Source organism: Physcomitrium patens, chromosome 18 (assembly GCF_059467195.1).
Source record: "Physcomitrium patens ecotype Gransden chromosome 18, ASM5946719v1, whole genome shotgun sequence".
NCBI lineage: Eukaryota > Viridiplantae > Streptophyta > Bryopsida > Funariales > Funariaceae > Physcomitrium > Physcomitrium patens.
The window spans coordinates 14,489,572-14,631,822 of NC_143427.1; the positions used below are offsets into that span (position 1 = coordinate 14,489,572).

A 142,251-nucleotide genomic window follows, 5' to 3' on the forward strand; every position below is an offset into this window, starting at 1 on the left:
CAAATACATCACTGATTTTGAAAATCCCTCAAAATCTCAATAATAATGCAAATGACATGAAACAAACTCTTAAAAAACTTTTCTTAATTCTGATCTAAAATCTTATTCTTCAATAGACATAAGACCTTGGAACTACCATAGATGTATGGTTTTGTGCCTTGAGATTTGATTTTAATTGAGGTTGACCATTGGTCCTCTTTACATATCAATTTTTAGTAATTTGAGATAATTTTTACTTTGATTTATTTTTAATTCTCTTTTAAACATGCATATATTAATTTTTTATTTTATTTATTTTGATTTTACTCATTTATGCCTCTACAAAATAAATAGAAGTTCCTTCAACAAAAAGTAGTAATAAGACTTATATTTTTACTACCTTTCTATTAAGCTCTTCTATAATAACATCCATATTTTTATTTTTGACTATATAGTCATATTACCACATAACAATGTTTGAGCACTCGTTATATATATTTGTTGGCTAATGATGTAATTAGTTGGAATAGAAAGAAATAACCAATGATAACATTATTTACCACCAAAGCAAAGTATGTGGCAGCTAATCATGTTACAAAGGAGATAATTTGGCTTCAAAGGTTTTTTAAAGACATTAAATTTTTATAAGATGGTTCCTTGATTATTTTTAGTGATAAGAAAAGTTGCAATTTTTTTTCAAGGAATCCTATATTCCATGCTTGTACTAAGTATGTTCAAATTCAACATTACTTTCTTTGTAAAAAAATTGAAAGTGGCAACATTAACTTAATTTTTTGCAAGATTTAAGACATGGTTGTAGATGTTTTGACCAAAGGACTAGTTTGTGAGAAACATTGTAAATTCAAGGAGATGATGGGCATCATCAAATTGATTTAGTCTAATATGTGATTAAGTAGGAGTATTAACAGAGTGTGTAACTCCTATCATAAAAATAATATAAAAGATTCTTAAAGATTTTAAAAATCAACAATGTTCAATTATCATGTGGCCACTTGTCCTATTAGGCTACATGATGGCTTGATAGGCTATGGGAGCTAAATGATATTATCACCAACAAATGGTGGCTACAACTTATCATTCAGCAAAGCAATATGAACCGCCCATTCTACATTATAATAGAAGTTATACACTTTATTAATATAATATTGCTATAAAAATGTAATAAGTTATGACTTTAAGTATTTTCTATAATTTTTTAAGATCTTCTAAAATCTTTCATATTTTTTTGTTACTTTTTATAAATTATAAAAAATATATTTTTTAAAAAAATTTATTAAAATAAATATTTATAGCAATAATTTTACTTGTTAAATAAAATTTTAAATTTTTTTTCTTATTCTATTGTATTTATTTGGTGAATAAATCTTTGATTATTTTTTTATTAATAAAAAATCATATTTAAAAGAAAATTTTATTATTGATTTTTATTTTATTTTATTTTATATTTATTTACCAATTTCTATTCTTTAAATTTATTATATAACTTATTTAAATTTTCTTTAGAATTTTATACTTGAACAATACCAAATTAGAAATTATGTAATTCTTTTTATTACTTATAAGTTTTTAAACAAAATATATTCTATGTCATATTTGGTTTTTCTTACTTTATAGCTAATTTTTCTAATTACACATTTAGATAAGTTAGACTTATTGCATTTTTGTGGTAATATTATATTAATAGAGTGTAAAACTCATATTAGTCATAATATAGAATAAGTGGTTGACACTGCTTTGCTGGTTGATAAGTTGTAGCCACCATTTGTTGGTGGTAACACCATTTAGCAACTATAGCCTACCAAGCCATCATGCAACCTAACAAGACAAGTATCTACTTCTTAATTGGACATTGTTAAGAAGGCTAGTTGTTTGTATGTTCATATTAGAAAGTCCATGTGGTTAGACATTGGAATAGTAGTATAAAAACTCAAACCAAAAGCTCATTTTAGCAAGTAGTTTTAGTTCTCTTTTTTTCACATATTTGTACTTCTTTTCTAGCCATATACTTCCTCATATTATATCACATATTAAACAGATAGAATGAATTTGTTATAACTTAAAATAAATATTTATTTTGAATTAATATGTAAAAAATTATAATAATAAAAAACCTGAATTTTAGAGAATAATCATTCAACATTTAGACTAAGTTACAAAAATTAAAAGCAAAGAAAAGAATATGTAAGTTTATATATATATATATATAAACATACATTTATTACTTGAAAGAATTCAATTTCAACAATATAACATAAAGAATAAAGCAAATGCACTTGATAATGAGTTGAAAAGTTTATTTTTCCCCAAAAGATTATACATTGAAGTTCTTGATAAACAACAAACAAGTAATTTGTTCACCATCTAAACCAACAATAAATATTTTATGCCTGGATACCAAACGATACAGGATAAACATGTATTTTTAATTTCCAAAGACTAAACACCTAAAATCATTACTTGAAAAGAAAAGAAAAGGAACAAACAACGATGTGTACTAACAGGAGAACAGCCCACAATCGACTAGTCCAAAATGACACGTAGGAACAGTGCGGCCACGTAGGACTGAAGCGCTCGAGAGGTGAGGGGGGAGTCAGTCGACGTGGACGCCACGTCGGAAGGCTGACAAACGACGCGGCGAGGCTATCTGTGCAGATAGAAATGGATTTTCATGTGGCGCTGGGATTCGGAGCCTGGTGTCGCAGAGTGTGCTGCTGCTTCTGCATCGTCGGAGCACAATCCTGCTTATCAGTAATGTAATGTAATGTAATGCAATGTTGGTGAAGTAGATGAAGAACAGGAAGAAAAAGAATTCCCTTCCTGCACTGTGGACGAGGAGACTGACTGACGGACTGACTAGGTGGATCGCCTTTGGTTGCTCGCGTACTTCATTGACGACGAGGTTATATTTTGGATGGGAGACGACCATGAACGTGGCGATGTGGTTGTTCGCTGGCTGGATGACATGATATGATATGCCCTGCGCATTATCTCCGGCAGATTCTGTCTCAGTTTCGTAGAGTGGCAATTTCTTGTGGATTTTGGGAGGGATTGTCGTGGATTTGTAGCATCCTGGTTGTGGGGTCCAGGGTTGCGGCGGTTGATTAGTCGTCGGGGAAGGAGGCCCAGTTAGGATTTTTGCATCTTTTAGAGAAGCTGGTTGCGCTCAGGCCTTTGTTGATGCGCGGGCAGGAGAAAGGGCTCGGCGATGGATTGTTCTGTGGAGTTGGCAGGTTTAGGGGAGAGTAGCGTCGTGAGATTTAGTCCCAAGGTAGTGAATGCTTCGTTGAGTTCCTCCTTTAGTGCTGCTGGGAACGTCTCTTCGCGGCGTTGCTGGGATGGAATTAGAGCAAATGGGGTTCGAGATACGCAAGGGGTCCAGGGCGGGGTGCCTGCTCTTCGACAGAAGCGGTCTCGTCAGGAAATTGGGGTGTTTGCGGCTGCAAAGACAGTCGGGGACTTGCAGTCGACGAGCAAGGGTTTGCAGAACAGTTTTGCGCGCCATTTCAATGATTTGATCCGTAGACATTGTGAGAGGGTGCCATTGGGATGGGCATCCATCAGCCAACAGCCAAATGGGAAACTGTCTGAAGGCGATGACGGGAAAGGGATTGAATTGAAAGGAGAAGAGGTCGGGAATGAAGAGGCGCAGCCGTCGGGTCAAAGCGAGAGGAAGCACAAAACTGTGTTGATTCTGATGAGTGACACTGGAGGGGGCCATCGTGCGTCTGCGGAAGCAATCAAGTCCACTTTCGAGCTTGAGTATGGAGATGAGTACAAGGTGTGTTCAGTAATTGCCCTGTTTTTATTTATTTTGTTTTATTCTCGTGTATGCAGATGCGCTAAGTTTGATAGGTCTTTGTTAGTTGTCACAGAATGCTAATGGCTGTAATTGTGGTTGAAATTTTCTTTGTTGGCAATGATGTTCGCTTCAAACATAAGTCTTTGCTCGATTGGATAAGTATTGCAACTGCGATGCAATCTAATGCATCGTGTTTAACTGAATTTTTAGATTCAGTAATGCTTAGTTTTATCTTAATCAGGGGCACAGAAGTATCTGTCAAGACTACCTACTGCTCAAATTAGCGCGCAGTTTAGTCTCAATGCTCACCATTTCCAGGAAGATTCCGTCCCTGCGATTGTTCGGACCTTTCACGTCTCATTTATGTACAGCGTTGACATTCACTTAAATCATCTAGAGGTCTCAACCTTCTGTTGCGATATATTGTTGGTTGGGTGCAAAATTCAGGTATTCGTTATTGATCTATGGAAGGAGCATACTCCTTGGCCTTTTAACCAAGTTCCAAGAACTTACAGCTTTCTGGTGAAGCACGAGAACCTGTGGAGGTTTACGTTTCATAGCACTGCTCCCAAGCTAGTGCATCAATCACAAATGGCCGCAACAGCTCCTTTTGTCGCACGGTACTCCACTTCAGGATATTGGTACTATCATTAAGGCTTTAATAAGTCCTGCCGCATTGCTGCCCGAATCTTTCTTGTAGCTAGTCGTAGGACTTCTGCGTTGTTAGTATGGGAGCATGGATACTTAAAGCCTTGGCCTTTTTACTGTGTGAGTGATCTTAAAAAGTTTTGATCCTGGAACTTATGCCATTGTCTCGTTGTCAGAGAGGTGGCGAAGGGGTTGGCAAAATACCAACCTGACGTTATCGTAAGCGTTCATCCGTTGATGCAGCATATTCCATTGCGGGTTTTAAGAGCTCGGGGCTTACTTGATAAGATCCCTTTCACAACTGTCATTACAGACCTGAGCACTTGCCATCCTACATGGTAAAACACTTTCTTTCCTGTAGAATTCATCTTTTTCTTATCTCCATTTTATACAATTTAGGCATATTATTTCTACTAGAAGACGCCGTAATTGTCTCTGCTTGTGCTCCGTGGTTTTTTTGTTCTCTCTCTCTCTCTCTCTCTCTCTCTCTCTCTCTCACGCACACACATACGTATATATTTCGTTTGTGGCAGGTTTCACAAGCTTGTGACTGCCTGCTTCTGCCCGACAAAAGAAGTGGCGGACAGAGCTTTAAAGGCTGGCCTCCGTCAATCTCAACTTCGTGTACATGGGCTTCCCATTCGGCCCTCCTTCGCTACATTCACTCGTCCCAAGGTTTGAATGCCACGCCCAATATTCAATTATGAGCTCAGAAATAATGCAGCCTTGTACAATATCAAACTCTAGTTTGGTTATGGCCCTCCAAATGAAGATGGATGTTGCTTGCCCTAGGATGAGTTGCGGAAAGAGCTCGACATGGACGAGAGCCTTCCTGCTGTGCTTTTGGTAGGGGGAGGTGAGGGCATGGGCCCTGTGGAACAAACTGCTCGTGCCCTTGGACAATCACTGTATGATGCCAATACTGGCAAAGCCGTTGGTCAATTGGTGGTTGTTTGTGGTCGCAACAAACGCCTTGTGAAGAAGCTAGAGGCGATGAACTGGAATATCCCTGTAAAGGTACCTTGAGAATACGTAAAATTCCTGCTATACTTGAAGGACAGATTCAAACCTTTTGTTTGTTAATAAACTAGCATTCTAATCGTTTACAGTTACTGTTGAATGAAGAAAATTGTCCTTACTTTTACACCAGGGCGGGCATATCATCGCATTGTCTGATCCCATTCATTGGGTGTCGGTGTCGTGTGTTGTGAACAGTTATATTAGTCTGGGAAATCTCTATCTTTCCGCATACGCTTGATGGCTTGTCTCTTTCATGTGCAGATCAACGGCTTTGTAACAAATATGTCTGAATGGATGGCAGCGAGCGATTGCATTATAACCAAGGTAAGATATCTCTCCTGTTTGAGCATGGATTATTTTTTTGATTTGAGCACAGGCTGAGTTTTCAGAGTTTTATTCAATCTGGCGTTTACGGGAAATGAATACATTTGTATTTATGATTGCTGCTCTCTTTTCGTCTATAGCCGTGGTGTTGTGCTTTCGTGGGTTATCGCCTTCATTTGAAAGCTGAAACTGTCCTGCAAATTTCTTTAAATGCATACTCATTGTTTGCATCATGTCTTTTGTAATCTCCGGCCATTATTTTATTTTCCCCCTTGCGCATGCAATCTAACCAGAATCCTTGTGTCTCTTTTCACAGGCAGGGCCTGGTACCATAGCTGAGGCAATGATCAGGGGACTACCAATGCTTCTGTTTGATTTCATAGCTGGACAGGTAAAATTTTACGTTCTTTTGCAGTTCCGTTTTATGTCTTGTATTTCGGTTCCTTGTTTTCTAAAATTTGTAGTCTAGCATAGATCTCTGCGAAGTATGCAAATAGTACACTACCTAATGAATGAAAAATTTAGAGGAATTGTACATGCGGACAAACTTGGATAGATAGGATGTGATCCCGAAAATATTTCGAGGACACATCATCTTAATTAAAGATTTTCGTTGCAAGTTAACTGGTACAGGTTTACGGGACTTAATATCAACATATTCTGATGGTGGTCATACTTTTATTTTTGCAGGAGGTTGGAAACGTATCGTTTGTTGTGGAGAATGGCGCTGGTACTTTCTGTGAGGAGCCGAAAGAGATATCTAGAATTATTGCAGACTGGTTTGGCTTCAAGGCTGATCAGCTAAGTAAAATGGCAGAACAATGTAAAAAGCTAGCACAACCCGATGCCGTTTTCAAAATAGTGCATGATCTAGATGACATGGTGAATAACAAGCACAGGTACCTTGAACACTTGAATGTTAGGTACAGAGGGCTTATTTAGGTTTAGTTTGCTTTTGGAACAATCCAGGCGATAATGCGGCCCTATTACTATTCAATAAATTGCTTCTATGATTGACTGCGGATTTACTACTTTTCCAGAATGTTCCCTGAATGGCAATCTGAATCCCTGCTGTCAAGGTGCTAACCCAAACTACGCTTGGCATCATAATGGACGTTTCATGCCAGTTTGTGTTCTCTGCATGTTGGCGTGACCTTCCCCCAAAACTAATGGCGATAAGACGTTTAGCCATAATCCTGACCCAGCCAGTAGATGGGCCGAGATTCCCACTAATCTAGGGATCACCCTTGTGTGCCACTCGCTAAGAATAGCACAAGAGCCTTGACATGTGATTGGATCAGGAGGGAAATGGCGGATTGTCAGACTTCTGTAACCCCTTCGTCAATTATGCTCTGTCCCTCATTGCCCTATATCGTTCACATTTTGGTTTGTACTGGGGTGTTCCGCCCACATGGCAGCGAACCAGAGCTGGGAACTGACAGGATGACTGTTTTTCGTGGTCCATTCCTCCAAAACTCAGGAAGTTGACTACATCCAGAGCTTTGACATGTAAATCTATACCTGCCCCGGAGCTCTTCGCTACTCCTGATGGTGAAGTCATTTCCTCGCCATGTGCAACATCACTGGAGCAGATTGGACAGATGGCCATGAAGATGATCACTCCGACAATTCACGTTCTAGGACGAAGTGCTGATCTCCGTGTGCCATTCACAGACGAGGTGAACAACTTCCTTTTTAAAATCTTAGTTTTTTTTTTTTTTAAATAAAAAGTTTGTCCGTTAAGAAGCATGCTGACCCGTCAAATCCCATGACTGGTGCATCGCCCCTGCCTTCAAGAGCATCTCGGAAATACGTGGGGCAAACCTACTTTTTTTTTTTTTTTTTTTTTTTTTGAAATAAACGGAGAAACTTCATTGCCATAAATAGTGTACATGACCAATCCCAGCTAAATACAGCCTGGGGACTGACCCAGAAATAAAGAATATGACAGACTACGACGGACTGAGGTAACACCCATGGGCCCTTCTCAACCTTGGCTAAGTTTAAAAGGACATTCTTTTTACAAGCAGTATGTACTTTGACCCACCCTATCTTGCCATAATCTAGGATGTCTAACTAAATGCATTAAATAATTTTAGCACCCAACCACCTTATTGCATTGGACGTGACATCATTTTGTTCAATTCAAAGCATTAAGAATACTACTGAGCAAATTTGTATCCAAATATTATGGAACTTGTATAAGAGGTATTCAGAGAAAATCTCCTAGCACCATGGCAAAGATCGCCAAAGACCTTGTGTGGTTATTTCAAGACTCAATGTGTTGAAGATATGCATATCTTACTGCCAAGTGCATTGAACGAAGAAATACTTCCAAAACTTGTGTAGTACTAATTCATTGGTCTTTCATAAGCATACTAGACAATTACGACTTAACATGTTATCAATCAATCCTCGCCAAGCATTGATGGCCATGACTCTATGCCATATGAATCATAAGATGTTAGCTTCTTTACTTGTGCATTCTTTGATCCACATTATCTTTTGGTTAAAGCACTATTCTAAAGATAACATACCTTACTACTTGATTATTATAAGTTTGAAGACTTGGTGTTGGAAGCAAAATAACTCTTTGCTAAGTCAAGATATATATTTCATGAATGGAACTGGACTGTTTGAATGAAGTCATTGAAACTTACCAAAGTTCCATTCTAATATTTCAAGGCTTCCATAAAACAACTACAACAGTTTGTTCCTTAGATGCCTTAAGATTTATACTACTTAGATCCAAAGAAGGATGCCTCTACCTTTCCTTACATCAAATATAGAAGCTTGTTCCAACCTTGGTAGAAGTAATGGCTATAAGTAGTAAGATGCAAGAAAAACCAAAAATGAGGAAGTTGAGACAAGGATCTGAATACCTTGGATGTTTCCTAGTTGATTCTTACTAATATTGTGAAGAATCATCCACATATGATATAGCAATGTGGATGGAGATAGGAGATAGTGGCCAACCTAATTTCCAAGCCTGACCATATAGCTATTGAAATTAGCCATTGTTGATCTCCACAATCCTTCTATATTGCAAACATGACTAGCCTAAGCTCCAAGCTCAATTCGCAATAATCCAAATTTGACCTTGACTTTACTTGTAATAAGAAATAGTCCATCAACTTATACATCTTTGATTTATTTGAGCCCAACCCAATGGAAATGTGAGGTCTTGAGTCTCAAGAAATTGAGCCCTTTGAGTGGAACAACATGTAACTACCAAAGCAATTCATTACTAAATTTTTTTGGCAAACAAGGGGAGACAGTCTCTAAGTTGATTACCATAGTCCACCATGCTATATCCATATGGTTCCAAACCTTTGAATCTTACTTCACTTAATATTTTGGTTATTTGAAGTATCCAAATCAAGGATATTATTGCTGATGGCTATATGGTTGGTATTAGATGAGTCTATATTAGAGTATAGTATAGAGATTCAAAGTCCTTGGTTTGCAAGCCTTAAAGATCCATTTGATCATGAAGGCAACTAAGGCATCTTGAAAATTCACCATATTAATACTTCCAATGACTTTTGATTGGCAATATTATATCTACAAAAAATTTAATTTTGTCCTATTAGAGAATGTCAGATCATATATATTTTTGAATCTTTGATTGAACCTAATTGATATTTTCCTTTGCAAATATGTCAGATCAAATCAAAACAAAAAGATTCAAAGAATATATATGATTGAACCTAATTGATATTTTCCTTTGACGCCATATGATATTGATGAATTCTTGTAAGAAAGAGTTAATCAAAATATGCAATACTAGAGCACACCTTAAATGAATGTCATAGAAAGACACATGATAGCAAACAAAGTTTTATTATTATCCATATTCTTTTTTATATCAAATATGTATAATAATTCAGAAATTGATTTTTCTTCTCTAAGAAAGATAAAAAAAAAAAGTGTCATCAACATATTATGCTAGACCTTGTTGTTTTTCTTCTATTAAGAGACAATAATCCTTGATTTACCTCTCATCTATCATTGCTTTGATTATACTATTGAAAATCTTTGTGACCAATAGAAACAAGTATGGGCCCAATAGACAACCTTCTCTCATTATACAAGCAATTCCAAAAAGAAGAGACAATGCTCTTTTAACCTTTATTAAAGCTTAAACTTCAAAGAAGAGCAATCTTATCATGGCTACAAATTTTAAAGTTTTTCTAAGAGCTAGCATTGTTGAAAATAAAAAAATCTTAGTCTCTTATATTATAAGCCTTTGAAAAATCAAGTTTGAAAAAAATCATTAATTGATTCAAATAAGTAGCATATTACATAGTTTTATGAATTAACAAAATTATATCCAAGCTAAACTTCATAAAGAGAAATGTTGACTAGTCTAAAAATAATAATCTCCATCAAAACTAATTAGAGTTTGGATTAGAGAGCTTTAGGATAGATCTTATAAGCCACATTCAAAAGTGTGATGGGACACCAGTTTGTAATGATCATCTTTTTTTATCTTTTTGTAATGGAGATATAAGTCTCTTTATTAGCTAAAAAAAAAGGTAATTATTGATTATTCTTGCAATAATAATAAAAGTAATTATCTTTGATTACTAGTCAATATTTAATATAGAATTTTATTAAAATGCCATCAAGCCTTCAATCTTTATCAAGCACCATATCAACTAAGGCCTTATTCAATTTTCTTATTGAAATCAGTCTCCATAATCCTATGATCATATTATAAGAGAGCTGGTATATCAAAAAATTCAATATATGTATGGTTACCTTAGTCTTGGCTTTGGATTCTAAAGAAGTTGTATATAGTACTTGATAATACTTTTTATACACTTTCTCTAACTTATCTTAGTCAATCTAAATAACTTCATTAGTATCTTTTAATGTTGTAATGATAAAAGTGCTTAAGTAAGCTCTACTAGCTTGGAAGTCTTCTTTTGAGCAAGAATTTTCTACTTTCTTCTATTGTATCTTACTTCTAATCATTGTCATGATGTAAAATGGCTAATAGATGAAAGGATGAAGAGATTATCATAATTTTGAAGATCTTATTTTAAAAATATTGAAACAAATTATCTTAGAAAAATAGATAATAGTCAAGGGGTAAATAAAATTAAAGGTGCTAATGCTACCTTTTTTACAAAATAGGCTTCTACTCACTTTATAAGACCACAAATAAAACAAAATAAGATAGATTAGAAAAATAAATAATATAGGCACCTTTGGAAAGAAGTTAAGAGTAGTTTGTAGTAAAAATTACCTTAGAAACCTAAGAGTTGATACCCGGAGAGGACCGGTTATGAACTTGGATTGAAATCAGACCCCATGGCACAAAACTGAGCTCCTATGGCAGTTCAAGGGTTTTTTTGGAGATCAAGAGAAGGAATTTAGAAGCAGACTTGATAAGATTTCTTTGAGAATTAATTTTGAGTGATTTGACTGTATATTGACTTTGTAAGAGCTTTGCAAAGTCAGAATTTGTTTTGGATGACTCTGGATTTGTGAAATAAAATAGACGATAATTTTTGGAGAATTTTTTAAGTTTGGCAATAGATCTATAAGAGAAATTTCAAGGATTTGTGGAAACATATGTATTCAATATATATTGTAAGTTTGAACTTGATCGGACAATTAAATTGATGATTATTGAATTTCAATTAGGTTGAAGTCTCAGAAATTGAACTTTGAGAGGCAATTAGAATTTCTAAGATCTTTAGCAATCTACTAATTAGATTGGAATAAAATTTATTTATAAAGATAGTAGACTTGATTTTCTATATATATATGAAATTTGAAAAAAATCAAACTATTTGAAAGGGAGATTTTGGTAGTAGAATTTCATCATTTAGATTTGAGTAAGAAGACAACCGATACTTGAGCAGATTTTAGGATTGATCTTCTTTTTGCCACGTGCCCAATGCATTCTCAAGCCAAAATTCATATAATATGACACAGTTTGTTCATTTTTTTTTTTCTACTCAAGTACCAATAATTGATTTACAACCATATTGATATTGTCCTAAATTTCCAAATTAAAAAAAGTTACTATAGGAAGCCATAATAAGGTACTTGAATTCCTAGCAGAGCAGCATTTTTTTGAGCTTGAAATCTTAAGTCTTTTGTATAATAAAACCATAATAGTACTTAATTATTTTCTTTAATTTTCTAATAAATCCAAGATCCAAATTAGTTGAAAAAATCTACCCTATTATCATATGAATCTCATTATTACTAAAATATGTCAAAGTCATCTTATACATAGAAGATTGCTACTAAGTCACATGCAACTAGATAGTATAAAATATTGATAAAAGATTTATTAGGTTATACTTTCTTTAAATGAAGTATGTAGATAGTGGCATAGAATTCACTTTGATTTGTACAAATACATCACACTTCTCAAGCCAAGCTAGTACCTACATTGATTCTTTTTACATGTTGTGTCAAAAAAACCAAATCCTATTGAATGTCAAAAATATGTCTTCTAACTTAAGTGAATAAAAATATACTTTATATAATTCAAAATCAGCTTGCTATATAATATTAACTTATCTTTTTAATGCTCAATAAAATTATATTCTCTAAGTAACATCCACGTGCAATCACAAGGTAATATTGAAAAGAGTTCTTTTCACATTGCACATTTCTTAGAAATCATAGTAAATGTGTATAGGCTTAGGTTAGCAAAGTCACCTCCATGAATATCTTTCAATTGAATCTATTGTGATTGTTTGTACTTAGAGTATCTAGAAGTAATGATTAAGTGACTAAGCTTTAGAAGAATCCAAAGACAAATACCTTCATATCTTGCTTCAATATCATTTAGATTGTAACCATACTCAATTGCCACTTTTTAATAGAAAAACTCTACTTACGACTAAATTGAAATTTTTATTGCTAATAATTAGATTCTTTTAAGTCTATGTTCTTGAAAACAAAAGACATCCAAATTTGTAAAAAATAGAAAAAATAATTTCTAACTATATTAATTCTATTTAAATTATTAAGACCTTATATATTATGAAATATAGTTGTAATCTTTGTAAAGACAAGTTGAAGAGGAGAAAGGGGATGGATGGAGGGAAGGAGGAGAATAAGAAACAATTTGGTAATTCTAATACTTGTAATTTGGCTTCGTTGGATTGAATTACACTCTCCTTGTAAAATCAAGTCTTTGTATTGGAGGGCAATTTTGGTAATATCTTATTTTTTTGATAATAAAAATTTTATAAATTTATGTGGTTGAGAAATTAAAGAGCTATTATTTGTTTCAACTAGATCTTGATTTTAAAGTCACTTGTAAAATTTCATGTAGACTAGTCAAGAATCCTTCTACCAAAATAATAATTAATTAAGAAATAATTAGGTAAGAGCTACTTTTAGACTCTCTTTGACATTAATATGAAGCCTTAAAAAAAATAAGAATATAATTTTCTTTGACTTACAAATAGAAGCAATTGTGATTGAATGGTTATACCATTATGATAAAAATCATGCCGATTAGTGAATAGATGGATTTTAGATGTGAGCACCTCCACCCCTTTCTAAGATAGCATTAAAGGTAGAATCAATTTCCAATTAGATAGAACTATGTTAAAAAGTTTTCCTTCTTTCAACAAGTTTATATATTTTTTTTATAAGGAATTACTCCAAGTTAGTTTTTTCTTGGAATCCATAATTTGTAATTGCTTGGTAAGATTCAATTGGAATTTGACTCTCTTGATGGAAATGAATTGGTTCTACAAAGAGAATTTGTCTAGTATTTAAAGGTGAATAGTGGCTCAATTCACATCTAATATAATTGATGGATTTGGCTTTAATTTGTTGCTTGGCTATTATTAATGCTCAATCTATGCTTCTACATTGACTTTGACATATAGGATCAAGGTATGGATTATTTATTGATTTTATCTCCTCAATCATAATAAGAGGGAGGGAATAGACATAGACTAGGTTAGACAATTGTTAGATTTGATGGCTTAACAAAGATTTGTAATTATATATAACATAAGAAATTAAATGATTAGTTGTAGCATAATTAATCAAGTAGTTACCTACTTTGGCTCGTATAGAGATAATGTCCCAACTAAGATAGGCTATTTAATGAAGTACGCTTGATTTATAGGATATTGGTTTTTTCTTCCTATATATTTTTTTCTACTCTTTTTCCTTATATTTTAGAATATCCTTAAAATCTATATTAAAATAAAAATCATTGGACCTACTTATATTGTTACTTGTATATTTGTTCTTACTTGCACTAAATAAAAAAATTAATAATCTTATAAGAATTGTCAAATTTTGGCTGTATTTTGGAAGAGGTGGAAGAGAAGTTTTAAGCCTCCTGGTTGTAAATCTTCAATTGTAGACAAAGAGGTTGTCAAACTTACTCTCATATTTAAATAAATTAAAAAAAAAAAAAAAAAAAAAAAAAAAAAATCAACTTTGACTTTGTTGTACAATTAAATGCCTTATTATTTTTGATGTATAAGCAATCATAGATTAAGTGGTCTATAGCAAGGCAAAAATAATAGCAAATTAGAAGGTTATAATAATCTATAATGATAATTGATTCTTTGCCATTACTTGTGTTAATGACCATTATTCATTTCTGCCTTCATTTTTCTGTTTTCAAGAGTGCATAGAAATTTTTATTGATAGATATTGAATTTCAAGTATTGTCATTGAGAAGTGTTCTAAGCCCAGTAGCAATTTGAGATGCAACTTTTAGAAATTCACTAGAAATCCTTTTAATTATTATTTACATTGGAATGCAAAGAGCTTAGGATCAAATCTTATTGTTTACTTTTAAAGAATGTATGTATTCTATTGAGGGCGATAGAAGATAAATATAAAGAGTTTTTGTATTATTGAAGTTTGGTTGCACAAAATTTTAAAAAACCTCTTTTTCAATCGCATCTCAATGCCATTCTATCTCCAATTGCCTTTTTGAATTCTTTGATCCACACTTGTCTTTTTAAATTCCTTAATTCACAACCACAAAATAGCATGTGATTATTTTCCTTCCATAAAATATGCCATTATATCATGTTTGCTAAGATGTTTTGTTTCTAATTTAATTAACTTATGATTAACTTGAATCAGTAGCATAGTAGTACATAACAAAAATCCTACACTATTCTTTGGCAATCATGGCACCATGTTCTTCTTAGCTAAGAGGACAATGAGGTGAAACCTTACATATTGCCTCGTATTAGTGACAAAAGCCACTAATTCAAGCTCAATTAGATTTTTAGTCCTTTGAGCATTATCCATGTCTTATCTACTTTTGAATGGGAGGATTGAATTAGAATGAGCTACATTCTTTTTTTAGTAATTTTTTATTCAAAACCTTATTTATTATAGCAATAAAAATGTCACCTTTTTGCTAAATCCTAAACTCTAAAAAAAACTTAAAATTAAATTTTGCTACTTCACTCACTTTTAGATTGCTAAAATATTTGAAAAAACAATTTGCTAAATGAATATCTATAGAATGTATCTATTAGAAGCAAATTGGAACTAAAAAATATTTATTTGCAATCAATTAATGATCGATAATAAAATGCTCTACAAAGATAGAGCAACATCTTTAGAGCTTCATTGCAATCATAATCTTGTGATTTAGTTCTTACCCTCTTTATTTGAAAAGAAGCTGTTATGAAGAAAAATACACTTATTGAAAAGACATAGCTATCCAAGAATTAATAAATTAGATCTTTACAATAGAATCATGAAGTACTGCACTAATAATCTTATCATATGGAGCAAACTTTTGATCTACTCATTTAAAAAAACTACCGTTGGTTATAACTTTGGATATGCACTTCATTCTTGAATGCAATCATAGATGCTTATAATGCATCAAAGGCTAATCTAACCTCTTATTAAAAAATAATTTCTTCATTATTAAACAATTATCAAATTTCTCATTATATTTGTTTGTTTCAATTATTTTTGAAGAAATGAAATAGAAAGAGTAAACTTTTTACTTCTAAAGCCATTTCCAAATTTACCTATTATATGAATGAATATTTTTTTATAAATTACTATCCCAAATTTTTTGAAATAACTTTTTTATATCTCAAATGTTTTATACTTAATGTCTAGAAATCAGGTTAGGAACATGTAGGTGCAATATCCTTCTTTGAGTATGAATTACTAGATTTTATAAGTAGAATAAGTGCCAAGAAGATTTGTGTGCTTGCCACAAAAATAACTTAGTCTTTATGAGGTTTGTAAGGTGTTGGAATAAATTAGAGTAGCATTAAAGACATCAAAGATTGGTTTTTTTTGCTAATATGTTTTATAAGTAATATTTTATTTTTAAATAATATAAAATTATTACTTGGATTATCTTTTTTACTTTTAATTTACCAAGATAATCAAGTATACAAAGAAAGAATAACATATCAAAATGATTAATTAGATAAACATTTAGTACACATATTTTTTCTTATTAATTCTTAATTTAAAAATTCTTTTTCAATGTCCTAAATTTCTTTGCCCTTGATAGTGAAAAAAATACAAGGGCACTTAATATGTAATACATGACACTTTGTGCATAAAAAAATTAAGGCCTAAATCATGAATTTATTTTGATTATATAATCATGTTGGACTAAATTTATATTAAGATCTTATAAAGAATTGGATACATTAGCAACTTGGGTTATGTTTTCATAGGTATTAAGGTTGAATATGAAAATGGATGAAATTTATCTATCAAGTTGCAAATATGGATTTAAAATTTTTCAATCTTATTACCTAATGTATTTATATGAAAGAAGATGTTGTGTAGATGGATCTTTTTAATAGAAGTATAAGTTTTTTAAAATTTAATTGAATCCAAAATTATTTAATTCTTTGATTAAATACTTAATTACATCCAAAATTATTTAATTCTTTGATTAATTACTTAATTACATCCAAAATTTCTATAGAATTTATTAATAAAGTAGATTGTAGATATTATTTTAACAATTACATCTAAAGTATGAAATCTTGTTATGTCTATATTATTAAAATAATATTTTTTGTAAGTATAAATATTGATTTAACTTAAAGGTAATATATTTTTATTTACAAAATTATTTTATTTTAAAAATATTATTTTAAAATTAAAATCTTTATATATAAGCTAACTTATCTAAAAAAGACCATATTTTATTAGTTAATAAATAAAATAAAATAAAAATTTTATCAATATTATATTTAAATTTTGATTCCAAAATTATAATATTAAAATATTTTTATTTATTATTTTTATCATGAAGAAAAATTGATATATTTTATAATTTTAAACCTATATATATATATATATATATATATATAGGTTTAATATATATATATATATATATATATAGGTTTAATATATATATATATATATATATATATATATATATGATTATGGACTTGCCTTTTTCTATTGCCTATCTTCTTTTATATATAAGATATTAATTTAAACATAGTAAAAAGAATTTGATGCATTTTCTAAAAAAGTTTTGATATGGTAATACAGATTAATAAAAATTCTAATATAAGCTTTTTAGGTATCGTGTCAAAGAAAATATCTATAGATATTTATATTATTTGTTAGTAAAATTTTAAAAATATTAAATTTTAATTTAAAGAATTAGAATTTAGTTTATAAATATTTTTTTAGGATAAAATATGTTATAAGATATCTAAAATCTATCAAATCTTAGTAGTAATCTATTTTTTTATGCAAATTTTAGATCAAATTAATCAACCTTCTTTGATTTATATTTAAATTGACTAAAATTTTATTAATTCCTTCATATATATATATATATATATATATATATATATATATATATATATATATATATATATATATATATATATATATATATATATATATATATATATATATATATAATTATTATTTAGAAATTGAAATATTAAAGAAAATATAATATAATCTGATAAAATAATTAATTAATAATATTAAATTTAAAAATTAAAAAAACCCATAAATTTAAGTATAAATCTTATAATAGTTCATAAATTTTTTTTTTAAGTTTTGAAGTTTTAATAAAGATGTTTAACTCACCTATATTATAAGTCAATAAATTAGTTTAAAAAAATAAAATTAGTAATAGTAGATATAAATAATATTTTAATATTAAATATTAGATCAATATTCTCTATAATTATATTTTATATATTATTACAATAAATTTGATAAATAATAAAAATTATTATATTATTATTTTTATTTTTGATACATGTAAATAAAAAGCCAATATATGTATTAGTTTCAATAATATAATATTAATTTTTACAATCAAGAGATAATACCAAACAAACTAAGATAATTGCCTCCATGACTTATTAAGACTCTATTTTTACAATTTTTTCTCTAACAAGACTTTTGTAAGTCATAAATTTTTTCAAATCATAATAAATACTCAAATAATCATTTAGAACATCTAATCTTTTCATTTTTTGGTTATATTACTTCTTTGGATAATGTTGAGCAATGTGTTTAGGTTTTCTGTAATACATACATAATCCTTCTTAACAACATTGAATCTTTTCTTGCTCAATAAGAGATTTAAAAAATATCATATCAATTTTTATAGGTTTGGGCCTTTATAGATAAGATTTTAAAAGCTTAAAAGTTGTCATCATGACTTGATTTATTCCTTTCTAATAAATTTTTTGTTCTTTGTATTTTTCAAAAAATCAATTCTTGCTTGTAATAACTTAAGCAATAAATTTTTTCAATAATTTTTTTTTTCTATTTTTAATAATAGTTCTTTGATATTATCTTTTCATTTATATCTAAATTAATTGATAAGGTCTTTATCATTCCAATCCACATTGCAAGCAAGGTTTTAGAATTTGACAATATAAATGTTAGTTAATTATGAGCTTTATTGTAAAAATAAGAATTTAATTTTTTCTATTATTTTTTAATTATATTTTCTAAATAGAGTTCTAAATACTTTTAAAAATGAATTTATATTATATAAAAATTATAAATCTTTTTTTATTAAATATACAAATCAATAGAGAATACTTTTATATAAGAGTGCATATATAAATCCAACTTGAATAAGTCCATTAAGATATTAAAAATAATATAACCTTAAATACAACTTCACTTATTTTTAAAATAGTAAAAAAATTGATTTTATTCTATTAAACTATTTTGGTATATTAATCTTTGCTTATTTTATATTTTTAGCAATAAGACTTTATAAATTCACTTGTAAGATTGATCTATTTACTTCTTTCAACTACACAATTACTCAGTGTAGACCTTGGACCTCATTGTTCATTTCTTCCATATGCATAGGAATATTACTTCTATAATTGACATTTTTAATATGTAAAATTTTTGACCTAAAAGTATTGAAAAGATTATTAAGATCTACAATAGTTGCAAATCTAATCTCACTTCTATCAAATATAATATCTATAATTTTTTTCTATCTATATATTAGTTAACTTTAATAAATACATATATCAAATTAGTAGAATGTAATCCAAAACCTCTAATATAAAATGAAAATTTCTACAAAAAATAATAATCTATTTTTTTAAAAAAATAATAAATTTTGAAAAACTAAGAATATTAGTTTAAAGATAGATAGTCTACAATCTTTAAAATAAAATAATAAAAGTAAAACTATATTTTTATTTTTATAACAAAAGTATAAAAAATTAATAATCTTTTCAAACTAGTAGGAATAAGAACTTGAATAATATAAATAAATAATTGAGATATATATCAAAAAGAGATGACAAAAAATAATAATAATAATAATAATAATAATAATAATAATAATATGTATATTCACAAAGAAAGTAAAATGACTATTGCCAAAGATTTAAAGACTTGACATTCTTTAAATAAGGCTAAGAACAAAAAAGGCCTTGATAAGAGTGACGAAGGTCTCACTCTTGCTTCTACACATACTATTTAATTAAGAAACTATGTAATATATTCTATAGGTCATCCAACATATATCTAACTTGTAAGGCAAGTTTCTAATATGTGCACCATAAAATCAACTTGTAAAACAAGTTGTTAACTAAGTTTTTAACCTACCAATCATCTACAAATACATAAAAAGTCAAATCTTCTTCTATAGAGCTTCTAAGAAGCTTTTCCACAAGACATCATCAAGTTTGTTTGGTTTCACTTATTTCTATTTAACTCTTCTTATTTAAGTTATTACTAATGTTAATATATTTGTGACAAAAAGACATAATGCCACCTAGCTTAGTCTTAGAACACTATTGGCATTGAACTTTGTAAGATCTTAATTTGGCTTCTTTACTATAGTTATTTGCTGGAATAAATTGCATGGTATTTTAGTCTTGATTACTAAAAAAAAAATTGAAGTACATCTTTATTATCAATATTGTATCATGAAATAGCTATTAAATAAAAGAAAGAAGGAAGTAAAATATTAAAGAAATAATTTATTCTAAAATATAATCACAAATTATTTGAAAAATATAGAAAATAGTTACATAAGAAATAAAATTATTTAGTACTAATACTGCCTTTTGTAAAAATAATACTTTTACTTACTTTGTACAACTATAAATAAGACAAAAAAAGGTAGATTAAAAAAATATATTAGCATAAGTATCTTTAGATAAAAGTAAATAATAGAAATCAATAAAAATTATATAGATAAATCTTAGATTGATTCCCACAAAGAACCAATAATGAACTTGGATTGAAATCAAATCCTAAGGCATAAAATTATGTATCTATAGCAGATTGGTTTTTATTTTTAAAAAAAAAAATTGTTAATTGGAATATAAGGTTTTAAAAGAAAATTTGATATAATTTCTATGAATATTGGATTTGACTAATTTGGATTTATTTTGACCTTATGAAAATTTTACAAAGTTGATATTATTTTGAATGATATTATTTCATATTGAATAAAAAAAAATCACTTAAGTGTAATTTATGAATTTTATAGCACATCTATAGATGCGATTTTGTAAATTTGTAACAACTATTGTGTTAAATGTGTGATATAAATTTGAGCTTAGTTTGATGGTTAGATCAAAATTTATTAATATTGAAGTAAATTAGGATTTTAGAAATTGGATTTTGAAGATCAATGAAGGTTTCTTAGATTATAAACAATTTGATGTTGAATTGATTTTTTTTTTTTTTTTTTTTTTTTGTATATTGATATTTGACTAAGTTCTTTTTTATATTTATGTAAATTTTAAAAACAAGTGAATGGTTTAAGAAAGAGATATTGAATCTAGAAGACATAGATTAAGTTTAAAAAAGAAGGATGGCCAACACCTGATTAGATTATAAATTATGTCCTTCAATTTATGAGCTAGATTATTTTTAATTTTTTAATTTTTTTTATTATTAAATTGAGATATAAATAATTTTAAGTAAAAATTAATAAAATTTTAACCTACTATAGTATTTACTTAGAATTTTATTTTTATTTCTTTTTTATTTCTTTTGGATTTCTATTTGAAAAATTTTAATACTATTTTTAGATTCATTTGAAATATCTTTTAGATTTGTATAAAATTATTTTTATTTAATAAATATTTTATTAATATTTTATTAAAGATTATTAAAGATTTATTTAAGATTGCTAAGGTGTTTTTAAACATCTTATATTTGATTTTTTTTTGAATTCATAAATCCAACTTTAAAGTAAGATCAAATCTTTCTATAGCCAAATGTCTTATGAATTCTTAAGCTAAATTTCATATCACTTGACATTGAAACAAAGGTTCATCAAAGCTTCAGTTTTGAGTAATAAATCTCTTGAGGTCTTTCTACTTAGGAGGTATTTTGGTTAAGTTAGTACAATATTGGAAATTGATATAAGATCCATTTGGCATTGAAAAGACTTGACAAGATGTAAGGATAAAAGTCACTCCTTACTCCAAATTACAAATTAATTTTAATTAAGAGTTGCTTATGATTGGTAGTGTGAAGTAGAAGTAATAAATAAGAATAAAAAAAGAACAACACAAAACAAGTGAAATAAGTACAATCAAGCAATTATACACTATAAAACCTAGTTATAGTCTATTCATTGGATTTTTATCTAGTAAATATATATATATATATATATATATATATATAGATATTAAATTCTATTATCTTTTTAATGAAGTACCAAAAACATAAATTCAAATTACTATGAGTGAATTATGAAGATTTAAAGATATAAATTAAATAATTAAAAAATTAAGTAAGTAAATTTTATATCATGGATAATTTTCTTAATAGATTAAAGGTTGAAGTCTCATAAAGGCTCACAAGTAGTGCATAAAGGTGTCTTAGAGAGGCCTTGAGGCTTTAGTCTTATTCTCCTACGCACATCCAAGATGCTACAGTTCTTATGGGACTTGTGCACCTTTGTTTTGACAAGGACTAAACTAAATATTGATCCTCCTATTTTCTACTAGTAGAATTCATATTTTTAAATTTTATTCTATACCATGGTGTTAAAAAATATCCAATAAGCTTAAAGACTTTACATGCTCTTCAAATCTTGCTCCATTTCTTCATAAGTAATAAAAGTAATGGCTTTCAAAGTAATAAAATTTATTTTTACCAAAGTCTTAAAAATTACTCCACAAATTCCTAAAAACCTATAATTAAATCCAAAAAATTCATATAATTTTTTTTAATACTATCATCAATTTAAAGCTATATCTTCTTTTTGAATTAATTTCTTATAATAATTTTTTTAAACTATTCTAAATTATATTTTTCTAAATAAATAATTAAAAAGATATGAAGTTTTTTTATGCTTCTTTAAACTACTAATTAAAATTTATAAATAATATATACAAAAATAAGGCTAATTTAAAAATTGGTCTTAATAACTAAATAAAAATACTTAATAACAAAAAAAAATATTAAATAAATTAAAATAATTACCTCCAAGATTTGTTAAGACTCCATTTTAATGACATTTTCTTTAATAAGATACTTATATCTTATAAACACCTTCATATTTTAATAAATAATTAAATATTTAAAAATATTCTTTAATCTGCATATTTTTTTAATTAAATAATTCAAGAGTATAATTTTAACAATTCTACTAATTAAGATCTGTTAGTGGCATAAAATCCATTATAAATTACTATGACTATGATGCTTTTTCCTAAATTTATCACCAATTCAAAAATCAATTGATATTTATTTGTAACTCATAGCTAAAATAGAGATCACTTCATTAGGCATTGAAAATTTATAAAAAATTTATAATAAATTTGTAATAATCTATTAAAGATGTATTAGTATATTATAAATTATTTGTAAATTTTTTATATTGAAAAAGATAGAATTTTTTAGGAAAGATGTATATATAGAGGTTAATGTGGGTGTTGATATAAAGTGAGGTAAATCTTTGAAGGAGATAGAATCAAGAATATATATAATTCTTCAAACATGTTTGAATGTTTGAATCTTTTGGTTTCTTATAATAATTATTTTTTTATTTATATTTTGGTATATTATTTGTGTTGCTTTGATTTTTTTCTCTTAAAAAATTTACCTTATATACTTGTATTATAATTTATCTATCAACATCTAAGTAATTAAAGTCCATATTTTTGTAAAATATAATGGTCATTCCTACATAATAATAGGTTCTTTTAATCAACAACACATACTACAATAGGTGTTAGGAATAAGATATGGGACCAAAATGATTATCTATTATGTAACTTACACAATAATATGTAATTCACTTATTAATTATAGAATCATAATCCATATTTCTATAATAAAATAAATTATGCATCAAACTACGTGACAAGTTACAATCTAAATTTTTTTTTTATTGAAACCCTTTCATATTATGATCTTTCATCCACTTGGTTCAAAGTGCATGTTTTAAAGCTAGTATTTTAGAACACTTAGCACAAATAAGATGAATAAAAAAATAATATTGGTGTCTACCATAAGTCTAAATGTATAAATAACTTTAACTACATTAGCTCTTTTCTACTAACCTTTAACTCATAGGCTCACTGAGTGAACAAATAAACACTTTATTTTGCACTAGTCTCCTTTAGAGAGTGGAGTTCATCTTTCTTACAAATAACTCTAATAGTTTATCAAAACTTGAACATTTTTTAACGTGCATAAGAGTTGGCCAACAAGGAATGTATTTCAACAAATGTAAGAAAGTGGAATGTGTCACAACAAGGAGATACATTAATAAGAAATGTACCGAAAATAAGATCAGCACAGCTTCATTCAAATTAAAATAAAATGAAATCTACTGGCAGTTACACAGACAGGGCGTCATCGTGCCAGTTAATGAAGCGTGAACTACCGGAAATTATAAAATTTAAATCAACAAACAAGTTAAACCTGCAAGATTACATGAATTTAGATCGAACAACTCGTCATACATATTACTGAAGATCATCTGATTGGTATAAAGGGACCTGCTGCTCTGCAATTGTCTGCCAGTTCCACAAGCGAGCCAACCAGCTTATTCAATGATTGATCAATGTCATTTGCACAGAGCCTCTGGCCATTACTCTTGGCCAAGATCATCGCCTGATGCACCACATTTCTGATTTCTCGCCCATTGATCATTTGACGAGACCAATTAGCGGGAGAGACCTCTGGGATGTCGTTCATGTTGACCCGGTTCAAAACCGACTCCCATATTTTCCACCGGTCAGCTGGCTTTGACTCATAATACAAAATCATAGAGATGCGAGAAAGGAAAGCCTCATCAAATGCAAAAACGCGGTTTGTTGTAAAGAAGAGCACCCCGCGATGGTAGTCAAGGTTGCGCAGGAAGATCTCAATCATGGCAGTTCGTGTCAAGTCAAAGGATGACTGTTTCTCCAGATACATGTCTGCCTCGTCTAGGAGAAGGATAGCACTCCATGTAGAAGGCACATCAAGGACGTTCACCAAATATGACTCCAGTTGTTGCGGAGTGATTCCTGGCTCACAAACACTCAAGGACCACAGCGGTGCATGCAATGATTCTGAAATTGATTCAGCAGTAAACGTCTTCCCAGTGCCAGAGGCACCATAACAGAGAATGATGCAGCCTTCGCCTTTGGAATCAACAGGGTAAAAGTGTTGAATGGGATCTTTATGCTCAGAGCTTGTTCCCGAATTTTTTGGTATGTATTCACGTACTATTTTGTGCAAAAGCTCTTTTCTGTGCCGGCATCTCTAGAGCGTCAAATGCAGAGTCGTTGAAGACAATGTCATCAAAACAACACACTCTGAAGGTACCCCACTTTTTCAGCCGAAATGATAAGCCATACACCATGGCCGGAGCATACATCCGAGTTGGATCTGTTGTAATATCTTCAAGCTCCACGTTGTTGTCACGCAATACTTCGCATGGTGATTCTGCAAATCCCATGTCATAGCTGGGGTTCATCTTTTGAAAGCTTGCCAAGTCGACCATAACTCTACCGCTGGCAACCTCCTTTTGTAGACTCGGGCAACCATTTACCATCTTCATCATGTATATGAGTCCTTTGTAATTCATGAAACGATTCCGAACCTGCATAGAGAGAGAACTAAAAGCCTCCCCCCTTTTAAGAAATTCTTTTTCAGTCATTTGTGGATCCTTTTTAAACCGTGAAGGCATCGTCTTTAGACTTTAGAATCCGCGCTCTCCATCAAACAGGCCTATACGTCCACTCGTCTGATAGGAACTCCAAGTGTTGCAGTTGTAATCCAACATCTGGATCTGTATTTGAAGAAAACGTGGCCCCTGTTGGTCGTCACCATATGTTGTTTCAGTGGCAATTCCCAAAATTTCGTCGTCAGTGATGTCACAATGATACACAACCTGTGTACCTGAGGGAAAAAATGCCCAGAGCATGTCCCATGACACGTGATGGTCCCTTTCCATAACCAAATACCTCTCCAAAACACCTTCCAACTCCTTGTCCATGAAGCGCAATAAGTGGTCGAGGTGTATGAGCAGCTGGTTTTCTCCATACTCCTCAGAACTTGGACCTGCGTTCCCTGGAAAGACTCCCTCTTGATGTCCCTTCAGTTTGATTTCCCTCAGTTTCTCACGAATATGGAAGAATTAAGAGGAATACACTTCTAAACTTCCTTCACTCACTTCATACGTGTACTTTGGGATGAAACGGACAATGATATCTATCAACGAAGGTGAGTAAATTTTGATGTAGTTTCGATGAGCCCACAGCTTTTCCTTCAAACCATAGATGACATCAAATGGTATCATCTTGGCTGTAAGATTTCCTTCTATGACATGGCCACATTTCCTCAGCCTCACTGAACCAGATTTGATTGTGAATTCTTGATAGACTTGCCACTGCCAGTCCCGGTTGATGATGGGTGTGAAGTTGGCCGGGTTAGAGTTGCCGTCTGCACTAGTGATTTGTCCGGTGCCTTGCACATTGTTGTTTTCTTAGTCATAGTTTGTGTCGTTCTCCTCTTCCATCGTAGTAATAAGTTTAAACAAGGTTTTGTCTAATTGGCATATAGTTTCAGTCAGAGAAACAAGACGTGCCACGTTCAGCTCTGAAGAAAAACCCACACTCCCTTCCAAGTTACTCGTTCTTGATTGCTCAAGCTCTCCATCAAATGATCTCATCTGTCCCTGTATGTGTCCCCTTGGATATTGCTCAAAGAGAAAGTTCCTTGTTGAACAATAGAGCGACCAGATATCGAGGCGAACATGGGCCAGTTTTGCACTGATCACATTCTCTGTACTGGAACAATGAAATTGGCATGAAATTTTAGTAATTTTTCCAAACCAATACTCATAGAATTTTGTTGAAGTATATTACATACTCTTATGGGATACAATGAAACCTACTTGGAAATGTTATGTTTTTGATTAAATGTATATTACTACTTAAAAAATTATGATCCCGAATTTTAGTATAATAGGTTCTTAGTTTGAAATCTACAAATCCCAAAGCTAAAAAATTTTATAATGTAAGATATTAAAAATAAAAGTGACTTACTTGAGATGCAACAATTGAGGCAAGATGAACACCACAAATAGTACCATCCATGCAAGATAAGACTAAGCAAGATTTGACCATTTCACCACTTGGACTCTGTCATGGAATAATTACCTTGCATAGTAGATCATCTAAGTATGCATGGTATTCTAATTTACACAACTGCAATATGATATAACACCAAATAATAATAAAGTCCATAATTGATTTATTATTTTCAACTTTCTATTACTATCTTTTTTTATTTATTTTGAAATAAATATTATTAAATTATTTTAAATATCTAAGATTAAATAAAATAAAAAGATACTAATTAATTTTCTTAATATCTCATGTTAATTCCTTTTTCACTCTTAATAATAGCTAAAGTTATAACTATGACTTGAATATAAGAACAACCAAACTTTTTAATATTTTTAAAAAATATTATAATTAAAATACCACCAAACTATAAATTATATCTAATAACTATTTAGAGTGACAAAATAATACTAAAATAAATCAAAAGAATTATCTTATTAAAAATTTGAGTTCCTTAACAAATAACTCATATGCATATTATGTATTCTATACTCATGAAATTTTCATGGTTACTTTAGGTACACTTCTTTTTAGAAATGATTAAACATAAGTCAAGATTTCTACTATTGATGAATTAGCAAAATCAAAGGATTACAAATTAAAGAATTAGATCAATTATTATTACCATATTTAAGAAAAATAACAAAGTGCTTATCTATATAATCTTATAAATAAAAATGTAGCATATATATTCTCAAATTGTTATCTTGAATTTTAATTTAGGAGCTATAAACTAAAATCTCTTGCTCATTGACAGATATGATTTTCAAAGCATGTACACCCACTTCTCCAAAATTACTAGATAGCAATTACACAAACCATGTGCATACTTCCAATTCATCTATTGTAAATCATAATAAATTAATGCAATGTTTCAAAAACCATATACATAAGTTTATATGTAATGTGAAATGGATATGTATTTATATTACTAATAAATTATATTTCATTCAAAAACTTAAACCAAAATTTGTAATTCATGCAAATTGCTTATGATTAAAAATATCTTTTAACATAATCCACTAGTTTTCATTTTAAGTTTTGATAAAGAATTAAGGGATTCTATTCTTGAGATTCACCTTTGGTCTTAAGATGGATCTTTGACATTTTCTAAGGTAAGACATTCATCCAAGGTTATTGCCTTGATAGTAAATTTTTAAAAATTTAAAATTTCTATTGGTAATTTCTTTAGCATAAAGAAATCAAACACACTATAATGACTACCAGGGCAAATGTTTTGTAGAAGTCTTCTCCTTCAATTTATTCAAATTTCCTTGTGATTCCCTTATAAGTTTGGCCTTATACTTGTGGATTTTATTGTGTGCATTTCTTTTTGTTTTGAAGATCTATTTTGCTAAGATTGGCTATAATCCTTTAGATAATTCCATCATCTTCCAAGTTTTGTTTTTGTATATTAAATTCACTTCTTCAGCTATTGCTTTTTGCCACTCCATAGCTAGTAGAATCTTCATCTTCTCTAAATTCGGCCAAGAGGATAAGGTGATCTTTGAGTCTTATCAAAGGTCATTTATTCCATACCAGATACTTTTTTTCAAGTGATAGATCTCGTGTTAGTTTACAATCGTTAGTTACTTGGTATTTTCTTCTACAATGTATTGTGTGTTTTAATTTTTAATATCTATAGTTTTGTTCAATGGCCATTGTTCCTCTTCTAAGGTTACCACTGTTTTACCAGCTCTTGCTTATATACAATTGTAGTTCGATGTACCATATGGTAGTGGTCCTAAATGTGATTTTCGGTGCGGTTGGGCTTTCGTTTGCTGGAGATGACCTTCGCTTCATGGATGGATTCACACTTCTCCAGATGAGTGGTGAGAGTGGAGAGAGAGTGCTTCGTTCATTTCCAACAGGCAATAGCCATCATGGAGACGCCACCCAAAAGACCCATTCCATATCCCTGAAAAAAAACCGGACGTGGAATTCTTCGGCACGGGCCTTTCAGCTAGCGCACTTTCTTGAGCCCCCATTGTTAAGTCTTAAGCTCCTCGACACAGGATGAACCACAAAGCCTACCTCTAAGGATGAAACTATCTGTGAACGCAAACTTTCAAAGGATTCCACTGTAACTAGGTATGATTCTTGGCCCTTTCTGGTGTGCCCAGACTTCAGCAAACGAAACGGCTTTCCACCAACTACGTTTTTTGCTGCTGCCACACCAGAAGAATAGTCCCGACCAGACAAGTCTAGGTACTACCCGGCGTCTCTTTTAGATTCCAACGTTTCTTCTCCGACTCAAATCCCAGTTGCAACACAATCCAGAGTCAGAAAGCCCTTGTAAACTTCTCTTTATGGATGAGGGGCTGTTCCGAAGCCATGGGATGTTCTGTTGTTATGATACCCTTCATTTGTGGCGCTTGATTAATCATCATTCAGAAAGATTGATAAGATCCAACCATGGACGTCATGTCCCGTAATGTGCAAGCGGCCCCTGGTTATGGAAACTCCCATGGCTCGACAAGGTTATTTCTCATAATCATGGGCTGCTCTCACATTACCTAACTATCCAAAATACATCAACGTTTGCCTATACCACAATTCCTCTTCTCCAAAATCCTACCGACTGGTATGTTTCAAGACTCGTGAAAGTAAATGCAGTTAAAGCATAACTAAACCTCCACTCGTCACACACGTACCGATAGAAACTCGCTTTCCAGGCGCCAGAAACCTCCATTCAGTCCAGCTTTGGATGCCAACTAGTTGCTCCGTCGATCGACAGTGCTACTGCACCTTGAAAAAATATATGCACCGATAAAAACTTTAGAAAGTATGTGCAAAAACTGGTTACAAAATCATCCTTGCATACGGCTGCAGGTGTTGGCCATTCACCATGAAGAGCAATTCAGAGGCAGAGTATACCTCAATTTGTGCTCGACTTACAACCATGTACGAGAAAGCGGCCATAAGCAAGGTGCACAGTCGGCTGGTGGTATACAGTGTGTGCCGACTGTTGTTGACAAAAGCGAAGGAGAAGCATCACAGGTGACAATTGGAATCTAGGCAGCTTCTGTGCAAGTTTCCTATTCCCCGAATGAAGGAGGTAAATGTGGTAGCTTTAGTCGGGATCGATTATCTGTCCACAGCCTAGCGATGCTTTTGTGGTTACTTTTCCCGGCTGCATGAACGTAAACCAGTTAAGTTTAGTAGACTCAAACTGTGAAGAAGATCATCGCTTCGCCATATCCTGCTAAATTCGTGCAAGTTTGGCAGATTAAGTCGGCTTTGGTTTTATCCTGAATGTGTTTAAAATACATGATTGTGAGCTGCAAATGTTGGAACACAATTGGTTGATCATGTCCACACCGACCAATATTATAATAGTAGAAATGGAGGCTAGGCATGGAGTTATATCGATCACATGCATCGTTTGATGAGACTGCTGTTGTAGTTGGCCATCGTGTGTGGCCCCCCCCCCCTGTCGTAGTGTATTTCCTATTATGCGGAGGCTCAAACAGGCCTTGTATTGTTGGACTGGCGTTATTGTCCTGTGTGGCTAGTACCAAACTTGTTCCTGTCGGTTAGAGAATGGATAAGTTGAAATTTAGAATAAATTATTGTTTTTACTTTTTGACCCAGAAACTAAATGTTAATATATCATGTTGGACCTTTGCTCCCTATTAATAGAGCAGGTCCAAGAGCAATGCAAACAGACTCATGCTACTATCATCGGATAGACCATCCAAACCATGGGGTTGGTTCATCATGCATGATTAGACCACACTGAGGATTCCACCTTATATTTTTGTTCGTAACACGGATCAGCCCTTTTTCCATTCATGATTTCTTCCACCTTCTCAAGAAGCATTCGACTTCATCTGGTTGTTTTCCCATTTTCTCACGAGTGATTTTCTATTAAAATTTTCAAGCTCTCCCAGACAAGATGCTACTTTTATTGTTCACAAGAATACTTCTCAGAGTCGACACATTTTTTGTGTAGATCTTGTCCATAGTCTTCCCTTAGCATGTTTGTGTAGAAAAAATTGTATTGTAAGACCAAAAGATCATTTTCTAAAAACACTGAAATATTTGAAAAACTATTCTTTTTATATTTTAAATTATACATTGCTGATTCAAAATGCGTTATCATTCCATGCGTCAATCTTGAATGTAGCATCAGGACTCCCACTCAATACCGTAAATTCAGTTCAACTAATATATCCCTTTGACCGTATGATTACCTTACAAACTCTTGGTATTAATGAAAGCTGTTCACAATCCATATGCATTGGCAAAAATAACGTATGCCGAAGATCTAAGACGTAGGACGTTAGCTGCTGACAACGCATCCGAATATAATATTGAGAACTCAGATCCACACGAGGCTCTTCCATCACTAAGACGAGCTGCAAAACTATAGGGCAAGTGTATCTGTTCCAATCAAGTCGGAAGAGTTCTTAACAAGTAGAGAGCAAGCTTCCAATCTGGAACCTCTCGTTTGATCAACCTTTGCAAAGCCGGCACAGCCTCAGCAGCCAGCATTGCTGCATGGTTCTCTTCGTCCATGCCGAGGTTGTAGAGAACAGCCAGAGCAGCTGATCTAGCCATATCCGTCCCATTTTCAAGTAAAGATACAAGAGGAAAAATACCTCCACCAGAGGCAATAGCTGCCGAGTATGCACCCACTCCTTCTGAGACCAGATCTTGCATCTCCAACACGGCTTTCTCTTGCACATCCAACTCAGACGTCTCTCCAATTTCTTCCAGTAGCTCAGGGATACGACCGTGTATTGTAATTTCTAAACCGATCGGAAGGCTCCCTTTGTCTGTGACTCGAGATTGTAATCGCCGGAGACATGGACTGACCCAGTTCTTCACGTATGAAGGACTAGTTGAAGCTTGGAGGATATTTAACAGTACAGCTGCAACTTGGTCAATGTCTATTTTGTCTACTACAGTATCATGTTTGACTAGTCCTTCCAGGAGTTTTGATGCAGCAATTATCACCATCCATGAGTCGGCATTGGACACATCACCTGAAAATGATTTATCAATTTTTTTCGTCAGATGCACGTTTGAAACGGCTTGTAGAGGGCTGTGACCATAGTAAGCGTCTCCAAAGGACGCAAAGTCTATGCAAAAATTAAGTTCAAAAATTTTCTTTTCAAAATGTGCGGACACCCTTTCAAAACAATTTAAGAATTAAAGGTCAGGATTAACATTAAAGTAAGGCTTAAAACCGTACGTTCATTTTCAGAAAGAGAATCGACAGGTTTAAGACAATGTTCTACCTTCTTGGACTTTCACGTTGAGTCGAGAAAGAAGCGCAGCTTCGACACCAACTTTTACCACAGCTTCTGCGTTTTCCCGCTCTTTAGCCAAGTTCTCGAGCACACTCGCTGCTTTTTCTGCCTGTAGTGGTGATCCTGTGGCGAGCATCGCAATCAACGGTGGAAGACCCCCTGCAGCCACAATCTTGTCTCTGGATCCATGCATTCAAAAACATTACGGCCTGTCAGAGATGACATTCAGAATAGCATTTCTAATGGAGCACATACATAAAATCCCCCACCCAACAACAGCAACACACACGCACATAGAAGGACCCTAGAAAAATATCTAAGGCCAATGTGCTGTGACAGAGAACAAAACGCTTCTATATAGCTGCAAACATTTTTGTCATCGCTGAAAGGAATCAATCCCTTGTTTATTTTGCTATTTTTCTGACTGGAAAGGTTGAATGACAACCTTGAGTCGGGTTTGCGAAAGGAAAGTTCTTGTAATATCCCTTCCGCTTCTTCTTTTGCTTCTGCACTAAAACCTTCAGAACTCACAATGTCCATCAGACCTGGAATGGCTCCATCTTGAATCTGTATGATAACCAGTGAAAACGTCACTCAAAAAGTCAAGGTTACGGATACTCCTCCGAAATATTACCAGAAACTGAAACTGTTACTGTTTTATATGTCACGATTAACGCAATGATACGTTCAAATAGGTTAATGTAGGAAACTTTTATACATTGGTTACAAACTTTTACTATAAATAAACGGATATGATGAATGGGTCAGGATGTTCAAGAGCTAACCATGGCGTCACTCCCTCCTCCTTCCTGAGAGAATCTTAGTAAAGTGCTCACCACCTGGTTCAAAAGAAAAATCAACTCAACTTATCCTTTCCAAGTTCGAAGTCAGTGGAAAATGAACCAATTTTTTTTGACTTCCTGTTTCGTGAATGTTAAATTACCCTTTCCTTGGTCGACGGCGGCGCATCGGAGGCTCTGAGAATCTCAATCAAGTCAGGCACAGCCCCATGGGCCTCGATTGCTCGCCTCACTTTCTGACTACATTTTCCACCAAGTCAAAAATAAGATAAACCAGAAGATACTATCCGATAGATCCAAAAAGAAACAACCTTCTGCTATCGTTCAAGCTCCTAAAGTATTTCACCGGTGATTAGAAATGCTTCAACCATGCCATGGTTCAGATTTTGCCTTAAATTTGCAACCCGGCAGTGCATCTGAATAAAACGAAAGCGTTTTCTCCATATTGAAAATCGGAGAATTTGAGTATCTATACCTCACCTCTTCCCCAACTTGTCAAGTGCTAGCGCTGCCGCCTCTGTAGCTGCTACATCTCCAGATCCCAGCCACTTTACTAAATGAGGAACAGCACCCGCTTTATGAAAAGCCTGTCGGTAAGCTTCGGTAATAGCAATTTCAGCAACAGACTCAGCTGCTTCCTTCGCAACATCCGGATTTTGTAGGCCCAATATCAGCACCAACCTTGCGATACCATCCCACCATGGCATGAATGTATATTTGTTTTCGTTGGAATCAGGAGACAGATCCTCCGCTTGGCCATCGTTTTTCTTTTCAATGACTCCAATACGAGCAAGGAACTGTTGTCTCACCTTGCCTTCATTCAATAACATCGTTATCTTGTCGATATCAGCTGGTCCAATCTTCAGACCCCGCAGGAGCTTATCAGCCCCAAACACGGTTGTCAAACTTGGGTTTTCAGTGAATTGGATGTCTTCAGGAATGGCAAAGGTATCTTCCATGACAGGCTTGAAGGTTCGAAAAGCACTAGCACCTATAAGGGGCACTGGCACCAATCCAGTTTCTATAATTGCCGACTTCTGGATGGGATCTTTCGCGAGTTGGAGAAGGCACTTTCGAGCTTCTTGTCGAGTAACTTTAGAGCTAGACGTCTCCTCCAAGAGTATCCTGGCCTAGCCCAAACATAAAAACAAAGATGTACCCAACTATTGATTTATCCTCTGTGCCAGAAATACGAACTAATCAGCAGTTCTCGTCAAATATCTTGACAAACAGACTGTTTCGGCTGGTTGAGAAATGAAGGCTTGCTTGAGGTATCTCATCAAATGTCTACCACTCTGATGTTAGCAATGTTACTCACTCGACGGTACCGAACAGGAATAACATTACTTTCAAAAAGAGCAAGAATCTGCACATGCAGCATTCAGATACTGGATTGGACAGAGCTACTCACCAGCCTCGGAATTACACCAGCCCTTATGAGCATTTCGTGGTTGCAGGGGCTGTATGAGAGGGTTGCTAGTACACCTATAGCTGCTTCCTTCTCCGACTCTTGATGGAAGTCCCCTGTTTGCAAGCTAACGGTGTCTTCCCCTTCTGTCTCTTTCTCTTCCTCCGAGTCCACTATGGCTAATAGTGCTGGCAGAAGCTCAAGGTCAGCAAGCTTGTTCCTTTCTCTTTCATTGAGCGAAACATTCCAAAGTACAGATAAGGCTTGTTTTCGCACCTGTGTCAAGGGGGAATTGAGTGTCTATGAGCAGCTTCTGGGAGAATAACTTTCCTAACCCAGCATTCTTCTACTCTCACATCTAGCAACGACATTATTACAGGGTACTTCTGAATCTCCACTAAGAGGGAAATATACAAAAACCACGTAAGCACCAAGAGATTAAGCTAATTCAAAACATAAATTCAAGTTGTTATACCTCGGGTGATCTTTTATGGCGGGTAAGCAAGCCTGCTATCTCTTCCAATGTCCCAGCCTCTGCGACTAAAGACCTGTCGATCAAATCAGACATCTCTTCTTTAGAGCAATGCTTTGAAAGGACAACAGAGAGTGACCTTGGCTGACACACAAATGCGCATGACCATACAGAGAAGAGAATCGAAATAAAGCTGGTTCCTCTTTGATGAAATTACGCTCAGAACAAATGCCGACTCACCTGTATTCCTCTATTGCAGAGATGTTGCGGAGCAGGCCAGCAGCTGCTTCCGCTGTTGCTTCTCTTTCAGAAGGTAGAAGGGCAACAACAAGATTCAAACAGCCCGGGAACATGACAATCTCTTTCACCTTGTCAGCTCCGGCCGCAGAATGACGCCAAAGAGCCAATACACCAGCTTCCCTGTCCTCCACAGGATTGTTAAGACTCAACATGCGAACGAAGATGGACACATAACCTTCTTCAATTTCGAGACCGGATTGATATCCCGAAGTCTTATCATGAACTTGTTCATAATCTCCAAAATCACTAGAGGGATCACTTCCAATGTTGACATTTATACCCTGCGCCGACATAGCATGCTGCAGGTTAATTTCTAATTGTCTTTCTCTACAGTCGATGCCATAGAAACATGAAAGGCTTCTCGTTACTGTTAGCTTCCATAGGTGATAAAAAAAAACTAGACGAAAATGACAAAAAACTTCTAATGTATTAGGCACACAAGGAATACATTCCAAGGATCAAAATTTCATCTACTCAGCCCACGTTACAGAATAATAACGGGATATCATTCAATTTTGAGGAACAGCATGTAAATACAACGATCTTACCATGCGATGCAGTGTATCGTCCGAAGGAAATGGCAATTTGTCCCAGGAGAAATCCTCTGCTTCGCTTCCATCACCACTTTCCTGAGTAGCTTGTGATACTATCTTGACAAGTCTAGCCCCACATGAGTTGCGACGAAAAATCCGTAGAACCTGAGGCAATTCATGATGCGTTCTCCTTCGAACATTTGAAACCTTGGATTGCGTTGCACAAGCTGGAAGCTGAACGTTCAGAGAGTCACCAGAAATGCTAAGTATCCTCAAGGTTCCACTCAGATTACTGGACATCATGCAGGAAATCGTCATCCTGAACTGCGACATGCCGAGAAAGAAAGGTTTGAGTGGCAAATGTTTTCCTTCACATGCGCATTATCTTTGATGCAAAACCCAAAATACAGAAGCTCGCCTACTCAAGCGTGCTAAGTTCGAGCAATTCCCCAATCAAAAAAAACGATCAACTGAGATCAAAGCTCCAATACATGACCAAATTCAAGTAGTTGCAATGCAATATCAGCAGCAAAGGCTGAAGCAAAAGAAGCATCTAGCTTCGAACCATTGCCCGAGACGTGGCATAGCCCAAGGAATCCGACAAACAGCTTCAAACCTCCCGAAAGAAGAAAAGCGCAAATCTAATGAAAGCTGCTGCCCTACGGCACGAATTTGTGCGGCTAATGCCATCAAACCCTCCGCATTGATCCGTCGACATACCAGCAACGCGGCACATTCTCTGCTGAACCAGAGCCTAGTGAACTCCACCACAAAGAAACCCTTGCAATTGCTGCAATTAGCACGCAGCACCTCAATGCCTGGAAGTAAGGGAGCACAACAGCAGCGGAGTTCATCCACAACGCACTTACTCTGGGGCATTCCAGCGTTGGAAAGAGTGCTGTGGCTGCGACGGATGAGCGCTTACGCCGCCATAGCTGAGGATTACAAGCGCACCCAACAACGATTCCAGACATTGCAAAAAAAAACACGATTGGAATCCCAAAAGATGATTAGAAGTTTATATAAAGTTTTACATTTTGGTAAACGTGTTCTTTGCGGAAGGGTTCTGGGTTGCCAGATAACGCTAACTTGGCATGATTTTCTGGACTATCCTGTCGCTGCTGCTTTAGTCTGACATCAGATCGCCAGAAGGGGGGATGAATTGTAACTATCTGGATTTGAGCTACCGGTGAGATTTTTGACATGCTCTTGCTATGTGATATCAAGTTCAGGATCCTACGCAGGGCGTCACCTTTGCGAATGCACCAGGTCGGCGGACAGGGCCAAGGAGAGAAAGCAGCTACTAGTGGACCTCTTAAAAAGATTAGAATGCTTGAAGGGGTAAACTGTGGCTAAAGCATCCATAACTCTGTATGATTTTCCATCCCCGAGGAGTTTGTCAATCTTGAGTATTCTGGGTCTGTTTTAAGGGCGCAGAAAACACAGTGACAGGGGAGGTGGAGCCTAGAATCATAGTAATATACCTGAAAAAGCCTTGCTAGCTCGTGGGCTAGTGAGATGGGTTAATGTTACATGAGTGTTAAGTGTCTTGATCGTTGATATGTATTGATAAGTGATAGCAATCTAGTGTTTTATTCTTATTTAATTAGTTCACTTTGTTGTGTATGATTTGTAAGGGGTATAAGGGGTTCATCATGGATGATAATATTAATATCACTGAAACCATGAGATAAGATAGTGTAATTACATGTATTTGGATTTAGATGAAGCTGTAGATGCGGCTCTAAGATTCATGAGTGGATTTGGAATCAAAAGTATGAAGTATTAAATAAAGTATTATATTTTGGATTGAACATCCAAAATGTTGTACCCTAAACGTAACAGCATAAACTATTACATTTTGGATGTTCAACCTAAACCAGATTTAATCCCATCCTCACCTCTACTCATTGTGTAAAATATTAACCTCCCGCAACGTCTTCGCTGTTGTCCAAAATCTCGCAGACTGATATTCTACTTGACGCGACCCACTCTCACAGGACAGCAAGGTTAAACGTCAAAAATGAGCTAAGATAAAAACAAGAACATGGGAATCGATTATAAGTGTCTATTCTCTAGAGCTGAAAGAAGGCATTAAACGGCAACCAATAACTGACTGGCACTAGCGTACATCCTGAAGACTCAGGCATGTTCGATAACTCTACAGGAGTAAGTTCAAAACTAGGAAGAAACATAGATTAACCCATGAAACATTACTGTATGTACCTTTCATGTAAAATTGAATAATAAGTTAAACAAAATCATAGATACTATTGGGAGATGTGAACACTTATATTCAAAAAAGTGAGGTGCTGGCTTCCTCTACAATCCCATCCCAAAGGGGCAATAACACGCCCAAAGCAAGTAGTAACGCTAACGAGAGGCCTACTTTCCTAACAGTACCAACTTCAGTGACATCATTTAAGCAGGGTTTCTCTTGATCTCTCTGCAAAAACACGTTGCACCATTCCGTATTCAGCATGACGACATTTACAAAGATCTGCACTACGGTGATCATATCGCCATAATAATTAACACTTAAAACCAAAAAAACTGAAGAGGATTTCACGTCGTGAGACTTTTATAATTATATCATGCACTTCAATAATTATATCATGCACTTCGATAGAACTAGAGAAAAAGGGAATAAATATAAATATTCACTTTACCTGAAGAATAAGTATATATAAACCCCACGGCAATGACAGATCTCCTCCAAGCTGAAAGCACATACAAATCTGAGGGTTAATTTCATCGTAATAAGAGATAACGGATACGCTTGGGATTCATTTCAGATATCATTACTTCGTTTACGCGTTGAAATTCAATGATGCAGGAATTCCAAATGAAACAAGGGACGTACCAATCCAAGACCGAGCAGCAAATAGGAAAAGAAGCCAGAAATTCTTAAAGGCATTTTTCCAAATGCGGCCTGCATGGCTCAAAAAGGTTCGATTAGAGAGCAGAAATCAAGAGATGAAGACCACTCTGAGAATTCCTTCAAATCCTTCCTAAATGTGGAGGAGCACTTAGATTTTAAAAAGAAATAAGAAAATAAGCAAAAGCACAGCTCTTCATAGGGTTTCTTCTTTAAAAGAGGGGAAATGGGTTCAAAAGAGAAACAAATATCATGCATTTAAAGCGGAACACTAGGCACCTGAAGGTTTATAAGCATTTAAATCAACGAAATGACAGGTATGTCTTGACCGTAATGCCTATTGTATTTACAAATTAAATATTCAGTCTTTGCGACTAATAGATCAAACAGCAGGAAATAAATTCTTCAGTCAAATCCGTGAGCTCTTTCAGCTACACGTACAAGATTCTCACCTGCATAGCACGCCCGCCGTCAAGGGATCCTACTGGCAACAAATTGAAGGTGGTCGTAGTCAACCCACACCTGCAACCCAACATCCATCAACGAGCAAGAATAGAAAACTATCAGATCGTGCTTGCTCCGATGAAAAAACCTAACTCAAAAAGCGAGAGTCAAAGCTATTTCCGGAACATGAATCAAAAAAAAAGTACTGTGTGGACACCAAAGAGCTTAAAAGACAACCGTGTTCTTACCAGCCCGCGATTACCAGTGGATGAATGGGAACTACTGCAGCACGCATGGCACTGCAACCAATCGGTCAAATTGTAGAAACAGTTAATACATAAGACTGTAGAAGCTGCAAAACGATCGAAAAAAGATGGGCTAACGAAACGAATAAAATGTGAACATCAATTAAAGACGGCCATCCTGAGAGTGCAAGCTATATATCTGCATGTCACATCAATGAAGAGGCTCACTTGTCGCCCAGGACTGCTCGGGTAGCAGATCCCAATAGAAGAGAACCTCGAAACAACACGCTGGGCACCTGTACAAGCTCATCAGTGGCCTCAGAGCCCACCGATAACCATAGTCCTACACTCAACATTGAAAGCGACAGAAGTCCCCCTGCCAAAGGGCCTGCTAAAGAGATGTCGAATTTTGCCATCCTGTCGGGCAATATAGATTTGAACTGCAAAAATGGTTTGTTAAGATTAGATCCAATTAACACCTAAAAAGGAGACTCCTGCTGGAGAACTGAACAACTTGTACATTGAATGCTTTATTCTTTCCTCTGACAGGATTTCCTTATATAATGTAATTGCCAAGTATGGGTGTTTCAGGAAGAAACTAAGCAGTAAACATAAGAAATTCGTAGAATTATTTGAAAAGTTACAGACATTGAATCCTCGTATTCAGACATTTGTCAAAATGAGAAGGAGGACAGATATATTGATAAAGAAAAAGAAATATATAAATATATTCTTGATTTAACTATAAAAGAATATTCCAACAAGATTATTTTATAGAATCTTCCAACAAGATTATTTTATAGAATCTTCCAACAAGATTTTGGTTTGTTGAGATATCTTAAGACTGAGAAAATGGTGCAAATTTATTCATTCGTCATGGAAATAGCCGAGTGAGGAATATGTTTCAAAAAGAGAGAAACATACCTGAGTGATTGCACCAAAACTGCCTAAGGTGATATTGGGAACAAAATAGGGAATGCTCAGCTTCACTCTTCTGGGTGCTGCTGCTAGCCAGTGTCCCACCTCCTGAAATTTCAAGCACCACCATATGTTTTATTTGATGCCGCAAGAAGAAATCGCTGTGATTGCTCAAGTAACCACCTTAAGATATAAGTATTGTTACTGATTACAAAAAATGGAAAAAGAAGAAGATGTAGAAGAATTACATCAATAAATAAATAAATATCTTTAATTTACACATCAAACATTGAAAACTGAAGGATGGCTTAGACAAACTTAATAGAAACAGTAAACACCGTCTAGCATTCAACTTATCCACCATGCAATGAACAGAATGTGTCGGGAGATATCATCAACAGATTAAGAAAACTTGCAAACTAGCTGTTAACCAGATGAATATAAACATGCTAGCTTGCCAAAAATACCATCTATCATGATAGTTCAGCTCCAGGACACACAGAGGGACAAAATCTGCAACAGAGATCTAAACCCTAGACTTGGCCATGTGACCTTGAAATGTGAGAGAATGGGCCGAGAGTTCCACATACATGGAAGAGCTGAACCCCAAAAACTCCATATGCGAGAGGAAGCGCAGAGTCTACAAATGGAACCAATAGCTGAAAATCGGGAGGTTCTATCGAATCTGGATTCGAGAAGTATTGCAAGACATCTGGTGGAAGCTTCGATATCTGCAGAATTCACCAGTTCATCAAAGGTCACCAAGTATGGCAGTATTTCTAAGGTGATTGCCTTCACAATTCTACAATAAGTCAAACTCCAATACATTGGACAACTGAACATAACTTATACATCCAGCTTGCCTTTACAAGGACCACTCATCCGCGTCACCATAAACTAAACCTGAAACATGCACATGCCTACATTCAAACTTATTAGCAACCAGGTACTTGCCTGCGATGAAATACCAAGCTCAAGGCAGGAACCTGCAGTGAGAGCGAACAATGTCACAGCTACAACGTACTGCCAGAATGAGGTCGCGCCTGGATCTGAGACCTCTTTCCTGAGCAAGACAAAGCTAACCCTGGGTCCACCTCTGGGATCTTGTTGCTCAGCATTTGGTTCCTCCACCATGAACAGATCATACTTTGAGTCAAACAACTCCCGCACGCCATTGCTCAATTTTGCAAAAACTTCCTCTCGATTCCCTCTCAGATTTCCTAGAAGAAGCACGCCTTGGCCTAAATTTCCAAAAGGCTCTTGCCCAGTCACCCAATATGTTGTGTAGCCACACAACTTCTCCTTAAAAAGTTTCACGTCTTCTGGATCTACTTTCTCAAGGCCAGAGAGCTCCAGTAATTTGAAGGCATCAAGTTGCGCGCCATCTTTTTTGGGCACGTCATCTGCCTGCGACCAACTTATTTCAGAAATTTACTCCTATGTCCATATCAGAATACTTAACACGAACCAAAACCAGAAAAGTTCACGAATCATGCCATTCAAACCATTCACTCTAAGCACAGTGTTGAAAAGGAGCTTAATGTTAAGAAAAGCAGTGCATGTTAGGCAATGGGCAGCTCCCTTTCTCAGTCTGGAGCTCCAGACAATGAATTCAGACAAAACACATAGCATAGAACAACTTCATCACTTTCACATCAATACTAGGAGCCGTAGTAAAGGAGGACAATCATAGCACACGCAGTGAGAGAGTTGCTAGAAATTCAGATGAAAATATGGAAAAAGCTACACGATCAGAACGAATACGAAATGCAAAATTGGTGCACTTACTGGAGATGTTGAAGGAGAAGAAGACGAATCAGAGGAGTTGGGATCTTTCTCTGACTCCTCCGTCGTAGCAGAGGAGGAGTTTCCGCCCCCTTTCTCCCCTCCTCCGTCCTCCGTTGATTTGGGAACCCTAATTCCATGCCGTCTTCCACCCCCGCTCCTCAAGCCAAATCTGAGCTTACATAGTGCGCCATTGGTCGAGCTACAGTGGCAATTGGCGAAGGAATTTGAGTTCGTATTCGTTGCAGCAATACTACATCTTCTTTGAGAGACTTTTCCATGGAATTCAGGCTCTAAGAAACTAACAGGATATCTAGCAGTAACAGGAAGGGATCCCACATGTAGCAGGGGATGGAAGCAAAGGTGAGGAATGTTATTAATTCGCCGCACAAGATTACCTCTTGCGAGAGAGGAAGCAGTCCCTATGCTTGTCATTTGAATTCTGCCCAATTCACTTTACACAACCTCCTCTCTTCCAAACGCCGCAACAAACCAAAATCAATCACCAGGACACAAGCGAAGCTGGTCACGTAGCAGCTTGCTCAGCTTCTTCTCAAACCCACACCCCAAGAATCGCAAACCAATGCCAGCGGTAATTAGAAATCACTAGAGCTCAATGGGAGATTCACTACCAGTGCAGCATTGGTTCACGGCATTCGCTCCACGCACTGGAAGGAAGGCAACTAAACTAGCAATAGTGAACGAAACACGCAGGCAACCAAATTGTGATGAAATTGAGGTGCAAGAGGAAGCGAGAAGAGTGGTCAAGGGAAAAAGAGAGGATAGCCTTTCAAGTGGTTTACACTATACAAACAAAACCCTGGAAAAAGTGTTCCGCTGTATTACTTTTACTGGGTGCTGCTAGGCCATGACGCCCATCCTGTTCTCACCTCGCCACCATTTCCACCACCACTGCCATTGTGGAGGGACTTGTGGCCAGCACACGCATAATCAGTCTCCTCTAAACTATTTTTCCCCACTTCGAGTTATATTTTAATCACAGAGCTCCGACTCATGGGGCGAATCTGGAAGGATTCAAGAAGGAATTTATGGGATAAAATAAAAATATTTCAACTAGTCTAACACTTATCATTGGCATTGCGGCGCAAGAACCTGCGGTACGTTTCTCGAGGAATATCTGTACAAATGGCGCATGTCGACCTTTTGAGATTAAGACTGCGAATGCATTAAAGAGAAGTTTAAAAAAAATTAATGATTCATCAATATTTATCATTATTCATATAGAGTGCAAGTATGGTCGGAACTTTAAATCTGTATCGCCGCATCAGCAGATGCCACTACTTGCTGAACCTCAACTGTCTGGCAACGTGATTACCAATGCGCTGCGGATTGGAGATTTATTACTTCGACGGCGGGACGATATATTCTGTGCGTCCCTCACCCTCTTAACTCGATGCCTCATGCCAAAATCAGTTGTGAATAAAGCTGCTCTGCCAAATTGTGAATTAGATTGAGAAGTGCTGAGTTCTTGAGTGGATGTGATAGAATACTTTGGCAGCATTTTATCCATGTGTAACTCGCAGATGCACCCCGCCGGAAGGGACACACACTCGGACTAGATTTATATTAAAGTTTGCGTGAGGGGTAAACGTGATAACTCGGGATAGGCACCCAAAACAAAACGGACGAGGTAGACTGATGTAAAACCCAGATAGCAGGCAGTCATGACCTCGCAGCAGGGGTCATTCTGACCGCATTATGCACAGATATGCACGCTGAGGGGCATGATCCTCGCAGCGCGACATCCAGAATGATTATCCTGTGGGAACAGGTCCATAACCATTTTACTTTCAGCAAGTTGACTGCTACAGTTGAAAGATGATAGTGCAACCGTAACTGACAACAAACAGCTGGGCGCAACAGACTTACATGTACAGTTAACCAGACATTCAGACAAAGATTGTTGCGGCCAAAGAAAAAATCAACCATGCTCAATAAACCCTTGCAGAAATAATTTCGCAATCAGACTACACGTAAGTAAAGCCTGGAGATACAAGGAGTAGTTTGACTAAAAAAATCCTCCATTCTTGTTGGAGGGAATCAACAGAGCAGAAAACAACATGAGGGCAAGGACATGCCCAAGGAGTGATCTGCCAGGCTAATGGGGCAGAGAGTTGATATTATTCTTGTAGAAGAGATTATACAAGACTTCAAACATTCCGAAAACCTAAATTATGCAATGAAGAGTACTGTAGATACTTTCTATGATTTCGGGGCGGAGTTCCGGTGATCCTTTCGAGTGTGGAAAAGGGAAGACAATAAACATGAGCAACGTCTGTTATCAAAAAGGATCCCAAAAGCAGAGAAAGCATCATAAGTGTGGGGAGAATGAAGGTTATGAGCAAGGACCTAGATCCGCAGAGATGACATGCATGGGGTACTCGGAAGAATTTGCGTACTCGAAGGCCACACTCCCGCCTGCTCGTAGCGGCGCACCGCCCATCACCAAGCAGTCGTTATACTTGATGCGCTGGAAGACGCGAGAATCAAGAGGCCGCGCAGAAGCAAACGCCGCACACGCCACATGGATGTTCCTCAGCTGGCAGTTGTGGTTTATGCACAAGTTCGTGATCTGGACGCTGAAGGCCGGAATGCCGTTGCTGTTCCCACTCTTTCCCTGAGTGATACTAATGTCCGCCTTGGTGCAGGAAGGTATCGACGCGCGCAGCTTCCTGTTGACGTAAGTCTGCGGGTGCTTCACGGAGAACGCAGCAGCTACTCCTAACGTCAGCTCCCCTCCATCGACAGTGTACAACAAACAGTTGACGAAAAGCACGAAACTACAGAGCCATAGGTAGAACCTAGTCTTCAACGCCATAGCTGTGCCTGCACTTGATAGCTCAATGCTGGACAATCTGACTGCAGAAGCTCATGAAACCTACAGTCATAAGGTGAGAGAAGAGTCATACTAGAACTCAGAGCCCGGCGATGGCTGCAAAAGGTTACGCATCTTCACAACAAACACCATACAAGCATGATGACAGCCCCAGCCCTGCAAAATGCCGCCCCTCGAGTATAGACTATCTGCATCTCGAGTGCTTGCCATCGAGTGCTTGTACCCCACACATTACGACGTACCACTGCACAACTACCTACACAAAAACTTCAACGTCGTGGCCGCCAAGCTTCCCTGGAACGCTCTCGAAATCCCACGGCCTCACTCGCATCTCACAAATTTCCACTGCTTCCTTCTCTTCAACTCGCACAAGAGGTAGATTTATGTAGGACATACACGGAACTCTAAATTGGGTATTATGGCCGCCGCTGAGACATATACCGAATTGCGGGCTGCACAAGCTTCAATCAAATTGGATCAAAGCCAATTGTACCCTCAAGGAGATCCAACAACTTCAATGACGACAGGCTAAAATTGCAGGGACACTCTGAAAAGACCAGAAACCTACAAGACTGTTGCTGATTTGCATCCGGATTTAGCAAAATTCTGACAACAGCGCCCTCCAGGTACTGGATGGCGCAATCAACCCAGTACAAGGTGAGTCAATTTAAGTCTTCATGTAACCGTGCGGAGCTGTTAGCTAGCCTTCACAAGTCTACCAATTTTCTGCAAATTATCACGACACTAATAAGAGAGACCAGCTACTACATTCTCCCTGCGCCTTGTATTTCCGCGTCCATGAGTCCATTAATGAGCTTCAGTAGTAATGGGTGTACGCCAAAATGGCAGAAGAGCGCTCAGAGACGGTCGTTGAAGGACACCCGCATTGCATGAGCGCCATGGGAGTAAATATGAGGCCTCAATGCTAGAAGCTTGAACCTAGTGGTACACTCCAAACTTCCAGAACATTCGGTTTGACATGTGTGAAATTGCTGCAGCAGCACACTAGGGTTACCGTAGCAAAGAAAAACATCATCCTGAATTTTAGGGTTAATAATAGTAAGTCGCATCAGTCAGGGAGGACCAGATTGTCTTTAGATACCGGAAATAAAAACATTTGTAAGGCTTGACATCAAGGTAAAGAATGAAAGCAGGTACAAGTTTGCAGGAAGTAATTAACGGTTGCAGAATCTGTACCTGCGTAGAGAGCTGCGTTGACTTACATGACGGTCAGGTACTTCCATGTGGAACGAAATGAGTGCACAAAACCATCTGATCATTCACTACTGCATTCACAAAACTTCAACCACATTAGGAATTGAGAGAGATCAATCAACCATCGCCAACTTCTTGAGAGAAAAATGCACATTAGACGTATCACAATTTCATGAATCTTCTGGCATGGAGCCGTGATTAATAGATGTTACAAGTCTAAGCTAAGACCTCCGCGCTGTGCTCAGGATATTGGAACGCCCTGGTCTATATCATTACAGCATGGACATTGGAGCAAACACTTCAGAGTTGAAAATTGCTCAGAACCTACTGTACTAAATTCTAAATACTACAAAATGCTCAGTCCCAAAGACTTGAGGAGGTATCACTCAAGAAATCATCATGAGTGGGATGAAAGCTCAAGGATACGTACCGTTACCTACTAACAACTCATTACAGAGTACTAAACCTGAACTCGATTGTGCGAGTGTAGCTGATCTGAGAACACTCAAAATAGATTCTGCCTAGTATGACAGGATCGTTTCCAAAATCTAGCGACACACAATATCCATCCGCAACATAAGCGTCCACGGACCTCTGTCAGGGAACCATTACCAAGCATCGATTTTTCCAGAGGCTGTTCCTTCTTGTGGACGAAGCAAGCCGTGGGCGCCCGCTTTTCTGTATCGATGCATTTCCTTCCACAGCTTGGACTCGGGCAGCTCTAAAAACTCCAGATGTATATATATATATATATATATATATGGTTGGATATCCCAATCGCCCTGGTTGAAGGGATGTTTGAAAATCGTAGCCAAGAGCCAATTTCAGATCGTTCGATTTCCACCGTAAGAAACCAAATGAGCTGAATGTTAAACTCTTTCAAGCTTTCATGCAGATAAAACACTTGATAGCACATTATCGATCAAAGCTAGAATAGTGGTATGATTCGACCTCGTGGTACATGAGTGAGCATGACAGTAATCGAGGTGCTCACTGAAAAGTTAGACGTCTTTGTATAATCCCAGCTGCTCAAAACAGTCGAAAAAGTCTGATAGTTTGCAGCACTTATAATCGCAAATAAGGGCCATGTTGAATGAAGTAAAGAATAGGAGACAAAACCAGGCAAATAAGAGCAATTGTGATCGCCAGAGCCTCACGGTTCTCCATTTCTTTCACTCTAATCCTGCATTAAAATTCACCCCAACAAATGAAACTAAGCACATTGTTCCCATGCAAAACAAAGTCACACAGTCTATTAGATGAAAAGAACCAGTGAATACAGCGAGCTATCTGATTAATGAAAATTCATAAATTTGGAAGACATACTATTCTCTCAACAAGCATGTATCAACCATCTATGATTCAGGAAAGATCGAGTACCTCATTGAATCCATGTCATTCTGAAGGGCATCAAATTTCGCACTCAATTCAGCATCCAAGGCCTCGTTTTCCAATTCTCGCTTCATTTCCTACACAAACGTCCACGTGCCGCCACAAATACAATCCGTGGGCAATCAACATCCGTGGAGAGGAATCGCATATATTCCATGCCCGCAACAATGTAGCCAAAGAGAGACAGGGTATACACTGGTACTTGCAAGATAGCTATATAAACCATGATATTTATCTAACGAAATCAATACAAACCGAAATATATGGGAGTGTGCATGCGTGTAACCAGACCGAAGGTAGTCACACAAGGATCCATTCTACTAAAGATGGAAATCCAAGAAAACGTAACTTAGAATGTGCCAAGCGATTAACATATCAACAACCAATTCAAAATACTGAAGCAAACAACTGAGTCAAACCATCGAGATCAGTTATGAAGGCACAAGAAGAAACATCAAGCGAACAAGAAAACTTACGATTTTATGTAAGTGGGCCACAAGCGAGGAAGCAATAACAGTCTCGTTTCTGATCTGGGCGGCAACAGCAGCAAGATCATTGTCAATGTCGGCAAACATTCCTTTATATTTCTCAAACAGGTCTCCAAGATAGCTGTCAAGTAGTGAATGGTTAAGCTCCAACTGCTTCACTTTCTGCATCAGTATTTTCAACACTGACTCTCCAGACGGTCGGCCTGATAAATGTAGCCATCCTTCTTGAGGACCCCCACTGACTCCCTTGGCTGGTTCTTCCTTCCGTCGTACCTCAGGATTAACGTTGCTTTCACATTCATCCTTCATTGGTTTTTCGAGAGGATCCATTAGTAAATCGGAAGGATCCATGTCATCACCCGTATCATTCGGTTTAAAAGACTTAGTTACACCTTTGTCAGAGACACCTTCACCAGCACTGGCACCGCTACTACTCGAACCTGTTGTCCCATTTGGTAGAACACGTCGACCGCCTTTCCCCAGATCAACATCGTCTCCAACAATCCAATCTTCCAAAAGATGCTCAATGGCATCAACTCCATGGATTTGTAAGACAGTCAATGTGCAATAAAACTCTGAGCCATAATGTGTAAGCAAGTGGAGCTTCAAGGTACGTACCCACTTGGGCTCTGGAAGAGTGAAATTTTGGATGTGCCTGACATTTTCAGCTTCAAAATTCCCAAGAGATATCCACTTCTCTGTTGGGTAAACCTCAGGACTACCAAGAAGCTCGAAGTTCTTCACATTTGAGGAATGGTATTCAAGATTGCCTATCAAGACAGTATCAACAAAAGTTTCTTCTGCCAGTTCGACAACAATGTACTTGTCCTCGGCACTGCAAGGATTCCGTAAGTACTTGTCCTTGTCTGGCACCAACAGGTTTGAGGCTCCTTTTGCATCCTTGTTAGAGGCAACCACTTTCGCGCCATGTGAGACAGCAGCATAATTGAACCTCCCATCCGGATTTTGATTTTGCGGATAATGAATACTACCACTGCCATTCACCGTACGCCGTTTCTCAAGAACTGTCTTCTTATACTCATCCAAGCTCTTGACCTGTGTTACCCGCAATGGCCGACTCAACTCCTGTTGTACCTCAACTGACGTATCAGACTTCAGAAGTTCCTCCTTCACGGCTTGATCTGCTGAAGATTGGGTAACAATCTCAAGCGGAACGATAGGAACCTCAGAGGGCTGTCCCAGTGATGGTGTCTCGGTGGTCTCAGCTTCACCTGAAGGTGTTGTATTAAAGGGATTCCCAGAAAGACGAAATTTTGAAACATCAGCACTAAATGCTTCAACAAATGATGGTCCACACAAGCAAACTCGAGTTGCCGACTGTGTGAGATGGTTTATAGTGGGCATCTGACAAAGTGGTTCACAGGAAACTGAATCCGTGAGGGAATCCCTCTGACAGATCAAGCATGGTTTGTCAATTACGATAGCTTCTGAATCGCCCGATGTTGACAACCTTTCGCGACTGCAACACATCTGATCCAGAAATGGTAATTCTGACAACCATGAAATAGTACCATTAGGTGAACCATGCTCCAAAAGCTGCACAGTGGATGCATCGCTTTCGCTGCTATGTCTGAGACAGTCAACGCCAGCTACACCCACCAGGCAAAACTTGAGAGGTTGCCGAAGGCCTGAACTCCAGGGAAGAGAAGTAGCTCCATTTCTCCGCGAAGGAGCTTCTTCATCAGCGATGAAAGCAGCTGACTCCACTGGAAAAAAATCATGGCCATCTTCAGCTACAGAGCTTGCCGAGGCGAAAAATGACATGTGCTTTTTGGATGCAGAAAGCTCCTCATAAAGACTTTTCCCCTCAATTGTATGAATTATCTTCGTACCCAAGCTTTGGGTGTCACCATTTGCAAACGCCATACTGCCATTGACGACTGAGCAAGCTCCTGCGTCGAGATGCTCTGTGTCGTTAAGATAGCACCATTGACGACTCAGATGTGAGGCATAAGACTTCTTGGAATGCGATTCTCTTGTTTTCGACAATGAAGATGGAGCTGCTCGGTTCCTTGCTGCAAGGATAGTAGAGTGAAAGAATCCTGCACCCGATTCCAAGTCCAGCAAAAGTGAACATAGTATACCTACCAATTCTCCCAACACAAGTACCGAGACGCCGTTCACAACATTAATACCTCCTACAAGGCGCGCAATGACGCGATCTGGTTGGATCACTACTTAATCAAGATTTACAAAATCATAAATTGCAAGTTTTTCCCACGTAAATTACCGTAGATTTAAGTTTCCTCAAGGAATTATGTGTAGGGAACAATAGTTCGCAGGGAGCTGATACTCAGGGTTCAGGGTTCAGGGTTTAAATTTTATTTTAAAAGGTTACTAAATCGGTTCCACAAAGCTCGAAGCATGAATTCACGTCTCCTTTCGTAATGGCGATATTAAAAGATAGGAAGGTGACCCTCAACGATAAAAAAGTCAATCCTCACAGATAAAACCAGAAATCCATCGTCCGTATAACTACTTCAGAGGAGTTGCGAAATATGTTTACCATATGAGGATGATTAACTGCCTACTCAATCAGTCACACGTCGAAATAAGACAACTACACAGACTTCGCCCCAAATTTTGCATTATTCCACGAATGCGAAAAGCATTGTAAGAGAGGTCTGCTAAAGATCAAGAAGATCTTCGAACGACTAACACATCGACATCTCAGTCGACTCGATGTCAAATGAACGTACACGGACCTAAAGCATTTTAGTCACTGGAAACCCAACCTTGGATCAAAATCTGAAGCAACAAAGTTACAAATTAGTCCTAACTTCATAGTCCCACGGTGTAACTTTCTTAGGACAGCGGTACTCCATCGTAGCACCATTAGTCCTAACTTCAAAATACCACACCGCCTAATCTCTAATTTATAGTTCAACAAATGTGACTGCAGGATAATGCATTCCTAAATCCCCACCTTACTTATGCCACGACTCAGTGGCGGTCACACTCCAAGACATTCAACTGGAGCAGACAAAGAGCGAGAACCCAGATTCAAAGATTACCTTCAAGATTTGGAAGCTTTTCAATTGACGGGAAGAGCAAGACGAGGGGGACGAAGACCAATAGCGCGGCTGGGATCCTGGCCACAGCAAACCACGAAATTCCGTAGCTGCCATACCTTCTCCGGCCGTGCTCCGGCTGCAGGAGTTCCTTCTGACTCAACTGATCACCCTTACATCTCTCAATCCTCTCCGACTTCTTTCTCGTCGCCTTTAGGTGCTTACTCTTCGCGACTTTTTTCAGCATTTCTTACACTCTTCCGTGCACCAAAATCCCCGATCCCACAAATCGCCAGACTCCTCAAAGCCTTTTCCTCAGATTCAACCACGACGCACATCACATTACAAATCACACGGGGACTCTGCCGCAACTAGCAGGTCCACCTTCCTGCGCAGCATTGGCACCGAGGATACACCGGTGCGCCTCACAAATACGCTCCACTCCAGCCGCATCCGCCACCAAAATGTCAGAGATCGGCGAAATCCACGTCGTAAATCTATTCGACCCGCGTCATGCAGGCGCACAATCAGCCGCGGCACTTAGAAAAGTGGGCTGTCCGTGCTGCGATGATTGTCATGTTTCTTGCGCACGACGCCCCCTTTTCTCCCTGTTTCGCCCAAAATCCACGAAATGCCAACATTCACAAGACTCCGCTGGTCGGTTTCACAGCATGTGCCCCTCTGACCCCACCTCCACGGAATCTCTCGACCTGCCCGGGCTGGTCTCCGAGATCCATTGCCTCCCTCTGCCACCTCTCCCTCTCGCAGACCCTGCGACTACTGACACGATTGCGATCTCAGTAAAACCACGAATCCCTCTGCTACGAATTTTGTGATGGACCCGGGCAGATCGCGTCTATTTATGCAGATTTCGCCACCTTCGCCGTGATGGTTTTTATCGGGGGCCCATCATTAGCTGCGCTTTGCTGACCTGGTGGGAATTGACACGGCTATGGCGTCGCCTCGGATTTTATCCTTGCAAAAACTATATTCCAGTTAAAAAACAAAAATCAAAAAGCTTGTGTGATCCTAGATTAGACAAACCTTCCAGCTCGGAGTGCCCAAGTGTGAACAGATGTGTCGGCAGTTTCAGTTTATTTAGATCACAGCTGGCAACGCCCTCACTAAGCCACTGACCCAATTCACGATACACGTGTAAAAGGCGCCAGCACAGCAACTGCCAGGTCAGATGGGTCTATCTGGAGTCTCGTCAAGAGTCGCAAAAGAGCTGCTGACTGTGCGCACCACGTCTGCCATTGTGCCACGAGATCGTGCGAGGTGGCAAGCTTCGGTTTTCTCCCCGACAGTGAGAACGGGAACAGAATCCTCGTTCCAGCTGTGCAGTGAACAATGTCCACCTCGGCGCTTTCTTATTGGTTGATATTACCTGACGTGGCACACGACGTGCCATCCTCCTTACGCATGTTTTTAGCTCACTGAGGAAATAAAATCCAAAAACTGATTTGAGTGGACCAAGTTTAAATCTTTTGGAGGATTGGATTTTTAAAGTTGTTTGTCAGATTCGTAAAAAAAATATGTAGTAAACGTAATACTATTCATAACATAATTTACTCATGTTTTTTGACTAAGTCATGCTCTCCTTTTGAGTATGGTCCTTGCATCAAAAAAATTAAAAACGACTTTCAAAACAGGAATTTCTCCTCTTTATTGGATTTGTATGTCATAGTTTACTACTAAAGATTTTCTTTCAATAAATATATATTTATATATATATATATATATATATATATATATAGAAATAAGGAATCCTTAAATTGACCCATGCATTTACTAAATCAATCTACCTATTTCTAACCATCATCAAAACATTCTCTACTACTAGATCCGTATTGGTTGGTCAATTTAACAATTCCGTATGTATATATATATATATATATATATATACTTTTGTTCTTTACAAATTAGAGTGTAAAAAACACATATTTTGAGATTATGTCAACTACGAGCTACAAATTAAGCAGGCTGTTCTTTTAGAATAGAGTATCAAAGCATTGTCACAACTTTCTTTTGGGTTAATAATGATTGACGGTAAGTTTCATATTTATTAGCTATGCCTTCTCAAGCCTCTATTTCTACACAGATGTATACATATTTATTCAAAAAATATATCTTCAAAACTTACAATGTCAACTTTACGATATTTGTCTCAAATTCATAAATGAAAATTTTAATCTGACTGCAGCCTATGAAATTCAAAATTTTGTATCACTTAACTGTTTCTTATACTTGTGTTTCTGCTTTTTATTAACATAATTTCTACCAACTGCATTAATAAACAAAAACGAAGATCACAAATCGTTACTTTGAAATTATTCAAGCTATTAATGGCACACAACTACTGTTCTGGTGCACCATTTTTTTTTGTTTGTTAGTATTACAAAGTCACAATACTTATGCCATATTCATATTATTCATTGAGTAACGATTGCAGCTAAAGAACGTTTAAATTTTGTAATACATTCCTTTTAAGTATACTTGGAAAACGGAGTGTTTCTTTACAAATTGAAAAAAAAACAAAAAAAATCAAATCAAATCAAATCAAAGCACTTAGTCATTATTAAATAATATTAACAACAACAACAACAACAACAAATTTGAAGGTTAGCAATCTTTAGTTGGGATACCAAATAATTGAATGGACGTCACTGATTTCAAAAATAGGTTTTTCCTTTTATTGTCATAACAAAATGAAAAAAAGTATATCTTTCAACCAACACTTGAATTAAATACATTTTTTTGTTTATACTAAATAAAGCTCGAGCTTAAATTCATAGTTAATATGTAAATTTTGCAAACTAGATAACTTTAAAATTTAAAAATCACATCAAGTCGTTCGTTTATCAGGCTAATTATAATTGATACCAATACAAATTAGTACATCTTACTAAAACTGAAACACAAATAACTTGTTATTGATTGAATTCTCTGTCTCTTTTACTTATTTATATATATACATATATAGGTGTGTGTGTAGATATATATATATATACATACACACGAGTCTAGTTTAAATGATTTCAATACAGTAAAATTTCAACTGTTCAAACAGTACATAGTTAGTGTTCAAACAAGTTAATCATAGCATTTTTATATTTTTTTTATATTTTTTGAATCCAAATTCAACACACGAATAGGATGACAGAATTATTTGTTTTAAACAAAGAACATGCCCTGCAAACTTTTCAAAAACCATCATCTCAAACAGCTCTTTCGAAAGGTTCTGCACAAAGCACCAGGTCTGAAAAAGCTTCAAAGGCAAAAAACTAAAGTGCTCACACACACAGTTGCTGTTACATAATTGTTGTTGTTGTCCTAAGAGGTTCCATTTCCATTATTTCATCTCCACATTCAATTCCCCAGGTTGGTTGCCATGTACAAAGTCATATACAAATATCTGGACATGGTTGAATCAGTCCGCGGAGATGAGAAGAAATCAGTCCCTGCATAGAACGAGCTCTGCAGTAGTTATACACAAAAACAACGTTGCCACACACATATAGATTGGGTCCCACACAACGCTGGCGGATTCAACGAGGCAGCGAGAGAGTGAGAGAGAGAGAGAGAGAGAGAGTCACACCACTACCACCATAGCCAAGATATAAGAGATTGGATGCTGCAAAAGCAAGACTGATGGATGATTTGCATGAAACCTGACAGCCACACTACCATAGCCAACACAGGAGAAGCAGAGCTCCTTGCTTTTGTGGGGGTACCCACGACCTCGTCCAGAACACTGCTATCTCCAACATGAGCACGTTTCAGGCACAGGGTTGTCATCGTGGGGTTCATGAGTTCACGGGGTCACTTTGGCACTGTAACGTTCATGCTGCGGTGAGGGAACAAGGTCCTCTATTCCTGAAACAACTGGAAATTTCTTAAAAAACAACGTTTCACACTGTGGGTTCGAGAGTTTGCAGCAGCAAAAGACGGTCACCTGCTTCCAAAGGACTAACCCGGCGGGGCTCGGGATGAGGACTGACTGATACTCGGTGATGGAGACAGTAATCGGTCCCAATCTCCGCTGACCTTGTAATTGTCCTGGCTTCTCGTCCGCGGCTGGATGGAGAGTTGTCAAAATTCCAGAGTTGTCACAAAGGAAAGATGGCAGCGGCAGTTAAAGAAGACGAGAGTTCGTGGGTTAAGACTTCGGAACCTGTTCCATTCTATAACTTCATAAGGTTGCACAGAGTGTAGTTTCGTCAAAGGACAGTGCTGTTACATGCTCAGGACCCCGGCTTAACGGAGGTGGAAATGCGAGAAACGTTTTTGTCGTGTTGATGAGAATGTTTTCAGTACTGGAGGAGAAAGAAACAAATGTAGACGAAAAATATCTACCAATCAATAGTAGTCATTCTCTGGAAGTGCAGAGAAACATGCTGCACATTCATGGACTGAGTCACATCACGTTGATATTCTAGCAACTTATGTAATAAGATTGAATCGGCCGAAGAATTCTCACGGCATACGAAAAATCAAGCTCTCCAAGCAGCTCCAATCCGTGATGATCATGGGGCATTCACAATGTCACTGCCGCTTCTGCATGGCGCTGCAGCAGCTCCGTTCTCTTACTGCTCCTCATAGCCTCCACAAGCCACAACACCCCTTCCTGTATACCAGATCCATCATAAGCTGAAATTCCTTGAACCCTTGATTGTCTGTCCTTTTGATTCTTGAGCTCTAAGAATCGTGACAACTCCTCAGGATTGACAGCGTTCGGCAAATCCTGTTTATTTGCAAACACCAAAACCGGGGCCCCTTGCAAATCAGGATGTCTGAGCACCTTCTCTAGCGCGGATTTCGTATCCTCGAACCGGGTATTACTTGCGGAATCTACGACATAAACGACAGCATGAGCTTCCTCGTAATACTTTTCCCAAATGGTGCGAAGCCCTAATTGCCCTCCCAGATCCCAGAAGATGAGCTTTGATTTATGAGCCTCAACTCGACCAATGTTGAGACCTACAGTGGGTACAATTCGGTCTGGCGGTAGACCTTCTACGTCAGAATAGAGGGTTTTAAGCTTCTCCAGGAGTGTAGTTTTCCCAGCCTTGTCAATCCCCAGTATGAGGACATGAAACTCCGCTTTACTGAAGAGGTATTTCCACAGCCCATAAAGCAAGGAAAACATCCCGCCCGAGCCCTAGCACGCCCCAAATTACTGCACAAAATCAATGACTCCGACTCTGATATAATGATTTTCCCAACACCAAAGTACGGGATCACCACAATCTGAGATAACCCACAAAAATGGCGCGATGGATAGGGTTTAAAGCCAAGACATGTGACAATTTACATCTTCCATTCGCCACCTTTAGACTTCACCGGTCGTAGGATTATATTGCGCACATGTGCCCTGCAAAGATCACCACCGCCTCCAGCCCACAAACTCTCCTTGTCACATCTCATCAGCAGCCCTCAGAAAAACTAGTACGAAGAGATCTTCATTGATAAAAAAATATAAAATAAAATAAAAACTCTCAGTCTTAGGGTAATCCGAAAATAACTACACAATCTCCCACTATGTCCCCATCGCCACACTCACAACCCACAACTTCGCTGCCGTCGAGAACACAAACTGCACAACAAGCTGCGTGTATTCATCCCTCCATGAAAGGCCCTTGCGTAGTCCTCCCGAGCGGATCCTAGCCACCAAAAGCAAACATCCTCCAGATCTCTCTCGAGTCAGAAGCTTAAATTAGGTGGCGCGATTGAATTCCACATACTGTGGATCTCGAGAAGCTACCAAATACTCTTAACTTTCTAAGCTAACATCAGGAATCCGAGCAGAAGAGAGACCCTATCCCTTCACAGATCTGAAATCCAGTGAAGCGATGCTCCCAACTGCGAAGAGAGCACCAAGTAGGGTCTTCCACGGCAACAACCGTGCCATGGTAGAGAGCCAGAACACGCTTCTCCTCAAGTCAGGGACGACAGTTCCATTCAGAACCTCGCGGATTCTCAACCACCAGGACGGTTCCAGCCCTTGCGTAGTCCAGAACAATGCGAGGAAAATTACAGACACCCCCAGTCATCACTTGACCTGAATGTTTTGGATGGTTGCAAAGATATATTAGATTAAAATCTTTCATGTTGTTGTAACGCTTGTTTATTATTCTTCTAACTATTTTTCACAACAAATTCTAAGCTTGTTGCAACAGAGAAGAAGAGGGGAGTTTCAATCCATTTGTTCATCTCCTATTGCCTCCTTTAAAACCTAGTATTATTATTGCTTGTTGACTTCTTTAAACTTGGTACCATGTTCACATGTTTATTGCCATTTTAAAGTCTAATTTAAATGTTTTCTGGGGTTAGTTTCTTTCTTTGAATTTGATAGCAATGTTTACATGATTGTTAAGTCTAATGTTAATGTTTGTTGTTTTTTATGGTCCTACTACTAATTTTTATATATTTATTGTTTTTGAACTCAATATCAGCATTTGCAAAGTTTGCTATTTTTTTTGAAGTGTAATAATAATGTTGTGTTGTCATTACCTCCTTTAAGTCCAATATTAATATTTGCATTCATTAAGTCTGCTACCAATGTTTGCATGGTTGTTTCATTTTTACACCTCATACTAATGAGAAAAAAATAAAAATAAAATAGCCAAATTTTTATATTCCCAAGGAAATATTATGGCACATTGCAATGGCTTTTTTGGTCTAAAATTAGCATTTAGTTACCAATAAAGGTTTTTTTTTAAGTGTCATAATTATTTAAAGAAGCATTGACAATAGATGCTAAGTATTTGTATAAATGGATTTCATCCTTTTAAATTTAAGTAATAATATTTGTAAAGAGAAAATAAAATATATTTTATTAGGTTTTAAAAACTTAATTCTTGTATTTAATAAAGATTGGACGTTTTTTTCTTTGAGTAGTAACCTTCTAAAGAAATACTACAAAGGGTTGTTGAGAAATATTTTTGTTGATTTTTTAAATGAACTTTATTGCCACCATTGGTAGTGCATGCATATATTCAATAAACAAATTGATTATGTGTCTCTATAGAGAACATCAAAACCTAGCCAAAGAATGGATTTATGCTTATTCTTTTTCTTATTTTATATCAGAGAAAAAATAATATTAAAAGATTATTACTATTTTAAAATTTAGAAATTTAGTTATTCTTTACTTTATGTTTTTTTTAGGTGTTCTAGGTCTAAATGCAAAAGCTTTAAAAATTATATCTTAGTTTTTTAAAATTATTTTATTTGATACAAGGAAAATTATTTATAAATTTACTTATAAATTTACTCAAATATTATTTACTTATAAATATTTACATTAGTTTTTATTTACATAAAATAAAAATAAACATCTATTAAAATCACAAAATATTATGAAATGTTTGATTTTTTTATTTCTTGTCATACATTATCTTCTTGCAAAATCATTTGTGAGAAGTTTTATTAAGTTAACCATTCTATATTTAGCTTTGGTCAAATTGACTTACTGATTTTTATGATTTTTTTTTTTTGTTTTTATATATACATGTTCAATATAATATTTTTGTAATAATTATGGGTTGATTAATTTAAAATTATATATGCATATCTACTACAAGGTTCATTTTTAGACAATTTGGTGCATATTTTAAATTTGAACTAGAATTCTAAGTTATAGCATAATAGAATGGTTTGATTTGGAAATATGAACAATAGTTTTTATATCTGCAAAGTCTCAAGTATGAAAAAGATAAATTTAATATCTTCTTGCAATTTTTTACAGCTAATATATATTTATTTGACATCTTGTAAAATGTTTATGAATTACACCTTGTAATTGAAATAAAAATAATATATTATGGTTATAACAACCTTAAAAATCCCTCTAAATTAAATATCCTCTTAATATATCAAAGCTAGTCTAAAATCTAATTGAGAATGGAATAATATAAAGAATATTAAAAAAGTGCATATTAAAATAATGTAAAGAATATTAAAATAATATAGTAGCTCACAATGTTGATTTTAATTCCTTTTTTTTTTTTTTTTTTTTTTTTTTTGAATCTTAATTACAATAGAGTAAAATTTTACAATGATTCCCTTGCTCTACAACTTTAACAACTCCTAATCCCACCCCAATCCTTAACTCTTCACTTTAGAAACCAAACTATCTATTCAAAAATAATAAAACAATACAAAATTAGAAGACCTTGACAAAGTGAACTCCACACAGAAACCACAAAACAAATAGAATTTATCAAATGAAGTCAACTTTAGCCCAAAGAAACATGAACCAAATCAAAGCTACAAAGCTCTTCCACCACGTCAACTTTGGCCCAAAAATCGAAACAAACCAAAGCGACAAGACTCCACCAACTTTTCCTTCGCCTCAATCGAAACAAACCAAAGCCAAAACTTCATTCGATAACGCTCATTTGCCGAAGTTTAGTCTGAAATTGAGCATTTCTGTGGCACGGCAACGATAGGATTAATGGTTTTTATCCGACTCCGATGTTTGCAACGTGAGTTCGGACCGGGAGAAATGCAAGTAAGCGGTGGCGGCACGCAAGGCCACTGGTGGGTTTTATCGAAGCCAACTTTTGTATTTAGTCTTCGTATTTCATGTAATGGGTTTGTGGGTTGCAGTGTAGAGAGGCTTTGATTTTCTGACACTGGAGTTGTTTGTTTAGCAATTATTGTGGGACTCGTTAGGTTTGGGAGTTGCAAGCTTTTCAGCGCTTGGACTGCGGTGACTCAGCTGTAGGGGTCTTCTGCTGTGGGCTTCGTTGCTAGACTTTTAGTTTTTTTCTCGCTTCTGTGGGATTTCGGGGGAGGATGAAGGAAGAATCGTGGAGTATTGGGATTTCTTTTGGTTAGGTGCAGTTTTTGGAGGTTGTTTGAGATGGGTTTGTCTTTATACCGAAGTGTGTTGAAGAGAAGAGGGTTTAATGTTTGGACTGTGTGTGTATCCTACAGCAGTCCTCTTAGTTCATTGCTGTTTCCAGGGAGATGAGTTGTGCTTTGGGTTTCGAAATTGTGTCTAGGCAGGTGGGAAGGTGGATTAAGCTAAGGAAGTTAGGAGTAGTTAGGAGAACGGCATAGCTACGCAATTTGGTTGAGGAGGAGCGAGGGTGAAATGTTGCATTTGGCTAGACGGTGGCACAATCTCCCTGGTCGCTAAATGAAATCATAAGAACAAGAATAATAACGAGAATAATCGTTTCTAGATACTTAAGAAATGAACAGGCTAAAGAAATTGCGCCAACAACCAGATAACCGCATTTGTGCGGATTGTGGAGCGCCAGATCCAAAATGGGCGTAAGTCTTGATTTCTCTCTTCCTCCACTCTGTTTGTTTTTGCAGACAGAGACTGCTCATGACATAGAACGTCCTTTCAAGGTATTCTCACGAAGTCTGTCAAGGTCATAGCAGCACTAATTTAGCGAGCATATCCTGTAGATGCCTAGCATCTTTTCTCACCAATGCATTTGCATTTGATTCTCGAGGCCACTTATTCAACCTGATCAGTGGCTGGGTTTCTGCGGATCTTCTTATTGGATACATGTCGCGTCGCCCATGCAGATCAACAAGTATAGGGGTGTTTCTATGTATCAAATGTTCTGGGGTGCACCGCAGCCTTGGTGTACACATCTCGAAAGTAAGTGTGCTTCTCCATCTTCTGGGCATATCAGTAATGCGAACATATCTGGACCGGCATATATATCTATTTATATATATATATATATATATATATAACTCTATTGGGGTTGAGCTCGACTGTGCTGTATGGATCTCATCCACAACGTAGAAGATTAGTTCTTCTCTTTACTCCAACAGCGTGGGTATTGTTAGACCAGTTGCACCTTATAAAATGAGTTCCGTGAAAAAGTAGACTTTCGGACCTCATATGTTTCTTTTACATTCGTTGCAGGTTGTATCTGTAACGCTGGATGATTGGTCAGATGAGCAAGTTGACCTTATGGAGGCCATAGGTGGCAATGCATCCGCTAATTCAGTCTACGAAGCTTGCATGCCCTCTGATGTACGAAAACCTTCTCCAGATGCATCTGTTGATGAGCGTTCTGAATTTATAAGGTGACTTGCGTACTTGTTTGTTACCATCGAAGATTAAAATTGGACCTTGATTGTTTTTACTGAATAGTATTCTCTTCAGCTCTACTCTTAAAAACTGGACATTGCTTGTCTGCGACGTTATAAACATATAGAAGATTGAATAAAATTGGTTCTTTTACCACAGATATATGTCCAGCTTTGTTCTGTCTTGAAATTCAGTTATTTATTTATTTATTTGTTTGTTTATTTTAAGTGTTCACCAATTTGTGCAGGCGGAAGTACGAGGATCAGGAATTCTTGAAACCAAACTTGCGAATGAAATCACAACCCACCTCTCGTGCAAGGACTATTACCTCACAAGTAGATAACCCTTCAGCACCTAGTAACATGGGTTCCATGAATACCAACAGGGATTCTACTTACAGTAGTAGCACGAATTCGATGAATAGCAATCGTGACTCACTTGGGCTGAGCCATTGCGGCAACGTATCTGGCAGGTTTAGCAACTTAAGGATATCATCTGCCTGTGCTCCAAGTCGTAAAGGTGGTGACTTAGTGTCCCGTACGATTTCCAACCCAAGCACGGTAAATGCTCAAAACATTGACACTTTATATTGTCTGGATTAATGATACAATGAGAGAGAATAGCAACCCATTTCTGATTCTCTGTGAACTCAACTACCGATCCAAGTTGACTGCTTTTGAACAAATATAACCTTGTGTAATTTTTGTCTTCTGCATGTACTGTATTAGCTTTCAATTGTGCCTCAGAACTAGCGAAAGGATTAATCAAGTTTTGCAAATTGACTTGTTTCGTTTGCTAGTTCGAAATTCGTTAATCTTATTTATCCATGATTTAAAACTCGAGGACATAATACAAGCATGCTCTTCGAAGTATGTAGGACCTTGATGTAATGGTATTTAAGAACTAAGCGGAGGGAATGTAATTCTTTTATACATGGTTGACCTCTCTCTCTCTCTCTATATATATATATATATATATATATATTTATATACATCAGTCTTTCTTTCCTTCGTAATGGTTGAAAGCCCTTGCTGGCCATACCTGAAATTCTAACTCTAATAAGTTTGAGGGTTTGTGAGATGACAGGCTGGCATGGTTGAGTTCTTGGGAATGCTGAAAGTGAGAATTGTAAGGGGGACAAACTTGGCTGTCCGAGATCTGTTGTCTAGTGACCCCTATGTTGTTGCCACGCTTGGAGCACAGGTATTTACGTCACTTGACCGTTCTGAATGATCTTTTATGCTTGGTCTCCTCTATATGGTCTTCTCTTAGCCATGCACCCATTTTTGGTTTTTGGAGATCAAATGGAACTTTATGTAGGGAGGGATTACATGGATGGAGGGGCTCACCTCTTATTTGTCTCGTTTGCAGACCGCTAAAACCAAGGTGGTGAACAGAAATCTTAATCCGGTCTGGAATGAAGAGCTCATGTTCTCTGTACCAAGTCCTCCGCAGCCACTCAAGCTGGTAAGTTTCTATTCCAGTTTTTGGTTACATACGAGTCAATTAGAGTGACAATCATGTAGTTTACTTTTGCACGCGATGTTCCCTCACTAACTTCAGCGATTTTATTTTAAGCAAAACGATGTTTTTTGAATAAAAGACACTGTTTCTGAATACGTCTGCGGGTCAGTAATGTCAGCAATGCGCATCTCGTAACTCTATGTTATTAAGCTAGCACTCTGTCTGTTTTAGCGGAGGAAGATGTGTGCGATTATTTACCTATCACTTGCAAACAGTAGCATTCAATGAACTGATCACAAATGTGTGTGAGTGTTAGATACAACCTCATAATGTGTAAATGGCTGGATGCCAACAAGGTTGATGCGTAGATTTTCCTTACTTCGACACAGTCGCACATATTGGATCAAGACATTTACAGAACTTTGTGCTACCCTCGTTTTTGCAGCAAGTGTTCGATCACGACGTCCTTTCAGCGGATGATTCAATGGGAGAGGCAGCAATAGACCTTGAACCGCTTATTTTGGCTGCGCAAATGCATCAAGGCATGTTTGAAGAGTTTGGGTGCGAACAAATAGGAAAGTGGCTGGCTACAGATGACAACGCCCTTGTGAAAGATAGCAACATCGAGGTCATCGATCGACAAATCAAACAGGATGTGCACTTGAAGCTTCAGAACGTGGAGAGGGGGCAGATCGAAGTTTCTCTTGAATGGGTTCCTCTCAGCGGGTTCTAAACTATCTCCCTCAACACTTGTGCTTACACTGCCAATTTGTTTTGGAGTCTGCCCATCAAATTACCTTATCAATCCTTTTTTGAGGGTGTTTTTTTTTTTTTTTTTTTTTTTTTTTTTTTTTTTCTGCCTTCAATGACTGGCCTCTATCACTTCCAGCTCGACAAGCTCTCAACGTACAGACTCAACACAAAAGAACCTGGTGTAACAATTTTCGTTTTTTATTTATTTTTATTTATTTATTCATCTCATTTTACACAACTGATAAAAAGGATTTCAAATTGTTAAAAAATGAAGCAAAGCACATAAAAAGAATCCTCTCATAGGCTGGCAGATGTAATTGATGCTCATTTAGTATATCGACATTACTTGCATGCATAGGATTGACACAACTGACATGTGTAGTATATTTATTTAAGTGATTTGGATACAAAAAAAATGTGTAATTGACATATTTATGAAAGAAAAGAAAAAATTAAATTAACATGTTTTATGTGGTTGTTGATGTTATTACAATTTTGTTTTTATTTAATTTTTAATTTTTTAAATTAGAATTAAAAGAATGAATTTTGTGTATTTTGAAACACATATAAATATTTTTTATTATTGCAAATTTTAACAAAAAAAATAAATATAAAAAATTAACTAATTATGTCAAATAGGTGACAAATTGTGGTGATAATTGCAAATATTGTGGTAGCATTAACAATATATATGTATATATATATATATATATATATATATAGAATTATGATGAATTACTTGACATTTATTATAAATTATCATTACTATAACCTAAATGATTTTATTTATTTATTTACTTATTGATATCTTGGATTGTGTGGATTCCTTAATTTCAATTATGATGTGTGGTTAAAAGGTATGTTGATGCATCAACTGATTGCATGACCAAAGGTCGCTGATAGAAAGCAAAAGATCACAGCCTAATACTAATGTTTATTATAATTGCTCACACTTCCATTTAACGAATTTCTTCATGCATTTGAAAGTGTATCCCCCCCCCCCAAACAAAAAAAAATACATATATACATATTTTTTAAACTAGTGAATGGCACTAATTAGTTGACTTGTCCTGATTTTTAATGACTGGATGGTTAATACAAATGTAATTTGTAATGTCAATATTTTGTTTTTTTATACTAACTCGTATTTTACATTTCTTAACATCACATTCAAAATTAACCAGATTTTTTTTAGATTATTATTAATTCTAGCATTGTAGTGTAGATGCATAGTCTCATGATTCATTATAAAACTTAAAAACTTATCATTTTTATTATCAAACTATTGTAAGTCCACCTTCTTCTTCTTCTTATAATCCCTTCCTCAATGTCTTCCACTTTATTCTTTATACAAGATTTTGTATTAATATATTATTGTGAGTTCAACTACCTACTCAAAACCCTTATCAACTTCGTATATTTAAAGTGATTTTCAGTTGCCTAAAATCATCACAACAATATGTTGTGGAATATTATAGTAGAAGTAATACGTACCATTACACATACACCACTATCATATACGAAGAATGAAGCAAGCTCCGCACTACAGTATCGGACATACAATTATATATACGTCTATATTATACAAAACTATTGTATTCCATGCCCAACGGCCTGTTCCGAGCAGGTGGAGCCAGCTCGGTGCCAACTAGACTAAATTTGTCCACTCATTGCCAGCTCAGGAAGTTAAGTGGGGGTGGAAGAAAGTAAAAGCTATCTCTCGCGAATGAATAACTTCCACGTGTCATTTATACCTTTTACAGATCTACATGGTTTGACTGGCCGGTGTGAACAGAGCCGCCGAGAAGCGAGAGTTCGGGCTCGCGGCAGAATAGACACAAGCCCCTGCACCACGACGGCGACGACGGCAGAATCCGAAGTTAACGGTAGTCTTAACGGGGAGATTTTGGGGGGGAGGGGGGCAATGACGATTTGCTGCGTGGGATGCCAATTTCTGGGACACCGTCGGATGCATTGATCTCATCCAGGAGGCGCAATGCCCCCCGCTCGCTCACGTCGTGATTGATTACCGTTGCTGCGGCAGCCAGTTCTGAGGTGGCTTTGGAAACAACTCCGTTCACGCTTTCGCTTTGTCGGTGTGCGTCGTGGTGGATCGCTGCCGATGTGTATCCCGCTTCCTACACACTCCTGTTCATCAGTGATATTTTAACCCAGTTGCAGGGTGCAGAATTGCGAGTTGGGTTTTGTTGGGGTTCCTGAAATACACATGTGTTAGTCCTTGTCTGAACAGTCGCCGTGAGCTCCTCGAGGCCTGCCTCGCCAGCAAAGCTTGTATCAATCTCCGCATATCTGCTATAATTGGGCTCTCCTAGGTTGAATGCTCCTCTCGGTAGGATATGTGGGTTGTGAGTGTGTGAGTCAGCTTTGTCAGTTTTTTTTTGTTTTAAATTTGGAGTAGCGGTGCATTGTTTCCTCCAGCTTGGTCATTGATATGTATGGTAGAAGATCCGACAGTGGTTTTGGCTGTATCGAGAGCATACGCATGCATTGAACTGTGTCTTTTGCTTTGCCTCCATGGCTGGTCTATTGTGATTAGAGCGAGATTGTTGTGCAGTGGTAGTAGTTGTAAGAAGTTTCACAAGTTGCTGTAGAGGTTTATTGAGTCGGTGAACTATGGCACCCTTGGGGGATGAGAACGATGTTTGGTTGGGCAATGCTGACAGTGGTATGCAGGGGAAGAGCTCGGACTCCTTCTCGATTCGGGTTTCCAACAATGCGCAAGAAAACTTCAAGCGTCCTCCGACTGTCGCCGCTGGGGAGCCAGACATTGACTGGGAGGATGTGAATACCGGCTGTTGTTTCTTCCGAAGAAGATCGATTCGCCACGAGGTGTTTTCAGGCGGGCCCAATTCGGCGGGCACCCCGTTTGCGAGGCTTGGGACTGAGGATCCGGAGAGTACGAAAGTTAAATCGAAGGATCTGTTTAGGTCAAGTTCGATTGGTGCTGTGATTTTCTGTTGCTGCGCGCCGCGTGAGCGCGCCAATTACACCGTTGCAGTTCGCTCTGTGGATGCAACGAAGCAGGACAAGACCTGGACGGTGGACGTGAATGAAGAGTATTCCAAACCTCCGTACTGGAAGCGGCTCATCAGGAAGTTAAAAGCACAAGCACACGGCAGGCCAGGTGGGCATCACCACTCTCGTTGCGAATGGCTGAACTATGACCTCCAAAACTACCAGATGAACTTCGACGATGGCTGTTGGCGGGAGATTTGTGTGTCGTCTGGGCACGCCGACGAGAGTGATGGTCCTGCGGAGAGAGCGAGAGCAATGCACTCCGCGTTTCTTCAAAAGTATTGTGCGAGTCGCACACTGCGAGATAGTCAGGGCAGTCCCCGCAGTCCCATGAACTCGTGTGGAGGACTTTCTCCTTTGCCCGTGAAGATGTTATCCAAGGAAGAGTTAGAAAAATCCAAGAAAGGTTTCGTTCCCATTTGGCAAAGGCGTCAAGGGGCTCCTCCCATCAAACTCGACCTTAGACCACATCAAGTTTAGTTTTTCACTACATTTCTTGCGACATTTGTATGTTGCATCCACACTCCTTCCATATAGCCTGTCTTGTCCTACGGTAAGCAATGCGTCGACCTGGAGGACCCAGCAAGTTTCTCTAGTCGATTAGAGAACTGTCCAGTTCATAAACAACAGTCGGCAGTATATTTGTTGCTGAATGACAGCAGTGAGTCTCAATGAGTTCTCGATCAGGATAATGAAGAGTACGCACAACGAGCTGGAGACAGCTGACGAGCGGCAGTTGCGCACCAGAGTTCGCATCAGGAAAAAACCAGCGGACAGTGAATTATTGTAGCCTGTTATCACCCTCGGATTGGCGGGGTCTCCTTCACTGATACTGTATTTATATTCTCTATTGTAGGTGTTACCTACTCCGCCCGTGGGCTACTTTGTATATATATCAAGTTATTATTATTATTATTATTATTTCATTTTTTTCTTCTCTGTTTGCGTGGTGTTACTTTTTGTTCTTGTTTATCTGTAAAAATACGTAAGCGAAACTCGCTGTCAAATTTTTGTTGATTGCTCGGCCGTTTCTCGTAGATGATTTTCTTGCCCACGGTGAGGACGTGCGTTACTGCAAACTCTTTTTCTGTAATCCAACTTCCACTATGGAAAGTTTTCATCTCTCTCAGACTTAACGGAATGTCTGTCTTTTTGTAGAAATATGTTCTACTCGTAGATGATTCTTCACGTTACCCAATTTGTAAAACTTAGATTACAATTGGCTTGTAAACTAGCTCAGTGGGAGAACATAACAATTGAAAGCAATGTTAGACAATCTCTTTGTGTCCGTGCAGAAGTGACATTGTTCACCCGAAGTGCAATAGCACATTGCAATATGATCCTATTTTTGACAACTCCACTCTGGACACGTATATTTATATGACGTTGATTGTTGTACAGGAACCCACTTATTGGAAAAACAGCATCACTCAATCTATAAGCCGACCTTATTAACTGTTACCACTCTCTACTTCGCTTCAGGACGGATTCCGGAATTTGCAACACGTTCAAAGCACAAAACATGTTGTCACTTCCGTCTACCATTAAGTGCGCTAATATCACTACTGAAACCACTTCACTATACTCTGCAATATGATCTGTCGCACACACCCAAAATGTGTCACCCAATACACTGTTGCATTCAATTCAATTTGTCAACTGCATGCTTCAATTTACATCTTCTAACCACGAAAACTCTCGCAATATCTCTCATGCAGCATCCAGAAGGGCATGCCTCCAAAACATACGCAGCCAGGAGATTAGCTTGGCTCCGTGCAAGAGCTAAGAATAGTCTTTGTGGACTCATCTAATGGCGGCAACCAGGGAAAGCCGGTAAATGTACTTATATCTTCCTGTCTGGTCTATGTGTAACAAAGAAATACTCAACTCGATTGGAGAAACATGTCTATTAAACATGCATGAATACTGCCATGTGGCACGACTTTGAAGTGTTAACATTAACCCATTCGTGCAATGCTAGATATTCATAAATTTATTTGTCATCGGTAGCACAATCATGAACTAAAACTATCTTCGAGGTGATGCACCGCAACCAGCAGTGTAATTTACCGCTGTATAATTGCCGCAATCAATGGTAGCCACCTTTCTATGGGCTGCAACAGTGCAAGATTGCAACTGCGTTCATCAATCCTCAAGTTGTGAAAGATTCCCCGCAGCCACATTGACCTTTGGAGTTAGGGTTGATAAAAACAAATTCAGACCTGCACAGTGCAAGTAGATATGACGATAAGCCCAATCACCCATCCAAAACCCTAACATCATGCACAAATCACTTCTAAATGGTGTCCGTCGACGAACAATCCAAAAAAAAAAATCCTCAGGGCCGAGTGTCCACTATCAATCCACAGTTGTTGATTCCAAAATGCTTACAACGACTTTCAATGCAGAAATAATCATGAATTCTTACTTCAGTCGTTCTTCGACATAATCCATTTTGGTGCCAACAACGTGCATAAGTGCTCGCGGGTCTATCAACACTTTCACGCCTTTATCTTCTACAACCTCGTCAAACTTGCCCTTATCATCTGTAGCACGCAAAAACATGATTTAGTCGCAGCTCTTGGGTAGGGATTTGCTATTTGGATGTTCAGTCACAAGGAAATCGTCTATACCGAATTGCTACAACGTGGAAAAGACAGAGAGGATCAGGCGGCAAGGGACTTGATCACTATCATTCATTGCAGGAACTCACAGAATTTGCGGGGGCTAATTCAACTATCACAGAATTTGTACATGTACTTCTAACGATATGGCAGCGCAACAACAGGAAGTAGAAATTACAAAGACTTAGGCCACCTCAACAATCAAAAAAATTAACACTGATAGATGACCTGGCCTCTCTCGAAACAAGAACTCGTCATTAGGGTTGGACAGATCCTATTTGTAACCTCTCGACAATCAAATTACAACTAGGGCTTCATCGTGATGAAGCAACTAAATTTCTGTGTCTCGTGAGCGATCTTGGCATCGACATCTACAATTCAGAAACCTCGCTACTTTTCAATTACATAAAGCTACAACTTAAACGGTATCTGCAATAGGATGCTTCAAACAATAACCTTGTAAAATTCTTCTTTTCCCCAAATTCACCCGATTAAATAGCTCGGCTATATGCTGCTTCCACACGAAGAGACGGTACCTCTGCATCTAAACCGAAACGACAAAAAAAGGGGGGAAAAAAAAGAAAAAACGGAGCCACAAATGTACCTGCGTAATTAAGCGTGTACGTAAGTCCATTACAACCGCGCACTTTGACGCCCAAGCGTAAATACTCCTTCTGCCTATGGTCCAGCAGCTTTCGAATCCTGTTGGCCGCGGCCTCTGTGAGCGACAGCGCTTGGCGTCGCACTGCCGATGATGAGTTCGCACCCGCCTTCACAGCTGCCGCTGCTACCGCGTGCATTGCTCCGCCTCTCCTTGTGCTCTTCCTACAATCCCCCTTTCTTCTTCCTCAAAACCCAATCGCCAACATCCTCCAAACAAACAAACAAGCCCCTGCTTCTATCAACAACCCCACCCAATCCGGTTTCAACCTCTTCTTCTTCTTCTGCTAAAAAAAGAAAAAACCCAGCTCCACAGAACAGCAACTCGACAAGAAGAAATCCTCGGCGGAGTAAAGATCACGAAAACAATGCTCAAATGAATGTGTGCTTAGAAAACAAAGCAAGAGCTATCTCGTGAAACTGAAGTGCTTCCTCCCGTTTCCAGGAGCCTGGCTCAACAACAGAGCACCGGAACCTTCCACATGATACCCGGTAGGACATTACATTGATGTATGGTTTTATACCTAGGAAACAACACGGGTATCTTCTGAGCGGTGGGGGTTCAGAAAGGGCCACGTAGTTTGTCAGCTCAGCCAGTGTGATTGGCTTGTGGAGTCCACGTGGACGCCAGATGGTGTGATAAAAGCGAATCCCCCCTCGGTTCTCAAAAGTTCACTACTGTTCACGACCGTTCCCTAATTTTCTCCATCGTTCCGTATTAACCAACCATGTAGTTCTCTTCACCTATGGAAGTCAATTTGTTTCTTTATCTTTAACTTCCATGTGTTAAATGTAATGGCCAGGATTTCAAGGGGAATTTATAACCATATTGCAATCTCAAAAGAAAGATCTGAAATTAAAACAACCTCCTCAACTAATATTTTTTCATTTTTCATTTTTTTCTCATAAAATATATATATATATATATATATTTACATGCATTCAAAATCTTCCCAAGTCACAAATTTCAAAAAAAAATTATAAACAGATAGTGCTTGAAGATGTTTCATATAATCTTTGAAATATCAAAAAATAAATAAAAGAACTTAAAAAGAAAAAAGAAAGAAGAAAAGCAAAGAGTTTCAGAACATGGTTTGACAATTTTTCAAAAATGATTTACATATAAAAGTAATCTCAATATGCTGTCTTGAATTTCATGAAAAGCGTGATATAATATTTTATATATTTTGTGGATTTTACCTTTGCACAAATTATATTTCTTAATAATATGTAATTACTATTAAAATTTTGTATTTCTCTTCAAAATTTTGTATTTTTTGCAAAATAACATTAGTAAAATCAAAAAAAGGTTGGCTTGAGATTTTCATTTAAAAAAGTGAATCTGTGAAACATTTTTAAAGAGGTAAGGCTGAAGAAAAACTCCTATAAATTACCATTTTCTTACATTTTAACATTATAATACTCCACAAGAATTGTCTGAATATTAGTGTCAATATCATTACAACAGATAGTTTCTTAGGGAAAAACTACATCCTCTGTGAATGCCAAACATTTCTCCTAAAAAAAATTATTTTTTATATTCTCATAAACACGTTACATCTATTATTATACACTTCTTTTGTGCTTGTTCACCAAATATTGACAGCTCATACAATTCCACACACACAGACACACACACACACACACACATATATATATATATATATATATATTTATGTATATGTATATATATATATATATATACACTTTCAAATTTTGTAAGAAACAATCCGAAAAGAATGAAAAACTAAAATAGTAAGTATCCGCAGGGGAACATATAGGGAACGTACGGGAACAGAAGGGGAGTGGGGAACAGGGGCAGTATATCTTTCTCCATGCCCGCTGAGGTGGCGGGGGGGATGCTGCGTTGGCAGGGTAGAATACAGGAAGACCCCCCCCCCCTCTTCCCCTTTACCTTGTTCATGCTTCGCAGCACGCATGTCGGTGAGGCAACCTTTGACGCAACCAAGCGCGGGGAACTGGACCGGAATTTAACTCGAATTGTCGCAGCCCCAGAATTCGACGACGTTTGCATGGGCTCTGGATCCTCGTGTTTCCTTTTTCTAATTCAAATTACGACCGCAAGGAGGTCGTTTCCGTCATGTGACGCCGTGTTGTTGCTTTTTTCTGTTTCGTGTTGTTGTTGTTGTTGTTTTTTAGGAAGCATGTAGCCAGCGGTCGAGGTGAGATTCCTGCACAATTTTACGAGGAGGTTTCTCTGGGAGAGTAGGAATTGGCAATGGCGGAGCTACTTTCGAGGGAGATTCGGTATCTGCAGCACCCGCCGCATCAGCAGCAGCAGCATCTGAATCATTTGGGGCATGGAGGGAGTGGGCAGCGGCTGATCGAGGAATACATTGTGACGCAGCAGATAGGCTCTGGTAGCTTTGCGGTGGTGTGGAAGGGGCATCACAACCAGTACCCAGCTCGTGAAGTGGCAATTAAAGAGATTGCTACGGAGAAGTTGAACAAAAAGCTGCAGGAAAGTCTGAGGAGCGAGATTGCTATCTTGCGGAAGACTGATCACCCTAATATCATTCGCTTGCACGATATTGTCGAGGTTTGTCTGGGGCATGGGAGTGGTTTTATTTCTTCGTTTTGTTTGGCTCAGTGCAATCAGGTTTGGGGGAGAGTGGGGAAACCCTAATTCTCTCAATTGGGAAAGCAAGGTTATGCTTCTGCTATCGGCGGTTTGTTGATGTGGTCGATGGGAGTGCTTGCAGGGGCCGAACCGGATATATCTTGTGTTGGAGTATTGCGCAGGTGGTGATTTGGCCGCTTACATCCAGCGATGTGGCAAGGTTAATGAAGCCACTGCACGTAACTTCATGCGGCAGCTGGGTACGTGGTTTGTTCTTAACATCCAAACTGCTTGAGTTGAATTAGGGTAGTTGAATTTGCAGAAAGTTGGGGATAGCTCTATTTCGCGTTCAAGGATAGAAGGAAAAACCTCGGTTGAATGTTGGTTGGGTGGACCCATCTTCGGCGTTGCAGGAGATGGGTTGCGGGTGCTACGGAATAACTATTGGATTCATCGTGACCTCAAGCCGCAGGTTGGAATGACCCCGTTCGTTACTGAGCTTTTTATGCTGTCGCCTTGGTTTATCAGGATTGAATTGGAAAGTTCACGTTACTGTCGTCGCACAATATTCTTGAGATGCTTCGTGGGTGCTTTTCTTTTTTTTGTCGTTTCAGCTGTGATTCAGTTCATGTGTTGAGTTAACTGAAGGAAGGTGAACGTGCGACATGAAAATTATGTTTCATAGAGTGGTCCCTCCTGTCTAACATTATTCCTTCTTCGATTTGCAGAATCTGTTGTTATCTACAAATGATGATAATGCAGTGTTGAAGATTGCGGACTTTGGATTCGCCAGGTCTCTTATGCCGCAGGGCATGGCGGAGACCTTATGTGGCACGCCTCTGTACATGGCTCCAGAGATCCTCCAATCAAAGAAATATGACGCCAAGGTAGACGCTCTTTTCCCACAGCGTTAGTCTCTCTGCGAAAGTCTTCACGCTCTTTTCCATAAGAATTTTTGGGGTATCTCATTTGTGAATTGAAGAATTTTCTGTCACACCTTTTTCTTACTTGTTAATCATACGAGGGTATGTAAAATTTGGGATCTTTGCAGGCAGATTTATGGAGTGTGGGTGCTATTCTATTTCAGTTAGTGACTGGTCGGCCCCCTTTCAGTGGGAACAACCACGTTCAGGTGATGCCACGGCTTTTCTTGTTATGTTCAAGCTAGAAACAAATGCTAGTCTCCGGCACTGTAATCATACTCATGTTATTTGTTTGGAACCGACAAGTGCTGTATACCTTGAACTTAAGGTTTAACATTCACCCGTATTATTTCTTGCTGCTGATCAGCTCCTCCAAAATATTTTAAAGTCGCCAGAAGTGCGCTTTCCAGAGCCAATTATGGCCCAGCTACACCCTGATTGCATCGACATGTGCCGCAAATTGCTGCGTAAAGATCCAGGCATGTCCCACTCCCACTTTATTGTAGAGTGGCATGTAGTAGCCACTTAACGTTATACATATGACTCTAATTCAATTTATGCCTCTATGCATTAGTTTTGTGAATTAGACGTTCGGTAAGAGGGCTTTAAGCCTTTTAAGGTGTAATATGTGCACTTTGTTGTATCCGTTCTGTCTGAGTCTTTATATTTTATTTTACTATGCAGCGTCATAGATATAGTCGCTGATGCTTGTGGGATATTTTTCGCTATTGAGCAGTTGAACGACTAGCTTTTGAGGAGTTTTTCGCGCACTCTTTTATGGAAGAGATGAGGTGTGATTTCCCCAATTTTTATATATGTCCTTATTTTGCTTGAGCTTATTATTAATATTGATTTCCTGTTTCTCCTAGCCGCTAGATGCATGATGGACAGCGAACGTTGGTTTCAATCCTGGTTAAGAAGGAGTGTCTTTTGTGGCTTCAGACCAAAGAAAGAGGATGCTCAAGCAGGTGGGAGTCTTTCTGGAGGCACTGGTGGAAAAAGCGAAACTTCTCAGAAAGGTTGCTTCCCATTTTTACTGGACGATGAGCAACAAGGTTCTGTATATGGAAAATTGTCCAGACCGCCTTTGTTCTCGCCATTACCACCCAGCAGCTCATTCCTTCCTTTTGGAAAGAAATCAAATGCAGGTCATTCACCTCCAACTCGAACGGGCTTTCCAGTTACTAGATTTCATGACAACAGATCGAGGATCCTTAATAGTGGTGCTGAAGATAGTGCAGTTATGGGTGGTGATCACAGTTCTACCCATTCCGGTTCTTCCACTGAAGGTAGGCATCTGGAGCTGCTATTTGCCTTCAAATATTTTGCATATCACGGTTCTTTTTCTTTACTTTGTTTTTCTACATTCAAAGCTAGTGACAACCTGATCGTGGGTGCCTAAGAGGCTCTTCCTCAAACCGTTTCACTACTTGAGACACGAGAAAGTATGGGTGGGTACAAATTGACTGTAATGGAGTTCTATGGGATCATTGCTTTTTGATGAGTTTGTGAACAACGAATGGCGAACGTGTGACGATGAATTAGCTTTGAGTTTTGTGATCCATTAATTGACATTCCGAAGTGTGTAAATTAGTTCTTGTAGTAATATTTCAATATTTCAGTTAAATATCTCACGTTTTAAATTGAGTTTAGGAGGCCGTGAAGTTGCATCTTCCGTGATTTCCCGTGCTTATCAGAAAACTTCGTATTGGAGATTGAAAGGTGTTTATGTTATCCCTTGAATTTTCCAAGGGCCTTTTACAAACTACTCCTTTGTTTGTTCCCACCTTCCTCCTCAATAGGTTTACATTTATACTTTTGATCCTTTAGTTCTTTGAGCTTTAGTAACCAATTGGTCGTATAAATATGAGTCCTCGGCCTTTCATTATTCGTCTTAGCACATTCGTTTCGCTTGTGTTCCATGGTTTGCAGGTGCTTTGGGAGATTCTTTTGACACAATTGAACGGGAGTATGTTCTCGTCAAAGTCCCAATAACTTCAACAGATAACCTTGGGACGTCATTAAGCACTTCCGATGCTGGCGGAATCCAGCTTTCGGGAAAAGGAATCAGTAGTTTCCCTCACAGAGTACATAATCTAAACGTGGGCCCGACAAGTTCTGGAAGAGTTGGTAGTGGTGCCAGCTCTGGTTCGGTTTTATCACATAGCTCACAAGAATTTGAAGCTCCTTCGCAGCATCCACCTACTCGACTTTCCTCTTTACAGATATCTGCGCGGCTTATTACAGAACTTGCCGTAGATAAGGTTGATTTCTCTGTACTTATACTTTCATATTTTCAGTTATAATCAAGGACTCCAGATAAGCATCTTTTTAGTGAAATTTTACTTAATCTGCACTGGGGAGATGTCTTCTTGCGTGACTCTTTGTTTTACCTCATCCTTCCATCACTCCATCTCATCTATTCTTTCGAGGTAGTACAGTCAATTTAGATAAAACTCAGCATTTTGTCCTGATCATCAATCTTTTTTTGGCGATTGGAGCTAGTTGTTGTGAATCTTGCTCTTTTTATGCACCTTTTTAAACAACACTTATGTTTGTTATGAAGTACTAGTTTTTCTCCCCTTTGTCGACACTTTTTTTTGCATTTTGATTTTCCGGCTTTAAGTAAATGGTGGCCGCAAGAACTTTACCATTTGGTCGTTATCTGCAGATGAACGTTGGGCTGAGGGTAGAGGCATTTTCAATTCAACTTGTGTGTTTAGCAATCTGGAAGGAAGCACTTCGTGTGTGTCAAACCTGGGCTGATTCTGAACACGTCGGCAGTAGTGGAGGAAAGGGTAGTTCAGAGGATGTTGAAAGCCAGGACCGATCTATTGCAAATACTTGCTCTTTCATGGAACGGGAATTCTCTTTTGCTGTTGAGCGGGCTGAATCCTTAGCAGTGCACATCAATACTGGTGATGGTAAGTGAGCGCTTTGAGTTTGTAATCAAGGTTCTGGTTTAGAAGGTGATAGCAGCTGTCATTTGGCATATCTTTAGAGGATTTTATTCTAACAAGGGTGCTACTTTATTGATTAGTTTGAGTATAGAGTGGGACTTGGTGTAAAAGGTCAGTGTCGCTTGCTAAGGTATTTCTCCTTGTTATTGCTTCATAATCACTGGAGTTGGTCGACGGATTGCAACCTCTGCAGAAATGCCAGATGCTTTGGAGCTCATATTTCAATCAGCTCTTGCCCTTGGCAAAGAGGGAGCGGTACTTCAAATATCTCTTCCCAACTTATTATCACTTCTGTCTGCTATTGTAAAACTTGGGTCTAGGGGCTCTTAAAAAAACATTAATAGTTTTATATGACTTGTTGATGTGGTTTTCCGATTCGTGTAGAAAGATGTTTTGAAGAGTGTTACGTCATATTTTGCAAAAATTACACGTTACTTAGAATGTGTAGGAGGTGTTGAGGTATGAGGTGCGGCTTGCTTCTTCTTGAGGATTTTCTTAAGCAGCTCAGCTGTGAGACGGATGGGGTATTTCATAAATCTATTTCGAGCTGCGATGTGGTTTGCTAGCCTCATTTATCAATACGCCAATTCATCGTCCTTTGACTACAATGCCTTAGAGTTTTAGTGCGAAGTAATTGCAAGAAGATATGAACATATGCGTCACTTGTACTGTCTTGTGCGTCAGGTGGATGAGCTCATGGGGAGTATGTCTAACGCATCTTCTGCTTATGAGAAGGCTGCTGCCCTTCTTTACTTCCTTGTAGTTGAGGCTGCAACATTGCCAATTCAGCCTCCTCTACTATTGTCTGACATTGACAGGCATCGACTCCGTCGATATTACGATAACATTACTGCTCGCCATCATCAGTGTGCAGCCACTGCTCAAATCCACCACACTTTTTTGGCTGACACATGAAGACCAAAAATTCGTGAAATCTGGATTGCGTGCGGAGGAACCTGGACGATATCCTTAATCCCCGTTTAGCAACCCAGACATTTTGTGTCATTTCTTAGAAATGAAATCGGATCTTAAAGCCAAGTGCCTTTGTTAATGGCAATGTTTTGCTTACACTGAGTTCATCTACTCAATGGGAAGATGCGGAGGCACTTCAAGGAAAGTAGGGCTTCCCTTACTTGAGGAGAACCAACATTGTTGCCACTTTTAAACCTCATAAGCTGGCGACAGGAAGCAGCATTCGCCAGAGACGTGGCAGCCTATCTTTTCCAAACCTGGTGGCCCCTTGACAAGGTGAAGCCTAATGAAGGGAATCCTTTTGGGCCAACTGTTATTTTATCCAAAGGTGAGCTGTTGGTCGGAATGTCCGAGTTGTCTTAGGTTTTTGGAGTAAGCTTATTGAACTCCAGCCTACTTTTTAGAATCTAACGCAGCTGGAGGTTTGTACATATTAGATAAGGTGATTATTTCATCGAGTTGGCAACTCAACTGCACTCTGTCGTCCTTGATTGTAAACACGTTAACTGCGCCCTGGTATACATCCGTAGGATTCAGAACTGGGTTTGGATGTGATATCTTCTGAATTCCAGTTACGTATTTTAGCACATTGGGCATTATGTGATTCTGACGCTGGTCGAGGATCTCAGTGCTTAGTTCTTGGTGCCTACACCATGTGTATCAGTGGCGGACTGGAATTCTTTTTGTAAAGTAACTTTCATATTTAATCATTGCGTTCCAAATTCTTAATGATGTGCTGCATGCTCACCCAGGCCCTTTAGCCGTCGTCTTCTACGCCTGAGTAGCCAGCTCGTCTCTCGTCTTCTATGAAGTATGCCCTACTAAATCTCTTTCAAGGTCCCAACAGAACACGTCTCAGGTATTCATGAAGTTTGAGAGCATGTGTAAAGACAAAGATTGTCCATTCTTCAAATAGCCTACCCTGCGAAAAACCTTTGTTAAAGAAGACTCATTAGGTGACTATGGTGGCGCACATAAGGTATGAATGTTCATATTTTCGTCATACAACCAGCCCTCGCCAGGGACATTGCATTGTGACGAAGCCGTTGCTGATGGCTTAAACAAGCAGCGTATACATTTGGACAAAAACGAGAGATGTATATGAACAACTCTACAATGCGTCATTACTAACTCTTACAGAGAGTTTTTCTCTACGATTCGCATGCATTTATAACATGATCTCTACAATGGCAATTCCAAGCGCTCATGTAGTACTTATGCAGTACTTATGCAGCGGGAGAAAATGTTCATGCACTCAAGCTTATCGACATTTTGTTATTTTGTTTCTGCATTTTTGAAACATAACAGGATTAACCTATTTGCTATTGAAGATGGGTAGTAGATTACATTCTCCTAGAATCTATTTCAATAGTCAAGAAGAGAGAGGGTAGATAATGCAATATTTGGAAAGAGAGTGGGTTGTACAAATTTTTGGGCTTGGAAAATTACTAGTTTCTCCAAATGGTATGTTCAGTTTTCATAGTTTGGCACTTCAAATCCATATTTTTGTAAACTTCTCTAAAAATTGTGTTGGCCTTGATGGTTGTTTTTGGATGATTTATTTTGTTTTATACCAATTAATTTTATTTTTCTTTTGAAGAAAATTCCATGTTAAAAATTATATTTTTTTATTTAGTCAAATTTATTTTTAAATAGTCCAAAAACATGCACCTACTATTAGTAGCAACAAAACTTGTATATCATTAATTTAAATATTTTTTAATTTTAATTAAAAAAATAAATCAAGTTGAAAAATAAAAGAAAGCTATGGTCTTTCAATTGGAAAATAACACGTAATTTGTAGAAAAGGCTAGTGCCTCATTCTTATATTCTTTATATCATATGATACTTCTAAAATTAATAAAAGACTATTTCTATGGTTTCTAGAAGACAAAGCATATGATTATTGTCAATTGCAAAGTTTTTTTTTTTTTTTTTTTTTTTTTTTTTTTTACTAAAATCATTTATTACATGTCTTTTGTACCAAATGAATCTAAATTATGATGGATTTTTTTTATTTTCTTGTGTTTTGTCTTAAAAAAGTAGGAATAGACAACTCAAATAGTGATTTTGTCTTAAATAGTGATTTAAATTGGAGTTAGAAAAAACTACTCTGATTTATAAATCTACAAGAAGTTACTAGAATTCTATATAGATTTATAGATAAATTCAAAATAAATAGGCAAGGAATTTTTTATAATTTGAGATGCTCATTAATTTAGAATTTTATGCATTGAAAAGATGTATAGTTAATTAGGATTCTTACTTAATATATTATGGAGCAAAATAAGATATTTAAAATAAATAGGTCTTTTAGACATGGAGTTTTCTTTTGCTAATATACAAATATCTTAACATTATCTATCTTAGTCATGTAATGGGTTTACATTTTTTTTTTTTTTTTGTTAATCAAATAATATTTAAAATAAAATAAGACTATGTTTTATCAAATTGATAAATAAATATAACTTAATTGTTAATTTCAAAAATATTTGGTTCATTTATAACTTTCAAAAAACTGTCACGGATATACTATATAAGAGACCAAACAATGAGTTGAACGGAAGAGTTTTAACAAGAAAGCTAACAAAAACTTGATTAAACCAGATGAATACAAGATCAATACTAAGAAAGGTGAGCTAGAGCTCCAAGAGATGTATTTGTTGAGATTGTCCTCTTATCAATATTAGAACTTCATCCTTCTTGATAAAGAATGGATTATCCCTCTTCTTGAAGGCATCTAAGCATTGTCGTATTACGTGAAGTCTTATTCAAGAATGCACTAGGCACTTTATTATGGAAGGTAGAATGGAAATTGCAACAATAAATTCTAATAGAATATTAAATAAATTCTAATTAAACCTTAACAATACTAAGTAAGCTTTAATTAAATTCAAAAGAATCTTTAAAAAAATTACAAAATAAATAATAAAAAATCTTAAAGAAATTCAAAATAAATCCACAATAAATCTTAAAAGAATCTCTAAAAAATCCTAAATAAATATTAAAATAATTACAAATATATTTTAAATAAATCACAATTAAGTTCTAATTTAATCTTGGTTAAAATCCTAATAGACTTCAATAAAATCCTAGGCCAAATCCTAAATCCTAAACCCTAAAAAAGATCCTAAACCAAATCCTAAAACCTAGTCCAATCCTAAATCCTAATTAATCTTTAATCAAATCTTAAGCAATTCTTAAATCATAAATCTTAAGTAAATCCTAAATCAAATCCTAAATCCTAGTCCAATCCTAAATTCTAACCAAACCTTAATCAAATCCTAAACCCTAACTCAATCCTAATCCTAAACCAAATCCTAATAAAAACTTAACCAATTCAATCTAATCTTAGTATAATATAGAACCTCAATATCTATTGATTAAATTATTGATCTTGCTTAAAATTTTATATACTTCTCAACAACTAAGTTAGCAATAAATAATTTTTTTTTGAAGATAATTGCACTTACCAAATAGAAGGAAAAACCTAAATCCACTCAAGTATTGGCCAACCTCCTATTCTAGTCTAAATATTGAACTTCTAGCACTAATATCTCATTTTGAAATCATTTAATTATTTTCAAATTTCACATATGTATAACGAATCGAGTCCATTACTCTTATATATAAATTTCACTGCAATCCAACTAGTAGATTGTTGAAGATCTTAGAAATCCTAATTGCCTTTTAAAGTCCAATTTTTAAAACCTCAATCTACTTGAAATTCAAGAACCTTCAATTCAACCATTTGATCAAGCTTAAATTTATAGCATACACTCCAAACAACTATTCATATAAGTTTGAATAGTAGATCTACTACCAAACTTACAAAATTCTCCAAAACGTAATGCCCTTTTTATTTTACAAATCCTAAAATTATCTAAAACAAATATGACTTTGCAAAGTTCTTACAAAATCATTATACACTTAAATCTCTTAAAATTAATGCCTAAAGAAATTCTATCAAGTTTGCTTTCAAATCCTACTCTCTAATTTGCAAAAGAATCCCAAGGTTGCCATAGGTGCTTGGTTTTGTACTTCAAGATCTGATTTTGACCCAAGTTGATAAGTGGTCCTCTCTAGATATCAAATTTTGTTGTTTTGAATTGATTTTTACTAAAATCAACTCTTAATTTCTTCTTACACATGATTATATCTTTTATTTTTCTTTTCTACTTTGTTTTGCCTTATTTATGGCCTTAAATAGTAAATAAAAGCTTATTTTGTAAAAAATTAGTATTTATATCTTTAGTTTTACTTTCTTTTGGACTATTGTCTATTTTCTAATATAATTTGCTATAATATTTAAAATAAGATCTTCTATAATATAATAATTTTTTCACCCCTTTCACCTATTAGTCATGTTACATCATGACAGCCTTTTTAAGATTGTAGAGTACCTTCTTCTAAACTAGTATTATTTAGAAACTTATTTTTTCTCTTTCAGGATGGCTAGATGTTAGTATGATTGAATCTCTCGAGTCTAAGTTAGATGTTATTATGAATACTTTAAATGCTTTAGGTCATAAAACTATTGAAATTGAGAAATGTTTTACAAGATTTCATAGTGATGTAAGATCTAAATCATATCAATCTATAATGAAATCACTTTTTCGAGCTTCTACATTCAAGGAGACAATAGCACCTATACTTCAACAAGAAAATTTACATATTTAATAACATAAAGAGCCTTGGATTAGTCTTCCAAAAAATTTTGATAGTATATATTTAAAGTTTTGAGGATTTATTAACCAAATTTGAGTGCTAATTTTTCTACAATCTGAGTACTATCTAAGAAAAGAGTCACGAATTGATTTAGTTAGAACCTTACTCACAACACATGCCTTATCTTGATTTGCTCATTTATTTAAGAAGAGATTTCTAAGCTTGAGTAATTTCAAAGTTTTTTTTAGAAGCATTTGCAAAGGTATTTAGAAAACATAACAAGGTCCAATCCTCAAAGATAAGAACTTGATGAAAGCAAATAAATAAGTGAAACTCTTTAAAAAAAAAATAGAAATAAAGAAGTATGTATATTAAAAAAAAAAAAAAAAACTAGAATGACTATTATCAAAAGACAAAGAAATTAGAGACTCTTGAAATTAGACTAAAAATAAAAAAAGAATTGATAAGAGTAAAGAAGGCTTTATTCTTGCATGTGTATATACTTTCTATCTAAGATTTATGTGACAACATTCTATAGGACTTCCAAAAACGTGTTGACTTTACATGGCATATATCTTAACTTGCAAGGCTATTTTTATATATGGATATCATATAGTCAGCTTATTTTGTAAGCTATTAATATATGTAGCACATGATTAGCTTGTTGATCAAATTTCTAATCTATCAATCAAGTACAAACACATGCAAGGTCAAAACAATGTTTTAAAAGCTTGTAGAGAGCTTCTATAGAAGATATTATAAAATTTATAAATTTTTATCTATTTTTATCTACTTTTACTTATTTCTACCTATTTAAATTATTTAAGTAATAGTTATAATAGATATATAGTTTTGTCATTATCTCCCTTGTTATGGACAAGTTCCTCGAGTAGCGATGATCATATGTTGGAGAACTTTAAGATGTGGCAAATTGTATTTGCAACATACTTTGATCTTTGTTTCCTTTGAAGGTAGTTAATAGATCTTTTCAGCCATCAATAATGTTCTATTCTAAGGCAAAAAGATGACCATGTTATTTGATCATTGTTGAAACATTCATAACTTCTTTCAAATAAAATATTTGTAATACCACTAGGAGTTGTTCCTACCTCCAATAAAATCACAAAACATCAAGAGTCTCTTTCCATGTTGTGATATTAAATGTATTATATCTTACCATCTATTCAAAGAAGAACATGTCATTTTTGAAGGTCTTCATATCTATTATGTCATCTTAAAGGCTGTAATAATCGCAATATCTTGTCTAGTAAGTTAGCAAATGATGGCTCTTGAGTTAAATCCACTGGCTGTTGATTCTCCATCTCCTTAATACCACAATTATACAAAAACTATAAACAAGGATAAAAGGTAGAATGTGATATTTTTTAAATTATAATTCTTTTATAGCAAAGATTTACTATCCTTTACCTTGGTTTTGATGGATGTTGATAAAAAGCTTTGATCATCTCTGCTACATTTATAAGATTTTTTGTTAGCTTCTATGTACATTTGCTAATATCATATCCATACCAATGAACAAGATATTCTAACATATATCGGCATCGCTTTGAGTCTAAGATTTCTTCTACCTTGAATTCTTAATTATTATCTACTTCTATAAGAGGAGATGGTATTTGTCTTCTTTCCAAGATATTCATTGTCTTATATGGCTCTGAAAAGGACATACAAAATACAGGATGGATTTTCATAGACTTCAATAGATGTAATCAATAAGCGATTTGATTGACTTATTTACTAATAAAAAACGACTAAATTCTATTATAATCCAACTTGTCACAAAGATAAATAATTTTAATATTATGATAAAATAATCATATCTTATTATCAATATAGAAATGAAGTTGTTCCTTGCAATAAGCATCCGCATTGTTCTTTTGTTGTTCTTGAACCTCTTTGAATTGCACCTTCATTGTTGTATGTAGCTCAGATAAATGATTCACAAAATCTTCTGTCATAAGATTATCAACTTTTGAAAAGCCAAAAGTATCAAGTTGTGGATGATATCTATAATTAATAAAAAAAAGGTATTTATTGCATAGAAAAATGTATTATGTTATTATAAGAAAATTTTGCCAATGACAAAAGAGTTTTCTAATCATCTTGTTGATAGTTGATGGTACACTCAAATACTACTCTAAAATTTGATTTGTACACCATGTTTGTCCATCACTTTGATGATAGAAAGTTGAAGATAATTTAATATCCACTTTTATAATCTTAAAAAATATTCTCTAAAATCTTGATACAAATTGAATTCTTCTATCAGATATAATAACCTTAAATAATCTATGATAGTCATAGATATTGTCAAAGAAAAGCTTGGCTATTTCTTCACTTGTGATAGTTTTTGTACATCATACAAAATGTGCCATCTTGGTGAAATAATCTACTATCAAAAATATAGAATCATAAGAACCTAAGATTAGAAGATTTATTATAAAATCCATAGAAACAGAAGACCATGGTTGTTCTTGAATAGATAAGGATTGAATAAGTCCATAAAGTTGATGATGTGGAGTTTTTGACCTTGAACAAATGTCACATGAATGGACAAAGATTTTCATTGCCTTTTGCATTTTTGGCTACCAAAAATCTCTAAGTATAAGTTTTAAAGTCTTGTTGTATCCAAAATATGTAATTGCTAAAAAGTCATGACATGTTTGAAGAATACATAAACAAGTTTTTTCTTTTGGAATATATAAGCGTCCTTCAAAATACAGTAGGTTGTTTTTAAACTCAAACTTAGAAGCATCATGAGACTTAAAAAAAAGATTCTTAATATCATGAATGAGAAAATTGAAGAACAGATTTGATTGAATTTTCTTAACAAGGTTTGAAACAACAATCAATGTTGGTTTTATTACTAAAAAATGAAAGTGCTTTGGCTTCAAAAAACTCTTTCTTTATTGATTATAAGATGCATTTTTTTCTTTTGGTGCAAGATAAGAACATCTAGAAAGGGCGTCTAACAAATCTTGTTATTTTTTGCATCGATAAGTGATGTTAAAATCAAATCTTGACAAAGACATGCTCCAACAAGCTTGGTGATAATTCAAAATATATGTTGATATAAAATATTTAAAATTCTTGTGATTAATATAAACAATGACTGAATCAAAAGTACCTTTTAGAATATGGCACTATTCTTAAAACAAGTCAACATTTGCAAGAAGTTCTTTTTTGTGAATCTTGTAGTTGATCTTGGTAATTAAAAATTTTCTTAAATAAAAAGCTATTAGATGAAGTTTATCATCTATTCTTATTTAAGATAATATAACATCTATAGTAAAGTTTGATACATCTGTTTCTATAATAAATGGCTTTGAAAAGTCAATGTGATATAAGATTGGTATAGAAATAAAGGTTGTCTTTAAAGCTTCAAATGTTACTTTTGCTTCTTAATTCCATTGAATTTTGTCTTTACAAGACAAATATGTAAGTGGAATTGTAACTTGAAAAAAGTTCTTGATGAAGATTTGGTAGTAGTTAATAAATTTTAAAAAATATTAGACATCTCTTACCATTTTTGAGATCTTCCAATTCATAATAGTTTGAACTTTCTTAGGATCTATCATAAGTTTTTCATTTGAAATGATATACCCTAAGAAGTTGACCTGAGTGTGGAATATATGCTTTTTTATTTTGGCATAGCGTCTAGTATTTTTTAGTTTTTGTAACATACAACAAATATGAAGTTCATATTTTTTTATATTCTTAAAATAGATTAAGATGTCGTCTAGGTAACACATAATAAATTCATCTAAAAACTCTCAAAAAATATCATTCATTAGATATTGAAAAGCTACTTGTATATTTGTAAGTCCAAAAAACATGACGTCATATTCAAAATGTTCATACCTTATTTGAAACACAATCTTCTATTCATCTTTTTTTTGATGCATACCAGATTGTATGCTCTTCATAGATTTATTTTTGTATAGATCTTAGCTTGATTCAACTGATTAAGAAGTCCAAATATCAAAGGTAGCAGGTACCTATTTTTGATGGTGATTTTCTTGAGTCCTTGATAATTAACATACATCTGCAATGATTCATCATTTTTCATTACAAATAAAATTAGAGCTCCTACTAGAGATTTGGAATGATGTATGAAGTTCTTAGCCAAATTTTCTTCAATATACTCTTTGAATTCAATCAATTCATTTTATGATAAATTATAAATTGGTCCAAAGAGCAGTTGAATTTTTTCTTGAAGATCAATTGAGCATTCATAGGAACAATGTTCTAGTAGAACATTTACATTTTTTTTCTCAAATACAGCTTTAAAATCTTAATATTAGCTTGGAATGCCAATTGAAGTCTTTTCACCATTAAAAAAAAATGTAATATATATGATATAAGATAATCCTTCTTTTACAACATGCAAGAAAGATCTTGCATCTACAAATAAAAATTTAATTGTATTAAACTTATAAATTTCTACTTGATCAACTATATTCTTAGTTATACATGCAAAAAAGTCAAGACTATAAGAAATTCAATCTATTTTTGAATTATATTTTTTTAGCCATGATAAATCTAAAATGATTGGATTAAAACAAGATCTAATGATATTAAATATTATAAAGCTATTGTGACTATAAGTTGTTACTTGTATAAGAAGAATTTTATGAGTAATATTTTTTAAAGAGAATAGATGACCATCTATGACTTTTATATGAACAAGTTTAGTTTTCTTCACTAAAAGTATGTTATGTCTTTTAGAAAATTCTTAATCTAAGAAACATGTTAAGATTCTTGAATCTAATAAAGCAAAGGCTTTGTGATGTTTAGGTCCTAAAATAATATTTATTATAAAATAAGGAGAAGGTTCTAAGGAGAGAATAAGTCCTTTACTAGGTGTTATACAAGATTCCACCCACATAATTCCTATTGTAGCTGAAAAAACTTATTTTTTAATATTCTATCTTCTTTGACAATTATAGTCTTCATTTTGTGGTTGCATTACTTGGACAATATTGAGCAGTGTGCTTTGGTTCTCTATAATATAAGCACAATCTTTCTTCACAATGACAAGTCTTTTCTTGCTCAATAAGAGGTTAAAAAATGTACTGCATCAATTTATGTATATATATATATATATATATATATATATATATATATATATATATATATATATAATTTATTTATTGAAAATATATTAATATTATTAAATTATAGTAGCATTGAGGTACATTTAAGTGACTTTTAGATCAAAATTCAAAAAGTCAATTGTCACACTTCTTAGTAAAGTCAATTGCTTGACTCAATGTTTGAAGATCAGGTAAGTTGAGCATCAATTTTTTTACCTCATATTATAATTCGTAGAGAAATTGGCTAATAAGTATAGCATCATTATACTTAATATCAGTTATAAGTTGTTAAAATTGTAAAGCATATAATATTATCAATGAATTTTCTTATTGGAAGATATAGATCTTATTACTTGTAATAAAAATTACATCATGTTTTTCACACATAGATCAAAATTTTATCAAAAAAATATCTAAATTATTCAATTTTAAAATTCATTGTTTAAGAAAAGATAAAATTATGATAATGTTGAACTTAAAAGGAGTGTACTAATGAATCTAATTTGTAATCTTGGAGTTGGATATCTCTAGGATTGAAGTTCAATCACAAATTTTATTAGATTAATAAATCTTCAAAACTTGGATCTTGTGCCATCAAACTTCTCAAGTATTGCAATCTTTGGTTTTCTAACATTGAAAAGGTGTTCCACCATAGGAAAAGGGATATGATTTGGTATGGATATTGAGGCAACTCCAATCACCTCTATATCTTTACTCCTTGCCATTTTTATTACTCCATATAGCGATAAATTGAGTTGATGCATTCTAAGCATTAACTCCCTAAATTGCTCTTGTATTTGTACTATTGTATTCTTCATTTTGAAAAGCTCTACCATGATAATATTTAAAGAAAGAAAGTTGTTTGATATCACTTAAGACAAATAAAAGAGAAGACTTAGAAACAAAGAAAATAATTCTAAAGACTATAATTTAGAAGAAGGTAATCTACAAATCTTAATACGCTTAAGTCTTTTCAAGAGGAAGAGATAACCCACTCTTAATCAAGAAAAGACAAAGCTTTGATATTATGAGTGTACTCTTGTCAATTTTTTAAAGACAAGAATTTAATAAAAGCAAATAAAAAAATAAGACTCTTTCAAAGAAATAAAAATAGAAAATTATATATATTAAAAAAAAATTAGAATGACTATTGCTAAAAGACAAGAAAATTAGAGACTCTTTAAACTATATTAGAAATAAGAAAGAAATTGACAAGACTGAAGAAGGCTTCACTCTTGTCTCTATATATACTACCTATGTAAGATCTATGTGACAACATTCTATAAGACCTCTAAAAATATATTGACTTTGTATGACATATATCTTAACTTACAAGACTAGTTTTTTATATGGATATTATATAATTAACTTGTTCCATAAGCTACCAAAACATATGGCATGTAATTAGCTTATTGACCAAGTTTCTAACCTACTAATCAACTACAAACATATGTAAAGTTAAATTAGCATCTAAGAAGCTTATATGAAGTTTTTCTATAAAATATTATAAAATTAATCTATTTTTATCTAATTTTACTTATTTCTACCTATTCATATTATTTAGGTAGTAGTTATAGTAGATATATATCTATGACACCAATGAACAATAAAAAAATATTTGCTTGTTACATTAAGAGTCATGCTCTATATTAATTTATGCATTTGATTTTAGGCAATTGGCTTGTGATATTAATTGAGATGAACAAGCTTTTATGAGCTAATTCTATTACAAATTAAGGAATGATGTAAAAGACTTATTATTATTATTTGATTCTTAAACATTGAATGAAGTTATTAATCAAGTTGTGAAGTATAATTATATCATTATTTTAATGCCATTAAGATTAGTGCTTATGGACTTTGATAAAACAACAAACTAAAAATTTATACTTTGCTGCTTCAATAAATAGATTATTTCCATAATCCTAAGCTAAAGATATACAACTTAATGCAATACAATTCAAACCTCTTACAACAAAGGAGAAGAAGTATCAATGAAATTCCTGTATTTTTTGGAGTACAATAGCTAGATTTTTTTGTTGATTTCCACTTATACTCATTAATATTGTAGCTACACCAATGAATAAAATATTCCAACTTATTCCTTCTTTATCAAGAATCAAAAATCTTTTCTACCGCATATTTTACATGATTATCTATTTCAATATAAGATAGTAAAAGGTTATATTCTTCATTAAATAGTTGATTTTAAATAAGCTTCTAAAAGAAAAATGTGAAAGATTAGATGTACCTTCATAAATGTAGGTAGTTTTAACTAATAAGCGAGTAGATGGATTTAATTTTGAATACAAAATGGATCCAATCTTTGGTAGTCCAACTTATTGCAAGGCAAATTGGTCTTGATACTTTGTTGAAGAAACCATACTATATCTTCAACTTAAAAAGCAAAGGATTTTTTTAAATTTCTTTTTAAATATGCTTTGTAAGAATCTTTAGTTGCTTATAAATAAAACTTCAAAGTTTTTTGGATTTATAATAATTATTTTATAAGATCTTTAAATATTAGATTTTCATCTTTTGATGTATCTAATAAATCAAACTTCAAATAATAACCATGATTAGAATAAAATGGTCTTTGCTAACTTAATGCATGAAGAGTATTATTATAAGCAAACTCCACTAAAGATAAATACAAGATCTAATCATCTTGTTGATAATTGATGATGCATTGCTAATATTGCTTCAAAACTTATTAATTCATTTTGTTTAATCATTTGTTTGAAGGTGGAAGATAGAAGAAAGGTTTATAACTACCTTTAATATTTCAAAAAGAGATTTTCAAAACTTTGATATAAATTGAGGTCTTTAATTAGAAATAATATCATTAAATAAACTATAATATCTATATATATTATAAAAAGAGCCTTGCCATTTCTTCTCTAAAAATTATCTTTTTGTATGAAATAAAATGTGCCATCTTTATAAATTGATCCACAATAATATACATAGCATCAAATATAATTGATAGCAGTAGATCACTAATAAAATCCATTGATATTAAAGACCATGGTTGCTTCAAGATTAGTAGTGGCTATAGAAGTTCATAAGATGATGTCAAGAATTCTTGGATCCTAAATAAATGTCATACAAGAAGACAAAGTCCTTTACAGTCTTCTAGATTTAAGGCCACCAAAAATCTCAAGAAATGAGCTCTAATTTTTTATTAAATCCAAAAGGTCCTACAATTAAAAAATCATGAGAAGATTGAAGAACACAAAATTGTATTGGTCTTTTTGGAATATATAAACAATCTTTAAAATATAAAAGATCTTTGACAAATTTGAACTTATTATTTTCAAGGTGCTACTTGATATTATAAATTAATAAATTCTTAGCTAATTCAACATAAATTTATTTAAAAAATTTAAATCAACAAATATAACTATAGAAGTAGAATACAGATTAAATTATTTTGGCTTCAAAAGAGTGATATATAGTTAATCAAATGTTATTTTTTTGGCCTTTGGAGCAAGATAGGATCTCCTTGAGAAAGTATTTCATAATCATTGCTACTTTTTTTATCAATATATAATCAAAAAATCAAAGCAAAATATAACATATTCCAATAAATTTGGTAGTGATTTAAAATCCAAGCTTGCATAAAATACTCCAAATTTTTGTGATTTATATATGTAGTCACAAGATGTGTAGTACGTTCTAATAAGTGATGCCATTCTTAGAAAGAGTCTATAATTGTAAGAAGCTCTTTATCAAAAATTTCATAATTAAACTCCGTAGTTGAAAACTTTCTAGAATAGAATGTAATTGAATAGAACTTTCTATCCTTTTCTATTTATAATAGTACAACTCCTAATGCAAAGTCAATAGCATTAGTCTCTAAATAGAAGGACTTCATGAAATTTAGATATAATAAGATTAGAATTGTAGTAAAAGTTGCCTTCAAATCTTGAATAGCTTTTTGTGCTTGAGATTCCTATTCTAATTTATATTTAGATGTCAATCAAGTGAAAGGAACAAAAAATTAGGAGTAATTCTTGATAAATATCTAATAAAAATTAGCTAATTTAAAAAAATATCATACATCTCATATTATCTTTGAAGTTCTTCACTCCGTTATAGCTTGAAGTTTCTTCGAGTTCATTGACAAGCCTTCATTTGATATAATATATTCAAGAAATTTTACTTTTGGCTTATAGAGTTTATATATATTTTTTAATTTGGCATATAATCCTATATCTTGTAGTTTTTGTAAGACTAATCATTTTATATTTTTTATATTTTTCAAGAGTCTTTGAGTAGATTAAGATATCACCAACATAGCAAACAAAAAACTTATTTAAGAATCTTCAAAAAATCATTATTAATCAAATGTTGGAATATAGTTAGAGTATTTATCAATCCAAATAGCATGACATAATATTCAAAATATCTGTATCTTATTCAAAATATTTTCTTCCATTCATCTCCTTCTTTAATCCACACCAAATTATATGTTGTATGAAGATCTATTTTGGTGTAGGTCTTAGCTTGATCGATTCTTCACCATTATTTTATTGATGGTGTAAAAATCAATAGACATTTGCAAAGATCCATTTTTTTCTTCATGAAAAGTATTGGTGCATGTGTTGAAGATTTATAATACTAAATAAAGTTTTTTGTAAAGTTTTTTATCAATATAATCCTTCAATACCAAAAGCTTGTTCTATAATAGGTTGTAAATTGGACCAAATGGTGGTTGAACCCCTTCTTGAAGATCAATGGCACAATCATATGGTCAATGTTCTAGCAATATATTAGCATTATTTTTTTAAAGACATCTTGAAATTCTTTATATTGCTTTAAGATAGTAACTAGCAAGCTTGTTTCTTCACAAGCTAGAGTTGCAAAAATAAAAAATGGCATTTCTTTCTTAGATGTCTTCATAAAAGCCTTTGATCATAGAAATAAGGGCTTTGTTGTTGATGACTTCTTGATAGATTTTGCCTAAAGGAATTTTATAGGAAATTCAATCTTATGAAACCTCTAATATATAAATGGATTATATCTTTCTAACCACAAAAGTCCTAAAATGATAGGATTGGAGAGGGTTTTAATAATATTGAATACTATTTTGCTACTATAGCCCTCAAATGATATTTCTAGCGGTATAATTTCATGAATAATATTGCTTGAAAATAAATATTATAAAATATTATTTTTAATAATCTATTTTTATAATAAAGAATCAATAGAAATATTTAATATTTAAAGAAAAAACCAACATAAATACATATTTTATCTTTAGTTCTATTTAAAAATTTTATAGTTAATAATTTTTTTAATATAGAATTTTTTTTTTGCTAAAAAATACTTTCTAAATCTTATAATTTTAAAGAAATAAACTTATATTTTAGATAATATAAAATAGTAAAAAATCATTAAAAAAATAAATATTATTCTAAAATAAAAGAATATTTAAAGGAGATGTTTAATTCTTAGATACTATATGAATGATATGCATCTTTATTAAAAATTTATTAAAGAATTAGATAACTCAATTTAATATTAACAAAATACTTGACCTTAGATTATTAGAGAAGATGGATCAGATGTTATATTTTAGAGGAAGATCTATGGAAGATTCACAAGTAGTCTTTTCCTTGTAAATTTCCTTTGACCATATTGTAAAAGAATCAAGGTTGTGCATGTATAGATTGTGACTTGTAAAAAGAAAATTTAAATATATTTAAAGATAATTCTTAGATAAGTAGAACATTACTTGGAGCTCATATTTAATATTTGAATTAAAAATAACCTGGATTAGAAGGAGAGAAGAACAATGGAAATATAAAAAAATAAACAAAAAGATTATATTTTCTATTTTTTAAAATTTAGTCACATGTGAGATTAAATACGAAGACGTTTTAGTATTACCTATAAGATTAAAGTGTCTCAATGTAAGAAAAGATATGCAGATTTAGACTTACATGTTAAAGTTAGACTAGTTGCTTGCTTGTACTTGTTTTAAGATTTTTAAAGTAATTATTGTTGCATTTGTAGATGCATAAATTGAATTATGCTAAAAAAAAATAGGCTTATTTATTCTTTGTGAAGATTGGATTTTTAAAATAATTTATTAATAGAGCCACTATTTGTCGTATTAAAAAAATATTTAGACAAATTTATTAGATTTTAGATCATATTAATATAATTTTTTGTGTATTGTGATATAATATATTATTACTAATTAATTCATTTCTTGCTTAAGAATGTCGACATCAACATCAATCAAAAAATTATATAAAAAAATAAATTAAACCTATGAAATTTTAATATATTTAAAGATAATGACTTTGTTTAGAAATCTCTCATTGTAATTAATGTAATAGTATTGATGTAACTAAAATATAAATACGATTAAACTATTTATACATTTACCATTCCTTATATCAAGTTAGTATTAATGGTTTGATAGACTAAAATATTGTATTATTTTAATCCTTAAAGTTATCTAGTGTATGAGGCAAATTATAGACTTGGTGCCTTAACTTGCTCAAGATTAAGTCTCTGTACTTGTAGACTTGCATTGAAAAAAAATTAATTTAATCCTAAAATTTGTGAAACCTTATTATAAAATTAAATAATTTGAAATATAGTAGCATATTTTAAAATCATTGCAAAAGTTTAGAGATTTTTGAAGCCAAGTTTAGAATAAAAATGTCTTGAATTAAAAAAGAAGATACAACAAATATGAATCGGATTGTAAAGGTGGCTAGTTTACTATTACTTGGGGCCAATTTTTTGATATACTGTTAGTTTCCTAACAATGCTAGATATGCCTAAGAAAGTTTATGAAGCTTTTAATGGTTGTGATTTTCAAGATTTTGATGTAAAAAATGTTGTTTATGAGATTTTTATTTGTTAAAAAATAGATACATAATTTTATAGTAATTTTATTTGGTATTATTAATAGTAATTGCTTTATATATTAGAAAAACAAAAAAGCTTGTAATTGAGTCAAAAAAAGAATTAGGGCATTAATTTATAAATCCCTAATATAATTTAAGCTTATTATATGAAGATTCTTGCTTCCATATAAAATCACAACATTACAAAACTATGCAAACTATTGAATTTATATTATATGTAAAAAATATTAAAAAATAAAAATAATCTAATAAGTTAAAAAAAAAATCAATGAATTTTAAGGTTATTAATTTTAAACTTAATTTAATTACAATTTTATTAGATTTAAAATATTAAATATCAACATTGCTAATAATCTTTTCTTTTTTCTTTACAAAAAATATATATACAAAATATTATTTTTTTTAAATTATTAAGATATCTAAATTTAAATTTAAAATAGAATCAAAATTTCTAAATGGTATAATTTTTTTTAAAAAAATTTAATTAAAATTTTTTCAACTATTGAAATATTAAAATAAATCAAATTTGAAAAATATATATAAGATTAAAAAGACCTATTCAATATGATTTAAAATATTGTAAAATTGTATCAATGTATATGAAAGTAATTTGTGCAAAAGATTGTTATAAATTTTTTTTATAAATTACATTATAATACAATCTTTCTACTTAAATTTCTAATATATCTATGCATCAATAGAAAACACAACAAGAACAAGATTATTCCCTTTGTTTTTACACTTCAAGACCAAATTTACAATGCTTTTTGGTAAAAAATGATATACATCACAATAGATTTTTTTAAAATAATAATAGTAAAATAAAAACTTATGAGATAATTTTAAAACTTTGGATTTATGTTTCAAACTTGATGTAGCATTTAATTTTTAGATTTTAGATTTTATCTTCATCCAATCTTTTCTCTCTAATCTTTGACTTGATGCTGTAATATTTTGCTCACCTCCTGTTTCAACACTTCTATTGTTAGCAGTAAGATTCCAACCCAATAGAATCATAATTCTTAAGTTTTTGTTCGTATCCAGTAATTCTTATTCTGACAGGGATTCTTTTGAAGCGTTCTACATTGTTGTGCACACACACAGATAGATAGATAGATAGATAGATAGATAGATAGATAAATGAATGAATGAATGAATGTATTTTCTGTTCATCTTCGTCATCTTCTGAGCATGAATATGAACTGCTTGTTGGGGACTTGAAGTCACTTGTTGCTGTTCTCGCCATGAAACTAAACGCAGTCAAATCACAGTTTTGTCGTCAACAATCAACGCGTTTGTGGGTGACTGTCATTTCACATGCAAGGCTTGACTCAGAGATCACGGATGCTGCAAGCTTCGAGACTCTGCTTGATCTCGAAATGAGTTGCGCTAATCGCACGATTTCAATGTTCATGTGTTCGGACAGCACCTGATGTGTTTGATTCATGGGAACTTGTCGCGTTGCCGTTCCTCTTGAATGCGGAATCACAATGAAGGCACAAGTTATGGGAGCTTCAAAATAATTCCCTTACCCGGTGGCAGATACTGCCAGTCGTATGCTTCCGAAGCTTGTGATCACACGAGAGTTGCTTTTAAGCCCATGGCGTAGTGACAGCCATTGATGAAGTGCAGTGCATTCAGACTTTTCATGAAGCGATCTTCAGAGGAAAATGGTGCTAAACTGCCTGCATAACAGCTCTACATATTGATGAGCACTCTCAGGGAGCTCAACGTCTCAACCAACAGAGGAAGAAGAATTCATACGAGACTCTTTAAATCTCTTTCAAAAAGATGCGAGATTTGAAGACCCACATACCCAGTTGACGAAAGCTAAAACTTGTATTTACTGCACGTAACCAAACTCCTGTACAATTATCCTTATCCCTTGCTTCATACTCTCTTTTACAACGAAGTTCCAGAAGTAGACATCACAATGCCGGCGATCTGAAATTCCTCCCTCCATTGCAAACGATGGCAGGGTTGTGAGAGCAGCAATAAGACAAGCTTTTCAGTAGCATACAATTGCAGTTGTGACACTATTCATGTGCACAACAGTTGATGATTCTGTTACGATTGAGAAGAGATTGTGGAATCGGAAATTCAAGTCACAGGTAAACTTTTACCAGTTCGTCGCGAGTTCCATCCTTCGCAATTGGAGGACTACAACCCCATGAAAAGATATATATATATATATATATATATATATATATTTTAGAAGTTACATATAACCTGAGCAATTACCTGTCGACCTTCGGAATGCATCAATTCCAAGACGTGACATTCTGAGCCGACTCAGCTGCCGAGTTTGTGACGTCCCGCTTCTGCAAACAAGGGCCTTGTCTCTTCCTTGAATATGTGACACTGGTCTGCACATGGGCAGGCGCAGGTTCTCGCTGCAGTACAAAACAACCAGAATAACCCTGGACAGCTTTGAGTACAGCGTTACTCCTAAAGCTTACTGCCAGCTTCGAGTACTTTCACCCATTGACAACGCGCTAGCCGTCACATAGCAAGTTCAAATACGTGGAGTAGAACTAATCCCAGCTGGTTTCAAAATGCCGCTTTTTAGAATTCTGCTTTACAGGACATTCACAGCACCCAATAAAATGCCATCATCGATAGGCATTGACCGGGTGAAGACGATGAGCAGGGCCCGTGCGTATCCGACCCATTTCTGCCTCATGAGGACTGGATATGGATGTAGATATGCGAAATCTGCACCTCAGGTGCTGTTGCACAATCTTGCTAGTGACTGTTTTTTTGGATGATTGTTGGGTACATGGCTTAAGAATATTGAAACTTCAAATAAGATTTTTGGCCGTCGGTGCATCCTAACCCTAGATCTCGTGATGATCTGTGCGAGTAAATTTGGGAGTTGAGATTTCGCGATTGAGAGCTGTGAAATTATTAAGCGAGGAAGTGCAATGCTGGGTAAGATGGGAAGATGGCATTTCTAGCGTTTGCGAACAAGACAACGACGATCGTGCTCAGATTTGTCAAGATGATGGATAAAGGCAAGAGGGCACTGTGCCTCGCGATCCACAAATGTCCTGCCCTCCGTGAATTGGCATGGTGAAGCGATCTAGACAGAAAAAAGGAACACCAACATCAGGACTCGATTGTATCATTAAGATCGATGCAGTGATTAGAGTCCTTCAGGAATGGGCAGCGCGGCACACTGAGGAAGGCTGCCAAACCGATGGGGCGAGTGATTCGCTCTTCTCCAATTTTGAGTTCATCAATTACCTGATCGACGATCTCTCAGAAACAGGCCTCTTACAAGACTGTCTCTTGGAACGGAACACAGGTAACCAGCATCGTACAGACTGCAACATTACAATCGATCATGGTGACCCACAATAAACCAGTTCATAGAACTGAGCCGATCGATCGCTTGCTCAACTTGCAATAAGAGATGTTCTTTTTGTCTCCACATTCATAAATCACAAAGGGAAGTTCCCCCTCAAAAGAAGATGGGATCATTCTCTGCCATTGTTGCATACTGAACAAAATTGTCGTCAGCGAAAAGAGGACCCTGCTCGTCATCGACACAGGCTGTGTACTCCGACTCCAGAGCGACCGACAAGTACAAGTCCGAGATGATGATGCACTGGCGGCAATCATCTGCAGAGGTCTCATCAGCGACAGTTCGCGATTGACGCGGTGTGACGACAACCTCGACGACGGTGGAAACGAAAATAAATTTGCGCTGCAGATGCTTTAACCGACAGCCATGCGCAATCTGGACTCAGAAATCTACCCACAGGTCTCCCACATGAGTGTGCGCAGTCGATCAACGATTCTCGTGCCCCGATTTTGCATCTGTCAGGCCCGTAACCTGTCAGACGCCTACTGTTGAACGTGACTATATCACACAATCTGACGGGAGAAAAAACAAAACCCAGCGGGATCCTATGCTTTAGTACCTCGCCCACTAATGGGGTGATGCCGACGCGATCAATTGCGTTTCTCAATTCCATGACGATCGTGTATCTCTAACGGCAGACGTTCTGGTAATCGGTTCTCTCTCGTCCAAGTCGTCCACTGATTAGGTGACTGTGTTGCGCCTGTCAAGGTCGTGCACGGAGCCGAGAAAGACAGAGGGTTGTTGTTGGTGAGTTTTCCTTAATAAACTGCTGCACTGTGCAACGCCACAAACCGATTCATATTACCTTCAAACCAATAGACCTAAACCTGGAGTCGCGGCTTCTCGACATTCTCACCGATTGTTGGTACACCGTCAGTGCAAATGCGGTGAATTTCAAAGCAGCCGTTTACCTTGCCAAGCAATCAGCAAATGTATGATCCAATCGGAGGAGGTGGGAGCATCGTTGCTGGGACCCAATTGTCCGACTGGTCTCACCTCAAAGGACACTCGCCAAGATGTTCAACCCACTTAGCGAGCTGTTCAGAACATGTCACACACATGATCAATCAGCTACCCCTGACAGGGGGGGATCATCCAGCAGATTCCAATCCTACGCCCTCATTCGTCCCCCACTTTGACCACTACTAACAAGAGTCGAAACGTTACCCCTTTGCGGGTGGTGCATACATTGCTGAATTGTGTAGATGATGGTCTATCATAAGGCAATTGGTAGTAGCCAGTACTGGTGGACATCCACCAAATAGCTATCTGACTCCGCCAACAGACCACCAACTGCAGACCTGCAACATGTAGACATGCAGAAGGAATAGCAGGAAAGGCCACTGTTTGGGCAGGAGGGCCATTATGACGGATTTGTCTTGGACGCTACCGCAATCTTGCGAGCAGGCAAGACGACTGGCAATGCCTGCTGTGTAGGGAGGAAGAGAGAGGGAGAGAGGGAGAGAGGTGAGGGTTAGGGGTTGTGGGTGAGATGAAGGGGGTGATGATAGAGCTTGTAGGTGGATTGGCTGGCCCAGGGGTGTCAGCGGATTGCGAGGCGTATCGGAGGCTGATTTGGTACGGAGTCGCAGTTCGTGTCACGACAGACAAGTGTGCGGACTAGCCTTACAATTACCGCATGTTTAGGGGTGGGAGAGACTTCCCCCTCAGAGACCAAGTGCATTGAAAATGATTAACCCATCTTGTGTACTTGCGGTGCACTTGCGTCTACGCTTTCGACGAGGGAATTTGGTCGACTTTGCCGTATCTTTGCGACTGAGCAGCCAATCGGGAAACGCGGGTCCGGAAGCCAGAGGGTTACATTCTTGCTCACCCCAAATCCCGCGCACCGTTCTGACTCTCACGCGGACTACCAGCTTACACACTCGCACAACAATTTTTTATATATATATATTAAAAAACTGGATAAGTCTCACAAGTCTAGTGTTAGCTTCGCCAAGAGAATCTTCAGCACACTTTGATGCTGCGCCGCTGCAAATCTCACTGGCTTGCCAACACTAATCCTGACCCCCCCCCCCCCGCCAGCTGCTGATCCACGGCAACTCAACCAGGATCATCTCTGTAATCACGACTCACCCACATGAAAATACTCGGGATTTACGATGTCTGTATTGTGCACAATTGACGTCGGACGACTTCATCACAATCCTTGACACATACGGATGTCCAGGGAATCGAGTCAAGCGACTGGCAAACGTCACGCCGGGTACAAGAGCTTGTGCAGCGGTTTTTGTTGCGTCATGAAGTAGCGAACCAAGACATTCCCCACTCCCCCCTCCCACTTCGAACCCAGCTCACCACTCTCACAACCTTGCGAGGTGTCGACACCGTGGCCTTGATCTGGAACTGGACGATACGGCCTACCCCGTCCCATTGAAAGAAGGAAAGGTGCTTGGCCTGCATCATACAACTTCTGTGGGAGCTTCCAGGGGCTCGGCAAATTATTGATAGTCTTTGTCATCGATGTAATTAAGCAATGTGCTGGCGTCCAGGACGCTCAGGTCACAGTTCCGGTACTTGGGGCTACTACAAGTAACAAAGTATTGCGTTGCAGAGGTGGCCAAAAACAGCTTCGCAACCGTGACCACGATGGCTCTTTGCACCGTTTTTGTATCAGATGCCTCGGCTCCGCCACCGCCCGAATCCCCTTTTTCTTTTGTCTTGCAGGTGGATTGGCACACACCTCCGCCACAGGATCAGTACCCCCTCCACCACCTCTGAAATATAGACGCGCGGGGACGCTTCATCGATCGGACTTTTGCAGCAAATTAGGGTTTCGAGCTGGGCGATGGCTGTGCTTGACTCCATAGTAATGCAAGGCATGAGGTGATTCACCTTCAAAAACAAAAAAGAAAACACTGAACAATGGAGAAGGAGAAGAATTTTTTGGAAGGTGACGAATGTGGAGTTTTGCAATGGAAATGAATGGTGGAAAGAATAGTTGAGTGGGAAAAAGGGTTTTGGTTTTTTGTAGTTTTGTTTTTTTGTGTGTGTTTTAATTTTTTTTCATCAAGGGGGGGATAATTGGAATAGGATTGGACTTGTGTGAAGGTTAATACTTTTGGTGTGTGTGAGCAACCAAGCCAATCATGCATGAAGGGATATAATCATAATAGAAATAATTTGGTAGTATAAGTTTCTAGTGTGGTCAAAACAGATGGAGGTCAAAGATTATGAAGGGTGATGATTGTATAGAAGTGACAAGGATGGGAGGATTATATGTATATTTATATATATATATATATATATATGTGTGTGTGGATGGATTAATATGTAGATATATATATATATATATATATATATAAATATAAGGAAATGATAAAGCAACCCAAATTTTTACTAAATCAATCCACATGTTTAAACCATCATTGTATCCTTTCAACCATGTTTTTGTTTCCAAGCCATTTCCTTATTCCCAATGGTCAACCTTGTTTTTGACGTTCCCAACCTCTTGCCCTGTCTTTGGTAACGGTTGGAAACATCGAGAACAAGGGTGTGTATATATATATATATATATATATATGTATATAACTATTTTTTAGTTTTGATTTATAATATATTTAAATAAGTAAATAAATTGTGATATTTAAAACTATGCTAAAATATTTTTATTTTAAATATTTTCTAAAAGAATTAAATAGTCATTGGATTGTGCTTTGTTCATAAATAAATATAAAGAAAAATAAATAAAGTTGTGTGTTGTAATGAACAATCACAACAATGAATAAAAAGATTGTATTATTGCTTTAAAAATGTATAATTTAATGAACTTTTTAAATTTATATAAAATTATTTTTTACTATTTTTGAATTTAAGTAATTTTAGATTTTATATTATGATATTATTTTGGAAATTATTTTTGAGATTATTAAGTTTGATTTCCTTCATTGAATATGTTTTTTTTAGCAATAATGTTGATTTTTTGATATGTATACTAGAATCTTGGTTTAAAGGTTGCTTACAAAAAAATTATTGATATGATTCTTATTTTTTTTACTTTAAAATCTCCAAATATATATATATATATATATATATATATATTTGGTAATTTATTTCTTTACATTTCATTAATATTATTTTCCAATAATTGCTCATAACAAAATTAAAAGAATTAAGTATTAATGCAACAATAAAAGAAAACATTACCAAATCCAAGTTCAAACATTAAATAAAATTTTACCCAAAAAGTCATAGATTTACAAAGTCATTAAATCTAAGTAATTGGTATAAAATTACTACAATAAATATTCTTATTTATTTATTTTTAATAATTTAATATGTTGCATTCTGAATTAGCTTTATATTTTAAAAAACATGTAATAACATAACAACTAATATATTTTTGTTTGTAGGTATTTGTTACATAGAATGCATACATTCTTTCTTTAGCTATCATTATTTATTACATTAGTTTTTCAACCAAGATCTTGAATATCTATACATATATGTATACTACTTAACAAAAAACATTCTTCAAATCAAATCAATAAAAAAATTAATGATAACATATAAGCTCTCATACCTTTTAAGACTAGTGTTATATCAATAGTGGTCCTTATTTAACATAAGTCACTCACAATTTGAAAGACCAGTTTATATCACCTTAGGAATGTTATTGATATGCTATGATATCATTGCTCATTTTAAACATTTGAAATTTGAAATAATTTGAATTCTAAAGATAAAATTTTATAATTGCTTGTTGGAAGATATTAGCTCTATTCTATGTTTTATTTCCATTAAGTTTCTTCCTTGGCATCTTCCAAATTTTTCAAGACTTTTGACTTTTGTAAGACTTATATCTTTTGATATAAGAGGTGGATATTTGATATAAGTGCTTATATTCTTTGAAATCAGGAAGGCATACATCACAATATCCACCATTTTTAAAATTTTTGACCCCCATAATGATTCATCATTTTAGATGTATTATTTTATTCATAAATCAAAGAAAATCACTTCCTGAAAATATTTTTTAAAATTTAAATAATGTATACTTGTTAAAAATAATTTTATTATAATTTCAATATATATACTTCCATTTAGTAGACAGATACAAGTTGAGATTATATATATATATATATATATATACACATACACACATGTCTGACTTATTAAAAGTTTTAAAACTACATATATCAAAAACTACATGTCATGACTTTTAGAAACGGTGTTTAAAGGACAGCATAGAAGTAAAAAAAAAAAACAATTATGAATAAATAAATAAAATAAAAACATTTTGGCATATACTGTGAGTATAGTGTCATTGTGCTCTCAATGTAGCGTGCTACAATGCAATAACTTATTTTCTGAACAAACCTACACTCCCTCTCTTTCCAGTTCTTCGGTTATACATTCGTAGACTTCTTTATGTTTCTAAGATTGTGAGAACTTCATTCCTCACTTTCCTTGAAACCCACTCTTCTCTTCCGCTTGTTAAAGTGACGCACTAAAACTCCACGATGCTTGTGAGAAACATGCAAAACCATCATGTTTCAAAAAGGGAGAAAAACCTAACCACAAGTTGCACACCGAGGTGTCACCATGTGAAGCATCACTGCATTGTTCTAGTAAAATGAAAACACCAGGAATCCTAGAACTGACGTTAAGGAGTTGAAGAGCACGGTGCTCGCCGAAGCAGCAAGATCATGCCATCAATGGTGTGGTCAGGGAAAGATTAGAAGAAAAGACAAAGAGTTGGCATTTTGTGCATCAATGGGTATGGAGTTTTGTCTCTGGTGTCGTAGAGTCCTGGCCCTGCACTGCAGCGTGCGCATTAAGTGAAGCCAAACAGATCGATCCAGGATGAGTTGACCAGTGTCTCCGGCACTTGGACGCAATCGAGGTCACTGCAAGTTTTGAAATGGAGCCTCAGATTTGGTGATTTGCTAACCGTTGCTGGGTTGCAAACAAGGCGCGACCATAATGAGTAAGCCACGTCGCGGGTGGTGCTCAGAGTCTCGTCGCCACGCCCCCTCAGGTTGCACCCAGTTGGGACACCCGGAGGGGTGGTGGGGGTGGTGGTGGTGCGTGGCGACGCCGTGCGCTCGCAGATTGGGGAGACAATCTTGCGCTCAGTGTTCACCGATCGCGGCAGGCAGGGTTTCGGATCGGACGCATCATTGCGTCGGGTGATAAGCCCTGCGAGGACAAAAGCTAGTAACAGACTTTCAACCCCGCGCGGCGAGGACCTCGCTGTAGCCCTCAGTTGACGGTGCCAGAGCTCCGACGGAGTTTGACAAAGGACCGGCGGTCGGTTCGCTGTATGCTTACCGCGAATGGGACAACTCCGCTGCAGGTCTCTGACAGAACCTGCCACACCAGATCAAGCCCCCCCCCCTCCAGCAGTGGCGATTCACTGGCTTCACACCCGCTAACTCGTAGGGAGCCGACAGCACACGATGTCTACTGATAAGATGAAAGCCGCCGAATAGAATTTTTACACCTTTTTCTTGTTCACTTATTGTCGTCTCTCCTCTGGCCGGTCTCGCGATGCATGATGACCGCCTCTGCACGAGAAAAAGGCCAAGGACAATGCAGCAGTAACAAATGTCAACCTCAGGTTCAACCCAGCGTGAGCTTGGGAAAACAGGATCCACGAGCCACAAGCCCGAGTTGATGTTTTTCCAAGAATAGTTACTATCAGCAAAAGAAACCCCAAGGAGGCAAAAAAACAGAGATCTCCAGGGTTGGTGATGATGACGAGGGTGCGAGCGAGATGAGAGCCCAGACATGCGCCGGGGATCAGACGATCGGGGGGCCGTGAGAGAGGGCATCGTCCATCATCCATCACGCCTGGGAGCCGTCAGAGTCATCGCAGTGCAGTGCCATGTCATGGTAGCACCACGAAGGGAAAAAGGGTGAAGCAGAAAGAGAGAGAGAGAGCGAGCAAGGCTTGAATCAACCTGGACCACCACCACCACCACCACCATTACCACCACAAAATGGCGAGGGTGGTAGTGGCATCCGCCCCGCGTCCTTCCTCCATCACTGCTCGTCATTGCAGGCGAATCCATCATCACCCAGACCACCACCGAGCAGAAGAAGACGATGAGGAAGAAGAAGAGGACGATGAGGGGGCATGCAATGTAATCCAACGCAATCCCCATGTAACTGAACCCCTCTCTCTTTCTCTCACCACCACCACCTCGCTAGGTAGCCTTCACAACGAGACTCGCCATCGATCGATCGACCCACCCAGCGAGCAATTGAGGGATTGAGGGAGTAACGGCTGGTTCTGGTGGTGGCCCCGTCTGGCGGCGGCTGGCGGCGTCAGGCGGCGTCAGTCGGCGTCTGGAGGCGGCAGCGGCATTCTAGTTAGCCTTGGGGCATGATCACTGTGGGTGGGATTCACCACTTCCTTCCTTTCTTCATCTTTTTTTTTGTTTGTCCTTTTTACCTTCTTTTACTTTAATGTGGTAGAGAAACTTTTGGTGGATGGTGAATAGAGTAATATTCACATATGGTCTTCTTGTGCAACAACAACATCAACATCCTTTGTTGAACTCAAACAATTGGTGTATGATTTCTTGTCTTTTTACATATTATATATATATATATATTAGATTTTCATGTAAGTAGAACAAAGATATGTAAGTTGGATATTTAAAGTTTCAATTTTATTAAAATTAAAATAATCTAAAAATATATTTTGGATGTTTTATCCATTTTATTAATTATAATTTATTTATCTTTATTTAAAATAATGTAACATACTTTTGTACATGTGAGCTTACAATAATAATTAACAATTTATTTAGAGGTGTTAATGAGAATTTTTGAATTGTAAGCAGTAGAGGTGAATTCAATCATTACAGACGAATAACTTTTCAAGAATGCTATATCTTCCAAAAAAAGATATATATATAGTTATGTGTCGAAATTAGTTTGCATTTTGAAAATATTTTGACTTGACTTTAAAGGAACACTCACATTCGCTTTAAAAAATGGCATCGCACCAACACCAGCCTTGGTTTTGATGGGAGGGGCGGTGATAGGGTAGGAGTGGTTCGGACACACGGTGACAGGGTAGGTGGGTCCCACTTGTATATAAGCCCCCAGCTTTGCACATTTCTGGCGCCGAAGTAATACAACAATAAAAACAATAAATAAATAAATGAAGATAGGAGTAAAGAAAGAACAAGGAGGAATAAAAATAAACTAAAAAATAAAAAATTGAAGGCACGCTTTTTATTTTGTTCATTGTAATACCCAAACTGATCCCCATTAATTTCCTATTCATATTCTAATTTTAATCCGGAAAAAATGAATAAAAATGAATTCTAAGCAACTCTATAATAATTGGCATCTCCTCATCACTTTCTCATACAAATCTGGCACAAAGGAAAAAGACAGGAAAACTTTCTGCCTGAGTTGCTTTTTTAGAATAATTATTAAGCATTTTTTATGCATACATTCATAATGCTTCCAGAGGCGAATGATGATTTATTTTTATTTTTATTTTTTTGTTGCTGCAGGGTAGGTAGGTTTCCTTTCCCACTATTTCTGCAAACCACAATTAGGGCACAAATTTATATTTAATAATTTTGTAAACTTTTAACAAATGTATCACGAAATTCTTTTACACTGGGACGCTGCTCGATTCCATTTCACTTCAACATTCAAATCTGCTCATAGTTCCTAAAAAAATTCACACTTGGGTTATTAGTTTTTCTTTATTTCCATTCTGTAGGTTATCTTTGTTTTGCAAGGTTTGGAGAAACTCTCTTATCCAGCAAATGCTGATAAACACCTCCACTAAACATTGATGATGTGGCAGATTCGAGAATGCTCCCTAATCCCCAACATTCATTTACTCATTTATTCATTCATTCATTAATTAATTCATTTGTTTGGAATTTATAAGTTTTCCACATCCAGCAGCCTAAGACCAAGATTGCAAAAGGGAAGAAGGAGTTGCTTTTGTCGGCCGAGGGACAACCACACGCGACACATCACACCTAAAAAAACCATGTGTGTACAATTACACAATGCCAAAAATTAAAAACTAAAAAAACAAATAAATCTCACTCTTGGTGTTTACTACAAGTAACCCACCTCAAGTATTTTCTGCTTATTTATTTGATTATTTATATGCTTGCTAATTTAATAAAGAAAACTGAGGTCTGTTTACCACAAACATCACAGTCCGGTAATGGTGGGTGTGTACTGGCTCTGTGGCAGAGCGGAATCAGATCCCACTCCTTTCCTCCCCCCCTCCCCCTTTTGATTTCCATGCATTATCACCCAGAGCCGCCAAAAACAAAAACACACACACACACACACTGAAATTACTTTACCAAAGCAGGGAAACAGAGGAAGAGCTAATAAATAAATAAAAAAAAACCCCCCAACAATAACCAAAACAAAACCCACGGTGGCCTGCTGGGGCAAAAACAACGAACTAACAAGCTTACGCAAAAAAATCCAGCTCCTCGCATCATCCCTGCACTTTGCGGTGGAGACCCACATCCCATTTCGTCATGTTTCCTTGCTTAATGAGCTTCAGATACTTCAAAACCATGATTCTGATACACTAATGGTAGGGATAACTGTGCGGTAAAAGTCTCGAGGTTGCGCTGCTCAGAGTGACGCTGGTGCTGGTGCTGAGGCTGCAGGTGCTGCTGGTGCTGCCGAGGGGGAGGAGGCGCATTACTGAAGCGCAGTAAATGAGGCGCAGGGGTCGTCAAGGGGGCGAGGGGGTACCGAAGGTACAGCTAGTGCCGGAGGCATGTAAATTTAGGGGGGTGGTGATAATTGAAATAATAAGTCACATTATATATACCTCTGCTCTGCCTGCACGATCGCCATCACCCCATCGACGCGCTCTCATCTGGCAGTGGGCTCTCGTTGCCCTCCATTTCGTCCTCCTTCTCCTGCTCCTTGTAGTTATAGCTGCTGCTGCTGTTGTTGTCGATATTCTTCTCCAGTTGCAGTGTCAGGCATTGCAGCATAACTGCAGGGGAGTTGTTCAGACTGATGAGGTGTGGCTAGTACATATTGCAGTACTCACTGCCAACCGGTCGCTGCATTACTTCGCTGCACCCATCGAGTCTCTCTCTCCTCTCCTCCTCCTGCCAACAATAACCATTTCAGCGTTGTCACTTTTACCTGCATTGTTGTTTGCGACCTTGGGTGGGCAGGAGCATTGGAGTTTCTTTTTCTCGACTTGGTGGTAGAGTGCAGGAGTCGGCTTGAGAGCAGGCAATGGAAGCTATGGCTATGGTGTGGACTGTTGTCTTGGCGCTGATGCTGGTGGTGGCGCCCTTTGGATCGGAGGCGCGCAGCAACTTCATGGCGGGAGGATGGGGCTATGCCCATGCTACGTATTACGGCGGTGCTGATGCGTCAGGAACTCAAGGTGGGTCGGCGTTGTGGTGAAGTGGAGGAGTCCGCGTTTCTTGGCTGGCTTTTTGGTTGTCTATCTATGGACTGGTAGTATATTTGGGCGAGTTGGCGCAGTCAAGTTTGGGCGGGAGTCTTGATGTCTTTCTTCACACAGAGCAGATGAGTTTTGATGATGGGGTTGATGGTGGTGGCTAAGGTAGCAGTCACCGCGACCATTTGGTTTATGCCTGTGTTCAGTATTTGGAATGTGTGTTTCGTGTGGTTGGGATGAGGACTGGCTCATTTTGTTGACCTGGTAGTCAGCGCCGGACCGCACAGAAGAGTGTTGTCTCTTCGCACCCCTGCGAGGGCGGGTGATCGGTTCCTGTGGTATTTCTTTATGTTTCCGTCTGTCTGCTTCTGTGAGCTCGTCGTCGAAGGATGTCAGTGTTCTCATGTGTCTTGATGCGAAGCTTGATTTCGGCGTTCTTTGAGCTTGATCGATTGAGCGCGTTTGCCTAGCGGCCCTTCAGTGTGTGACCCGATCATTCATTCGTTTATGTGAAAATTTACTTACCATGACTGTTCTTGGCGCGGTTTTTGAAATGCAGGCGGGGCATGTGGATTCGGGAACCTCTACAGTACCGGTTACGGAACCAACACTGCGGCACTCAGTGCTGCCTTGTTCAACAGTGGCCTTAGCTGCGGCTCCTGCTATGAGCTTGCTTGCGACCCCAATGGCTCCAAATACTGCCTTCCAGGGGGGCCAACAGTCACCGTTACTGCGACCAACTTCTGTCCCCATGGGTCCTTGGGAGGATGGTGCGACGCTCCCAAGCAGCACTTCGACCTCGCTCACCCCATGTTCGTCAGCCTCGCGAGAGAGGTTGGAGGCGTCATCCCCATCAAGTACAGAAGGTGGGCTTTCATTCTGCACCCTCTGTTGCCATCGATCTTGTGAAGACTGCTTGGATATTTTGGTCATGCCGCAACAGTTCTTCCTCTGATCTTGAGAACACCCGCTAGGTATCGACAGGTTCACATGCTCATGTGTCCGAGTTACTGTTTGCGAGCTCCAGGCCTTGAAATGGTTCCGTTAACATTATGCCTGCCATGTTACACAGAGTTCCTTGCGTGAAATCCGGCGGCATGCGCTTCACCATCAACGGCAACCCTTGGTTCTTGCTGGTGCTCGTCACCAACGTTGCCGGCGCTGGGGATGTGCAGCATATGTACATCAAGGGCTCCAACACCCCTTGGGAGCCTATGTCACGCAACTGGGGTTCAATGTGGCAGTTCACCGGCGACAGCAAGATGAAGGGTCAGGCTCTCTCCTTCAAGGCCGTTACCAGCGACGGATCCGTGGCTGTCTCCATGGACGCTGCCCCCGGAAACTGGCAGTTCGGCCAGACGTTTGAAGGCGTTAACTTCTGACCCTGGCCCTTCATGGTCCATGGCGACCGTAGACCATATAATTTTTTTACATATCTTCAGAGAACAATTGTGATCGGTACTTTGAAGCCCTAGCAGAGGCGTTGTATATCTCGCCCGCTGTCTGTCTGTCTGGTATACATTCTTACTCCCCTAGCTAGTAGTCAGCTTAGCTCCTCTACCCCAGTCTTTATCTCAAGCAGTAGGTGCAGATTAGCGGGTAGGATTATTAGCTTTGCACTTCTTGCTGCTTCTTATTGGTTTCCAATCAATGCCCACTCCAAGCCTACCATAGCCTTGAGCGCAGTGAGGAAGTTATATGGTTGCTGAGGTGTGCCTGTAACACCCGCTCCTACCTGTATTTTATACCCACAACACGTACCAGGCCTGCTCTATGTAATAGAATTTTGATGCTCTTGAGCACCAGCTCTAAAATCTAATGCACAAAGCATGACCCCATGCTACAGCGTTATTTGCAACTATTGTGCAGTGGTGAGAATGGCTTAGATGTTATCCACCTGCTCTTAAGAAAAGCAATAAAAAACTTACTAAAATGATCCTTTTTAGAAAAACAGACATTGTAATAAATGAAGGGCTTCTTCTTATACGCTTATCACATCTGGTTGCAATGAACTTTCTTCAAATCTGTTTTCGTTAGTCGGTTTGTCGACTACGTTTACCTCAAATGCGTTGCAGAAAATCAGCAAACTGAAGTGGTGCAACTGCATCAGGAACAGTGCAGCGCACGTTTGTGAGCAGCATGCTTCATCCGCCAACTGCATCTACAAGCAGTTAGCAACAGCCGAAGAAGTGAGCTGCAGTAACGCCTGGCGTTCAACCCCGATTGAGCGTGGAGTGAGATAACTAGCATTAACTTCTCATCGGTTTTTTATTCAACGTCTTCCAGATCCTGGGAACCCTCCGCTTGGGCAACAAGATTATAAACCTTCGAGTCAATCATCCCTTTCTTGTGCTTCCACACTGGAAAGTCTCCTGCAGTACCCCCAAGTTGACAATTGCTGTGTGCATCAATTATGGTGGGGTCTACTAAAAAATTCCAGTGTGGAACAAGGAACTTTTCAATGCCCATCACCAGCTGAGCTTTTGTTACCATGGAGTAGTAGCAGGGGCAGTTTAGGCTACCTTGTCCGGAAAAGCCAGGCAGAAAGTAAGGCAGACAGGCAGGGAAGCAAGCTAGCAAGCAAATCAGGCAAGCCAAAATCGTAGAAGGAGAATAGGAAAAAAAGAAGCATTGTAGCGACGCCGCGGTGGTTGAGGAGCTCTAAGTAGCTGTCAGATGGGTGTTCCTGTGTGAGCCCTGGGAGGCTCACTCAACTCACTCAGACCTCAACTGTAATGAGCTCTTCCTTCTTCTTCTTCTTCTTCTTCTGCTTTGCGTGGTGGGATCCGAGGCACCCCAATTTGAATCCTCCTCAGGGGTTGACGGAGTCCCCAAGGCCAGTTTTCCGCTCCGTTATTTTGCGTTGCCTTTGCACAGCATCTGCAGGAATGCAGCAACCCTTGAGCATAGAAACTGCTCTGTATTGCATTGCATTGCAGGGCTCAATGTCACCACTAGTTGGTGCCATGGCCTCCTCCCACATCTCTTTCTCCTCCCACTCTCGAAACAGCGGCATTTAGAAAAGATGGGTCATCAAACCTGGGTTTCGGTACAATCATGCAGGTCACTGGATCAGTGTTTGCATTTACTCACCCACCTTGGCTTGTTCCATGGAGGGGGGGGAATACCAGGTACAATGATTTTATCTTCTCAAATCAACAGTTAAGTTATCCATTCTACTGCAAAGACAAAAACAAAGTGAATGAAAGAAAGTAGCACTTTCTTTTCTGCATTCATGTTGCGCCAGAAGCATTTTTTTCTCACATTGTATATCATGCTTTGTAATTTGGGGTGCTGAGAAAACCCATTTGATGCACATTCCTCACATCCAAGAGCTGCAATCCAAGGCAACTGTAGCTGCTTCATGGTATTCATTAGCAGAAGCTGGTTTTAGCTGTGGACTTGGCCACTTGGAAGGGGGCTCCAAAACAGTATTGAAGAAAGGTCAATGGCCATGCCGACGGGCTTGTTCTCTCCACAACCTTTCTTTCTAATAAGAACACAAGATGGGTTTTGTTCTTTTTTGCATTAATTTTGTCATTTTCTATGTATCGTATTTGGGGACACGAAGGACTGCCTCAAACTCCTGCTAATGTGGGAGGCATCTCTTCAATAAACCATTCAAAAGCATTAGATTAGGAAAGGGCACACACCTCTCATGCTTGTGTGTGAGTGTTTGTGTGTGTGTGTGTGTCAGTGCACAACAATGGACAAAGTCCCCCATGTCCATCTTTCATTTATTTATTTATTCATGTTTGTTTTATTGTTGTTTGGGTGATTGGTTGCAGTGTCATTGGTCTTGGCTTCTTTTGTTGTTTGTTTTGTATCCCATTCAGTTTTTTTCGGTTTTGTTTGTTTCTGATTCTTTTCTTTTCTTTTTGTTTCTTTGTTTTCCCCCCTCTTTGCTCTCTCTCTCTCTCTCTCGCTTGTGAGGACATGAGCTATTTGTCACAATTAGAAAGAACCTTGTGGAAAACAGTGATCTTGTCTTGCATACAGATCCCACATTTTCATGTCATTGGTTTTGTGCACTCTATTCAATGCTTACTTGGTCATGTGTTATCAGATTTATTTTCACAAGAGAGTGAGATTCTGATGCAAGGTTCACAATCCATGAGAAATAACACAATTCCTTGTTAATTTGAGTTTATTAGATTGTTTATGGGGGGGGGGGGGTGTGTTGTAAAACTTGAAATTGAATTGATGTGCTGAAGTTATTGAAGCATAACAATTGTTCTTGTAATGGTGCATGTTTATTGAGACAACAGGAGTTTTTATGGTTGTCAATCCTCCAGTATTAAGATTATTGTTTTGTTTTGTTTTGTTTTTTTTTAATTTATTATATTGACAGAAAATTGAACTTTCCTTGAATATATCTTACAAATGGATTATGGTTGTGAAAGTTATTCTGACTACGTAGGAGAATTGGCATCAAACTTGCTGTAATAATTAAATAATAATAAAATCAATAACTTAACCTGATCAAAATCTTAATACTTTGGACAGACTCAATTTGATAATTATTGGTACATATTGATTGTAGAATCTACAATTGTAGAATCAGCGGAACTTTAGTAATAGAGTGGAGTCTTCCAATTCAAAATTTTAGAAATGTACATTAATTTTTTTACAACATACAAATATTGCACTCTTTAACAAATCAATTTCATTCATATTAAGAACTATCTACCTACAAAATATTAAGCATATTCCATTTTATGAAACACAGACTAAAACATACTCAACTTTAGAAAGTATGCTGAAATGAAAGAAAATTATACGTATATGCAAACATATATTGGGTACATATTACTCAATAAATGCTTGGTACTTAATTTTTCGGTACATGTTGCTTTACATATGACCAAAATTTGAACTCATGTATGATTTTTTTTGTTATTACCATTAAAATATGATTCAAACATAATAAAAGAGGTTTCAGACCAAAACAATCATTTTAGGTGTTGAAGGTGTAAACGATTTTTTTAAAATTGAAAATTAAAAATAGAATTTTTAAGGAAACAATTCCTTTAGAAACTACAATACATCTAACGTTTATAAACAAGATTCGAATATTTTGAGAAGAAAGAATAAAGTAAATATGTAGAAAAAATAGTTATAAGGCATTAAAAAATAATAAATAAAATAAAATATAATCCAAGATATGTCTACCTATTAACAAATTTGTAAGGTGTCCTTCAAGGAGCATGTATAGAATAACGAACAAAATTGGATTGATTTGTTAAGATCATTTCACCACCAAGTTTCATGTTTTTCTTTTCTTTTCTTTTCTTTTCATCTGTATTCAATTTTCTTGTTTTGTAACTACTTAATCATATTATCAAGTCCAGAAAAGAAACTCTCAATTTCATCTCCAGCACCCTTTCACAGTGTCTTTGTTTTTATTTATTTTCAGTTACTTATTTCATTAAAGTGAAATGAAAAATATGAAGAAATTATGCTATTTTAAACTCCTACCAACAAAGAAAATGTTAATTTTGTGATGTTTTAATACATTACAAGCTTTGTACATTTAAAAATTTGAAAATTACGTAAATTTAATGCATAAACAAGATGATTAACTTGCCTATACCCAATAGCCAAAATAACAACAATAACAATTATAATTGAAGATAGATGCACAATGATACAAAGTTCCACATTATAGCAATAATTTCCAATAGATTAATCTTGAGTCATGAAACTAAACTGACACCACTTTGGCAATGACATGGAAAAACAGAATATTAGAAAAAACCAAAAAAGACAAGTTTAACAATTAAAAAAAAAAAAAAAAATCTCATTCAATATCTAACTAAATTGTAAATAGAATGAATTTAGATTATCTCTATTCTACAAAAACAGGAAATATCAGCCACTCCCCATTTTCCCGCCAACTCGCCCACGTCTTGTTTCCCGCCCAAAATCATCGCCCAACCGCTAAGCGACACGTGGCACATAATGGCGGGAAATGGCCGCCCTGGCGGGAAAGTGCAGCCCTGACCCTTCAACCGAAATAATACCATGTGGGTTCCGTTGCCATCAGAACTTTGTTGCAATAAAAATGGCCTTCCATTTTAAGCCATGTCATAAAAGTTGCGACTGCAGACTTCTTTCTATTGTTGTATGTGCCACAAAGAGGGCCTCACACCGATACTGCTCCAAGTTTATCACCATAATATCCTATCAGAAAACATATATAGAAAGTATGGTAGAGAACGGATTCACACAAGCATGATGACAACTTGCGGCAAAGTGAAGGAGCAAAAGCAGAGGAAGATGATGAAGCTGGAGATTAAAGAGCGAGATGATCAAGTTCATGCTTTGTGAAAATGAGGGGAGGGCCTGATTGCTCGGATAAATGGACGGCATGCTTGTTGCACTGCGGAGGCGAGTACTGTTCCTTATCTGTTGCTTTGGGGAAGTTTTCTCTTTCTCTGGACGCCGAAAGCCGAGTTTGTGTTCCATCTGTTGCTAAGTATAGTAATGGGAACAGACAGGAGCTCCTCTGATGAATGAGGTCGGCGGCTAGAACTCTACAAGGGTTTGCGTAGGTGTTTTGTCATTTGCAATAATCCGTGGTTAGTGTTCTAAATTAAGGGCGGGCACAGATGACTAGAGCGCAACTTTGGTCCTGGAAAGCCTCTAATCCAATGCTATAATTGTGAGGTTTGTGAAGTCTGAGGAGTCACTTTGTGATTTTGTGAATTTGGGTCCCACTGCTAAAAGCAGGCCGACATCACGGGAGCCATTCATCGATAATCAACTCCCATTTTATTATGGTTCTGAAATTAGAGATAATCCACATCCTGCGTAGTAGCGACTATTTTGCATCGTCCGTTCGATGCAGTTTTTTTGTTTTGCTTCATTACGTCCTGATGATCTTTTCCAATGTCTTTTTCTGGTTGTTTTTGTTTTTGTTTTTGTTTTTTTTGGTACGGTCGTCTTTTTTTTCTTCTTCTAACCGTGCTAAAGCACCCTGATGTTCTCATCAAGTTGTCCGGGGAACTGTTTAGGGTGAAACATACTTTCAGGACCTCATTATAAAAGCGCAAAAGGGAATAAGATTAGTTCATAGGGTATAGTAGTGATGGATCCAATATTTCTATTCTGAACTAAAACGTAATAAAAGAAATTCAATAATTGTTCACAGACAGATTTTGACATGCGAAGCGCGGTGATAATAACACTTGCACATCGTATTGAGTCCATGTGAGTGTATTACTCCAAGAAGGAGCTACCATTTCAACTTTACCTGTTCTTGCATTATGTTGCATTATCTCTTTTGACTTGATTGATGTGAATAATAATAACAGAGAATGACAGTGAGAATCCTGTCGCACTGAATTAGTCTCAGGAAGGCGGTCAAGGATTAATACAGGTGTTGCAAAGGATTAGAAGGCGAGAGTGTTGAATTCCAAGATGCCTGGCATACTCTGTTGCACACGAGGGTTGAGGAAGGAGATGTCAGAGGGGGTGACGAAGGTACAATGCCAGACAACCAAAACAGAAACCTGAGCAACAGGAAATCGACTCCAGGTCCACCCGTTCCGCACTCCAGCAAGAAGATAAGTGTGTTTGAATATGTCGCTTGTGTACTGAATGTTCAAAAAACGAATTTTACTCGGTTGCTGTTGGAGCCTCGATCCACACTCGCACAACTTGATGTGAGTCGAACGGCCCGCATGGTTTCCGGGAGTTTCTTCGCTACAAAACCTGCAGAAAGACAGAGACTCGAGTCGAACTAGTCGAATAACTGGTCTCTGCTAAGAAACAAACCATAGCTTGAAGATTTATCTGGTGTAAGGAAATACTCATATATTTTTCGAGTTGTTTTTAATTCTTTATTTTTATTTTTATTTATGACCGACCGGTGCAGATGACCGACCAGACTATCCGCAGCTGGAGTCTGATCAAGGGACACACAAGCGTGTGCAATTGCAACCACTACAAATCCACGGCAATTTATGAGTACCGTCTTGTGGGATGTAAAAAGGCGAGAAACGTTAACTGGACATTCGAGTCGATAAGCACCAGACTAATTATGTCCCTCTCTATCTCATATGTATATATAGAAAGCATTGTTTTTTGAGTTTATTTTCAGAACTAAACGAAATCGGTTAAAGAAAGAACGCTGTGGGTCGTTGAGGACTAAGGTTTGCAGTCCATTAAAAGGAATGCAATGCATGATCTCTGATTCCACATATTGCCTACTGAGAATTTTCAGAGCGATGGCAGTTATAATATTAGAAACAACAGCAATTTCCTCGAGCTCTTTCTTCAAAAAATCAGAGACTCTGTGGAGGCATGATTTGGTCGCGATAATTGAATACAAAATACTCGGGTGAAATCGCACTTCTAATGAGCTGCTAGAAGACTGGTTCCAGAAAGTCTACTGTTACTTACATGCAATTTTTCAAGAGCTCATGGGGGCAATGGAGACTTTAGCCAACTAGGAAATCAGGGCGGAGGTTCTCAAGTGGTGTAATCCAATTGCAACGAAATTTTCTGCGTCGATTAATGAAGAGTGCGAAATCATGCACCAGGGATCCTAAATTTGCAAGTCAATTGCGAGGGGTAGCCAATCGCATGCTCGTTTGCAATCACCGCAGCGTTCATCAACACACAGCCTAGTAACTCAGTTGAATGTCGAGCAATTGACACGGAGACTGAGCGCCGTGTGAAGCTATGACCGCTTTCAGGAACTCGGAAAGCTCCTGAAAAAGTCTTGGGACAGGATCTAAGTTCGACCTATGGTACCAATCACTGCATCGTCGCAGACCTAAAACCCAAGCGGCGTTGACCACCTCTCTGCGGGAGATCAGTGTCTTGTTCTATGTGTGCATGTCCCCACCACCACCAAGTCCCGGACTATGTAAGGTTGGGCGACACGATTCATTGCACATCAATTTGTGACCCTCAGCTTAGAATCCCTGCCGTCTTTCTTTGATGTCCAATCTCTTCGATGGTCCAGTGTTAGTACATTCACTGCAACCTATCACCGCCAGTTGTGGAGGACAAGCGCAAGGCGAAACCACTGGTCGTGTTAGAACACAGTCAAGTTGCGTTAACAATCCATGACAATGGCGCAGAGGAATCCTAAGATGGTGTCAGCTCGAGTGGCAGCTGCGCTGTTCGTGATTCTGGCGGGGTGCATTTCGCAAGCACTGGCTGTGTATGGTCCAGGTAGATGGGATACAGCTCATGCGACATACTATGGAGGCAGGGATGCGGGCGGCACAATGGGTACGTTATCTTTCTTGTGACAAAATGTGTTTGAGCTTAACATCTGGTGCTGCACGATGTCGGTGCAATTGTCTGAACAAGCAACACATGTCATCTCATGTAGGCGACCGAGACGGTCTTGATGTAGCAACGTTTTGTGTAAATCGCTGTACATCGTCAATCAGAATGTTGTCCCATTACTGGACGCATCTCTTGAAGCTTGTTATAGTGTAGTAGGATACAACCAATAGCGAATAAGTGGTTTCCGTAAATTCAAGCAAGATTGCAGCAATTTATAAGGATTGATGAGCTGACTGGACCTTGAGAATATGCATCTCGCATATCCACGTAGTTCCTCGTTCGGAAAGAATGTTCAGTGGCCACTTTAGTTGACAACATCCTATTATTGGATTGAATGTGCAGGAGGTGCTTGCGGGTATGGGAATTTATATAACACTGGTTACGGTGTTAAAACGGCCGCCCTGAGTGCGCCGCTCTTCAAAGGTGGAGCCACATGTGGAGCATGCTACGAGCTCACTTGCATTCTCAGCCAATCCAAATATTGCTACCAGAATAAGAAGATTTTAATCACGGCAACAAACTTTTGTCCCACAGGATCCACGGGAGGGTGGTGCAATCCTCCCCGAAAGCACTTCGACCTTTCAGAGCCCATGTTCACCACCCTGGCAAACAGAGTCGGAGGCGTCATCCCTGTCAACTTCCGAAGGTACTGCATTGATCCCCCGTTCTTGCATCATTGCTCTCACCTAGTTTTCCTCGGGCTCTGCAACCGAAGGATGAACCTGTCATAACACTGCAGTGAATAATGTTTCTCTTGTAATTCAGGGTGCATTGTTACAAGAAAGGAGGGATGCGCTTCACCATCAACGGGAACCCCTACCACATGATGGTACTCGTCTACAACGTAGCAGGCGCCGGCGACGTTCAACAGATGTTCATCAAGAGCCCGACGACAGGGTGGCTCCAAATGTCGCGCAACTGGGGCCAGATTTGGACATACAAAGGGGGCCCCCGGAACATAGTTGGCTTTGCCCTCTCCTTCCGAGTATATACCAGCGACCGCCGGCAAGTGGTATCTTACAATGCGGCCCCTGCGAATTGGAGGTTTGGCCAGACCTTCAGCAGTGGTGCCAACTAGATGGACACACATCACTGCGGTTGCAGAAATGGCATAGCTTTAGCAGCCATCGACCATCCATCTCTGCGTTTTGTAAACTAAGCAGTGGCGTGATTTTTTTTTCACCCGCCCGCTCCAGCTCCAAGCCATACCTACCTTACGTGCTTGGATGCTTAAGCTCTGAATAACGGTGCAATGTAGTTGCTAGCTCTGAATAACGGTGCAATGTAGTTGGTAGCTATGACAAACGGATTGCACATGTAGGAACCCACCCGGAGAATAATGACGTTGCCCCAGTAGCCAATCCACGTGAGATAGTTGCCGAGGTGCTGTGCACATGTTGCACCACCCGCTCCCCTTCTGTATCACTTTTCGTAGGATCACCGTTACTACAAACAAAAACACATAAAAAAATTCAAAAAATAAAAATGAAACACTAAAAAACACACAAACCCCCCCCCCCCCCCAAATAAGAATCCTAGCACATCCCAGCAGTGCAAGAGCGGAGATGAGCTGCTCGCACCGAGTTTGAGGAGTTTGCGTTCCGTGTGGAGCGTGTTTTTGAATACGCCCCCCGGACGTTGTAACGCATATTTCCACCTTCTGTTTAATAAAACAAAGAATAATACCTTCTGTTTATTGTTGAGCATGGCTAACATCGCACACAAAACGGAAAGGTATCTGGTTGCCCTTGCTAATGTGGTAATAGATATGAGCAAATGAGTTTTTGTTTGGATGATATTAACATGAATTGTTTGCGCTCGCTCAAACTGGATAGTTCTAGTAAGTCACTCCATTCTTGCAAAATTTGGAAGTCCCCTTTAAGGTATTCCATCGAGCGTCGTAGTATGATCCACAACGTAGCCATCAGACTCGGTTTTGATGGACTTCGGATATTTTATTCAGAAATTAAATAACAAACAACTCTGGATGGAAAACCGCAAGCAAGAGTTCAGATTACAATTTCTCTCATACATTCTCTAACATTCATTGAAAATCCTTCGACAGTAGATTTTAACTACTGCCTTGTCTACGAATTACTTCATACTTGCTTTCAAGAACTTTTTAACGTATTTGGGGCACTTGATCAATATCGCAACAATGACTACCTACATAGGAACCTTTAAAGACTTAGTCACTGAGAGCATTAGTTGGCCAACGGTACGCTGGAAAAATGGCAGACTGAGTTGAAGAAAAGCACTTTTTAATCTGAAACCAGCACTATTGCAGGAATTTATCCTTTCGTAATGGCGCGTAGGATTGTGATCACCTCTACACAATTTCGCCATTCACAGTGTTGGAAGCTTGCTAGTCAGCGACCAGGCTCCGAAAGTAGGACATCAGCCGCAACACATACAATTCCACAAGCTTTCATCACGCATTGAGCATGTTCTGCATAACGTCACAAGTCAACCTTCAGCATCCAACAGATATAATTTCATCAAACGAGCTTCACGACAGGCGGTTGTGGTGCGACATGAGGGACTTGTAGACAGATTACAGCTCTTTGGGAACACGCTTCATCGACTTCGAGAATTGAGCATGATGTAATCAGAGGAGAAGAAGCCTGAGAAAAGCTTCGAGAATTCAGATTCATGCACAGGCCGCTGACTAGCACAAGGGCATAATCGAGGATTATGAGGATTGCATACACCAATGGCGAGCTTGTCACTCACGCTTGAACGAAAGCAGTTGGTTGCGGAAACAAGATCAGCTAGTGTGCTGGAAAATTCTAGAGCCCAATTGAAGCACCATGCACGTAGTGTAAGATGCCCATGGAATGAGAGATAGTCTTTGGTAACGTCGAGACATTCGACTCCCTGTGATGAGAAAACTCCTCAGCCATTGTGCATGATGGCTATTCCAGTCTTGAAGCAGATGGAGTAGGATTTATTGTGTAGGAATGATCAGGGATATCACTTAGTTTTCATATAGGTTTCACAGCTTCAATATCACATGCAGGTTCGTCTCGGCATCACCAGAGGCCAACTCTGATTCCATCTTCTGTTGCGCAGTTGCCTGCTCCAACCTTCATTCACTGCGTGCATTGTGCTGCTTTTAAATGAAACCATGTGTTGCAATCCTCTTCATATAAAGTGGATATGGTGAGCTGTAACGTTGGCAAGACTATCTGGAAAAAAAAGAAAAGCATATGATTTTTTCTATGATGCTCACAGAATTGAAAACATGCACAATGGTACCTAGTTTACCCTGCTCTTGACGTGGCGAAAATCCTGCTCATGTTGCACCTCATTCATCAAGTATCATACGCGGGCTGCGCAATCGGATTTGCTCCAGTCGAAAAATCCTGCACTGCTAGCAGCTAACTTTGCTTTCGTTGAACGATGTGTTGTGGTTGAGTCGCTGTCATGTTTAAGGTTATTGTTAGTCTGTCAAATAAATTGAAGTGAAACGGATCGTTTTCGTTCCAATCGGTGCGGATCGGATTTAGTGCACGTAGCAATCAGGAGGTTTGAGTCAACAGAAGGGGTGGAGAAGGAACGAGGATAGAGTGCTTTTTGCAAAGTTTCACTGAATGGCTGAAACCGGGCGCTGCAGTTTTTCCAGCTTAATGGTACACCCCTTGTGCCGTTTTCAGGAGCATATCCCTCGACCGACTTAACAAAGATTCTCAAAAGACGGTGCACGCTTCAGTTGTGCTGATCAGAACCCAATTGGAGCTTACAATAATTCGTGTGATCTTCTTGATAGTGAGTTCCCCATCTCGGTGCACCTTTGCTTTTCTCAGCGCCGGATCATTTCTCTGACACTCTGAACATGCCAGGTACTGAATAGGGTTCGAAAGACCTCTTCGTTCATCTGTAGGTTGATCCCTACTCAATGAATACCCACACACACATGCTCTCTAGCTTGGAATAGGCTTCCCGCAAAGCTGCGGAGAGAGTGAGAAACAAGCGAAACTGCAAATAACCCTCTCAATTACATGGTCCTCGTCGTCTCAGTATATGAGTTGTAACAAGGATCCGTTTTTCTGAATTCCACGTCCTCCCAAATTCTTCAAAATGGGTTCACGTGCAAGCTAGAGTCCATCTGCAGTTTCGTGCGAGAAACTTTCACTGTTGGGGTTCTGAACCGACTCAAGTGAGAGACACGAAACCCTTTCGTCGATGCGTCTGGTTTGGATTAAGTTACAAGCCCCCAAGGAATCTCCTCACGAGGAGAAGAGTACACAGGTAGGGACAAACCCATGGTTCTGAACAAAACAAAATCCACGTATCTCTCTCTCACTCATCTCATGAAAAACCAAGTAGCGTCATCCCCTCCCGAAGGATAACCATACCCTGCACAGCACCAGCTCCAACGTCTGGATCTCTTCACGTGGTGTGAAGGTGCAGTATCGGCCTTGATCGATCGGTCCACAGGGAGACGAATCTAGACAAGTTGCATGCCATGTGTTGTCAAAGTCGTGGATCCTTTGACACAAATCTTCAGCTGTGAGGAGGGGTTGCTCCTCCTCGCCTTCTGACACGGCCACTGAGGCCACCACCACCACCAAGCCACGAAGAAGAGCACCGGGTGTCAGTCAAGCTCCTTCTCTTCGCCAGGCCTGCAAGCAACACCAGGGCTTCACCGCACCTGCCCTGCATGGCCACAGCTCAGACACTACCATACTAACCTGAGCCACAGCAACTGCACTAGCAACTGCAACTGCATTAGAAACAGCAGCAGCAGCAGCAACTAGCCCTACAAATCTAGATCAAACTGCAAACCAGGGTGCAGAGTTCAGCTGCTCGGCAACCCAGTTCCTGGATCCATGAGCTTGGCCTGGAGCATGCAAAACTGCACTCTTGCTATGAATCAGCCACACCCTCTCATTTACTATCCCCTGTTATCTTTAATTCTTTTATCCAAGTAATTATTATTATTATTATTATTATTATTATTAGTTTAGGGGAATGTTAAATACACCCAAGCTTTTACTAAATTGACCCATCCATTCATGGAGAAATAAAATGACCTCTAGTTTCATTTCTCCACTATTGGATCTAAAACCAGTGAAATCTAACCAAATTCATCATAATTACCATATTCTTCATCATGGATAGGTAGATTTAGTAAAAACCTCGGTCTATTTAACATTCTTCTTATTTTATGGATAGTTGGTTGTTTGAAATTTTTAAACCATCCAACTTTTGGATTTTCTTTCCTTTTTGTACATTACAATATTAACTCATTTTTTGATTATATTATTTCTCAAACAATCTCATTCAAAGAATTAGACATACCACCAAAACATTGAAAAATCAGTTAAGAGGTTGGACTTAGAAAGAGTTATTTTCTTTTCTTTTCTATTCTTTTTTCCTTCAAATTGTGTAAATGAAAATTTAAACTTTTGATTGTATGTTGTTTCAAATAATTGCATTATTTGAATTGTTTCAATCAATTTACATGTTTTTTATAACTTTTATATTAAATCATTATATACAGAAGTTTATATACAATGCAATTGTGTTTTGGAAATAAATAAATAAAAAATAAAAACTTATTCAATGTGATATTTTGATAATGAAGTATTAATAGATATAATTTCTGAATTTCACTTTACATTTTACTACTAACTCTTATGTAATTTTTATTTTAAAATTGGCATAAAATATTATAATTATATATTTATTTTTTGGATTTGGGTTTTATTTTAGATTCTAGTATTATTCTAAAACAAAATTCATAAATGCAATGAATAAAGAGTATTTTTTATAATCATATTTTTACTTTGTAATATATTAATGATTTGTAAAAACATGTCAATTACAATACAGTAATAATATGAATTTTTGATCTTAAATGAACTTGTAATTAAAAAAACAGGAAAAAAATATAATACAATAATATAAGATCTTCATAAAATGATGTCGTATAGAAATTAAAATTTTTCTAGCTATAATTTTTATAATATTTTTATTAATCAATTTTTTTAATAAAACATAAAAGATATGAAGATTAATATCTTACAATTTAAATTCTAATAAAAGAAAATAATTGAGATAATATAATTATTTATATTATGATTGCTGTTTTGTACTTATATTATGAAAATTATAAAATAAAAGACTTAATATTATTCAAGAAAATAAAATAAAAAAAACATCAAATAACAAGCATAATATCAAAAAATAATAATAAATTAAATATTTTTATTGTCTAGCTATAAAATGATGTTGTATAGAAATTAAAATTGTATAGCTATAATAAAATTATTTAGCTATAGTTGCTAAAATAAAATTATCTAGCTATAGTAAAAATGATGTTTAAAATTTTTATCTATATACAAACACAAAAATAAAATGTTACAAATTTAAATTTTATTGATTTTTTTGTAAATTATATTATCTTAACTATACGTATATATTAAAAATATATAAATATGTCATAATTTTTGTTTTAAAATATATATATATATATATATATATATATATATATATTTGTTAAGTAAAGTTCTAATAAAAAAATTGAAAGATTTGGATTGAATAACTAAGATGTTGGAATTCCTTAAAGCTTAGATCTAATACTATTTACAAAGGCAAGTCTTAGATCTTGAGATGGTATAATCATTGACGAAATCTTGACCATCTTTGTGATTTCTTGAGAAGTTAGTTTTAATGATAGTTAAAATGGTTAAAAAGACTAATGTATAGAAAGCATCAATTATTTATCTTTTTTATATTTATTAAATATTATTTATTATTTATATTAATTATTCCTTGAATATGATTACTTGATAATTTGTAAATAAGTAAGAGATGAGGTAATTAAACAAAAAAATAAATACGGAGTATAATAGAAATAATATCAATTTACAAGAGTATAATCTACATCTTTAAAAGTACTTCAAAATTCCTAAGTAAAATAGATAGTCTATTCTTTACAAAGAGAAATCAAGTTTTTGTATTATATTTATTAATCTTGTTTAATTGTTAATGATATGAATCTAAAAATCTTTTAAAAAGAAAACACACTCATATAAAATTAAGATAAATAGAAGTAAGCTAATTAAATAAATATGTTTGAAATATATTCTATCATCATATTTTTTGACTTTGAATTAGCCAAAATAGAAATGTATTCTTTATTTCACCATTAAATCAAAAGAAAAAGGTTATTTTAGTAATATGAGTATAAGTTTTTAGATAATAGATTTCTTCTTATATATATATATATATATACACATACATATAACATATGTAAGAATATAATTTTAGAAATAAAATAATTGATGTAAATTAAGACATTAGAAGTCCTCAATTTAATTTGATTAAGCATCTAGCATGATTAGAAGATAGAAACTCATCATATGCTTATTCTCAATAATAATGTAAAGATACTTTAATAAACAGAAGTTATTTTAACATTTGTTTTAGTCATTTTATTTTATTTTTTTATTTTTAATGTTTCAGATGAATTTTTATTAAAATATTATATTATATATATATATATATATATATATATGCAATCTCGAGTTTAAAATATATATATATTTCAATAATGCATGTATTTTCTAAAAACATGTATATGTTTCAATAGCATATGTATGTCATAATAACACATGTATTTTCTAAAAACATTTTCAATTATGGGTGTATATGAAGGCATAAACTTACACTTCAGTCTGAAAATTATACTTGTAGGATTAATTATAGCATTCTTCATACTAATCATACTGATCTATTAAAGTTAAATAGACTTGTGTAAATGCCATGTGTCACACAAATTCAGGTACACCTGAGAAGTGTTTTAGAATTTTCCATACATACATTTACATAGAGATCACAAAATTGTAATGAATCCATAAATTTGTATTGAATATGTGCATAATCAATACTTTCTACTAGGTTGAATAATAACTATATTAATACAAAATTAAGAATAATCATATGATTAATGATGTTTTTGATAATCAATTATTCTTATGTTTCTATTTGCTTCCAAATTTCATGTTTTTAATCAATACCTACAATTTTATCAAACCATCTAATTTAAATGGCTCTAAATCTATTTCAACTATGCTTGTTTCTTCATTTCGAACTCTAACCTTGTAGATTCATAATACATCACAAGTTTAGAAAGGAAAAGTCTCATTAGTTGTGGTGATAGGCACAATCCACCCGTTTTGCAACCACCAACGGACTATGCTAATGATGCATTCATAAGGATGAATAACAATTTTAAAAAGTAGTTGAAGAATATCAACCAAAGATTCGAAGGTGGAATTACAAAGGCTTCAGAATTTTGTGGTTAATGAACCACTACATTAGTTATGAAGTTGCATTAAAGTGAGGATTATATAACCATTAAATATGCCAACTTTGGTATGAGAACTAGATGATCCCCCATTAAGACTATGGCCCCATATAGCATTGATGATCTCTTAATCAATGCTTCAAACCACCAAGCTTGACGAACATATGAAATTAGTTTCATTCATCCAATAATGTGAACTTGTATTGTGTTGTCTACAATATACTTTATTTTATTTTATTTCATTTTTTTTAGGGTTGTTACAATTATCATAGTAACTTTGAATCGTTTTCAATCATATATTTTGAAACAATGACGTCAGCTTTTTATGGGTAGAGATGAACCAAGAATTCAGTTTACAAACTTCCATACATTCAAAATGCAATAGAAATCAATGGGGGACAAATATTATTTCCAAGAAAGTTAATTGAATGATAGTCTTTCTTTGACCTTCCTTTTACCACGTCAGCAGAAAATTCCAGAGCCTTCAAAGCAAATTCTTCACATTATGATGCCATTGCCATGATAGCTCCCTCACTCAGGCAATTAATTGAAGCCCCTCAATTAAACGCAACACAACTCTAGACCATCAAAATGGAAAATATAAATATAAATATAAATACATATATACCCCCAGAAAAGGGTGGACCGTTCCGTCGTCTGAACTATGCCCTAATCAGAATCTGCGTCATCAAATCAGAATCTGTGTACCCTAATCAGAATCTGCGTCACCTAATCAGAATCTGCGTGCCCTAAAATCACGCGGCGATGTTCAACAGAGTCGATTAGGGCTACAAATGTTCGACGATTTCGTGGATGTGCGAGGAACTGCAGAGGAAGTGAGATGAGCTTCGTTTTTTTCACCCTCGTTACTTCTCACACTGAGAATTTTCGATGAAATGTTTTCCGCAAGCGTTGTTTTGTAAACAGGAACGCCACGAGAGGATAAGTGAGCAAGAGGATGGGAAGAAGTGCAGGTGCTTTAAGTGCTGTTGGTTTCCTCCGGGGAATTAGCTGACAACCTGCACCAGGGAAGCAGTCGTTTGGAGCTGGCGATCGAGACGAGAGCACATGAAGCAGCTCTGTACCTTCAGAGCCAACCTCCAAAGTCTCCCACCACTAACTAACTACAACGCCACCACCACCTCCCACCTTCGATGAGTTTCTGGTATTCTATTCCAGGCTCTGTACACTTCCAGCTGCAGCTCTGATCAGCATTGTTTGCTGGGCAGGTGGCAATGCCTGCAGCTTCGAATGGCAACAGTCAATAAGATCCGGTTTCCTTGTCAAGGGCCCTCGCTGCTAGTAGGAGCAAAACTAGTTATGATGGTGGACATAAATTCACTTCGTGGTTTTTCATTGCAGCTTTTATGGTGGACCTTTGCTGTTTGATAACGTTCGTTTTCACGTGGGATTTTGGAGCATTCCGATGCCAAGTCTACGGTAGACCGGACTGCTTCTTGTGAGGGAAACGGACATTGGCAACAAGCATTCTTCTTGCTGGGTAAATGAGTTCAAGCAGTTTTGCTTTCGGCAGTCTATCTGTCAGCTACAGATCCATAATAACACCATCAAAAACAAAGATCCATAACCCAATAGCCTCGCGTACTTGCCATTTACAAAAGTAGAGGTCGATGAGGCGGATGAACTCGAGCAGAACGCTGAGAGTTGATTCAACGCGAGCGGTAAGATGATTTCGTCAGAATGGTGAGGGAACAGATGGAATATGCACCACTGACACAACTTATTGCAATCACTTTCTACTCTATGATCACATCTTTCAATATCCAGGCTGCGTGGCAAGTATCAATAATTAAAAAAAAAAATAAAAAAATAAATGTCGACGAAAGAATATTTAGGATTCAAGCGCAGCACACAAAAATTTGTTGATTGTTACTAACTCAGCGAGACACAATCTCGGGTGGACTTCTAGAAAAAGAGGTGGAATTCCGTGGATTGGTATGTGAAAAAAACAAAAACAATAACAAAATTAAACTTCACACCGGAGTCCAGTTTCTATGTTCACAATGCTCTTGTATAGCATCGAGTGCCAGCTTCGCAATGCGCTTTCACCCTGCTGTGGTAAAGGCAACATCGGCTGCACTTGAATCATTTTATGCAGAGCACAGACAGACAGAATCAGAGCCGCTTCTGACATGAGCAGCGAGGGTGGCAGAGGATGAAATCGTGGGGGGATGAACAAAGGACAATGAAGCTCCCTCTTCAGACTAATAAAAGTACCTCCCCCACATCGCTGGTATGTGTGGCACCACAAAACTCGACGAGCAGCATTCCCAGCTCAGAGCTCCCGAGTCTCCTCTACAAAGTCTAGACACACGGTGTACAACACCCACTGGTGATATTTTACCCTGAGAAGCAGTCAGTTTGTCCTTCTCAGTTGATCACCACCTCCTCTCATCAGCACTTGATCGTAATCCCAACCCCCATCTCTCATACTCTCATTTCGGCGTTCGATACAAAGGTTGGAGCTGCAGAGGCCTGAGGCATCGGTCATTTCGTTTTCTAGAGAAGTGGGTTCAGTTTGTTTGTAAGGAGGTGCAATCTGCAGCAGCCGCAATGGCCATTCCGTGGAGTAGCGTGGTGTTGGTGACTCTTGTTTCATTGATGGCCTGCGCTGAGGCCAAGGGGAGCAGCTTCATGGGCAGCGACTGGGGGAGAGCCCATGCCACTTTCTATGGTGGAGCTGACGCTTCTGGTACTCAAGGTGGGTGCCAAGGCCGGTTACTTCGATCTTTGTGGCCACTGACTTGAATGAGCGTGGTTGGCTCCAGCTACGGTGAAAGCGTTCGCGAGGTGTCCCGGTTGTGACTGTAGTTAACAGGAACGAATGTCATAAATGTCTGTTACCCTCATTGTTGCGTGGTTGTCCGTGGCTAGCAAAGAATTCTTCTACTCTCCTGTAACGCCGTTTAGAAGCTCTGGCGCAGTTCTCGTTTTCAAGATTAGGTCCTCTGTAATGCGAGTGTGACAGTACGAGTTTTCTGGTTAATATCGCTGATTTTCCTCTTTGTAGACACGTACGTGCCCAACCCTACTCATGAGAGTGGTCGATTTCTGAGGTTGTGCATTGTTAATGCTTCTGTAGGTGGAGCTTGTGGATACGGAAATCTCTACAGCACTGGCTACGGAACAAACACAGCCGCACTGAGTTCTTCGTTGTTCAACTCCGGCCTCAGCTGCGGAGCCTGTTACGAGCTCACGTGCGATCCATCCGGTTCTCAGTACTGCCTCCCAGGTGGTTCCGCTATCATCACTGCAACAAACTTCTGTCCTACCGGTTCTAACGGAGGCTGGTGCAATCCACCCAAGCAGCACTTTGATTTGGCACAACCTGTCTTTAGCAAGATAGCTCGCACAGTGGGCGGCGTAATCCCTATCAATTACAGAAGGTAGACCTTGACAATCCAGCCCTTCGTTCAAACGTACGGCGTTTCGCTCCACATTCATGTTAATGACTCTCTTTGAGATGCTTTGGGTTTCTGGTTAGCTTCAATTTTGACACGTTTCTGAATCTGATTTTCTGCTCTGTTGGCTGCCAGAGTGCCCTGCTCCAAGTCTGGAGGCATGAGGTTCACCGTGAATGGAAACCCCTACTTTCTGCTGGTGCTCGTCACAAACGTCGGAGGGGCTGGTGATGTCCAGCAATTGTACATCAAGGGTGCCAGCACTGGCTGGCTACCCTTGAAGCGCAACTGGGGGCAGATGTGGCAGTTTACCGGCAACAGTGGCATGCATGGCCAAGCCATCTCCTTCAAGGCTGTCACCAGCGATGGCGCTGAGGCCATATCCCCAAATGTAGCTCCAGCCAACTGGGGCTTCGGACAGACTTTCGAGGGCTCCAACTTTTGAATACATTGATAACCGGCCAATCATCGCAGTGATACCATTTTGAGATGATCCGGCATTGCTGAGGCGTTCGATAGACCGACCGCCCGCTTCTACAAAGTGTCAAGTCTGCCCTCCGAACTTCGTCTAAGATATTCAGTCTCCGTATTTGGATGTGGTGAGTGATCTGCACGTGACCACCTTTGCTTGTAACAGCCCTTACCGATTGGGCTGGAGGCGAAGATGCAGAGAGCACATAGAGGATGCCGAGGTGTGTGCATATATACAGGTCCGTGTGTCAATGGTTTTTCATTACACCACCCGCTCCAGCTTCCACGCATTGTACTATTCACTGACGACGTTCGCGATCCTTACATACGTTAAGTTCCACATGATTTTGATCCCTTGAGAGCTTGGGCTCGGAGAGATGAACCTGCTGTAGGTAGTGATTAGTTCAGTTTACTGTCCCGAGTCTTCGGCTCCACAAGTCTCCATTAAATTTGAGGTGTGCCCAGGTGGTCATATATATATATAGATATAGGGATAAATCGTAGTGCTTCGTTAATTGACCACCTGAACCAGCTCATCTGATCTCTCCAGTTAATAAAAAGTAAGTCGTGCACAAGCGCATTTGCTTGCTTGCTTGTATTAATTTATAACGCTTTTGCTATCCTGTGTGTAATGCCCTCGATAGGTCTTCTACCCTAAAATTTTTATTAGTAACTTAGCTATAGTGGAACTCCCACATGATAATCTCAATTGGGCACTTGAAATGTACCTACGGGTTAAGTAATATGAAGGATGATATTTGCATCCCAGGTCAGCTTTGAAATGTTTGCAGTGTCTAAGGTAGGTTACCCAAATATTCTACCGGCTTGCGAAAGTGTCTCGCATCAAGCTAGCTAACTTGCGAAATAATCGAGAATCTTCTTTTATAATTCGTTAAAGAGGTTTCGTAAAAGCCTTGCAACAATTTCTAGAAATACTGATAAGAACATTTTGAAGAGGCATGCGCTATTGCCATTCATTACTTCATCTTTCTCTCCCAAATTATTTCTGCAGAGCTTCGAATCAGCCTCACCAACAGACACCAATTTCAGCTTACTTCAAAGCATATGTTAGCTCCATCGCCCAAAATGGTCATTGAAACCATCATCGTACTTTCATTGCTTTGCACTGAAATGTCTGAAGAAGATTGGGAGAGTATCAGGTTCTCACAAACTATATTAATTTGTTCAGCTATTTACAATCAAGCCAGTGAATTGCTTGTGTAGTTGTCTGCTCATGGAAGTTCAGCAGGCTGTCATAAATGAGTTATCAGCACCATTATTGGATATAGATTTATCTCAATACTATTAGGTCCATGTTGTGGCATGATTTGAGAAGTGAGAGATTTGATACAGCCGCTTAATCTGGTGACAATTTGATGGCAGACTCACATACTCATGGGATTAGATTTATGAGGGCTGATGAATTAGAATTTGATGGATTTCACACATGCCAACACTGATCAGGTGCATTACGTATTTAAAGAAATGAAAAAGTATGCATAGTAGACTTGAGACTGGGCCTCACGAATTGCCCACAATGCCCGCATAATTGGCAAGAAAAAACACAATGAAAGCGGATTTTCCGCCTCTGGCTTGCTACAACCTGAAAGTTCTCTGCTGCTGCTTGGCCATGTCAAACTGCCAGAATGGTGAGCAATTCTCCTCAGCATTAATCTTGCCATGAAGCATTTCAACCAGTTGACCAAGCCTGAAATTTCATGTGCAGACATTGAAATCCAGGATGTCTGTGATGAATGGCGATTGGCTCAATGGATGCTGGAATTTCCGTAACTTAATGCCGAACAGTTTGACGTTTTCTAAGGCATACATGACCCTTTACTCCTTCAAGCATTACCTTACGGGAAAACCACTCCAGAATACATATGCAAATGATTCTGCTTGCTTCTAGTCACCACATCATGGTCAGCAAAGTGCATCAAGTTCCAAAGCACTAGGGGCTTCACTCAAGCCTTGCTTAGACCCTGGCTTTATAGCCATTGCCTCCACTCGCGCAGGTTTACTCAAACATGTTGCTGAAAGCTGATTTCAAGAGTTTTCCTAGAACCCCTTGTTGTGGGTTCCTGTGCATCCTCATGCACTTCTTCTTGCGCACGCAATTCCAGATCCGAGTTGGACGTCGTGCCAACGTCGTCAGAGACCCCACCCCAAGTCTAACTTCCAGCAAAGGACGGCAAGTCATCTTGCAAGGCAGACAAGAAATCCCATGAGCGCTGGGGTGGCACCATCTTGGATCCAATTCAATGTCAGGTCGGGAACATGCGCTTCCTGACACGCACAAGCCTTTTCACCTGCCACGGTCAGTTGGCAACACCCGCCCCGCCACCGGTCTAGCTCCCTTCTACGCTGGCTCGACAGACTCATCAAAACAAAAGCAAAGAGAGTAGCTCTCTCGTCAGCCTGCGAACCGGGAGCTGTCAGAAGCCCGAGTCCATTCAAGTACTGATCAGTGCAAAGGGACTGGATTGATGGGCTGGACGCAGCAGCGGCTTCATGGATGAGGTCTTTTGCAAGGATGGCTCCCCACGGCTGATCCACGCTTCCGTCTCCATCTCCGTCGTCATCCTCCACGCAATAATGTTGTCGCCTCTTGACGACATCGCCCTCCAATAGTTGCCTCGGTGCCGTAATGCAACCAACTCATTGTCCTCTGTTTGTGGACAGCAACCAGCGTCAGCCTCAGTCCCATTCTCCACCTCCATCCCCCCCTTCACCCTCTCTCTCTCTCTCTCCCGCCCTCGCAAACAACACACATCGGCAACTCGCGCCTCGCGGTGTTGCGTCAGTCACTACACACACAGCTATGACGGACATTTCACTGACCCAGTATTATTCATTCCCCCCCTCGAGTGCCCCAAACCCTAAAACCTCGCCGGACGTGCATCCGACGACTGCTCGACGAAGAATCTTTTCGTTTCGAATTCGTTAACGAAATATATTGTACATATTAATAGGTTCAATACCTCCCAACAACCTTGTGTACAAATCCCTCTTGGTTTGGAAAATACGTACTTTGTACATGGTGGTGTCCATTTGGCTCACACTTTGTCTTAAAGGCCATTATGGGATTTTTACAAGGATAAAAAATAATAATAATAATAATCATAATACCATTAATGGAGGAAAATAATAGATATTGAAGCAAGATAAAGGACTATAGGATCCATGGGTGAATGGATCTTTGTTGAACATTTCTCCTATAATAAATTCTTGCACATGTGTCCATGTGATTATTTATTGAGAAAGAAGTAGAAATTCATATTAAAGAATAATTTTTTTCAATAAAGGAATTACAACATTTTTACAACAAACTCTGGTTGAAATGTTGTCAAAGTACAATAACTCTATAAGTTATGTCATTTTTTATTTCTAGATTTTTTGTTCTATCTTCTAACTTTTATTTTATAAAGTAATAGATTTGGAAGGAATTAATAGCACATTAGATAGCTACATAGATTTTAGATGTTAATTCATACTATATATGTATATATATATATATATAGAGAGAGAGAGAGAGAGAGAGAGAGAGATGTTAAATAGATCCAAGCTTTTACTAAATCAATCCATCCATCCTAACCATTATGAAAAAAAATAATGTTTTACAGATTTATTCCCCCATTATTGGATTTGCAACCAATAAAAACCAACCACATTCATTATGATTACTATATTCTTTATCAAAGGTGGGTCTATTATGTAAAATCATGGATCTATTTAACATTCATATATATATATATATATATATAGCTTTTTTTGATGTTTCATGTTATTTCATGTTAACTTGTTTGTTTTTTATTACCCTTCTTAACAAATATTGTTTGTAGTTCAATTTTGCTTTGCTTTTGTTCTATTATATGTTGATGCATTTAAATAAAGAATTTAATTTTTTTATTTTAAAATATTTTGGGTGAATTATTTTTAAAATAAAATTTCTTGTTATAATTTTTTTAATATATCTATAAATATATATTAAAAATAAATAAGTATATTTGCATAAAAAACTAGGTATGTTAGGTTTTAAATAACATTAATTATTTCACTTGAATAATTTTTTCTAAGTAGATGTGATCACTTGGAAGGCTCAATAGATAGATAGAAATATAAAAATAAATAAATAAAGAGGTTAAGGGGGTCTTTATACTTAGGAGTTCATTTTGAAAGATCATGGTACAAAAGGTTTACAAAGGTCTCTTGTTATGTACAGAAAAACTCATTTTTAAAAGCCTTAATCTTTGGAGTAGTGATAATTTATTGTTGATGTTTGGTTTCTTTTCTTTTCTTTGTAGATTTAGTATAACATTAAAATAATCATACATGGGTTTTGAATTGCAAAACAATTATAATCACTATGCAAAGAAAAGAAACCAAACAAAAGTTACGAAAAACTGATTATTGTATTTTTGTTAAACTTGATGAACAAATATAATATAGAGTTTTTTATATGAATATTATTATAAAAGATCAGGAAACTTGAAATCATCCAAGGATGAGTCCTGAAATTAATTTAACAGTCTGAAAATGAACAGAACAAGGAGGATCCGAAAAATTAATTGGAAATTAAAAATAATAATTTTGTGACTAAAATTACATAGTATTATAATCTGAAACTGCAGGGAACAAGTTTTTATTTATTTTTATTTTTATTTTTATTTTTATGAAAACCATAATTAATTTTAAAATGCCATGTATGTATGAATATTTATATATATATATATATATATATACAAATACAATGCTGGGGTTCAATCGTAAAATGCTCTTGAAAAGTGTTGGAAGTCCACGACTGCATTTTTTTCTAATTTATTATTTATCAACATTTCATTATATATATATATATATATATATATATAAATATTTCCCAAAGTGATTTTGTCTTATTGAACATTTCCATAGCATCCAAAGCATCCAAGGAGGGTAACCCAGAGACTTTTCATCTTCATTCATATTACATACATAATGCTTAGAATTAAAAACCCTAATTGTAATACATCACCATCTTGTGTCACACCCAAGCCTTTGTCCAAGATATCCATGTCATAGGGCATGTTTTTTGTTTTTCCCTGGAAGCTTCAGGGAAAAGTGGAAATCTGCCCTCAAAAAGCCATTAGTGTACTTCTGTACTTCCTTCCTTCCTTTTTTTTTTTTTTTTTTTTTTTTTTAGTTTTTTTTCTAACTTTACTGGTTTTTTTCCCTCTTCCCTTTGTGAGGTAGACATTCTCTCTGCCACTTTACCCTGTCAAGCCAAGAGTGATCAGAAGAGTCAGACCATCCAAACCTTTTTCTACTACACATGTAATCTGAGCATTTGGTGCAATTTTTTTGGAAAAAAGAAAATCTTGGGACAAGCAGAGGGCATATATTTCAGCTACGCCAGCTGCGGGCAGCAGAAACTAAGAGATGGCATTGGGTGAATGGTGCAAATCCAGCCTTTCTCTACCAACCCAAATTGTACAGGTAGCTCAGAAATGAAACTCTTCAACTCTATCGAAGCTTCGAAAGCTGGGCATGCATTACTCTTACATGTTTCACTTCTAAGAAACTAATCAGACTATAAATAAAATAAAATAACATAATACAACATAAAAAGTGAATTCATAATGTATCATGGCAAAAAAGAGAAGAGACTGTGAGTCCAGTCTTTGTTTACGATAACCAACAGAACCATGCATCAGCTTCTCACAAGTTCATTGTCATAAGTTGTTAGAAATGTTTAAAAAACGAAGTACACAACTTGTTCCAACAAAACCAGCGTTTGTGTACTTTGTGCTCTATTCTGTCTTAATGCAAAAAAGTTAAAATTGAGAAGCTGGTTTTCACATGATGATAAGAGCTACAACCACAAACTTGAATAGGAAACTTCTTCCGGAGAAAGATACCAAAGGTTTCCCTGATCATGAAATGGGCCCATCACCACCAGTGCATCGGTGGAATAAGCTCTGAAATATCACCACTGTGCCACCAGAGAGATCGATCTCAAACGGAATTTTGAGCTTACCATCCAGAGCAAGCCGCTTCGGGAAACACGTGGAATCACTATGTGCTTGCCCATAAAGTCCCGCTAACGCTTGCACAAAGTGTTGCTTGAGATGGGTCTTCTTCTGTGCATGCCGAGGCTTAAAACTACAAAATCTACTGCCCGAGGGGTCTCCGCAGCGCAAATTCCTGTTTCATCCCGCAGTCCGGTGCAATTCAAAAAATAAGGACCCTATTAGAAACAGGTCCATAATACCACTCGGCAATAAGGAAGACGAACACTCAACTGGTCTTGCTGGCTGATAAGGGATGAGAACGTGTGTAGCCAACCAACCACCAATTTGGCAACTGTTCGACACTAATTTGGTGCTGCATTAGATGCGGATCAACGTCATGGGGTCCGATATTCCGTAGCCAAGTGCAGACGGACTCGAGAAATCCACGGGCTCGTATGGTCCTGGAAGTAGGACCAGACTAGCACAACCTGTCTCATCAGCTGCAGTATCTTTCGAAACCCACGAGTTTCCCAGTTTGCTGTTGATGCCAGTGACAAGTAAACGTCAGCAAGACCTCCTTTGAGGCCCAAAGCGGCAGATCTAGTTGCTCCAATGTATGTGCATGCGGCATTCACCACTAAGGAAAGCTTGCACTGACACTTCGCAATCCATCCATGGCCCGTTCAACGCAGCGTTCCACCGCATCACGCTCCTCTCTGGAGATAATTCAAGTACAGAGTCAAGATGTTGAGCTTCAACGTGATATTAACGGCAGGTGTTGTATTTGAGGTACTTCTCCGGTCCACGCATGGTCTACTCCAGTATCTAAAAATACAGGTTCTGTAGGCAATTCGACCTTGCATGTCTTCCTCCAAGACGGGTATCTCCTCGGGCGATTCAGTGCCGGATCTGCTAAACCATTGGGAGAAAACACAACCTGGCTGCCGATGACAAGGATATCACCACGCCCATGCCACACTCCATTGTGCACATTGTTATGTTTTAAAGTTCTAGCTTCCTGCATAATCAATGTACTATCGGTTGAGAAGACAGGACGAGCTCAGGGAACACTTAAGTGATATGAATCTTGCATTGAATTTTTTTGGAGGGAATTCTGTTATTGCTATGCATACAATCTACTTGGGTCTGTAACTGTTCTGGCTAAACATATAATGCTCAGAGAAGACTGAAAAGATAAAACTACCTCAGCCCAACTTCAAGTGGAACTAACTAAAGTGAGAACAAAAGTTTTATTACTGCTGGTGCATGTACAAGACTCAATGGATAATAATGATTTAAATTTTCAAATAAATGGCCCTCGTATTCAGACACAACAAACATGACCACGATGATATACCTGACATAGTGAACAGCAGCCGCACATAAGGTGATTAAGATGATCGTCAATTGTGCTGACAGTGTCGTCGCCTTCACTTCCCTACACATCCTCAGAACAGTAACCATGATCATGAACAATCCAACGACCATCTTAGTCCTATTTTTGAAATTCCGCAACCAAAGTCCTCCACGATATTAAAAAAGAGAAGGAAAGAAACAAGGAAAGGACGAATAAAGGTATCCCGATCATGAGATACAAAGCAATGAGTGGGAATCAAGGCGCACAAGATTGTCACAACCATGATCGACACATCAATGTCATGAAGCACCAACATACACTTTGCAGGGGGGGGGGGTGTGCGCGAACAACTCAATGAACAACAGAGACAAATAGAGAAATGAGTAGGAGAGAAAAGATCAAGCATTACAGAAAAATGCCCCTTTTCACCCACAGCCAAAACCTTTAGCAAAACAAAGGTGACGCAAATGCTAATGGCGCCGTCCAGTCGGGGGAATAAAGTATCTTTCGTATTTGAAACTGAGATGGGTAGCAGAACTCACAATAATGTTAAATCTCCTCCGTATGCGGGCACGATAGTGACCAGCATACATAGCAATCACTAAAAATAGACTCACAGTGCCATAGATGTACCATGGTGAACCTGTGCACAGAAACGTGACGTAAAAGCATAATGCTCCTATTAGAAGCAGCAAAAAAAATCCTCCCTGCACATGGAAACATTCCAATTAATAAATGTGAGAAATTCTTTATTGACTAATAGGCATAGTACCAAGAACTTTATGATAAAGATCTAAAACCTTGCAAATCGTCAAACTCTGCATCTTGTGGCTGTGATGTAGAACTTCGATCATAAGCTCAAACTCTCATTCTATATCTTTGAGAGAGTGAACAATAACCTATCCATAAATACATCCAACTCTTGCTGTTTCACTGGCAGTTTCTAGAAGCAACCATGCGGATCCGTGACCCTTAAAGCCATTCGTTAAATTGAGTATAGTGCACGATCCTCAACCACAACTGAAGTGTTTCATAAAGACAAAAACGAGGTAACGTGTGAAAAAATAGATTGTGTTCGAGAAAATGAATATTAGAAGTATCCCACAGAAGAAAGAAATACTTACTTGAACCCAGCTTGTACCAAAGCCAGACCGCTCCATGTTCGTCCCAAATGTGTGCCACGGACAGCTGCATTTGAATGCAAAGTTAAGAAGTAGGTTTTGAGTACAAAATTTAAAAGATGATACATGAACTAAACCAGGTTGCATTCTCTATTAACCTTGCCTAAAATCAAATTAAACGAGAAAAGAGGGGATCTGAGCCAGACGCCAAATGCGGACATGAGATCAACACATACATACAAGGTAGCAATGAAAGACAAAGTATGCAACTCACCTTAGGTTGTAGTTCAACCATGGTACATTTATGGCACTTCAAGAGACGTACAAATATTAACTATCAAGAACCTAATTCAACATAAAAAATTATCCTAATTCAATCATTCAATGAGTCGATCTACATCTGCTTCCCTGACTTCTTGCTCTCCTAGCTACATCCACTCACTGCTTTCAACAACACAGCTCTAGCATGATGAACCTCTGCCGCACCGAAACCCATCAGTTTCTATCTACATGAGATTCATTCCGATAATACGACGCACTTCATTGCAATATAGAGCTCGTGAAAATAGCCAATCAGGAAGAGGTGAATACCAGGCTGTATGAAGCGTGACATCAGCGTACTCACGAACATCAAACAAGCCACCTTCCCACAACCGTTGCAGACCGCCCTCACTGCTGCATGGCGTGCTCACTGCAACACCTGGAGGAAGCTCCACGTAATCAAAAGCTCGGAGTGGACGCAACACTCCTTCCTGTAAAGGTTCCTGGCCATCTGGGTCGCGCTCCGCTAGAGAGTCAATAATCACTTCCTTCAAGTCAGAATTGCCTTCCAACTGATCCGTTTCGGGAAGCTGTAATGCCGTCCTAGCCTCACTCGCTATAGCCATGGGTATGCGTTCTAATAAAGCCCCGAAAAAATTATCTCTGCGGAACCTCCGCACAGCAACCGGCACAACCCACGGGCTCACTCAAGCTAACATTGTGAAGCGAGGATACTACAGAACTGCGCCCAGACCTAGCTCCATGTTGTCTCAACGGGAAGGTGTAATTGAAGCGTGTTCCGAAGGACCTGTGCACGACAATTTAGAAAAACAGAGTATGCACCACAAGTACTCCGCAAGATGGTTGGAAGGGAGCAGAAAAGGACTATAGAGGGAGATTGTGTTCAGCAAAAGGGGAGACAGTGCGGGCGTTTTGAAGGCGGATGAATGACAATCAGTGAGAGGGCCTACTAGAGGACATTGCCGCTTATAATATTCTAACACCACTCTTAGGCATCGCACTCAAGAATATTCAGCCTGAGAAATGTCCAAGAGCGTGCACTAGTGCAGAATCACAATAAGACTGCTAAGTATTCGTGCCTGTTCAAGAAGAACCCGAATTCTAGGGTTCATCAGTGAAACTCATGCGCACAGCGGAAGGAAAACATGGATTCAATTAGAATGGAAATGATATTTAAAAAAAAACAAACCCTTTGAATAGGCGAGGGACTGGATGAGGCATCTTGACTTGCTATGTTACCCGAAACTAATCAACACAACAGGGGCCCACTGTGCAAATTTTAAAATACATGCTGAGGAATGTTTCGATAGTTCAAGGGTCATTATTGTTCACCGACCAGTCCACTCCGAACAAGAAAGCTTCACATGAACCCAAACCTTATTTTTATGTGGAAAAGCATGAAAGAATGATGAACGATTGTTTGCTGTGAAGCAGGAGACACAAGAGCTACAGACGGGGGAAAGTGTAGCGCCTTCTGTGCACGATGCGGTCTATTCAGCCGGGTCGGTTGGTCGCGTAAGGTTACGGAACCAGCAAAAGGGCCAAAGGCCGCGAGTGAGTGACGCAGATGTAACAGGAACAGTGCACAAGGAAGGAGAACGCTCCCGTCACATCGCCCAACAGCAAAAACACAAAAAAACAAAACAAAAGGGAAAAGAGAGAGAGAGAGAGAGAGAGAGAGAAACAGGAGCATCAGGGAGGTGTCCAATGTGGTGGTGTCACGAGGTCAGAGCCTAGATACAAACCGTACATCGATTCTATCAAGCAAAGCCCACGACCACAGCAGCAATCGGTTCTGATTCCGTAAACAAAGTTCAAGGCGAACTCGCAGTGCAACTACCGCCGCGGAATCACTCAACTCCGAGCGGGAAACAAACCGGAAAGCTGCATGTCGTCGCTCTGTTTCACTGCGAGGTCACGAGGATTCTCTCCACCTCTGTGAAAGTTAGTAACGGCAATGGATGCGGGGCGCTCCCGAGTCGGTCCCACCGCGACTCCGCATCCTTGCTTGTTCCGACGGGCTCCTCCTCTACGCTTCGCCAACTTCATCGCCATGGCCCCCATCCACCACCACGATGACGACGAGGAACCTCAAAACCAAACAAAAGACTACACCCAACATGGTGAACTAACCACAATTGTTGGTGGATTCTATTGAACTCTGAACAAAAAAACACATAGTAGATAGTATAATTTTAGTAATCTTGTTAAACATTATTTGTACTTTGAGGATATGTAATGTTACAAGTTGAAAGAAATTTGTGATATTGGCCACAAAAAAGGTGTAAAAGTTTAATTTGTGGTTGCTAAGTCAAAAATTGCTTACTCCTCAAGAAATGTTGACCAACAAAAGATATATATATATATGTATATACTTAATAAGAAAATCCAAAGATAGAATCTTTCTTTGCCTTATTTCACTCTACTTACATTTGCATTCACATTAATATTCTTTGAGGCTCTACTCACATTGCTTTAGTGTAGACTATATAGCCATCGCTATATTCGACTTTGCTTGCTTCTTCATCTTTGTAGCTTCTCCATTAAGAGTCATACTTGCCACCTTCATTGTGCATGTAAATACCAATAGATGTCCAAAACTTGATCAAATTGTCATATAAAGTGATATAGATTCATTATAAAATGCACATGTTTTCATAACAACATAGGTTTATAGATTTATCACTAATCAAAAAATCAAAAGCTTTTGTCATGAGTCAAAAATCAATTCAAATTATCTATATATAACTCTTTGAAATAACTCAATGTTCAAAATGATCTTAGAGTTATAACTCTCATTAGTCAAAAAATCTCTCAAAATATACTTTAATACTCCAAATGTTTTCAAAATTCAACCAATCAAAGATGGTTTTTGTTATATCCCCTTGTTTATTCTTTAAGTTATTTTACATAATATATTAAATCTTTAAAATTATTTTAGAACTAAAAAAAAATACATGTTGCTTGTATTATATATAGAAAGAGTCAAAGGATTTGATAATTTTTTTTAAGCATTCAAGTTTTATTTGATCTTAGTTTTGCCAATTAATCATATAGTTTTGGCATTTTTGATTATATTACTCCATATTATTTTATATAATAATTATCTTAATTATTAAATATTAAATATGATCAAATATTAGAACATTGTTTGTATTTTTTTAATACTTATAAAATTGTATTTTTCATAAATTCTTATGTTATTTGATACTCGTAAAATCTTGATATATTTTAGTATAATAAGTTACATATTTAGTTAAGATATTTCATAGGTTTTTTTTTCTATTCTATTATAAATCTAATTTATATTTTAAATAAATAATATTACAATCATTGTATAAAAGTATACTCTTAAAATTAATACAAAAATATTCTTAAATGTGGTTGGATACCAAGTTACAAAGTTTAACAAATGCTAGTCATAGAATAAAATTAATTTTACCATAAAGTTATTAATACATTTCAATGCCAAGTAATCTATATAAAATCAATTTTATTAGACACTTCAATATTTTTCTATGCATTTTTCTATTAAAATTTAATTAATATAATAGTTTCAAAAAACCACCTAAATGTTGAGGATTTGTACATTAGAACTATCAATATAAGCCAATAGAATCCATGTTAAGTTATATATTGTAAGAAATCTATATCTTCTTTATATATATATATATATATATATATATATATATAATTTTATATAATTTATCATTAAATAGGCTATAATATAATTTATTATTTTTTTATAATGATAATAATATATCATTAAAATTTTAGTACAAAGATCTAATTATAATAAAATAAAGTTAAGAATTAGAATTATTTAATTTTTCATAACTATTATAAATATTAATTCTTCATAAATAGAAATAAATTGAGAATTTTTGATAAAATTATTTATATTTTGAATTTATTTCTATTAAAATTAATTATTATTATATTATTAATAAAATTACAAAAGATAGAAATTTTTTACATGACAGATTGCAATAAAATATTATATTAAGAGAGATTAATTATCTTTTTCCACATATTAAAATTCAAGTAATTTTTCTCATCTTTTTTTTGTACATTCAAAGCTATTGATAATCTCTCAAAATTAAACTTTTATGTTTTGAAATCAAACTATCCAAAAAAATAATAAAATTCTGACATATTTTAACAATTTGGAAGATCATAAATCTCAAAGATATGCAGAATAACTTTTTAAGTGGAGTAATTTATATTTAAAATTTAAAAAACTATTTGTCTATATGAGGTAATTTCTTTTGAATTTTTTAAAAGTCCTATTTTTTATGATGCCTTATAAAATGTCAGTATGTGTATGTGTTCTTTTTTAAAAGAAACATTACTGGAAGTTGAAATCGATATTGTATTTAAGTGTGAATTTTTTGGCTTGAGATTTTTTATTTTACTTTATTATTTATATATATGTATATATATATATAAAACATTTGTTTCAGCACTAAATATTACATGCACTAATGAAATTTTAGTTTCTTTGAAAAGTTGTTAGAATCACATATAACCAAAAAGTCATAACATAATAACATTATGTCGTATTTGGCTTTTTAATAATTTAAAACTTGTGTAGTAATAAATTACTTTGATTTATCGTAATATATTTATTATT

General features: G+C 36.7%; 14 protein-coding genes across 29 annotated transcripts; 6 read left to right on the forward strand and 8 right to left on the reverse strand.

Annotated features, from left to right (window-relative positions):
- Positions 1–3,142: 3,142 nt before the first annotated feature.
- On the forward strand, positions 3,143–6,819 carry LOC112295608 (monogalactosyldiacylglycerol synthase, chloroplastic). The gene is made up of 8 exons (XM_024547413.3): positions 3,143–3,778; positions 4,247–4,419; positions 4,624–4,785; positions 4,981–5,122; positions 5,240–5,464; positions 5,729–5,791; positions 6,108–6,182; positions 6,482–6,819. Exons 1-8 carry the CDS (start codon positions 3,206–3,208, stop codon positions 6,731–6,733), a joined length of 1,665 nt encoding a protein of 554 aa, XP_024403181.1. The 5' UTR covers positions 3,143–3,205; the 3' UTR covers positions 6,734–6,819.
- Positions 6,820–24,211: 17,392 nt separating this feature from the next.
- LOC112295227 (uncharacterized) lies at positions 24,212–25,277 on the reverse strand. The gene is made up of 2 exons (XM_024546512.2): positions 24,950–25,277; positions 24,212–24,864 (listed from the first exon to the last, which is right to left on the reverse strand). The coding sequence occupies exons 1-2, from the start codon at positions 25,275–25,277 to the stop codon at positions 24,212–24,214; spliced, it is 981 nt and encodes a 326-aa protein (XP_024402280.1).
- A 5,768-nt stretch (positions 25,278–31,045) lies between these two features.
- Positions 31,046–37,010, reverse strand: LOC112295228 (uncharacterized). Of its 4 annotated transcripts, none has more exons than XM_090244360.1 (11): positions 36,494–37,010; positions 35,640–35,948; positions 35,032–35,372; positions 34,795–34,867; positions 34,323–34,595; positions 33,392–34,041; positions 33,055–33,151; positions 32,897–32,950; positions 32,557–32,678; positions 32,100–32,290; positions 31,046–31,844 (listed from the first exon to the last, which is right to left on the reverse strand). In XM_090244360.1, the coding sequence occupies exons 1-11, from the start codon at positions 36,596–36,598 to the stop codon at positions 31,249–31,251; spliced, it is 2,811 nt and encodes a 936-aa protein (XP_090100486.1). In that variant the 5' UTR covers positions 36,599–37,010; the 3' UTR covers positions 31,046–31,248. The 4 variants fall into 4 exon arrangements, with proteins under 4 accessions (XP_090100486.1, XP_090100485.1, XP_024402281.1 ...); XM_090244359.1 differs by having other exon boundaries at positions 36,659–36,924; XM_024546513.3 differs by having other exon boundaries at positions 36,345–36,628.
- An 812-nt stretch (positions 37,011–37,822) lies between these two features.
- On the reverse strand, positions 37,823–42,588 carry LOC112295172 (putative zinc metalloprotease EGY1, chloroplastic). 2 transcript variants are annotated; one of them, XM_073540670.2, is made up of 11 exons: positions 42,293–42,588; positions 41,898–42,096; positions 41,064–41,516; positions 40,700–40,840; positions 40,116–40,217; positions 39,420–39,631; positions 39,195–39,245; positions 38,955–39,024; positions 38,488–38,556; positions 38,294–38,344; positions 37,823–38,070 (listed from the first exon to the last, which is right to left on the reverse strand). In XM_073540670.2, exons 3-11 carry the CDS (start codon positions 41,241–41,243, stop codon positions 37,921–37,923), a joined length of 1,026 nt encoding a protein of 341 aa, XP_073396771.2. In that variant the 5' UTR covers positions 41,244–41,516; positions 41,898–42,096; positions 42,293–42,588; the 3' UTR covers positions 37,823–37,920. The 2 variants fall into 2 exon arrangements, with proteins under 2 accessions (XP_073396771.2, XP_090100489.1); XM_090244363.1 differs by having other exon boundaries at positions 41,898–42,588.
- A 948-nt stretch (positions 42,589–43,536) lies between these two features.
- Positions 43,537–44,733, reverse strand: LOC141046496 (TPD1 protein homolog 1-like). The gene is made up of 2 exons (XM_073540745.2): positions 44,265–44,733; positions 43,537–43,674 (listed from the first exon to the last, which is right to left on the reverse strand). The coding sequence occupies exons 1-2, from the start codon at positions 44,731–44,733 to the stop codon at positions 43,670–43,672; spliced, it is 474 nt and encodes a 157-aa protein (XP_073396846.1). The 3' UTR covers positions 43,537–43,669.
- LOC112295171 (uncharacterized) lies at positions 43,907–51,313 on the reverse strand. 2 transcript variants are annotated; one of them, XR_016498355.1, is made up of 6 exons: positions 50,882–51,313; positions 47,835–49,909; positions 47,347–47,435; positions 46,579–47,149; positions 45,949–46,037; positions 43,907–45,743 (listed from the first exon to the last, which is right to left on the reverse strand). XR_016498355.1 is itself a non-coding variant. In XM_024546398.3 (4 exons), exons 1-4 carry the CDS (start codon positions 51,123–51,125, stop codon positions 47,032–47,034), a joined length of 2,526 nt encoding a protein of 841 aa, XP_024402166.1. In that variant the 5' UTR covers positions 51,126–51,313; the 3' UTR covers positions 46,135–47,031. The 2 variants fall into 2 exon arrangements, 1 of the variants encoding a protein (XP_024402166.1); XM_024546398.3 differs by lacking the exons at positions 43,907–45,743; positions 45,949–46,037 and having other exon boundaries at positions 46,135–47,149.
- A 3,838-nt stretch (positions 51,314–55,151) lies between these two features.
- On the reverse strand, positions 55,152–56,879 carry LOC112295529 (uncharacterized). Its single transcript, XM_024547263.3, has one exon. It carries the CDS (start codon positions 56,025–56,027, stop codon positions 55,416–55,418), a length of 612 nt encoding a protein of 203 aa, XP_024403031.1. The 5' UTR covers positions 56,028–56,879; the 3' UTR covers positions 55,152–55,415.
- Positions 56,880–59,234: 2,355 nt separating this feature from the next.
- LOC112294960 (ADP-ribosylation factor GTPase-activating protein AGD12) lies at positions 59,235–63,384 on the forward strand. Of its 6 annotated transcripts, none has more exons than XM_024545982.3 (8): positions 59,235–59,422; positions 59,890–60,163; positions 60,428–60,503; positions 60,777–60,940; positions 61,192–61,504; positions 62,031–62,147; positions 62,316–62,411; positions 62,854–63,384. In XM_024545982.3, exons 2-8 carry the CDS (start codon positions 60,084–60,086, stop codon positions 63,139–63,141), a joined length of 1,134 nt encoding a protein of 377 aa, XP_024401750.1. In that variant the 5' UTR covers positions 59,235–59,422; positions 59,890–60,083; the 3' UTR covers positions 63,142–63,384. The 6 variants fall into 6 exon arrangements, with proteins under 6 accessions (XP_024401750.1, XP_024401751.1, XP_024401752.1 ...); XM_024545983.3 differs by having other exon boundaries at positions 59,894–60,163; XM_024545984.3 differs by having other exon boundaries at positions 60,073–60,163.
- A 4,432-nt stretch (positions 63,385–67,816) lies between these two features.
- LOC112295486 (iron-sulfur assembly protein IscA-like 3, mitochondrial) lies at positions 67,817–69,897 on the reverse strand. Its single transcript, XM_024547176.3, has 3 exons — positions 69,426–69,897; positions 68,626–68,743; positions 67,817–68,419 (listed from the first exon to the last, which is right to left on the reverse strand). The coding sequence occupies exons 1-3, from the start codon at positions 69,619–69,621 to the stop codon at positions 68,350–68,352; spliced, it is 384 nt and encodes a 127-aa protein (XP_024402944.1). The 5' UTR covers positions 69,622–69,897; the 3' UTR covers positions 67,817–68,349.
- Positions 69,898–71,399: 1,502 nt separating this feature from the next.
- On the forward strand, positions 71,400–77,624 carry LOC112295440 (serine/threonine-protein kinase ATG1a). Of its 2 annotated transcripts, none has more exons than XM_024547043.3 (12): positions 71,400–72,041; positions 72,205–72,322; positions 72,476–72,534; positions 72,791–72,949; positions 73,114–73,194; positions 73,353–73,464; positions 73,722–73,776; positions 73,928–74,274; positions 74,918–75,249; positions 75,657–75,909; positions 76,139–76,200; positions 76,630–77,624. In XM_024547043.3, the coding sequence occupies exons 1-12, from the start codon at positions 71,721–71,723 to the stop codon at positions 76,858–76,860; spliced, it is 2,130 nt and encodes a 709-aa protein (XP_024402811.1). In that variant the 5' UTR covers positions 71,400–71,720; the 3' UTR covers positions 76,861–77,624. The 2 variants fall into 2 exon arrangements, with proteins under 2 accessions (XP_024402811.1, XP_024402810.1); XM_024547042.3 differs by having other exon boundaries at positions 71,406–72,041; positions 76,112–76,200.
- Positions 77,625–106,785: 29,161 nt separating this feature from the next.
- LOC112294922 (expansin-A4) lies at positions 106,786–109,213 on the forward strand. The gene is made up of 3 exons (XM_024545914.3): positions 106,786–107,337; positions 107,915–108,221; positions 108,428–109,213. Exons 1-3 carry the CDS (start codon positions 107,184–107,186, stop codon positions 108,735–108,737), a joined length of 771 nt encoding a protein of 256 aa, XP_024401682.1. The 5' UTR covers positions 106,786–107,183; the 3' UTR covers positions 108,738–109,213.
- A 3,899-nt stretch (positions 109,214–113,112) lies between these two features.
- Positions 113,113–118,416, forward strand: LOC112295049 (expansin-A6). 4 transcript variants are annotated; one of them, XM_090244368.1, is made up of 5 exons: positions 113,113–114,894; positions 115,235–115,351; positions 115,583–116,601; positions 117,004–117,307; positions 117,427–118,416. In XM_090244368.1, the coding sequence occupies exons 3-5, from the start codon at positions 116,433–116,435 to the stop codon at positions 117,737–117,739; spliced, it is 786 nt and encodes a 261-aa protein (XP_090100494.1). In that variant the 5' UTR covers positions 113,113–114,894; positions 115,235–115,351; positions 115,583–116,432; the 3' UTR covers positions 117,740–118,416. The 4 variants fall into 4 exon arrangements, with proteins under 4 accessions (XP_090100494.1, XP_024401935.1, XP_090100493.1 ...); XM_024546167.3 differs by having other exon boundaries at positions 113,113–114,567; positions 114,707–115,351; XM_090244367.1 differs by having other exon boundaries at positions 115,235–116,601.
- Positions 118,417–127,251: 8,835 nt separating this feature from the next.
- Positions 127,252–129,480, forward strand: LOC112294930 (expansin-A10). The gene is made up of 3 exons (XM_024545931.3): positions 127,252–127,700; positions 128,082–128,385; positions 128,536–129,480. The coding sequence occupies exons 1-3, from the start codon at positions 127,553–127,555 to the stop codon at positions 128,843–128,845; spliced, it is 762 nt and encodes a 253-aa protein (XP_024401699.1). The 5' UTR covers positions 127,252–127,552; the 3' UTR covers positions 128,846–129,480.
- Positions 129,481–134,491: 5,011 nt separating this feature from the next.
- Positions 134,492–139,552, reverse strand: LOC112294936 (uncharacterized). 2 transcript variants are annotated; one of them, XM_073540911.2, is made up of 6 exons: positions 137,928–139,552; positions 137,340–137,403; positions 136,758–136,922; positions 136,216–136,296; positions 135,715–135,876; positions 134,492–135,574 (listed from the first exon to the last, which is right to left on the reverse strand). In XM_073540911.2, exons 1-6 carry the CDS (start codon positions 138,221–138,223, stop codon positions 135,563–135,565), a joined length of 780 nt encoding a protein of 259 aa, XP_073397012.1. In that variant the 5' UTR covers positions 138,224–139,552; the 3' UTR covers positions 134,492–135,562. The 2 variants fall into 2 exon arrangements, with proteins under 2 accessions (XP_073397012.1, XP_024401717.1); XM_024545949.3 differs by having other exon boundaries at positions 134,492–135,876; positions 137,928–139,539.
- Positions 139,553–142,251: the final 2,699 nt, after the last annotated feature.

Bases quoted from the DNA above. Each gene is read 5' to 3' on its own strand.
- LOC112295228 (XM_090244359.1), bottom strand. From the start codon at position 36,829: ATGTCAAAAATCTCACCGGTAGCTCAAATCCAGATAGTTACAATTCAT. The intron at 35,949-36,658 runs GTAAAACTTTAT...GGCATGTCGCAG, and splicing joins AAGAACACGTTTACCAAAAT to TTCAGGATGACGATTTCCTG. The intron at 34,868-35,031 runs GTGAGTCGGCAT...TTTGATCGACAG, and splicing joins TCTGCAATAGAGGAATACAG to GTCTTTAGTCGCAGAGGCTG.
- LOC112295486 (XM_024547176.3), bottom strand. From the start codon at position 69,621: ATGCACGCGGTAGCAGCGGCAGCTGTGAAGGCGGGTGCGAACTCATCA. The intron at 68,744-69,425 runs GTACATTTGTGG...TGCGTGCTACAG, and splicing joins GTACACGCTTAATTACGCAG to ATGATAAGGGCAAGTTTGAC. The intron at 68,420-68,625 runs GTAAGAATTCAT...TGCACTGTGCAG, and splicing joins TATGTCGAAGAACGACTGAA to GTCTGAATTTGTTTTTATCA.
- LOC112294936 (XM_024545949.3), bottom strand. From the start codon at position 138,223: ATGGCTATAGCGAGTGAGGCTAGGACGGCATTACAGCTTCCCGAAACG. The intron at 136,923-137,339 runs GTAAGTATTTCT...TTCCATGTGCAG, and splicing joins TTGGTACAAGCTGGGTTCAA to GGAGGATTTTTTTTGCTGCT. The intron at 135,877-136,215 runs GTATATCATCGT...TTGATTATGCAG, and splicing joins GCTGCTGTTCACTATGTCAG to GAAGCTAGAACTTTAAAACA.
- LOC112294960 (XM_024545982.3), top strand. From the start codon at position 60,084: ATGAACAGGCTAAAGAAATTGCGCCAACAACCAGATAACCGCATTTGT. The intron at 60,941-61,191 runs GTGACTTGCGTA...CAATTTGTGCAG, and splicing joins GAGCGTTCTGAATTTATAAG to GCGGAAGTACGAGGATCAGG. The intron at 61,505-62,030 runs GTAAATGCTCAA...GTGAGATGACAG, and splicing joins CGATTTCCAACCCAAGCACG to GCTGGCATGGTTGAGTTCTT.
- LOC112295440 (XM_024547042.3), top strand. From the start codon at position 71,721: ATGGCGGAGCTACTTTCGAGGGAGATTCGGTATCTGCAGCACCCGCCG. The intron at 72,042-72,204 runs GTTTGTCTGGGG...GAGTGCTTGCAG, and splicing joins GCTTGCACGATATTGTCGAG to GGGCCGAACCGGATATATCT. The intron at 74,275-74,917 runs GTAGGCATCTGG...CATGGTTTGCAG, and splicing joins TTCCGGTTCTTCCACTGAAG to GTGCTTTGGGAGATTCTTTT.
- LOC112294930 (XM_024545931.3), top strand. From the start codon at position 127,553: ATGGCCATTCCGTGGAGTAGCGTGGTGTTGGTGACTCTTGTTTCATTG. The intron at 127,701-128,081 runs GTGGGTGCCAAG...ATGCTTCTGTAG, and splicing joins TGACGCTTCTGGTACTCAAG to GTGGAGCTTGTGGATACGGA. The intron at 128,386-128,535 runs GTAGACCTTGAC...GTTGGCTGCCAG, and splicing joins ATCCCTATCAATTACAGAAG to AGTGCCCTGCTCCAAGTCTG.
- LOC112294922 (XM_024545914.3), top strand. From the start codon at position 107,184: ATGGAAGCTATGGCTATGGTGTGGACTGTTGTCTTGGCGCTGATGCTG. The intron at 107,338-107,914 runs GTGGGTCGGCGT...TTTGAAATGCAG, and splicing joins TGATGCGTCAGGAACTCAAG to GCGGGGCATGTGGATTCGGG. The intron at 108,222-108,427 runs GTGGGCTTTCAT...CATGTTACACAG, and splicing joins ATCCCCATCAAGTACAGAAG to AGTTCCTTGCGTGAAATCCG.
- LOC112295608 (XM_024547413.3), top strand. From the start codon at position 3,206: ATGGATTGTTCTGTGGAGTTGGCAGGTTTAGGGGAGAGTAGCGTCGTG. The intron at 5,465-5,728 runs GTACCTTGAGAA...TTTCATGTGCAG, and splicing joins ACTGGAATATCCCTGTAAAG to ATCAACGGCTTTGTAACAAA. The intron at 6,183-6,481 runs GTAAAATTTTAC...TTATTTTTGCAG, and splicing joins TTGATTTCATAGCTGGACAG to GAGGTTGGAAACGTATCGTT.
- LOC112295529 (XM_024547263.3), bottom strand. From the start codon at position 56,027: ATGTTTTCCTTGCTTTATGGGCTGTGGAAATACCTCTTCAGTAAAGCG.
- LOC112295171 (XM_024546398.3), bottom strand. From the start codon at position 51,125: ATGCTGAAAAAAGTCGCGAAGAGTAAGCACCTAAAGGCGACGAGAAAG. The intron at 49,910-50,881 runs GTAATCTTTGAA...AATCGGGTGCAG, and splicing joins AAAGCTTCCAAATCTTGAAG to GATTCTTTCACTCTACTATC. The intron at 47,436-47,834 runs GTAAGTTTTCTT...ACGTTTGTGTAG, and splicing joins TGGCCCACTTACATAAAATC to GAAATGAAGCGAGAATTGGA.
- LOC141046496 (XM_073540745.2), bottom strand. From the start codon at position 44,733: ATGGCGTTGAAGACTAGGTTCTACCTATGGCTCTGTAGTTTCGTGCTT.
- LOC112295227 (XM_024546512.2), bottom strand. From the start codon at position 25,277: ATGGTAAATGGTTGCCCGAGTCTACAAAAGGAGGTTGCCAGCGGTAGA. The intron at 24,865-24,949 runs GTACGTGAATAC...TTGATTCCAAAG, and splicing joins AAGAGCTTTTGCACAAAATA to GCGAAGGCTGCATCATTCTC.
- LOC112295049 (XM_090244366.1), top strand. From the start codon at position 116,433: ATGACAATGGCGCAGAGGAATCCTAAGATGGTGTCAGCTCGAGTGGCA. The intron at 116,602-117,003 runs GTACGTTATCTT...TTGAATGTGCAG, and splicing joins GGATGCGGGCGGCACAATGG to GAGGTGCTTGCGGGTATGGG. The intron at 117,308-117,426 runs GTACTGCATTGA...CTTGTAATTCAG, and splicing joins ATCCCTGTCAACTTCCGAAG to GGTGCATTGTTACAAGAAAG.
- LOC112295172 (XM_090244363.1), bottom strand. From the start codon at position 42,329: ATGACAAGCATAGGGACTGCTTCCTCTCTCGCAAGAGGTAATCTTGTG. The intron at 40,841-41,063 runs GCAAGTACCTGG...TGAATTCTGCAG, and splicing joins AGCTTGGTATTTCATCGCAG to ATATCGAAGCTTCCACCAGA. The intron at 39,246-39,419 runs GTGAGCCTCTTC...GATTGGTTGCAG, and splicing joins CGAGCAGTCCTGGGCGACAA to TGCCATGCGTGCTGCAGTAG.